Here is a 136,905-nt window from a genome sequence, read left to right as displayed (position 1 = left end):
GCTGGGTTCATGTTGACACATTCAAGACTAACCATTTTATTTTATTTTATTTATTTATTTATTACATTTTATACCAGTTAGCAATCATTTTCAACCAGTTAGCAATCCACGCATGTACTTGTCCCCTTACTCCATGACCACTAAGTTTCCTCAGGAGTCTTTGATGAGGAACTTTGTGGAAAGCTTTTTGGAAGTCCAGGTATTGGAAGTCTAGGTATACTATGTCAACTGGATCACCTTGATCCACACACTTGTTGACACTCTCAAAGAACTCCAAAAGGTTTGTGAAGCAAGATTTACCTTTGCAGAAGCCATGCTGGTTCTCTCCCAGGAGGGCCTGTTCTTCTATGTGCTTTACAATTTTATCCTTGAAGATGCTTTCCATCAATTTGCCTGGAACGGACGTTAAGCTAACTGGCCTGTCATTTCCCAGATCGCCCCTGGATCCCTTTTTGAAAAATCGGTGTTACATTGGCTGCTTTCCAGTCCTCCGGTACAGAGCCTGATTATAGGGATAAGTTATATATTTTAGCAAGGAGGCTGGCAATTTCACATTTGAGTTCTTTGAGGACTCTTGGACGGATGTCATCCAGCCCTGGCGATTTGCTAGTTTCCCATTTTTGAATGACAGAAAGTAGAACTGACTCCCACCCGCCACTGCCACCCAAAATCGTAGTGCCCTGTTCAGTTGCAGGCCCCAGACTCTGGCTCTATTACTCTCATCAAACAAAGTGAGCGGTGGCCATTTTGTTTTCAGTGGCCTTAAAAAAAAAAAGATTATTTTTAAAAATGGCCACCGCACATGCTCAAATAGTACCTGCGAGGCCCTAGAGGCCAGTGGTGGGAGGGGAAACCTTTGCAACTGCCCCCCACAGCCTTTAGGAAGCCCCCCAAAGGGACTACAGGTATGTGTGTGTGTGTGTGTGTGTATATATATATATATATATATGTGTGTGTGTGTGTGTGTGTGTGTGTATATATATATATATAATAAAAAGACACTGTACACATATTCAGATTGGAATCAGGGCTTGTGAATACTGAGCCGACGCTTATGACCTAGGATTGTATTCATTTGCTCTTACTTTGCTTCTTGTGATAAGTGAGTTAAATGTGATGTCTTGCTAATATGGCTATTAATGGTGAGTTTGTCTTTGAATCAGTGTGAAATCCTTAATATTAAGGCCCAGTGGGAGTTTCTTGCTCTCTTTCTCTCATTTTAACTGTCTTTCTGAAATACTATAATATATTCCAAGTAGCGACACAGTTTACTCTGCATATCCTTTAATTATTTACAGAGTATCTGGGAAAAGTCAAATTCTCCATTGATTTTTAAAACTTATGTAATGGTGATGCTACAATGCATAGCAGAGAATTAGGCAGACACTTCTGTTTAGTTTTCCAAGTACACCTCCACATAGTATTTGGGTATTTCATGAGCCCCAGCACACTGAAATTTGTAGTTTTCCAGCATTTTTTGGTCTGGCTAAGTCCACTGCTAAATAGTTTTTGAAATATTAAAAGACTAGTATTTTTAAGCCCGTTATAATAACGGGCTCTAGTTTCCTTTGTTGTTGTTGTTGTTCTTTATTCCTTCTTTCTTTCTCTTGCTTTTTTTCCTTTCTCTCCCTCTTCCTATCTCTCCTTTCCTTCTTTTCCTTGCTCTCCCTCTCCCTCTTTTTTCCCTTTTTCTTTTCCTCTTTTCTTTCTATAATGGGCGTGCTCTTTGGGGCTGGCGGCTTCTTCCTTCCCCCCCTTTCTCCCTTAATTCCCCCCCCTTTGTTTTCTACTTCTCTCTTTCCTATTTTCCCTCCCTCCCTCCTTGTTTATTTTGTTTCCCTTCTTTCTCTTTTCTCTTATTCCTTCTTTCTTTCTTTTCTTCTCTCTATTGTCCTGTCTCCCTCCCGCACTCCCTCTTTTCTGTCTGTCTCTCTGTCTGTCTTTCTGGCTGTCTCTCTCTTTCTCTCTCTCTTTTTTACTTTTTTACTTACTCTTTTCTACTTCACTTTCAAGTTCCACAAATCACTTAATCCACAAATCACTTAATTTAACCTAGCCTCTGTGAGCCTCTGTGGCCTTTTTTTCTGTAAGACTCTGTGATTCTTAAGAAATTTTAGAAGCAAGGAATGGCACTATCTCTGGTTGTCAGTGGTGAAGGGCTTCGTTCCCGGATGGTGTGCTGGCTTCCTGCAGGGGTTTTTGATTCCTGACAGACTTTTTGAGCTCTGAGAGCAATGCGGAGGCAGAATTTACTCTGCTGTAGTAACGACCGCAGGCAAAATTTAGGAGCCTGTTTTCCCGCCCTTGGCTGTTGGGAGGGGGGGGTCTCTTTCCTACTCCGTGATTGGACAGCTGGGGAAAGGGGGAGGGGATGCCTTTCGGGTGGCTGGGCTGGCGGGTGACGTTTTTGTTTGTGGCACTGTATAGAGCTTTGAACGTTTTTCTGCTGGCTGCTTCTATTGCTGCCGGCGGCACTCTGGGAGGCGGGAGGGAAGTTAAAGACAGTGGCAATAGGACACTCAAGAAAGCAGCAGGCATGGCCGATGCCCCCCCCCCCACAACCAAAAGCCAACATAGATTTTTTTTAAAAAAATCTAACTGTATCGGCCCAGTCCCGTCGTGGGGTAAGAGAAGACAGCGGTCTGCTTTCCCATCGTCTCGCGCCCCCTGTCTGAGTGTCTCGCATACCCGCAGTGCTACGAATAGCGCACCCATCTTGAGAAACACAGAGACAATTTGCCTGAGCTACCCAGGCGGTTTACGTGGATGCAGCGCAGGCAGGCACTGTAATTTAGTAAACCCTGTAGAGTCAAAGGGGGATACAAAGCAGCAGACGTAAACGAAGCCGCAAAGACGCACTCTACCACGCCTCCGAGTACCGCTTCAATTTCCTCTTCTCTGCCAAGTCTCCTTCCGCCTACTTCATCCTCACTCAATATATTCAGGCAGGGTGCGCCGTCGTTGCCTGTGTTTCTGGTCGGGTGGTGAGTACCGCTCCCGCCACCATCAGTGCCGCCCGCACCCGCCGTCTTCCCCTTGGCCCCATCTTCCCTCCCGCCTCCCAGAGTGCCGCCCCCGCCGGCCAGATTGCTGCCCGCCCCCGCCGTCTTTCCCTTCCCGGTGTCCTTTCCTCCGGGCGGACAGACGTGACAGCAATGGAACCGGCCAGCATGGCCGCCTGGTGTCGGCGGTCCTGTCTCCCTTGGGCTGTTCTGGGCCTGCGCTTTGCGCAGGCCCAGAACAGCCCAGGGAGGCAGGGACGCAGATCCCCAACGTTCCAAGGCCACGGCCACTCACTTAGCCTTTTATTATATAGGATTAACGAGTCTGACTTGTATTTTTGAGCTGATATTATGGCAAAGTTATCTGAAAGATGGGTGTCAGATGCTTGGACAGGGGGGCGCAATTTCAGTGCTTGCCCTAGGCGCTATTTTCCCTAGATAACGCCTCTGCCTGGGAGCTTCCTCCACCCAAAAGCAAAAGACCATCCCTTCCCCTCAATTATGTACAAGAAGCGTGACGCACAGAACGCCCAGACAAGACATCCAGGAGGGCCTGATGAGCTCCAGCTACAGGGGAAAGAACCCTTCACAGGTAAGACCAATGTTCCTTTTCCCCCTGTGCTGGAGCTCATCATTATGGGTCAAGCCCAAGCAGTATGCAGTATATGGGGGTGGGTGGTGGAGGATGTCTCAGACCACTTGTTGGAGCATCTACGGCCGAAGGCCGCCTGGGGAGAAACTAAGGATGAGATTTTGTAATGTCGGATAAAGGGTGTGGTTGAAGACCACGTAGCTGCCCTACAAATTTCTGACAATGGGGCTTGAGTGGAGAAGGCAGCTGATGCTTACGAGTGGAATGTACTGTAATCCCCAAGTGGCGGGGGAGTCAGAACCTGAGACTCACAGGCGACTCTAATACATGCTTTGACTCAAGCAGCCAAGGTAGACTTGGATACTTTATGTCCCAGAGTGCAGGGTTGAAAGGAAATAAAGAGGGCGTCTGAGCACCTGGACTCATTGGTACGGCTGAGATAGACCTTCAAAGCACGGTGGACATCCAGATTATGCCAGAGTTTCTCTTTGGAGTGGGTCGGGTTGGGACCGAAGGAAGGTAGAATGACATCATGGGAGTGGTGGAACACCAAGTTGACCTTAGGTAGGAATGTAGGGTCTAACCTCAGTACCACAGAATCAGGTTGAAACAAACACAGCTCTTTCCGGACCGACACGGCTGGAGCATCTTTGCATTAATCAGTAAGCGCTTGCTGAGGCGTACGGAGGAGGAGACTTTTTACCCTTCTTAGGCTTGTGCTCACTGTGCTCCTTCCTGTACCTGGACTTTTATAGCTTTTTACAGGGCAAAAAAGCAGCATCTGCCGAGGTAGCAGCCACCAGAGCGGGGTTGGCTTGCAAAGCGGCGGGCAAGCAGGGCCCAGATAGATCAGGCAACAAAGTCAGAGAAGCCTTCTCTGGGTCTTGGGAGCCTTCTGAAACCTTTAAGGCAGGGGTGGGAAACCTTTAAGGCAGGGGTGGGGAACCTTGGCCCTTCAGCTTTTTTTGAACTACAAATCTCACAAGTGGCTGGGGATGGTGGTAGTTCAAAAACAGCTGGAGGGCCAAGGTTCCCCAACCCTGCTTTAAGGAGTTCCTCGGCATGAGCCCGCTCCATAATGGAGAATAGAGAGCACTAATAGTGCCGGGCCCGAAACAGAACAAAGTAAAAACTAAAGCAAAACCAGCCGAATTAAAGAAATACAAAAGTACTTTTTCTCAATACAAAATAATCCAAAAAGGTCTAAGGCAGGTCTCTTCACACCCTTGCACGATCTAAGGAGGAAAAAACTAATAAAAAGGGAGGAAAAGCAATGAAAGGGTAGCAATCTATGAGGAGCAAAATTTCTAGCCTGGCAAGCCTTGAGCAGACAGGACCAGAACTGGAGATGACGTCCTCTGGTGGGAGGAACTAGCACTTATTTGTTTCCGGCCTGTTTCGAGCATGCTCAGTATCTGATCCCACTACTGATGAGCTCCAGCACAGGGGGGAAGCATTGGTGCCCTCTAGTAATGACTAACTGATAGCCCTTGATATTAGCCTGTGGCTTTAAGCCACAGATAGCTAGATGGAAGCCCTCCATGTGCCAAGGCAGTAGAGCAAGAATACTAGTTCCTGAGTGGAGCTGAAGTAGAGTGGGAACTCTTGCCGGTACATCTGTCTTGTGAGTTTCCCGGCTACTGTGTGGGAACAGTGTTGGATAGATCTTCAGTCCAACTGAGAAGGGCCCTCCTGAAGGGGATGGGGGAAAGGATTGGGTTTCTCTGCTTTGGAGGATTTTCTGTTGAACATCCCAGGTGGAGGAAAGTGAGAAGAATTGCCAGGAGTGACTCCACCACAATACTTGGTGGCTGGATCAGCTATACTGCTCACTCCTTTGTGAACTGGGACACAGAAGTAGTAGTACCTGGATTCCTTAATGAGCAGGGAAGAAAACGTGAGAAGATCCTGACAAAGGAAAGGAAATGTTTCACATGGAGAGGTATTTGAAAAGATTGGTGTTGTTTTTTTTAGCAACAGTACAAAAAGTTGGTGATGCTTTCAGACAATTGAATTACAAAAATAAGTGGTGGACAAATATTTCTGTGACACAATAAAATGTCTTAACACATTCTGTCTTTAAGGGTTGCATTACAGTATTAACACTCCGTCCCCTATAGTGCATAGAAATTCAGCATTCTCCACACTGGAGATTGTAAACATTGAAGCATATCATTTGTTGCCTTCAGTGAGATCAGATTAATGTCGTTGTAATATGGCAGTGCTTCATCTGAATCTCTTGGCACATACAGTGATGCTTTCAGACAATTGAATTACAAAAATAAGTGGTGGACAAATATTTCTGTGACACAATAAAATGTCTTAACACATTCTGCCTTTAAGGGCTGCATTACAGTATTAACACTCTGTCCCCTATAGTGCATAGAAATTGCAGCATTCTCCACACTGGAGATTGTAAACATTGAAGCATATCATTTGTTGCCTTCAGTGAGATCAGATTAATGTCCTTGTAATATGGCAGTGCTTCATCTGAATCTCTTGGCACATACAGTGTTTAGGGAATGTGTGCATGTCCACCATTAAAGTCAGTGGGTGACATCCAGACGAAATTATTCCTGAGTAGATCCTTCATTTCCTTGCTAATTGTTTATAATACTATTACAAGTCATATAGTCTGAAGCAGATTTCTGAAGAAAACTCCATTCTCAGAAGAAAACCACTTGATTATTAAGTGGTCCTTAATAAGTGTTTTGGGCCACTTATTTATTTATTATTTTTATTTATTTATTTGATTTGTAAATGGCCTTCCAAAATGGCTCAGGGCGGTTTAAATTTAAACAAACCACTAAAACAGTAAAGAGCTAAAACAAAAATTAAAAACAATATAACAACAATTAACAATTTAAAACATTTTAAAACAACAATTAAACCATTGCAGTAATTAAAAACCCCGAAACCGGCTTAAAATATTAAAACCGATATAAAAACCCTGGAAAGCCAGGCCAAACAAATACATTTTAAGGGCTCTCCTGAAGGCTAATAGAGAATTCAAATTATGGATTTCTGCAGGGAGTGCATTCCACAGCCTGGAGCAGCTATAGAGAAGGCCCGCTTCTGAATCGCCACCAGACAAGCTGGTGGTAACTGGAGACGAACCTCCTCAGATGACCTTAATGTGCGGTGGGGATCACGCAGAAGAAGGCACTCTCTGAGGTAACTTGGGCCTAAGCCATTCAGGACTTTAAAGGTAATAACCAGCACTTTGTATTTTGCCCGGAAACAGATCGGCAGCCAGTGCACTTATTAAGGACTACTTATCAAGTGGTTTTCTTCTGAGAATGGGGTTTTCTTCAGAAATCTGCTTTAGACTATATGACTTGTAATAGTAATAGACTCAAAATCCATCACCTGATCACTTGCAGAAAGCAATCTGGGGCACCAGCCAGCCCAAGGGGAGCCCCTTTCCCCTCCATGGCTATCTAATGGAGAGATATAAGCCTGAGGTGCAGAACCATTGAAATCCAGGGGCCATAAGCATGGCCAACCTGACTGGATCCTGCTCTGGGTTTTGACCAAGCCATTGGATTTGTTCCTTTCCTAAATGTTTCACATCTAGTGCAACCACAAGCATTTTTAGGCAAACGGCAGTGCCATGGAATTCAAGCAGGTTTGAAATAGCTCTTTCAATGCAGATAATGCAAGATATAGGCCTGGATATAATAGGATTAAAAGCAGATTCTTTGATTATTCGAATGATAAATATAATATTGCAATTTGAATGTGTTTCTGAAGTGCCTAACTTGAATAATCAGATTCATATTTTGGTTTTTTTCTCTTTTGCATAAACAAAAGCATGTTTTAAAGATACGCTTTTGTGCATGGCGCCTCCAAAGCTGAAAGGAGGGAGGCAAAAGGTTGGTTTTAGATCCTAGTCCCTTCTAGTCTACTTCCATTGGTTCTTGCTCATCAGTAGCTTCAGCGTTGTTGGCAGGTGGATCCTCAGGTGAGCCAGCAAGGTGTCCTGGAGGGGCTCCATTTGCTTCCATCTGGATGGTGATGGTGGTGATTTGGATAGTCACCAGATAACCTAAACACTGGTTTGGGTCCAGTAGCACTCCCAGCTGAACTGCAGGACGATATATTCAACACACATGTGTGATGCAAATGGAAGGAGATGCCGATTATGTATGTGGCACATCATGTGGAAGTCTACAGCAGCTGCTTTGAGGGTGGCTCTGCGCCTTAGCTGCTGCTGCTGCCATGCCTATAAAAGAGGAGGGGGAAGGCTCTAGGGCCACAAGATGGGGGGAGACCTATACCCAAGACCTACACCCTTGAGGTTCTCTCTCCCAACAGTCCTCTCAACCGTGTTGAAGAAACAGCACAGGAGGACTCTGGAGAGCTGTGCTTTTTTCTTGTGACGCTGGAATGGTTTAACATATCTCTGACTTTCCAGAGAGGCACCTTCAAATTGCTTCGGTATTTTATAAGCTTGCTGTCCGTTTGTTTGTATGATCTAGGCTAGAAACCATCTTTCACAGGGTGCCCTTCACACAGCCACAGCCTCTTTTGGATCTTATCTCGACGTTTATGTGCGGCATGAAATAGTAGCTACTAGCTGAACCCGCACAGAGCATCTGTGCGGTAGTTCACTTCCTTTTTGGGGTTAGTTGGGAGAATTTGTTTGGCTGGTCCTCCCACAGCTCTCTCACTCGCTCTGCCCCCCCCACAACAGCTCTCTTGCTCGCTCTGCCCCCCCACATCGCCTCTCTCGCTCGCTCTGTCTCTCTCCCCTCCGCGCCTCTCTCGCTCGCTCTGTCTCTCCCCCCACCGTGCCTCTCTTGCTCTGTCTCTCCCCTTGCCTCTCTCGCTCTGTCTCTCCCCTGCGCGTCTCTCTCACTCACACTGTCTCTCCCCGTGCACCTCTCTCGCTCGCACTGTCTCTCCTTGTGCGCCTCTCTTGCTCGCGCTGTCTCTCCCCCGTGCACCTCTCTCGCTTGCTCTGTCTCTCCCCCGCGCCTCTCTTGCTCACTCTGTCTCTCCCCCGCGCCTCTCTCACTCGCTCTGTCTGTCCCCCACGCGCCTCTCTCGCTCGCGCTCTCTCTCCCCCGCGCGCCTCTCTCGTTTGCTCTGTCTCTCCCCCGTGCGCCTCTCTCGCTCGCTCGCTCTCCCTGTGCGCCTCTCTTGCTCACACTGTCTCTCCCCCGGGCACCTCGCGCTCTCTCTCTCCCCCACGCGCCTCTCTCTCGCGCTCTCCCCCCGCGCCTCTCTCGCTCACGCTGTCTCCCCCATGTGCCTCTCTCGCTTGCTCTGTCTCCCCCCACGCGCCTCTCTCACTCTCTCTCCCCTCGCGCCTCTCTCGCTCATGCTCTCTCTCCCCCGCGCCTCTCTCGCTCACGCTCTCTCTCCCCCCGCGCCTCTCTCGCTCACGCTCTCTCACCCCCGCACCTCTCTCGCTCACTTTGTCTCCCCTCCCCGCGCGCCTCTCTCGCTCGCTCTGTCTCCCCTTCCCCGCGCACCTCTCGCTCGCTCTGTCTCCCCCGCCTCTCTCGCTCGCTCTATCTCCCCCCCCGCACGCCTCTCTCGCTCACTCTGTCTCCCCCCCACCTCCCTCTCTCGCTCGCTAGAGTCTGCGGCCACCACCAGTCACCAGGCCAGGCCCGCCAGCATGGGCCAGCCAATTCTCCTCCTCCTGGGTGTGCCAGCCAATCAGGTGCCTCCACAGCCCAGCCAATCAGCTGGGCTGCCGGGGCGCATTTTCCCCAGGCACACCTAGGAGAAATATATATATAGATTTTCCTGAGTTTTGAAAAGAGTTTGCAGGCTTGCTGGGATTACTCACAAATAAAGATTGAGTTCAGTGGGCTTCGTCTTAAGTAAGAGTGCATAGGATTGTAGCTGTAGAAGTGTGGCTTGCTGTGTGTGTGTGTGTGTGAGAGAGAGAGAGAGAGAGAGAGAGAGAGAATCACGAATTTTAATTTTTTTTTTTGCAAGAGTCCACTGCACTTGCACAAATTCGCTGAGAGAGGAACGAGGAGAGGGATGGGTTGCTTCCTCTCCTCCTCTTCTCACTGTCTCTCTCCCTCCCCTAAAAGCCTCAGTGCAGGAGAAGTTAGTGTAAAATCCGATGAGACTCTAACTGGCTTCAAAATGTTATTGCTAGCCTTCTGATCTTACACCTCGTCCTCCTGGGCAATCTGGAATGCACCCTATTCTCCTACTCATAGGCCCCAGCTTCTTAGCTGTAGCTCTTTCTATCTAACAGTGGTCTCCTCCTTTAGTTTACCTCAAAACTGCTAGGCCCCAGTGTTTGGCTTTTACCACCACCACCACCACCCTCAACCTTGTACCTCATAAGAGGGAAGGGCTGCTGAGATCTTTATATGGGCCAGCTGGGCCAGTAGTTGCATGACAGGCACATTCAACAGGTGCAACTTTTGCCTGGTTTATGAGGACAGATGCAGCACCTGTTGGTATTCTGGCTGTCATGGAGCTGCAGTACAGGCAGAACTTCACTGAGTGCTGTCACCGGGGGAACACTATAGGTCGAGCTTCTGCCTATCATTCAGTTGTTAGACACAGAGATCCAGGCATGAAAGAATCATGGTGATTTTTATAGTTGAAATGTTATTTGTTTTCACTGGATAACCTTCATGGTGTGAGGGGACCCCATTTTTAGTATGTTGTGTATCAACCAAAGAAGACTTTAGAAACCCACCAACTTTGAGATATTAGTGCAACAGTCCAGAGACCAATTGGTAATAATGTATGTGTGGATATTAATAGTTTTTCCTGTCTTGTGCTAATATGCTGTCAAACATCCGTTACCACAGTAGGAATGGGCAGTTGAAGTGGCAATCAAAGACAGACCCAGCCTAGGGCTTGCAAGACAGACGTATATATTCAAGGTGGCAGTTGAGACACATTTGTCCACCCAGGCTTTTAATTAGACTCACTGTTAAAGGTTTTTAACATTGTGTTAAATTTAATTGTTTTAATGTTTTGATTTTGTTTTAATTTGTACTATTTTATTGTAAACTGCCCAGAGACATAGATTTTGAGTGGTGTATATATATAAATATGTTTTTATATGTGTAACTTCCCTTCTCAAGAAAGAGCCATGTTTCACAATTTCATCTTCAATGAGAACAAGAGCAATAAAGAGTGACATCAACAATTGATCAAAGTTTGTTATTGCACAGAGTGGTGAGGTTTGGATCCTGAGAGGGGGGCAAGGCCTGCAAGTTATCTTCTTGCACAGGGACGCAGAGCCCCCCCCCCCAAGTTTTGGGGAGTTCCCCCTTTGTCTTATTGACATCCCCTGTCATATCTTCACTTTTTCTCTGGAACAGAAGCCTCTCTCCTCCCAAAATCTAAGTGAGGAATTGCTCCTGGAGCTCTCCTCTGTCTGCACCCCTGATTCTCTGCACAAGTGTCCCCAGATTGCAGGGAGACGAAAGTGCCCCCTCCCTCCTTCCCTCCCTCCCCTAATCCAGACAATGACTTCTCTTACTGTATACTATACTCTCAATATTTTGGAAGATCCTAAGGCCCCACATGGCCATTTGGGGGTGTTTCAAATGTATCTTTTAAATGTACGTATTTCTGTATGCCTAAAGAATCCGAACCTGATTGCTAGCAGCCTCCTTCCCCTTCCAAACGAAGAACAACCACCCAGGCTCAGCATTCTTTTTGTGCATGGCTGAAGTTGCTTAGGGAGTCGCAGATATGAATTCCCTTCCCATCCCAGACCTTGACCGCTTTCCTCTCCATTCAGGCAGACAATCCACTCACTTGCTCCTCTTCCAGAATCCACACTATTCGCTGGCCTTGCTGCATCGGCTCCTGGGTCCATCAAGGTAGCGGGTCCAGCGAGTGGCGTCTCGGCGGGGCTGCAGGTTCAGACAGACGAGCATGGAAGAAAACGCTGCCTGGTGCGAAGTAGCGATTCATGCTAATAGGCCTGCCCTGCACACTCGCTTCCTTAGAAACTGCCCCCCAACCCCCGTTGCCTTTGACAGGAGCTCACGCCGGAGAGGGGAGAATGTCAGAAGCCTCCTTGCCTCGTCACCTTTCAAACCTGCAAGGATCGGATGGGGGGAGCTCCGGATCTGATCCTTGGGGGCTTTGGCAGGAAGGACGCAGGCCGAGGAGAGAAAGTTGCCAGCAGCCTCCTCGCCTCGCTACCATGGAAGGCTGCGAGGACCGGATCAAGTCAGGAGGTCCCTTGTGGGACCATCTGAGCCCTCCTAGAAACGCACCTTGCTTGCCCCCTTTTCCCGTCCCCTTCCCCAGTAGGAACAGCGGGAAGGGATGCGAAGGAAAGAGAAGGGCTGCTGCCTTCCATGGCTCTCTCTGTCCAGGTCTGCCATCATCATTCCCGTCCCACCATGCAAAACCCATGGAAGGAAGATGCAGATGACAGGCGAATCATGCCCAGGCTCACTTCGAGAGGGGAGGGGTTGAGTCTGCTGCTGGGGCCTTGTGCGCTCGCTCAGGGCCACTGCTTGGTCACGGAACGGGCGGCTTTCCCTCCGAAGGGATTCAGGCTCCACGTCCACCAGAAGGATCCCCACCACCCCACCCCGCCCTTCCCTGAGCTTGACTGGGTTGCCTTGCGCTTCTCTGGTCAGAAGAAACCACCACCGGAAACCTCACATCTTTGGGTTTTGGCAGTTCCGTGCGGAAAGTATTGCAGAAAGTGTCTTCTTGGAAATTCTGGCTCTCTTTAAAAATCCACTTTGGATTGGGATTTTTATTTTTTTTTTAAACCATTTATATCCCGCTTTTACTCTGAGGAGCTCAGAGTGGTATACATGCTTATTTTTATCTTCACAACAACCCTGTGAGGTCGGTTAGGCCGAGACAGAAGTGACTGGCTCAGAGACACCCACTGAGTTTCATGGTTGAATGGGGTTTTTTCCAGGTCCTAGTCCAACACTCTAACCACTATACAATGGGGAGCTCAGAATCCCACCATTCCAGTCTTTGACAAGTGCTGGACTAGGACCGAAGTGCTGGACTAGGACCAGGGAGACCCGAGTTCAAATCCCCATTCAGCCATGAGACTAGCTGGGTGACTCTGGGCCAGTCACTTCTCTCTCCGCCTAACCTACTTCACGGGGTTGTTGTGAGGAGAAACTCGAGTATGTAGGACACTGCTCTGTGCTCCTTGGAGGAAGAGCGAGATATAAATGCTAAAGAAAACCCCACACCCCCAAACCTTGGGTTACCCAGGGAGGTCGCTGCCTTTAAGATCTGGGAGGATCAGGTCTGCGGAACAGCTGGACCCCTCCCAGAAACGTGCCTTGCCCCCTTCCCCGTGTTCTTCCGATAACATCACGGCGGGCCGGGGGCTGCGCTGCGGGCGGGCTGCACTCCCTCCCAAAAGGCTCTCTGCCGGCAGCCATCCTCATGCCTCCCACCCCAACCCCAGCAGGATCCTCTATATATAGAAATCCTAGAGATCGGGTTACTCAGCCCTACCTGGAGAGAGGCGACCGGGATTGCACCTGGGAGCTTGGGGAGTCAAAGTGGCTGCTCGGTTGCTCCTCGATGGCACTACGAGGCGGAGCAGCAACCTTTGCCAGGAAGACGGACTGCGGTGGAGGAGTACCTCCTTCACACCCAAGTACCTCCTTCACACCCAAGACTTTGCTTACCCCAAACCGCATCTATTTCCTTAGCATCTATTTCCTTAGCAGTAGTTTGTTGAAGACTATACGGGTCTAGTGGCGAGAGAAAGATGTGTGGTGGTACCCGCTGTGGCATCTGCTGATTTGCGATAACGTAAGCGGTGAAATCTGCACAGACTGAATAATGAGTCATGAATGTTGTTTGATGTTTGATGTATGATATGATTTTTAATGGTTAATGATTGTTTGATTCTTAATGGTTAATCATTGTTTTATGCTTTATAATTTTTGTTTTAATTATTAACTGATTTTAATGGTGTTTTAATGTAAACCGCCCTGAGCTTTTTGGAAGGGTGGTATAAAAGTTTTAATAATAATAATAATAATAATAATAATAATACAAACATCTGCCACACAATACACCAGATATAACTGTAGTCGAGAAGAAAGAAAAACAAGTTAAAATAATCGACATAGCAATACCAGGGGATAGCAGAATAGAAGAAAAAGAAATAGAAAAAAAAATCACAAAATACAAAGATCTACAAACTGAAATTGAAAGGCTGTGGCAGAAAAAGACCAAAATAATCCCAGTGGTAATTGGCACCCTGGGTGCAGTTCCAAAAGACCTTGAAGCGCACCTCAACACCATAGGGGCCACAGAAATCACCATCAGCCAATTACAAAAAACAGCTTTACTGGGAACAGCCTATATTCTGCGACGATATCTCTGACAATTGACAATAAAATCCAGCCATCCCAGGTCCTTGGGAAGGACTCGATGTCTGGATAAAACAAACCAGTCAATAACACCTGTCTGACTGTGTAAACAAGAAATAATAATATAATAATAATAATGAAGAATGAGGTTTGGAAGGAAAGCTTAAGGTCAGAGCAGGCAAAAAACCAACAATATATGTTTGATTCTTCATTCAAAGGGGACTGCTTTCTCTCATTCCTTCCCTTGCAGGGTTTTGGGTTTTTGTTTTTTTTAAAGTGCATATTTTATGGCTCTACCCTCATCTCCATGCCCTCCCCCGCTCCCCCACTTCCAAAATTGCCAAGTCCCGCTGCTAGCCTGCTTGAAGAATGCGAGTCAAAAAAGAAAAACTGTGAAGGACATTCTTGATTGCTGGTATGAAAAAGTTGCTTTTCTACAGTAGAGGAAAGCAAAGCAACAGAAAACGAACTAGTCTAAGGAGAGGAAGGTGGGGTGAGGGGCGGGGGGAGGGGAGGGGAGAGAAGGATGGGGCATCCTCCAAGAAGCAGGTGGCAGCTCCGCTTGCTAGTGTTTTGTCTGGGTGGAAACCTCCTCAACTTCTGCTTGGGACACAGCAGGCTGCAGAAAAGAGGGCAGCATCAGGATTAGTTTGGGCTGCTGCCAGGGGTGAGGGCTCCCTAATGACACAGGGGGAAATGACTTGCCTAGCAAGTCAGAGGTTGCCCGTCCAAATCCCCGCTGGTATGTTTCCCAGACTATAGGAAACAATTCTATCAGGCAGCAGCGATGTAAGAAGATGCTGAAAGGCATCATCTCACACTGCGCAGGAGATGGCAGTGGTAAACCCCTCCTATACCAAAAAACCCCACATGGCTCTGTGGTCCCAGGAGTCCTGCAGAAGTTGAGGAGGTTTCTACACAGACAAAACACGAGCAAGCTCTGCCACCTGCTTGGAGGCTGCCCCATCCTTCTCCCCCCCCACCACCACACCTTCCTCTCATTTTTTCATTTCATTTTGCTTTGCTTTCCTCTGCTGTAGAAAACAACTTTTTCATTCAAGCAATCAAGAAAGTCCTTCATAGTTTTTCTTTTTGACTCGCAATAGCATTCTTCAAGCAGGCTAGCAACAGGATTTTATTTGCAATACACTGACTGCCAGAGGCGTATCTAGGGGAAATAGCGCCTAGGGCAAGCACTGAAATTGCGCCCCCTGTCCAAACATCTGACACCCATCTTTCAGATAACTTTACCACAATATCAGCTGAAAAATACAAGTCAAGCTTGTTAATCTTTTAATATTTCAAAAACTATTTAGCAGTGGACGTAGCCAGACCAAAAAATGCTGGGAAACTACAAATTTCAGTACGCTGGGGCTCATGAAATACCCAAAAACTCTGTGGAGGTGTATTTGGAAAACTAAACAGAAGTGCCTGTCTAATTCTCTGCTATGCATTGTAGCATGACTATTATATAAGTTTTAAAAATAAATGGAGAATTTGACTTTTCCCAGATACTCTGAAAATAATTAAAGTAAACTGTGTCACTGCTTGGAATATATTCTAGTATTTCAGAAAGACAGTTAAAATGAGAGAAAGAGAGCAAGAAACTCCCAGTGGGCCTTAATACTAAGGATTTCACACTGATTCAAAGACAAACTCACCATTAATAGCCATATTATTAAGACATCACATTTAACTCACTTATCACAAGAAGCAAAGTAAGAGCAAATGAATACAATCCTAGCTCATAAGCTTCAGCTCATTATTCACAAGCCCTGATTCTCTGTACTTAGTGCCAAACTAAATATGTGTACAGTGACATATTATATATTTTTAAAAGAAATTACCTGCAGCCCCTTCAGGGGGTCTTCCTAAAGGCCATGTGTAGGGGGTCTGGAAAGGTCCCCCCTCCCCCTGCTGGCCTCCAGGGCATTGCAGGGACCATTTGATTATGTGCGGTGGCCGTTAAAAAAAAGATTTAAATGGCCACTGAAAACAAAATGGCCACTGTGCATGCTCAAATGGCCTTTGCAAGGCCTGGCATGGCCTAGGGCCTCACAGAGCCCATTTGAGCATGCATGGTGGCCATTTTGTTTTGAGCAGCCATTTTTAATTTTTTTTTTTAAAAAAATTAAGAATGGCGCCCCCCTTCAAGGGGCACCCGGGGCATGTGCCCTGCCTGCTCCACCCTAGATACGTCCCTGACTATAGAAGACCAGTAAGTCCCACTGAAGCAAGGAAGATAGGTGAGGAGAAATAGAAAAAAGAGCAAGAATTAGCACCGTTCCTCAGGAGAAAAAGAGGGTGAGGGAGAGAATGAGGAATTTACCTCTTCTTGGTAAAATTTAAAATAGATGAGACATGCCGGGGCTCAAGGAGCTCCTGAAGTTACACCCTAGTCTGTCCTAGAAGTCATTCTCCCTGCTCCCCAATGTGGAAATAGGGCTGGTTGTGGTCTCTCACCGTACTGAGATAAAAACCACTCTCTGCAGGTGCTCAGAAGCAGGGTCATCCCTAGTGGGGTGTGGGGCTGGGGGGCAAATCAGCATGTGCAGGGCCTCCTTAACATTTCATATCATTACAGAATCATACTGACTGATGACATACAGTGTAAATAGTGTGAGTGAGGTTTTTGGGCATGTCCAACCAGCCTGGCATTTCTAAAGAAAAATATATAAAATAAAAGCACTGGAACTGGAAAATACTCCCAAGTGAAACAAAATTGACATATTAACAATTGCCACTGCATAAATAAAGAGCTTGTGATTTTAGTGTTTTTAAGAAGCTGTACTTGTCAGAAAGTATGAAATTGTCCTACTTATACATCATACACACACACAAAACATTATGATGTTTTAGGGGAATGGGATGGAATTACAGAACATGGGGTTCTCAAGATAAAACTCCAGGCTAGCCCCATCACAGAGACAGATCCAGTATTAATGGTGGGTCATTAAAGTTGTCTTTAAAAAGGGAAATTTTCAACTTTAGAATCCATAGTACAAAGTTAATTTATATGAGAAATTAAAAATCCAGAATATACCCTATTTAGTTAATCTGAAGAGCATTTTATTTTCTTTCTAAAAAAGCGTGCTCTGGGCCTAACCCAGGGTGCACAACTCAAATGACCTGATGGGCCGGAGCCAACAACAATGGTGTTCAAGGGTCAAGGTCAATTTTCAGCACGTTTCTGCACTAAAATTAATGCAAGCAATTATTAGTTAGTTGTGGCTCTTTCTGTTAGAGGTTGTTGATTTTTACCCACAATAGGTGAAACAGCAGAGCACTAAGGAATGAGCACACACTCCAGTTACAGAGTAGGTAGCAGAGGATGGTTTGGATATTGCAGCTATTTAGAGAAAACACATGGAGATCCTTGTATGACTAAACACTAAATATTTATTGGTTAAATACACTTAGATAGGAAAGACCTATCTCTAATCTAAAGGACTACATAGTGGATAGGTAAGGAGAGAGAGAGAACTTTCCATCTGCTCTCTAGGAGGAAAGGAAGGATTGTGACTCAGCACAGGAAGTGCTGCAGAGTCAGTTCAGGGGTCATAGAGTAGGGACAGATAGGGAGACCCTGACTCACTGTCTCTACTCCCAATGCCCCTAGTGGTCATTCGGACAGTTGGTGCAAAAGGTCGATGCACTGGAAGTTCATCTCCAGCACTTTGCCTCTTTGGCAAGGGATGTGACTTTGAGCCACATCCTGCTGCATCTCAGTTGGAAGTCCGTCTTCATGGTAGAGGATAATGAGCAGATATAATGATACCTGTACAATGTATACATTATAACAGGTATAATGATACCTGTTCCTGAACCAGGCTTTTTGGGGGATGGAGGCTAAAGAACTGAGTCAGATAGAAGTGACAAGAGATGACGTTTTAAACTGTCTGGAAAAACTGAAAACTAACAAATCGCCAGGGCTGGATGACATCCATCCAAGAGTCATCAAATAACTCAAATGTCAAATTGCCAGCCTCCTTGCTAAAATATAGAACTTATCCCTGCAGTCAGGCTCTGTACCGGAGGACTGGAAAGCAGCCCATGTAACACCTATTTTCAGAAAGGGATCCAGGGGCGATCTGGGAAATTACAGGCTGGTTAGCTTAACGTCTGTTCCAGGCAAATTGTTGGAAAGCATCTTCAAAGATAAAATTGTAAAGCACATAGAATAACAGGCCCTGTAAAGCACATAGGAGAACAGGGAGAGAACCAGCATGGTTCCTACAAAGGTAAATCTTGCCTCACCAACCTTTTGGAATTCTTTGAGTGTCAACAAGTGTGTGGATCAAGGTGATCCAGTTGACATAGTATAATACCTGGACTTCCAAAAAGCTTTCCACAAAGTTCCTCATCAAAGACTTCTGAGGAAACTTAGTGGTCATGGAGTAAGGGGACAAGTACATGCGTGGATTGCTAACTGGTTGAAAATGATTGCTAACTAATGATTACCCCCTTGCACTAGCTAATGATTGCCCCCTTGCACATGACAAAGTCACATGACAAGGGGGCGTGGCCTGGGCTGCCTAGAGCCCGAACAAGCTCGCAGAGCGTCATTTCAGGCAGAGGCGGCTGCCTAATAGGACGTTTTCCCCTCTCTCTCCCTCCAGAGAGGGAAAGGAAGGGAAAAACATTCTATTAAGCAGTCAGAGCTGCCTGAAATACTTGGCAGAAAGTTTGCCCGGGCTCTCGGCGGCCCGGGCGTGGGAGGGGGGAGTTTACTCTGGGCTCCTATGGAACCTGAGCCACACAGGGCGGGGCTCTCTCGGTGGCTTCTCGCCATTGGCGGCTTGGGTTCTTTGAACCCTTTTGCCCAAGGGTGGCTCTGCCCCTGCTTCTGCTCTTCCCAGAGCAGCTTCATCCCCTGAGGGGAATATCTTGCAGTGATCACACATCGAGTCTCCCATTCAGATGCAACCAGGGCAGACCCTGCTTAGCTCTGGGGACAAGTCATGCTTGCTACCACAAGACCAGCTCTCCTCTCGAATCTGGTTTATTTTAAAATTCAAAACCCAATTTCAGGGTTTTTAATCACTGTAATTGTTTAATTGTTGTTTTAAAATGTTTTAAAATTGTTAATTGTTATATTGTTTTTTAATTTGTTTTAGTTCTTTACTGTTTTAGTGGTTTGTTTTAATTGTAAACCGCCCTGAGCCATTTTGGAAGGGCAGTATACAAATCAAATAAATCATCATCATCATTTTCATCTTCATCTTCATCTTCATCATCTCTTGCCTGTATTACAGTGTTCACAAATCCCAACATTTCCAAATCCCCAATTTTCAAAATATTCTCTAAAGTTTTTTGTGGATTATCAGAAGTATAAAGCCTGCAAATATGATTCAAAGATTCATTTACGCACTCTCTTCATTTATACAGAGACATTTTAGGGCATACCTGAAACATAGTAATACATGTAACATGGATTTAAAACACAATTTAGAACAGAGAATCTTAATAAATGTTGCTATGGACTCTGTGGTCGCCAGGAGTTGACACCAAGGACTCTGTGGTTGCCAGGAGTTGACACCGACTCAACAGCACAACTTTACGTTTACTGGGAATGTAGCTATATTTGAGCAGATGGGCTCAACCCACCCCCCTCGCTCCTGAGGGCCCCCCAGCTCCACCCCTCCCTATTTTCCTCATTATCTCCCTCACTCCAAGGGACTGCTGGGGAGAGGGGCCAACACAGCCCCTCTCCTACGCTCCTGGCTGCTGCCCTGAGACCTTGGGGTGGAGGGGAGGGGAGGGCTGGTCCAACGCCCACTTAACTCAGAATCTATTTCTTTTTTTCATGATAACTTCCACCCCAGTTACCTGGCCACCAGCTGCTGCGGCTCAGTCAGCTCCCACGAATTATTTATTATATATTTATTGTGTATTTACTAAAAATATTTATACCCCGCCCCTCCAGTACGTTACTGCTCGGGGTGGCTCACAACATTCATAAAACAGTTGCGACAGAAAATCAGACTAATAAAATTAACCAAATTAACCAAGTTAAAAATCCAAGCTAAACCCACAATCAGAATTAGCTTTTAAAATTCCAAATTCTTAAAGCTAAAAACGAAAGAACCTACCAGATATATGCAACAGCATTTATACAGCAGGAAGACAGTGCGCGGCTAGGAAGAGGCGGGAAGTCTGCCACTCGTGATGGGCTGGGACAGGCAGAAGCAATAGGGAGCCTGAGGATCTGGTTTTGAGAAATCTGGATCCGGGCACTGCTCTGTGGAGGCAGCCTCGCCTTGTGTGCTGGGCCTTTGCCTGCAGCTGAGCCTCCCCCTCGATATTACGGCCATCCACCTGACAGTGAAATATACCAAGGATCCGCAATTGTTTCCTTTTTGTAAATCCCTTGGAAATTACAAGGGCTCTTAGTGGACACTTAATAAACTTTTTTTTTTTTTTTGCCTCTGCTGGTCATCCCTCAGCAAAACAGCAGCCAAAGAGACAGGCTCCATGAGTTAGAGTCTTCTGTTCCCCAAAACTCACAGTGATGTTTAAACCACCCTGACCTTTTGGATGTTGTCCCATTTTCAGAAGTGTCCAGCAGAACACTTTCCCCACTGGAACAGGTCGGAGCAGGCAGGGGAAGGATGTGACAGAATGGGCCTTTGTTTGGCTTTAAAACACATTCCAGTTTCATATCAGAACTTCCCTCAATTCCAAAATCCAATTTTGGCCTGTGGCTCTTGTTGTTCCTTTGTGGATTTCTCACCTCAAGAAAATGAGCCTCTGGTGGCGCAGTGGTAAAACTGCCGCCCTGTAACCAGAAGGTTACAAGTTCAATCCTGACCAGGGGCTCAAGGATGACTCAGCCTTCCATCCTTCCGAGGTCGGTAAAATGAGAACCCAGAATGTTGGGGGCAATATGCTAAATCATTGTAAACCACTTAGAGAGCTTCCAGCTATAGAGCGGTATATAAATGTCAGTGCTATTGTTATCTCTCACTTCTTTGTCAGGAATCTTTCTCCTTTTGTTTACAAACCTGCTACATTAAGGTTTTGATTGGGTTTTTTTTGCCTATATCCAAGAGGGGATAGTTCACCTCAAATTAGGTGAGGGAAGGAACTCTTGAGGTTGCTGTTTCCAACATGCTACTTTGGTGCTAGTTTAGTTTTGTTAGCTGAGACCAGGCTGCATGGCTTCTGGGAGCATGCAGACTTCACCATGATGCAAGCTTTTGTTTTCTGAGCTGCAATTTAAGACCTGTGAGTTACTGAGCCTCCTGTCTAACACCAGATGGAAGAAAGGTATCTTGCTTGTGCATTTTATCAATTTTGCTTTGTTTGCTTGTGAACTGTCCTACTTTTTAGATCTACTTAAATAAACTAGCTTTTGATTGTTTTAAAGAACCCCTGGTGGCGCAGTGGTAAAACTGCCGCCCTGTAACCAGAAGGTTACAAGTTCGATCCTGACCAGGGGCTCAAGGTTGACTCAGCCTTCCATCCCTCCGAGGTCGGTAAAATGAGTACCCAGAAAGTTGGGGGCAATATGCTAAATCATTGTAAACCGCTTAGAGAGCTCTGGCTATAAAGCGGTATATAAATGTAAGTGCTATTGCTATTGCTATATTAAACTTGATCTGGCTGGAAATATGCTCTGTTCTGTCTCCCTACATGCCTGCTCTGGCTACATGCTCTTTAAAGAGGTTTTAAGGCATTTTGGCTCTATTTTGAGCTCACCCTGGTTCTAAATAGAACAGGGTAGGTTTTAATGTTAATTTTGTCATATAGGTGGCAGCACTACCAAAGGATTTTTTAAATGAAACTTGGGGGGATGTTCAAAATATTTGTAAATATATATATTGAGAAGTCCCAAAGGGAATGCTTCAGCGGGAGTTCAGATCTTCAAAGGAGATAAACTTGTGTATCTGAGGTGCAGCAGGGAAATGCTTGACTAGCAAGCAGAAGGTTGCTGGTTCGAATCCCCACTGGTACTATATTGGACAGCAGTGATATAGGAAGATGCTGAAAGGCATCATCTCATATTGCGCAGGAGGAGGCAATGGTAAACCCCTCCTGTATTCTACCAAAAAACCCACAGGGCTCTGTGGGTGCCAGGAGTCGAAATCAACTTGACCGCACACTTTATCTGAGGTATAGAGTAAGCTGTTCCACAAGTTACTTATACTCCTGTGTGTCGTGCAGCGCAAGGAGGTACTTTACAATCAGATGTCCTGAGCCAAACGCATTTCAACTGATGCATGTTTGTTGGGAGGACCACTGAGAGGATATTCACAGCAACAGACCTATGTTGAAACAGATTACTTGCTGGATTTTTAAACAACTTCATGAGAATACAAGGAGTGTGATTCAACAGAGTTAATGTCACAGATGAAGACTGTGCATCAGTCAGAATACTTTTGTCTGTATTATGAAGAGTATATTTTGTTGTCTTTTTCATATATATATTCTGTTTGATTGATACTGGTTTTATGGAGTTTACTTTTATGGCCATATGGTACCTATATTCTCACAAGTGAATTTCTCTAAGCCCTTTTTAAAGCCATCCAAGCTAGTGGCCATCACTTCTTGTGGCAGAGAATTCCATAGATTAATTACATGCTGTGTGAAAAAGTACTTCCTCCTGCGAGTCCTAAATTCCCCAACTTTCAGTTTCATGGGATGACCCCTGGTTCTGGTGTTGTGTGTGTGAGAGAAAAATGTCTCTCTGTCCACTCTTTCTACTCCATGCATAAATTTATACACCTCTACCATGTTTCCCCATAGTCACCTCTTTTCCAAACTTAAAAGCCCCAGATGCGGGCATACAGTGGTTATCCAAAAAATTTGTCTCTCCACAACACACACACACACACACACACACACACACACACACACACACACACACATCTCCAGCCACCACTGGAGGGGGGGGCAGGGGCTGGTTCCCCAAGGGTGGAACGTAAGGGGGCTCTACTCCCTAGGCCTTCCTTTAGAGAAAGAAGTGTTGTCATCTTCATTTGGTCTTCATCCTGTACGCACAGCATCTCCTCTGTGCTCCTACAGAGTCCTCTTTCTTTGAGATTCAGATCATCTACTACTATGGAAAGATTTCTAACAAAAAATGGAAAATACGTACTGAGGGTTTTGCTGCTAATACCACTGGTGGTGGCAAGAGTTCCACTCTCAGTTCCACCGGACGTTTTGCAGAAAACATCCCCTCATGTTTTATATGGACATGAAGCAATAATGCAGGAAATGAATCTATACATTATAGCTAATGAGTTCATCCAGGCAACACCAATCAGAAAAATCACATTCAATGTGGAAGAATTGTGCATAGCTATAGGAACATATGGAGGAACATAGGAACACAGAAGCTGCCTTATACCAAGTCAGACCATTGGTCCAGCTGGCTCAGTATTGTCTGCACAGACTGGCAGTGGCTTCTCCAAGGTTGCAGGCAGAAGTCTCTCTCAGCCCTATCGTGGAGATGCCTGGGAGGGAACTTGGAGTCTTCTGCATGCAAGCATGCAGGTGCTCTTCCCAGAGCGGCCCCATCCCCTAAGGAGAATCTCTTACAGTGCTCACATGTAGTCTCCCATTCAAATGCAAACCAAGGTGAACCCTGCTTAGCACAGGGGATCATTCATGCTTGCTACCACAAGGGCCCTTTCCTGATTACACCCCAGAATAGTAGTAAAATACTTTGGCTTGGCAGGATCTTATTGATTGATTGATTGATTGATTTGATTTGATTTGATTTGATTTCTATACCACCCTTCCCAAAATGGCTCAGGGCAGTTTACACAGAGAAATAATAAATAAATAAGATGGATGCCTGTCCCCAAAGGGCTCACAATCTAAGAAGAAACACAAGATAGACACCAGCAACAGTCACGGGAGGTCCTGTGCTGGGGGTGGGTAGGGCCAGTTACTCTCCCTCTGCTAAATAAAAGAGAACCACCATGTCAAAGGTGCCTCCTTGCCAAGTTAGCAGGGGTTGAAAATGATCCCCAGAATCTCAAACTCCTACAACGGGAAAATATAGTTATTTTTCTGCAACCGACTTGCAACATGGTAGCACTAAATCACAATGATAGAGTCCGAAGCAAGGCATCGGAAATGTGAACAGCACTTTACTGTCAACACAGGGACTGCGGTGTGACCACACAGGAAGTACAGAAGCACACTTTGCATATCTATTCTGTAATGACACTGTGGCATAGGTTACTCTGGAGAGCACCAAGACCTCTTCTCCCATTTTCCTTCTAAGCAAGGAATTTTAAAGGTGTGTTTAAAGCAAATTATCCATGGATGCCATTGTCTCAAATAAGGGACAATCAGCAAACAGTCACTGAAAAGGATATTTTTGCTGGGATGAATAGTGTTGGAAATTCTCTGTGGTGAGAGAATCCTTTTCTCATTATAGCAGAGTGCAACAGAGGCACAACACAGCGGATTAGTTAGGCATGCATGTATGCTGAGAGTAAAGTAACTTGGAGCCAATTCATAGTTTCAAATCAATATAAAAGGCATTTATTAAGGAACTCCATTCTAGATAGGAAAGTGAGGAGTTAGGATCTCTAATCTATCTATCTAGCTGGATGCAGATGGATTCTGCATCCTCTCTGCACATATGGTGCAGGGAGAGGAGCTTGCCATGTTGCAAGGTAGGCGGGCAGGTAGGAAGAGAGAGAGGAAGGAAGGAAGTCCCTGAGATTAGCAATCTACACATCAAAGGGATAGCATCAGAGCAGTGGAGAAGTGATGACAAATGTCTTGACCCTCTAGCCCTCTGACTTACTAGTCTGTCCTCCACTGTCTGAGGCAAAGAGACAGCGCAAAGTCCTTTAACTTCCAACAAATAGTGACAGTCTCCACTTCAAAAGGTAGGCCTCTGCCTAGTCTGTGTTTGGTGTTTTTTCCCCAGGGCTAGCATTTGCCAGGGCAGCATTTAGACTTGCTGTGGAGGCTCTGTGGCATGTAGTTGTTGTTGTTTCTCCCTGTGTGCAGGGGGACAGAGGAGGAGTCAGCTAGAATGGGACGGAATTACAGAACATGGGGCTCTCAAGATAAAACTCCAGGCTAGCCTCATCACAGAGACAAAGAATAGATCCAGTATTAATGGTCGGTCATTAAAGTTGTCTTTAAAAAGGGACATTTTCAACTTTAGAATCCATAGTACAAAGTTAATTTATATGAGAAATTAAAAATCCAGAATATACCCTATTTAGTTAATCTGAAGAGCATTTTGTTTCCTCTCTAAAAAACCCTGCTCTGGGCCTAACCCAGGGTGCACAACTCAAATGACCTGATGGGCCGGAACCAGCAACAACGGTGTTCAAGGGTTAAGGTCAATTTTCAGCACATTTTTGCATTAAAATTAATGCAAGCAATTATTAGTTAGTTGTGGCTCTTTCCCTCTTTGGCAAGGGATGTGACTTTGAGCCACATCCTGCTGCATCTCAGTTGGAAGCCTACTCTCTCTATAAGCGGTGAAGACCCGAGACCATAGCCACACCTTGTGTCTCAGTTGGAAGCCTGCTCTCTACATAAGAGCATAGCGAACAGAGTGTAGAGGACAGAGATAGCAAACAGGGCACTGGAGTTTTGCAGGGGTTTAGCGGGAAGTGTGCGGGTGAGCCTGGAACAAGCCTCTGTGATCATAAGGAATCTGGTGGAGAAGAGAACGTAAGTACAAATCTCTTCCTCATATTCTTGAGAAAGGCTGTTTGGACAGTTAAATAGGTAACCATTACAGCTGAAACCTGTCCTTCTAATAGACTATGTCTAAATACTGTAAACAGTCAACAAAAACAGTATGAAGATAGAAAGTCAGCAGGGGAAGGGACACTTCCCAGTATAGTGCACAGAGTGCCACATGTACGACTATTTGCCCCATGGGCAGAAGTCATGGGTGTGTGCTTGGTGCAAGGAGCTCCTGACTCTCAGGGAACAAATCTGTTCCCTTGAGACCAAGGTGGCGGATCTGGAGAAGCTGAGAGAGACAGAGAGGCATGTGGACGAGACCTTCAGGGATGTGATAGAGGCATCCCACTCCAGGGCTGGTAGCTCCTCTGCTGTCAGGGAGAATGAAGGTCTCGGGAAGGAGGACATCGGTCTGAGGAAGAGGGAAATGCTCTCTTAGAAGGGACCCCTTCTGTGGATGATGAGCCCATACCCTCTCACACGGGGATACTCCTCCGGAGGGGGCCCCTCCATGTAGTGGGCAATCCAAGCATTAGAGGTATAGAGAGATGGGTCTGTGACCTGCCTGTTGACTGCACGGTGACTTTCCCGCCTGGTGGGAAGGTTGCGGACATCGCATGGCATCTAGATAGGCAATGTTGGGGAGGAGTCAGCTCTCATGGTGCACGTTGGCACCAGTGATGTGGGGAAATGTAGTCGGGATGTCCTGGAAGCCAAATTTAGGCTGATATTGAAGCGTATTGAAGTCCAGGATCCCCAAGGTAGCATTCTCAGAAATGCTACCTGTTCCACGCGCAGGGTCAGCGAGACAGGCAGAGCTGAGGGGTCTCAATGTGTGGATGAGACATTGGTGACAGGAGTTGGGGCTTAGATTTGTTAGGCACTCGCAGGCCCGTCCTTAGGGCGGGGTCACTGGGTCGACCGCACCAGGCCCTGCGCTTGGACAAGCCCCGTGGAGAGCTGTGGTGGGCAGCAGCGAATGGTGAGTGGCGACGGCTCGGCAGACAGCTCAGCAGCCTCGCACAGCCTCGGTTCTCAAAACGGCAGGGGTAGGGAAGGGTTAGCTATGCTGCCTTCCATGCCTGCCCCTGCCTCCTGCCTTATCACATCAGCACCACCAACAGCAGCCTCATTGGCTCTCCTCCTGCCCTTGTGCTACCTCCCCCACTCGGCATTTGAATGGAAAGGCAAGCTGAGAGCAGCAAGCCAGGAGGGAAAGCTGTGCTCTGTCCTGAAAAGCAAGTAAAAACCAGACATTGATCTGGTGGTGTGTCTCTGTGTGTGTGTGTGTGTGTGTGTGTGAGAGAGAGAGATTTGTTCCCCTTTCACTTATGTCAGTATCTTTCTCTCTTCCCTCCTCCACCCCGAACTTGTGCGCCTTTGAAAGTCCATGTGATTGATTTTTTTACCACACCTCACCCTAACCCCAGGCACGCTGGGCGGTGGCGGGTTTGCTTCCTTCTGGTCATCATCCTGCTAATCAAGTTTTCTCATTGCTGCATCTCTCTTCCTCTCAGCCTGAGTTTATTGCCTAAGAAATCAGAGCTCACAAAATCAGAAACCAGAAACCAGAAATCTTGAGTGTATTGCCTCAGAAATCATAAATCCTCCTCCCCACCCCCTGCCACCTCCCACCTGCCTTCTCTGGCATTTGCAGCATCCTTTTAACTTTGCTAAGGAGAAGTAAAATCTAGAAATTCCTTTCAACAATCTTGCTTTGGTGTGTGTGTGCGGCGGGGTGGGGGGAGACTCCAAGGGACTGTTCTCTGAGGCAGTATCTGAAAGCAGCTTTGCTTACTCCTCCTCTTTCACCCTTACTCCCACTTCTTTAACATGTTTCACATTTTACTATCACATTTGCCAATTGTGCCATGGTATTTATTGGTATTACCATCACCTTAAGTGGCACAGTGGGGAAATGCTTGACTAACAAGCAGAAGGTTGCTGGTTCGAATCCCCGCTGGTACTATATCAGGCAGCAGCGATACAGGAAGATGCTGAAAGGCATCCTCTCACACTGTGCGGGAGGAGACAATGGTAAACCCCTCCTGTATTCTACCAAAGACAACCACAGGGCTCTGTGGGCGCCAGGAGTCGAAATGGACTTGGCAGTACACTTTACCTTTACCTATCTATTGATATCAATATTTTCATTGGCTGACATCCAGACTTAATGCCGTGTGCACCCAAAAATGTTTCTCACACAGGGCAGGGGTGATTTTTGCCAGCCTCTCTACAGTCCAATGTGCTTCCAAAAGTACATCCCTGAGGGTTGCAGGACACACCCGCACACAGGGCTGCAAAGGGAATGGAATGAACGGAGGGATCCATCCAGCCCAAGTGCTTGGCACCCTTTCTTTGTGTCACTGAAGAGTGACATTGAGGAATGAACTTTGTCTGTCTTTGCTCAAGGATTGTCGAACAAATACCACACCTGATTGTTTGTGCTTCTTTAAAGCTGTGTGCTGTTTTTGTTTTGTTTTGAAAATTCTGTTTAGCTTGAACTTGGTAAGCCGTATGCTGTGGTTTAACTGCCTAATAAAAAATATTATTTAATAAAAATCATGCCATCCCACATCTGCAGTCTAAAGTGGTACAATCCAGGACCAGTTTCAATGCTTGTTGTTTAATGCCTGATATAGTACCAGCGGGGATTCGAACCGGCAACCTTCTGCTTGTTAGTCAAGCATTTCCCCACTGTGCCACTGTTGTTAGAGTCAGTTGGTAAAGGTGAAGTATGCTGTCGAGTCGGTGTCAACTCCTGGCGACCACAGAGCCCTATGGGTTTTTTTTTCCAAATTACTCCTTTTTAAAAAATGCTTTGGACAAGTTCTTACAATTTCAAGTTGTTTCAGTGCAATATTACTTATATATAAAATCAGTGCTTGAAATTTAAATCACAGAAACACTGAAAATCATTTTTGTACCAAGCATTATATACAAAACTCTGCCTTTCCTCTAGTGGATGGCAAACGTGTCTCAGGTTCTGAATGAAAATTAAAAAATTTAACCATCTGCAGGAAAAGAAATCTGGGATATGATACCAACAAAACTAAAAAGTTTTCTTTGGACAGATTTAAGCATGAGATGTGCTGTGCAAGTGTATAGATATTTACTCAGGAGCTTGTCCCACTGAGTTCAGCTGGACTTAGATAGCCACTTCAATAGTGATCATGGGGGCTTCTGAGGGTAGGGATCACCTTAAGATTAGCACAGAGGCGTAACTATAGGGGGGGCAGGGGGGGCACGTGCCCCAGGCGCCATCTTTTCTGGTCACGTGGGGGGCGCCGCCATGACCAATTTTTATTTTTTTAAAAAATTTGTTAGTACAAATGTTTCCTGCTCAGTGCAGCAGTGCTGCAGCAGTCAAGGGTGGGGAAGGGTGCCCCCTTCTCCACGAGCGGTCCCTTCCGCACCGCCTGCACCCCCCCCCATTGCTTTGCTGGCACCTGGCGGCCAGTCAGTGGCCTGGCTTGGCGGCGGCAGCGGGCACTTGTGAGGAAAAACCTAAGTATAATGTAGTATGTTGGGGGGGCGGCGGGGGGGGGCACGGTGGGGGGGCGCCATTTCAGTGTTTGCCCCAGGTGCTGTTTTCCCTAGTTACGCCTCTGGATTAGCAAACAAGGCCCCCCACCTCACCTCCACTATGGGAACAATGGTAAAGATGGGGATGAAGCTAACACTTGCAGCATACATTACAGGAAGGGCAACATCTTTTCTAAAAAGCATCCCTAGCCTTCTCCCTCAGACATAGCTGTAGCCAGAGGTGTATCGAGGGGAAATAGCGCCTAGGGCAAGACTGAAATTGCCCCCCCCCCACCTGTCCAAACATCTGACTGACACCCATCTTTGTAATAACTAATTGACTGTTCTCAGCTTCCCCCCAACATTATTTTTAATGTTGGCTGACATTGTAAGGCTGACATTCTCATTGCAGGCAAAAAGACCTAGTCTGCCAAGTCCCACCACCACCCAGTGAAGGAGCTTTGTGAAATCTCTCCATGTGCTAATATTGTTGTTGTTGTTTTTACATTTGTATCCCGCTCTTCCTCCAAAGAGCCCAGAGCGGTGTACTACATACTTAAGTTTCTCTTCACAACAACCCTGTGAGGTAGGTTAGGCTGAGAGAGAAGTGACTGGCCCAGAGTCACCCAGCAAGTATCATGGCTGAATGCGGATTTGAACTCAGGTCTCCCCGGTCCTAGTACAGCACTCTAACCACTACACCACACTGGCTCTAATGAAGATCCTTCAGCACAATTAAAATCACAGCCAGTGGCTGAAGAGGAAACACAAAACAATAGCATCTCTCTAGATGTGCATATTTTTTTGATGTTGCAGCCAGCTTTTGTTCAGGTCTAATGTTAAAAACCTTCACATTTCAAATGGCCCTTGACAGTGCAAAGCATTTTCAGCAACTTACATGCTCCAATTTCAGAGTGCAAGAACACATCCTCTTGCAATCCTCTCCACCACCAGCCCCAACACATTTCTAGGTAAAGTATGTTCTTGGCTGTATTTTAAGCCTTTACTTTTATAGTTTACAGGTGTTCATCCAAATTAATTGTATTATATGAGTGAGATTTAACAAACATCCTGGTCAACTCCTCTTCTTGCCATCCAATTTTGATGCTGTAGATGTGACAAAGCAGCTACAGTTCTTGCAGTCTGTCCCAGTTTCTGTTCAAGGATTCTCCAGGCTACCTGCTCAAGAGCATAGCAATGGATGCAACCACACTGGGAGTATATTGTCCAGCTCTGGGTGCTACAACTGAAGGAAGCTAGCCGACTGGAAAGGATTTAGGAAAACAGCTGTGAGGATAATAAAGAATATAAATTAAATGGAGCACAAGCTAAAGAAACCAAGAATATTTAGTTTAGAAAAAGAAGACTGGAAAGGGTTTCCAGAGGTGATTCATTTCTCAAGTTTTCAAATATTTTAAAGAACATAAGAATGAATAAATAGAAATAAATGAATAAATAGAAACTGGTTCAAATGACAGCAGCTTAGGTTTAAATTAAGTACTAGGAAAGATACCCTAAGTGTGCATTTCAAAGTGCAACTAACAATTCATTCTCCTTAATGCTTCTTTTAAAAAGAGACTTAAGGAGCCACCCCGCAGTGACAGGTGGGGGGATTTTAAGCCATGCTTGGGGAATGCAAGCACAGAAGCTGGTTACGTGGGTAATGCCAGTAACTCAGTGGGTAACTCAAAACAAAAGTGCCATCTGTAGATGTAGCATGTAAGGAGGATATAAAACACTGAGGGGTATGACTGAAAACAGCTAGAAGCCTCCAAGCAGAGGAAGAGGAGGGAAAGCCTCCTAATGGTGAAATGAAGCAAGGAGTCCCAGGCTGGATCTGATCTGATCAGCTCGATGGGATCACCTGATCTGGGGTTCCCCACATGCACCCACACACTACCCCCATGCGATCCATGCAACAGATACCCCTTACCTGGCAGAGGAGGCTTCTCCAAAGGATGGGGTGGGGTCTGTGGGGAGGAGATTGGGCTGGAAGGAGGAGGAGGATCCTAGGGGATTCCCAAGAGTTTCTCTCTTCCTCTGTGTCTCTCTGGCTGGGAGCAAGTGGCTGTTGACGCCCTAGCACTGTTGCTGCCTGCCTCAACCCCCAGCCCATGCAGGAGGCAGAGGCAAAGACAGTGCTATGAATTATTTAAAGGTGTAGGAGACATTTGCAGTCAAAAGGAAGCAACAAGTAACGAAGACTGCAAAAGGGACAACCTTCGCCAAGCCTAATACTCTTCTCTCTCTGTCCCTAAGCACAGATCCCCCCCCCAAGCTTCCATCGGAGCGGGTGACCACTCAGGCTCCTCCCACCCTCCCAGGCAATCTTACTCTGTCTCTTCAGTCTGGAGCAGCCTCACAGCAGCAGACACCAGCACACTCACTACACAAGGACAGCACGCTGTGTTGCTCCGCTTGCCAGCAGCCAATGGGAGAGCGCCCGCCCCGCCCAAACAGATCTCATGACTGGTGAGTCATGGTGTGTCTGTGCTGGGGGGGGTTGCACCACCACCGCCCTGGACTTGAAATTTTTTCTGATTTAAAAAAAAAAATGTGTGGGGGGTGGGGGGCGGGTCATGACAGGCACTTTGCGCCCCCCTTCATATGTGCCTAGGGCACGTGCCCTGCCTGCCCCAGCCTGGTTATGTGCCTGGCTGTAGCCATTGCTGAAAGAGGAGGAATCAGAAGTGACCAGTTGCTTCCCGCTCTCTGCAGTCCATTCTAGACTAGTTGACTTTCATTGGTTCTTCCTCAGTCGCATCGGAGCTGCTCTGGGCCATGTTTGCAGTTCGCTCTTCCTTTGGCTTGGAGTTGGAAGGATGCTGTCGAGCTGGGTCTCCATTCAGCTCCAGGTGGATCTTGATCCAGACAGAAGTTGGGTTACCTACATAACGTCAACGTCAGGATTGAGAAAGAGATCAGGAAACTCTTTGCTGGAAATGGGATTGTAGTGCATGAACTTCTATGTCTGTCTATATTTGAGTTTTTATTCTAATCAGTGTTGGACACCGGTACCCTATACATCCTGCTCATGTCATCATTATTAGGGATTTCCCAGATGGCCTCCCCTGTCCCCACATCCCAAAATGGAACCACGTGACTTGGTTGCATAAATCCAGACACTGTGAAGTGAAGCCACTGAGGTCTGTGCCCATCCCTCTCTACATCATCTCATCCCTTCATCTATATCAGGGATGTCAAACTGTGGCCTTCCTGCAGATGTTGGCCTACAACTCCCATCATCCTTGGCTACTGGCCATTGTTATTGGGGATGTTGGGAGTTGTAGGCCAACAACATCTGGAGGGCCACAGTTTGACACCCCTGATCTATATCTTTCCTTCCTGAGATTCAGTTCTTGATCACACTTACATTTCTTAAATGTATTTAGTATATTTGTATATCACTGGTGGGGTGGGGTGGGGGCAGTCAGCACCGGCATTTTAAGCAGGCATTGGAGCGCAGTGAGAGACAGCGCGCCTGGAGCCAAGGAACCTGGTGGAGAAGAGAACATAAGTACATATTCCTCCCTCGAATACCTCATATTCTTGGGAAAGGCTGTTTGGACAGTTAAATAGCTGACAATTACAGCTGAGATCTATCCTAATAAACTATCTGATAAACGGACAATAAACTCTCTAAATACTGTAAACAGCCAACAAGACAGTATGAAGATAGAAGGTCAGCAGGGGAAGGGGCACTTCCCAGTGTAGTGCACAGAGTGTCACATGTATGAATATTTGCCCCATGGGCAGAAGTCATGGGTGTGTGCTCAGTGCAAGGAGCTCCTGGCTCTCAGGGAACAAATCCGTTCCCTCGAGACCAAGGTGGCGGATCTGGAGAGGCTCAGAGAGACAGAGAGGCATGTGGACGAGGCCTTCAGGGATGTGATAGAGGCATCCCACTCCAGGGCTGGTAGCTCCTCTGCTGTCAGGGAGAATGAAGGTCTTGGGCAAGGAGGACATCGGTCTGAGGAAGAGGGAAATGCTCCTTTAGAAGGGACCCCTTCCGTGGATGATGAGCCCATATACTCTCACAAAGGGGATACTCCTCTGGGGGGTGGGGGCCTCCTTGTAGTTGGTGATTCGATCATTAGAAGGATAGAGAGATGGGTGTGTGACCCGCGTGTTGACCGCATGGTGACTTGCCTGCCTGGTGCGAAGGTTGCGAACATTACACAGCATCTAGACAGGCTCTTAGGCAGTGCTGGGGAGGAGACAGCAGTCGTGGTGCACATCGGCACCAACGATGTGGGGAAATGCAGCCGGGAGGTCCTGGAAGCCAAATTTAGGCTGATAGGTAGCATTTTGAAGTCCAGGACCCCCAAGGTAGCATTCTCAGAAATGCTACCTGTTCCACGCGCAAGTACAGTGAGACAGGCAGAGCTGAGGGGTTTCAATGCATGGATGAGACGTTGGTGCCGGGAGGAGGGGTTTAGATTTGTTAGGCACTGGGACACATTTTGGGGCAAGCAAGGCCTGTACAAAAGGGATGGGCTGCACTTGAACTAAGATGGAACCAGACTGCTGGCGCTTAAAATCAAAAAGGTTGCAGAGCAGCTTTTAAATTTTACACCTGGGGAACAGCCGATAGGAGCTGGGCAGTATCCCGTTTGGCAAAAGCCATCCTTTAAAGTGCGAGGGTGCAAAGAATTCAGATAAAACAGAAGGAGACAGAGCAGAACCACATAAAGAGCAGATGGGAGCCTGTGCCAGCAGGTCAAAGAGTCATAAGAATAGCATATTTCAGGGGAGAAACTCAGTGTATAGGTGCTTATATACCAATGCCAGAAGCCTCCAAGCCAAGATGGGTGAGCTGGAGTGCTTGGTTGCTAACGCAGAAATAGATATAGTGGGCATAACAGAAACATGGTGGAACAGTGAGAACCAGTGGGATACAGTTATCCCTGGGTATAAACTCTATAGAAAGGACAGGGAGGGGCGCCTTGGAGGAGGGGTAGCACTGTGAGTTAAAGAAGGGATAGAATCTAACAAGCTAGAAAACCTAGGTGGACTTGAGTCCTCCACAGAAACACTGTGGATGACTATACAAGGCGAGAAAGGGAATGTGCTACTGGGGATGTGCTATCGCCCTTCGGATCAAAACGCCGACAGTGACTGGGAGTTGCAGGAGGAAATCAGGGAGGCGTCAAGGAGAGGCAGGGCTGTAATTATGGGTGACTTCAATTACCCACACATAGACTGGGTAAATTCACGTTCAAGTCAGGACAAGGAGGTCAAATTTCTAGATACACTAAATGACTGTGCCCTAGAACAGTTGGTCATGGAACTGGCCAGAGAGAAGCTGACCTTGGACCTAATTCTGAGTGACACCCAGGACAGTGACCACAGTGCCATCAAATTCAGCATACATGTGGGGAGAGAATCACCAAGGATGTCTAACATGGACATTTTGAATTTAAGAAGAGGAAACTTCTCCAAAATGAGTATGGTGAAAAGAAAGCTGAAAGGGAAAAACAGGAGAGTCACTTCGCTCCAGAGTGCATGGAGTTTACTCAAATCCACAATACGAGAAGCCCAGTTAGATTGTATACCCAAAAGGAGGAAAGATACCACTAAGTCCAGGAGGATGCCAGCATGGCTCACGGGTACTGTCAAAGAAGCCATAAAAGGGAAGAAGACTTCCTTCCAAAATTGGAAGGCCTGTCCAAATGAAGAGAACAGAAAGGAACACAAACTCTGGCAAAAAAAATGCAAGGTGACAATAAGGGAGGCAAAAAGAGAGTTTGAGGAATGTTTAGCCAAAAGTATCAAGGGGAATAACAAAAACTTCTTTAAGTACATCAGAAGCAGAAAACCTGCCAGCGAGGCGGTTGGGCCATTAGACAATGAGGGAGAGAAAGGGATTATTAAGGAGGATATGGAGGTTGTGGAGAAGCTAAAGGAGTTAAGAACATAGGAACATAGGAAACTGCCATATACTGAGTCAGACCATTGGTCTATCTAGCTCAGTATTGTCTTCACAGACTGGCAGCAGCTTCTCCAAGGTTGCAGGCAGGAATCTCTCTCAGCCCTATCTTGGAGAAGCCAGGGAGGGAACTTGAAACCTTCTGCTCTTTCCAGAGCAGCTTCATCCCCTGAGGGGACTATCTTGCAGTGCTCACACATCGTCTCCCATTCATATGCAACCAGGGCAGTCCCTGCTTAGCTCTGGGGACAAGTCATGCTTGCTACCACAAGACCAGCTCTCCTCCCAAGACCAGCTCTCCTCCCTCTGTCTTTGCATCTGTCATCACGGCAGAATTCTTTGTATCTGTCTTCACGGCAGAGGATACTGAGCATATACCTATTCCTGAACAAGGCTTTTTAGGGATGGAGGCTAGAGAGCTGAGTCAGATAGAAGTGACAAGATATGATGTACTAAAGTGTCTGGAAAAACTGAAAGCTAACAAATCACCAGGGCCAGATGGCATCCATCCAAGAGTCCTCCAAGAACTCAAATGTGAAATTGCTGACCTCCTTGCTAAAATATTTAACTTATCCCTGAAATCGGGCTCTGTACCAGAGGACTGGAGAGTAGCAAATGTAACACCGATTTTCAAAAAGGGACCCAGGGGAGATCCGGGAAATTACAGGCTGGTTAGCCTAACGTCCGGTCCAGGCAAATTGATTGATCCACTTGCCATTACTGGGGTTAACAAACTGTTTGATTGGTGCTTTGCCAGCTGCTATAACTTATGCACCACCTACTGGTATATAAATAAATAAACAAATAAATTAACTCATTGAATTCTAGATATAATCAGCTTTGCTGTGAATGATGTGTCAGTAGGACATTGATCCCACTAGCCTTGTATTGTCCACTCTGGTTAGAGGTTCCTGCGGTTGCCAGCAGCTGCTTTGGTGGCTACTCAGGGCCAGAGACTCTGGAATGCGCCCCCTGCTGAAATAAGAGCCTCCCCATCTCTGACAACTTTTTAAAAGTCCCTAAAGAATATTTATTCACCCAAGCTTTTAAACTAGACTAGTGGTTAACATTAAAATCATTTAAAACCAACATTAAAGTTTAAAACCATAGATCTAATTAAAAGCCTCAGTGAATAAATATGCCTTCAGTGCCTTTTTTAAAGTTTCCAGAGATGGAGAGGCTCTTATTTCAACAAGGAGCACATTCCAAAGTCCAGGGGATGCAATGGAGAAGGCCCATTCCCAAGTAGCCATCAGATGAGTTGGCGGCAGCCGTAGGCTGACCTCTCCAGATGATCTTAGCAGGCGGTAGGGCTCATGGCGAAGAAGACGTTCTCTTAAATACCCAGGGCTTAAGCTGTTTAGGACTTTATAGGTAATGACCAGCACCTTGTATTTTGCCCAGAAACATATTGGCAGCCAGTGTAGTTCCTTTAACTACAAGTTGTAGTTCTTCTAACAGCTTTCCTGAATTTCCTATTAAGTTCCTTCATGAGGTGTTTATGTTCCTTGATTTTGACTTCTTTCCTCTTCTTGGCAATTTCCACGTCTGTTCTGACATCCATTATGCTTTCTTCTGTTTCTTGGTCTTTGGCAGTCTCTTTTCACATTCATCCTTAACAACTTCTTTGATTTCATCCCACAGTTCCTCTGGTTCCGTATCAATGAGGTTGAGAACTTCAAAGCGGTTCCTCCTGATGTCCTCCTTGAAAATGGTGGGTACATCCTCAATATCATTTTGTGGAAACTGGATAGCTTTGTTTTTCCGCTTTAGCTTGACTTGGAACTTGCACATGAACAGTCCGTGATCTGTTCCACAATCGGCACCCGACCATGTCTTTGCTGTTATAACTGAGCTCTTCCACCTCCTTGCACCAATAGTGTAATCAATTTGATTTCTGAGTACTCCATCTGGTGATGTCCATGTGTATAGGCACCGATTTGGTTGTTTGAAGAATGTGTTAGCAATGAAGAGATCCTTGGCTGGGCAGAAACTAATAAGTCATTCTCCTGCTATGTTTCTGTTTCCTAGGCCATATAGGCCAACTTTGTTTTCCTCCTTACCTTTTCCAACTTTGGCATTCCAGTCTCCAACCACCAGCATCACATCTTGCTTGCATGTTCTGTCAATTTCAGATTGAACGTGAGCATAAGACTCATCAACTTTCTCTTCTTCTGCATCAGTTGCTGGGGCATAGACTTGAAAAACTGTCATGTTAAAGGGTTGTCCATGAAATCTAATTGATATTAGTCAGCCACTGACCTCATTGTACCCAAGTACTGTCACTGCTATATCCTTCCTGACTATGAAAGCATCACCATTCCTTCTTTGTTTTTCATGTCCCAAGTAGCAAATTGTACCATTTTCTCACTGAAAGTGTCCAATTCCATTCCATTTTAATGTGCTAATGCCCAAGATGTCAATCTGTAGTTGATACATTTCATTTTTCACTGTGTCGAGCTTTCCCATGCTCATGCTTCTTACATTCCATGTTCCCATTGTAATTCTGTCTTTGCAGCTTCGGATTTTCTTTTCCCATATGGCAACATCCAAAAGGCTTTAGTCTAACTGCATCATAAACACCATCGGTACTCTGAGAGATCCTCAGTTCTTCCTCAGTAGCATATTTAGTACCATCCGATGAGAGGCCCATCATTCGACATGACATCAACAATCATTCCATCTTGTCTATTCATGTGGTTTTCTTGGTTAAATACAGGAGTGGTTTACCATTGTTTTCTCTTGCGCAGTATGAAATGATGCTTTTGTCATTGTCACTAAAGTGACCATCCTTCCAATATTGCTGCTGCCCAATATAGGTGCCTGCTTGCTTTAGTTGGGCAGCTGGGATGACCTTCATGCCTTGGGAGACCCTACTGGGAGTATACCTCCTGGCATACTTTGCTCATCCCTCCCAGGAACACCCTCTCACCACAATGAGGCAGCATAGCAGGACTTGGTTGGGGTTAGGGTAATCCCTAAATCACTTAATCCAAAAGTGAGTGCCCAGTCCTTACCTAACAGTATATTGCTGTCAACAGTTGCATGGTCCAGATGCTTCGTGACACACTGTGTTGCTGCTGTCCCAACTGGTGGGTTTCCAGTCATTTTTGCTCCTCTTTTGAGCAAGCTGCTGAGCATATATGCAAGTATATCAAATTTGTGTCTCTTAAAAATGAAAGCATAGCTTCAGCTGCATCTTTGTCTCTCTAAAATGTCAGAATGTCAAATAAAAGCAATGAAATATTTAATTTCAAGTATTTAGAATATGTAGAATATCATGCCAATAATGAAGGATTAATATTTGACCTAGAAAGTCCGCCCCCTACATCTCCAGTTAAAAAGATCTGCCATAGTCTGACCGGAAAAGAGCGCTGCGTAAGACCATGGACAGCTCCTTCCAGTGGGAGCAGATGGATGAAACATCTGACACAAGAAATCAGCTTCACCGTGTTTTTTTCAGTACAGTATTTTGGAAGCCGCCATCCAGGCAGGTGAATGGAGCCTCTTGAGGACAGCCTGCTGCTTCAGCTGAGGATCAGACTGCAGATGTGGCCCAGAGCAATGCCAATCTTGCTGATGAACTGACGGAGAGAGACTGGAATGGGCTGCAGACTGAAAACGAGCCTTTGCCTTCCTCCTTTCAACTTGCACAGAGAAGTTACACATGCAAATTACAATATTGCACTTATTCTAACCTGCTTTTCATCTTCTTATAAGTAGATCCATGACTTCTCTTATTTGCACTGAAATAGTTTATCTTAAATCTGCTTGAACTCCTCTGAATTGATTTTTGAGTAAAAAAGCTTATAATGTGGTTGGTATGAAACATTTTGCCATCTAATGGTGCAGCGGGGATGCAACCTGCCTAGAGAGCAGGAGGCTGTTGGTTTGAATCCCCGCTGGTGTGTTTCCCAGAATATGGGAAACTCCTATATTGGGTAGTAGTGATATAGGAAGATGCTGAAAGGCATCATCTCATAATGCATGGGAGATGGAAATGGTAAACCCCTCCTGTATTCTACCAAAGACAACCACATGGCTCTGAGGTCGTCAGGAGTCAACACCGACTCGATGGCACCGACTCGATGGCACAACTTTACTTTATGTGTGAATCAAATTATTCCCATTCATAAGGGTTTGTAGAACTTGTGTTTCAATCTTTACGCTGAATGAAGTAAGTAAGTTCCTATTGTGCCAAGATTTGCCTGTATGTGGTCTACATGCTGGAAGGTCTATCACCAGCATGGTCCCTTTGCTGACATTGCTGTTGAAAATGAAAATCCCTTTATTATTATTTATTATTTATTCGATTTCTATACCGCCCTTCCAAAAATGGCTCAGGGTGGTTTACACAGAGAAATACTGGATAAATAAAATGGATCTCTGTCCCCAAAGACTCACAATCTAAAAAGAAACACAAGATAGACACCAGCAACAGTCACTGGAGGTACTGTGCTGGGGGTGTATAGGGCCAGTTACTCTCCCCCGCTAAATAAAGAGAATCACCACGTTAAAAGGTGCCTCTTTGCCAAGTTAGCAGGAGTTTAGCAGACGTTTTGTGGAGAACTCTGGCTTCTGCTAATTGCAATCCCATTCTTCTAGAAAAGTCAAGGTTGTGAAACACAGGCAGCTTGGAAAACACCGGCAGCTTAGGCCTAGTTAACCGCATTGCTGAGGGATGGTAGGATGCCCCACCCCTTGTTTGAAAGAGGCAATGAATGGTTAGACTGCTTCTTAAGAAGTCTTTCTTGGATCCCTTAGTGATGGACATTTAAAGATAGATACAACCTCCCATGGTTGGGCAAGGTGAATGAGAGAGTGGTGGCTAACCAGATCCAGGTGGTTTTGGAGGAAACTGATTATCTAGATCCATTTCAAACTTGCTTTAGATTTAGAGCTGGCTATGGGGTTGAGATGGCCTTTGGTTGGCCTGATGGATGACTTTTACCAGAGAATTTACCTTTCTTTTGGAACTCTCAGTGGTGTTTAATACCATCAGCCATGGTATCCATCTGGGTTGCCTGGGGGAGTTGGGGAAAGGAGCTTTGCAGTGGTCCCGCTCCTGTTTCTTGGGTAGATTACAGATGGTGGAGCCTGGTGGCTGTTGCTCTTCAACACGGGAGCTATTATATTGAATCATCCTATAGCTTCATCAGGGTTATATGGGTGACCCTGGGTGAGGTCATCAAGAGATTTGGTGCAGGGTGTGACCAGTATGCTGATGACACCCAAATCTGTTTCTCCTTGGCATCAATCATCATCATCATCGTCGTCGTCGTCAGGAAATGACATTCATTCCCTAAATGCTTGCCTACAGGCAGTAATGGGCTGGATGAGGGATAACATGTTGAAACTGAATCCAAGCAAGACAAAGGTGGTCATTGTAGGAGATCGGAATTTGAGGGATAAATTTGATCTTCTTGTGCTGGATGGGGTTATACTCCCCCAGAAGGAACAGGTACGCAGCTTGAGAGTGCTCTTGGATCCAGGTCTCCCCTGGTACCTCAGGTGGAGGACAAGTCCAAGAGCACCTTCCATCAGCTTCGGCTGATTCAACAGCTGTGTCCATTCCTTGAAGAGAACAATCTCAAAACGGTGGTGCATCAGCTGGTAACCTCCAGGCTTGACTATTGCAGTGCACTCTACATGGGGCTGCCTTTGTACGTAGTTTGGAAATTTTAATTAGTCCAAAATGTGGCAGCCTGATTGGTCTCTGGGGTAACCCCGGAAAACCATATTATGCCTGTACTTAAACAGTTGCACTGACTGCCAATATGTTTCTGGGCAATATACAAAATGCTGGTTATTACCTCTAAAGCCCTGAATGGCTTAGGTCTGGGTTACCTTAGAGAGCATAATCTTCTGCATGATCCCTTCCACACATCAAGCTCACCTGGAGAGGTCTATCTCCAGTTGTCCCCAGTGCATCTGGTGGCAACTCAGAACCGGGCTTTCTCTGTAGCTGCTCCTGGGCTGTGGAATGCACTCCCGGCAGAAATTTGTGGTTTAGGATCCTTGCTGGCCTTCAAAAAAGCCCTTAAAACTTATTTGTTTAGTCTGGCCTTCCAGGGTTTTATTTTTTTTAATTTTTTTATTTTATGTAACATATTTGTATACCGCCCAAAACCTACGTCTCTGGGTGGTTTACAACAAAACAAAATAATTGACAACAGAAAATTTTTTTAAAAAAAGTTAAAATGGCTCCTAAATGTTTCTGTTTCTGCTGTGGAGAAAGTAGATAGAGAGAAATTCTTCTCCCTCTCCCATAACACTAGAACCAGGGGTCATCCCATAAAATTGATTGCTGGGAAATCTAGGACCAGCAAACGGAAGTATTTTTTCACACAACACATAATCAACTTGTGGAATTCTCTGACACAAGATGTGGTGACAGTCAACAACCTGGATGGCTTTAAGAGGGGTTTGGATAACTTCATGGAGGAGAGGTCTATCAATGGCTACTAGTCGGAGGGTTGTGGGCCACCTCCAGCCTCAAAGTCAGGATGCCTCCGAGTACCAGTTGCAGGGGAGTAACAGCAGGAGAGAGGGCATGTCCTCAAATCCTTTCCTGTAGACTTCCAGTGGCACCTGGTTGGCCACTGTGTGAAACAGGATGCTGGACTAGATGGGCATCTTTGGGCCTGATCCAGCAGGGCTGTTCTTATGTTTTTAATGGTTTTAAACTGTTTCTAAATTTGTTTTTATATTGTTTTAAGCTGATTGTTTTAAATGACTATTTGTTAGTTTTTGTTCTGTTGTGCACCACCCAGAGTCTTTGGATGCCTTTTACATTTATCAAAAATATAATAAACAAACAAACAAACAAACAAACAAACAAGATATATATACACTGTTGCAATCCTATTGGTTCTGGTTCAGTGACACAACTGTCCTTGCCAGCTATCCTTCACATTCAGGAACTCTAAAAACCCTGTTGTGCAACAGTCTTACCCAGATGCTTTTCTCCAAGCTAACCTCATTGCCTTCTTTGCTGCACATGGTGGTGCAGTCCTTCGTCATATCAGCTGCATAAATACAGAGGCGTATCTATGGAAAAGAGTGCTCAGGGCAAGCACTGAAATTGTGCCCCTGTCCAGACACCCATCTTTCAGATAACTTCACCATAATATCAGCTCAAAAATACAGGTCAAGCTTGTTAATCTTTTAATTATCAAATTATGGCACTACATGAACATTATAACTGCACCTTCCTTGCTTTCACTGATGCAAATTGGTCTATGATGTGATCTTCTTCTCTTTCTACACTCAGCAGAGCAAGATCACAGATCTGCTTGTTAGTCAAGCATTTCCCCACTGCACCATTAGGTGGCATGCAGCATGTTTACTTAGAAGTAGATCTATTGGACTTACTCTCAAGTAAGTGTGAACAGGATTGTGGACTCCGCCTTGATGGTGGGGGGAGGCAGACCGGCTTCTTCAAGTTTTAACGTGGGAAGGTGTTCATCCAAATTAATTTCATGATATGAGTGAGGTTTAACAAACATCCTGGTTATCTCCTCTTCTTGCCATCCACTTTTGATGCTGTAGAGGTGACAAAGCAGCCACAGTCCTTGCAGTCTGTCCCAATTCCTGTTCAAGGCTTCTCCAGTCTCAAGAGCATAGCAATGGATACAACCACATGGGCACGTGCCCTGGGCACTCCTCTTGGCATCCCTATAGTGCAGCACCCAGTGCAAAAGACATTTCACGATCTTTTGGGAGCAGGGGGTGGGGAAGTTTCCTCCTCTGCAGGGTTACTATCTGATGTTTTGCAGCACAGCATCACCTTGCAGAGGCGTATCTCACCTCTGCCATGAACTTCATAGTGGCCAAAGGCAAGCTGCTGTTCTCCCCCTCAGCCCCACCCCCACCCCACCCCTTGCAAGATGGGGATAATAACACTGTCCTACCTTGCAGGGTTGTCATAAAAATTACAAACACAATCTACATAAAGTGCTTTGAATACATGAACCTGTTACACAAAGGCTTAAAAAAAACCCAATAGGGTCAATTAAAGCAACAACTCTTTACCAGCAACATGACAAAGAAGACTAGAGAAGATGATGTTTTTGAGAAGTTATCTTCCAATAGGAGGAAGAGCTGTACTCCTAGATTATTTTATGACCTATAGCTTATACATCCACAACAACATGTAAAGCAATAAATGACATTAATTCTTCAGAAAAACATAGAACTCCTAAAATGTTTCCGTTGAAGCTGCTAGATTTCTCATCATCACCACCCCATAAAATGCAAATACTGTAGTACAATGTGAGAGAATTTTCCCAACTCTGCCCATAATTTGACTCTATGAGCGGCTGAAACCAAAAAGAAAAAGGGCGGGATTCCTTCTCTTTTCCCCCATCCCCCACCCCATCTGCAAGGGGTCAGGTGTTTCTGATAATATTGACACAGGAAACTTGGGTTAAGAAAAGCAAAATGTTTTAGAAGTTTTGGAAAGGCAAGTGCAACTCTATGAGCAACCAGAGACTGCATGGAAGAGAGGGTAACCAGAAAAAAAACACCACATGAAAAAAGCCCACAAGAAAATTGTGCATAGAAAAAACCCCACTGTCATAAAAGCACACAAGAAAAATGAGCACACGGAGCATTGCTCACACCAAAAATGTCCACATTGAAAATTGCTCACATGGAAAAATGCCCACATGGAAAAATGCCCACATGGAAAAATACGGACATATAGTAATTTGAAATGCACAATTTCAAGTACCATAGATATTTATAATTATAGATAACCATTCATCTCCCAGTTATGAGAATGAATAGGTATTACCTATATTTTGTCTTGTTATTGATATCTTATGATTAAAATATTTCATATTCATATGCTCTTGAGTGCAAATGTTGGTAAGGGAAAATACAGGAAATTAAAGTTAACAGTTTTTTAATCAACAAACTTTAAATTTATTTAATTTATTTTAAAATAAATTATGCATCGACTAACTAGTATACACAGCTTTTTAACAACTATATGGCTTAAAATTCTTCAAATACTTAATATTATTTATGTATTTCATTGTTAAAAAATTAAAACCATAACATAACATTTAAAACTATTAATATACTTTAACAAGACAAAATTGTTTAAAATAAGTCAATTTCTTTGACACATCACTTCTTGGTGATCTTCTCACTGAAAGACACCGCAATATATAGATATATATTTTTGTAAAATATATATTTTGTAATAGATTTAATTTTAGAAAAAAAGATGTAATATTATATAACATAACTATAGCAGAAAGACCCATATTTCATTATTTCCAATTCATGAAAAAATGATTTGTACTTATATGATAATACCTGGTAATTGTTCATTTTTAATTCTTACATTTGACCTTTTTATTCATACTTGTAAAGGTATCTTATTAGTTATTTAACTATATAATTTATTCTTTTACAGTGATTATTTAAAATGAAAGGAAAGCTATTTCACTGTTTTTATATCTCAAAAATCTGCAAGCTGTTGAAAACGAACCCGGAGTGAATGGGGACCCCCAGATTAAATGGTGCCCCCAGTATCTAATAAATAATAATTATGATATAATTCTTTATTGCAAATTAGCCAATGTCCTTAAGTAATTAAGTTTATCTTCCACCTGCTCATATTGCTGCACAGAAGTGGTCACCATGTCATGTAGCGCCTCATATTTTCTCTTTTTCACCGCTAGGCGACCTGCCTGTACAGTAGCCAGTGTTAATTTGTGGCAAGCCAGGTCCCTCTGCAGTCCATCAAACAGAGACCACACGCTGGGATGACTGCAGTGGCAGAGGGAATTAAGAGCCTTGTGAAATCCCTCACAACAGTTGGTAGTTTTGGGTGACTGTTCCAGGGCTGCATCATGATGATTCCATATTCTCATAGGAAACTGAGGATCTCTACCTGCTGCACCCTCAATATATGTAGAAAAGAAGTACGTGAGGACCTCATTATAGCTGTCTTCATCTGGAAATTTGGTGGCAAGCTTATCAAAAACACTTCTTACATCATCGATTGGGACAAAGGCTAATGCAGCAAGAGACTTCAGTGTAATGTTTATGTCCATATTAGTTTCATATTCAGTCTTCAAGCCAACATTGTTGATTTTCCTAATGAGACTCTGACACAGATGAAAATAACACCCTTTGACCTCAGCGTGTGGAAAGACGATCCTCACGGCATTCATACAAGCCTTCTCAAAATCGACTAGAACCCTTTGAGGTGCCAGATTTGGAATCAATAGCTTCATTATTTCAAACATTCTATTATAGGTGTCCATGTTCTTTTTTTGTAGTAAAATGTAAATACATGGCAGATATGAATTACCCACCTTGGCATGCCACGTGTACAGTTGGTCAAACATATTTGGCACTTTCTCAAAGGTGCCATCTCCATAGATGGTATCTTTGTTCAATTCGAGCATAAGATCTCTATCACCTAAAACCAGAATTCTGTCTAGATTCTCCACACCTGAATCGTGAAGTATCAGTTGACTATACTTTTCAGGAATGTGAACATTTATAGGTTTTGGGTTAGACAAATTACTATCTGTTCTGTGATAGAGAAGACTTCTCGCGAGGGATGATTGTCTGGGTATATGGGCCAGTATATCATTACTTAACCCTGACAACACATTTCCCATCACATTGCGAGGAGTAGCACTTACTGCTCTCATGTCTTGCCTCATTTTGCTTCTGGCAACATTTGCTGCTGCTTTTTGAGGACAGGAGTCATGACAATGTTCCGTTGGTTCTTGAACTATGTTGCCATCTTTTGTTTTTATAATTGAATGGCACTTTATAGAGCGATTCTGTCTGCATCTCCAAGTCACCACTCCATTGACAGTGCGAAAAGCGAGATATTCAAACCCCAAGTAAATCATAACTTTGTTGTTCTTCTGGCTTCTTGAAAACTCCATTGTTTGCACTACAAAAAAACAAACAAATGATAAAATCTTATCTAATAATGTAAATTTAAAAGAAAAAGCAATACAAATAGTTGTAATTAAAAGGAAAGGTACTCATCGAAACATTTTAGCTGGTTGTAACTAACCGCCTAGTGAGGAAACTGTTTGTGCCAAAAGTACCTAGCTGCTAGTCATCAGTACGCAAGTGCGAGTGCACCACAGTACTGTGTGCCAATATAAAGAGGTATGGTGGCGCCCAGGGGCAGATCCAGGATGAAATTATAGGGGGTGCAACAGGAATCCGCCCCCCCCCATATAAACATATTGGGGCTTGGATGTTCTCTCTCTTGCAAGTACACTATGTCTGGAGTGTCAAACTAGAGTGCTGGACTAGGACCGGGGAGACCCAAGTTCAAATCCCCATTCAGCCATAATACTAGCTGGGTGACTCTGGGCCAGTCACTTCTCTCTCAGCCTAACCTACTTCACAGGGTTGTTGTGAAAGAGAAACTCAAGGATGTAGTACACCGCTCTGGCCTCCTTGGAGGAAGAGTGGGATATAAATGTAAAAATAATAATAATAACTACTTCAGGGGAACCTCATATTCCTCTGAGTGTGTTTTGGTGTAAAAAGTAGTACATTCAGCTAATTTAAATGGCAGGGCAAGGGGTGGGGGAGAAAGGGAATGAGAGAAATGGGGGAAGAGGAAGACAGAAAGTGGTGCAAGGTGGGCACAAAGTGGTGTGAGACTATGTGTCTATAACATATACATATTTATATTGACTTTTAGCCACATGCACTCCAATCCTCAACATGTAAACTCAGAAGCAAACTCAAATAGCTTTTTTTACACCTCTCACAGCAGCAAGCAGTCCAGTTTTCATTTTGTTGGAACATTTTTTTCTTCTCATTCTTTTAAAAGTTTTTAATACATTTGAACTAATTTCCCACAAGAAGATATACTGTTGGGAAGGAGAAGGTTTTTCTTACAAGTCTGTATTAGAACTGGAAAATATTTTTTTAAATGTAAAACTCCCTCACACAAACACAAAGAAACACATGTACACAAACTGAGATTACTTCTCTCTCTCTCTCTCTCTCTCTCTCTCTCTCTCTCTCACACACACACACACACACACACACCCCAAACAGATAAGGGTTGGGTTTCTTATGTTTTACTTTCCTGGGGGGGAGATAAGCCCAACAGCCAGAAACTCCATTCTCCTGGTGGCAAATTGCAGTACAAGGCCAGAGTAGGGATGGAGCACAAGACTAGGGATGTGTGAATGGTCTGGCGGTTCACGGGTTCGGCGGTTCCGTCCGAAGGTTCGGGGGGTTCGGGATCTAAACAAACCCCCCCCCCCGGCCGCCGCACATGAGCAAATGACCTCTGCGAGGCGCTGGGTCATGCCAGAGCTCGCAGAGGGTCATTTGCGCATGTGCGGTGGTGGCCAAAATGGCCGCCGCCGTGCACTACAGAGGACCGAACAGGTCAAAATAAATGGATTACCTGTGCTGTGGTGGTGACTTAAGAGGCTGGTGTGGGGGAGGGGGAACCTTCACGGACACCCCCCCCATGGCAAACAGGAAGCCCCCCAAAGGGGGTAAAGGTAATTTGAAGGCATTAATTTAAAATAAATAAATAAATAAATTCGTGAACTTTGTCTGGACTGGACCGGGGGGGGCGTTCGATGGGATTGGACTTGGCCGGTCAGGTCCGAGTCCGGTCTGGACTCGAACCGAACCTGGCCAGCCGGTTCTGTGCACACCCCTACACAAGACCCCAGGAGATCAAATCAGGCTGCTGATGCTTGCTGATGCTCCCGCTGCTGGGAAACAGCTGGAATAGCAGCAGAAAGTTAAGCTAACCCTTTTTATGAAGCTGCTGCTGCTGAGGAACTGCTGATCTGGATCCAAATTCACAGGGGGTGCAACTGCAGCCTTGCATCCCACCCCGGATCTGCCCCTGGACTGGCGCCCCGATGGAGACTCATTCCGAAAGCATCAAGGAAAAGACGTTACTACACTCCAACGCAAGAATTTTTCTGTATGGGCATTTTCCCATGTGGGCATTTTTCGGTGTGAGCAATGTTCTGTGTGCACATTTTTCTTGTGCGCATTTATGACAGTGGGTTTTTTTCTGTGCACAATTTTCTTGGCTTTTTTCATGTGCATTTTTTCCATAGAACCGCTGGACTCTACAGCTGATTCAGTGTCATTGGGAGAGGTGTCCAGAGTAATACCTGGTCTAGTTTTTCGGGAGGAGTTTCAATTAGGGTTTGTTTATTTATTATTTCTCTGTGTAAACCACCCTGAGCCATTTTTGGAAGGGCGGTATAGAAATCAAATAAATCAATAATAATAAATTATTGGTCCCCGAGGATGTGGACAAAGTGTTTAGTTGAGTTCAGTCGACCACATGCTTGTTTGACCCTTGCCCTTCATGGCTTATTAAATCTAGTACGGAAGGGATTTTTAGCTGGGTCCAGCAGCTAAATGCCTGTTTGAGAGAGGGAGTGGTCCCAGGTCAATTGAAGGATCTATTGTTTGACCATTATTTGGAACAAGAATTGCTTTGGTCACCCTGTGGGCTGATCTATGGAGAGAGAGAGAGAGACGGGGGTGGGTGGGAGTGTTGCCCGGTTAATTCTCTTGGATCATTCAGTGGCTTTCGATACCATTGACCATGGTATCCTTTTGGATAGGCTGGCCGAGATGGGTGAGGGAGACACTGCTTGGAGGTGGTTCCGCTCCTACCTCTAGGCCTATTTCCAAAAGGTGGTGCTAGGGGATTATTGCTCAATCCCTTGGCAGTTGTGCTTCGGGGTTCCACAGGGTTCTTTTCTTTCCCTGATGCTGTTTAACATCTACATGAAACCACTAGGAGAGGTCATCCGGAGATTTGGCCTGAGGTCTCATCCGTATGAGGATGACACTCAGTTGTATCTCTTCCCCCCCACCATCAGACGCTGGTGAGACAGTGAATGTTCTGAATCAGTGCCTGGATGCAGTAATGAACTGAATGAGGGTGAACAAGCTGGGACTCAGTCCAGGCAAGACAGAAGTACTGCTGGTCGGTGGCTCCTCTGCCCAGGTGAATGATGTCCAGCCTGTTCTAGATGGGGCTTCACTCCCCCTGAAGGACCAGGTTGGCGGTCTGGGGGTGCTCATCGATCCAGGAGCGTCGCTAGAGGCTCAAGTGGCCTCTGTGGCTTGGGGTGCCTTTTATCAGCTTTGGCTTATACACCAACTGCAACCTTACCTGGATAGAGATACCTTGACCAGATTTACTCATGCTCTGTTAACCTCTCGCTTAGATTACTGCAATGCATTGTACATGCGGCTGCCTTTGAAAACGGTCCGGAAACTGCAGCTGGTAATAAATAGGGCTGTAAGATTATTAACTGGGAGTGGACGTTTTGAGCATATTACACCAGTGCTGCATCATCAGCTGCACTGGCTTCCAATCCATTTCGGCCCAATTCAAAGTGCTGATTTTAATCTTTAAAGGGCTAAATGACTTGGGACCGGGTTACTTGAGTGCCTTGCCCCATACTTCCCAACCCGGATTAAGATCTTTTTCAGAGACCTTCCTCCAAGTGCCCCTGCCAAACATGGTGAGATGGGTGGCTACTAGGGAGAGGGCCTTTTTGGTGGTTGCACCCTGTTTATGGAATAGCTTCCCCAGTAAGGTTCGCCTGGCTTCATCACTTTGTTCTTTGAGACACCAGGTAAATACCTTTTTGATCACTCAAAATTTTGATTGATCAAAAAAGCCTTTTAAATTTTGATTTTTAAATTTGGGTTTTAAACTTTAGATTTTTAAATTTGGGTTTTAATTTTTAAAGAGTTTTTAAATTGCTTTGTATTGTATTTTCTTCCTCCCCCCCCTTGGTCTATGATTTAATGTGTTATGTGGTTTTATTTTATGCTTTAATGCTGTATTGTGAGCTGCCCAGAGAACAAATAAACAAATAAAGTTTTTTATTAATTAATTATCATCATCATCATCTCTTAAGTAACCTGAGCCTAAGCTGTTTAGGGCTTTATACATAGCTAGTAAGTGAGGCCATACCTGCCAACATTTCAAAATAAGAAATAGGGGCAAAGCAAAACATGTTTATCTCTACCACCTCCACCCCACATATACACACACAGAGGCAGGCATTCTGTGAATTGAATTCTCAAGCAAGTGCTCACTCAAATTAATCTAACGCTTTTCTGTAGGGATACACACACACACACACACACATATACATACATATACACACACACTGAAGAAATTAATATTCTGAAGAGCAAATAAGTCAGAGCTCTTTCAAATAATCCTACCCTTTCTGCAGGGATATGAAGCAAGTTCTCTCATAAACGAATCAGACCCTGCTTTCTTGCAAGGAAATCCGCATGCTTTGAGAGAGAATCCTCATGGCCAGGCTCCTTCAGAGAGACGTCTCTCCACAATGGTCTCCTCCCTCCAAACTGCATCTGTGGGAGGTGGTGGAAATCAGGATTTTCCATTGCATGAGCTGGGAAACATGGTGGGAATTTGTGGCTGTCCCGGGTAAATCGGAGCAGTTGGCAGGAATGGATGAGGCCAAGCGTTGACCAAGCATTATCATTTTGCATATATTACTTATAGGAAAGTTCAAGAAAGTAAATATATGCAATAGATTTTTTTAATTAATGTGCATGCAAAACGGAACTAAAATAACAGTTTGAAATTTGTAGGATTTAAACTTCAAACATTCATTTTATTGAATAATTTTATTGAATACCCTTCTGAGGTATAAAGCCATCCTGACCAAGCCAACCAGCATCAAGATAGGCCTGGTCATGCTGGTCAGATCAGCGGACTCACTTTTCCCCATTCTGTTTCTGCTGAAGCGGCTGACGTACTGCAGTAAAAACAGCACTCTCTCCCACTCCTTTTGCTTCCACCCTGACATTATGAAGTTGGCCTATGGGGATTTCCGTGTCAACATCCACTATCTTGTGGTAGCAAGCATGACTTGTCCCCTTAGCTAAGCAGGGTCCACCCTGGTTACAAATGAATGGGAGACAATGTGTGAGCACTGGAAGATATTCCCCTCAGGGGATGGAGCAGCTCTGGGAAGAGCAGAAGGTTCCAAGTTCCCTCCCTGGCAGCATCTCCAAGATAGGGCTGAGAGAGATTCCTGCCTACAACCTTGGAGAAGCTGCTGCCAGTCTGTGAAGACAACACTGAGCTAGATAGACCAATGGTCTGACTCAGTATATGGCAGTTTCCTATGTTCCTATCTTGTTTGTCCTGGCCTTTCAGGGTTTTTAAACTGTTGTAAATGTCCTGCCTGGTCCTCCAGGGTTTTTAAACTGCTTTAAATGTTTTAATTGTTAATTGGTTTTTTAAAAAATAGTTTTTAACTGTTAATTGATTTTAATTGTTTTTATTTTAATGTAAATCACCCTGAGCCATTTCTGGAAGGGCGATCTATAAAACAAATAGAGATAAAATTCAATCCTGCACACTTGCACTGAGAAGATTCTAAGTTCCCTTCCCTGGCATCTTCAGATAGGACTGAGAGATTCCCGCCTGCAACCTTGGAGAAGCCACTGCCAGACAGTGTAGACCAGGCTTCCTCAAACTGTGGCCCTCCAGATGTTGCTGAACTACAACTCCCAGCATACCCAGCCACAATAAATTGTGGCTAGGGATGCTGGGAGTTGTAGTTCAGCAACATCTGGAGGGCCGCAGTTTGAGGAAGCCTGGTGTAGACCATACTGAGCTAGATGGACCAAAGGTCCGACTCAGTATATGGCAGCTTCATATGTTTAAATTTCTGATGTTATTGCCTGCCTTGAAGGTTCAAATCCGCTCCAAAAGATGGAACAAAATTGTACAAATTAATCAATCTACAGCAGAGGCGTAACTATAGGGGGGGCAGGGGGGGCACGTGCCCCGGGCGCCATCTTTTCAGGTCACATGGGGGGGCGCCGCCATGACCAATTTTTCAAAAATTTTTTTAATAAAAATTTCTCCTGCTCAGTGCAGCAGCGCTGCAGCAGTCAAGGGAGCGCATCGGCGCCCCCTCCCCCACGAGCGGTCCCTTCCACGCCGCCCGCGCCCCCCCATTGCTTTGCTGGCAGCCAGTCAGTGGCCTGGCTTGGCGGTGGCGGCGGGCGCCTTTCATGCTGCTCACTGCACCTGCCCGCCCGCGCCCCCCCTTGCTTTGCTTGCGGCCAGTCAGTGGCCTGGCTTGGTGGCGGGCACCTTTCATGCTGCTCACTGCGCCTGCCCTTGGCTGAGGCTCGCTCGCTCTGTCGCTCGCTTAGTCTGGAACAGCCAGAAAGAGGCCCTCTAGTGGCTTGCCAGCCAGAGGGTCTCTAGTCAGTGACGCACGCATGCATGACTCAGCCGGCGTGCCGAGTTGCGCTGCGCATGCGTGTGGTGCGTCCGTCCTCCTCTGTTTGCCTGCACGTGGTGGCACAGTCGCCGTCGCGGAGGTGGCTGGGGCTGCACTGCAGCAGGCGCAGGCAGGACGACGAGGACACACACGGACACCCGCACGGATGAAAGGATTCGGCGGCGGACGGGTGGAATCAGCAGACCAAGTGTCAGGGTGAGAAATTGAATGAGTTGCAAAAACTACAGAAGCCACATGTGGGGGGAAAAACATATTAAAGAATCAGGCTTTTATTTAGCTGCCCAACTATGGTTCTCAGGTGCCTAACAGGTATTAATGTTTGCATTATACGCTCCTCTCTCCGCCCCAAAAGAAAGAAAAACAATCATAAAGATTCTTTGGCACTCAATCTTAAATGCATGCATGTATATGGAACTGAGAGTCAATTCCCACAGCCTGGGTAGTACAGCAGTGTGAGTTGACTCAAGCAGTGTAACATAGCTGACTGTGCATTGTTACAAGGTGTTTCAAGAGAGTTTTACCATGAGTTCTGCTTGCTGGCATGCTTGTTTTTGCACTGTGAAAGCTTGCCTTGTGATCTCAGTTTACGCTGAAGTGCTCCTATAACAGCTCCATCTCAGAAAAATCTGCAGTGTTAGCTTTAACAAGTGCCTGTGGTATCCTGCTAAAGACACAAAGTTTGGCAAGAAAAATGGGGGAGGGGGTTATATGCCAGGATCTTTGGAGATATTCTCTTGCTTGTGAGGAAAAACCAAAGTATAATGTGGTGTGTATCATCAATCATTGCATCATAATTCTGTTGTTTGAGATACAAGCCAACTCCACAGGGTTGTTGCTTGTGAGGAAAAACCTAAGTATAATAGCACTAGCAATAGCAATAGCACTTACATTTATATACCGCTCTATAGCCGAAGCTCTCTAAGCGGTTTACAATGATTAGCATATTGTCCCCAACATTCTGGGTACTCATTTTACCGACCTCGGAAGGATGGAAGGCTGAGTCAACCTTGATGTAGTGTGTTTCATCATTGCATCATTATTCTGTTGTTTGAGATTCAAGCCAACTTCACAGGGTTGTTGTGAGGAAAAAACACATGTGTGTCAGTCAGATGTATGCTGGGGGGGGGTGGCAGCGGGGGAGGCGCGGCGGGGGGGGGGCGCAATTTCAGTGCTTGCCCCGGGCGCCGTTTTCCCTAGTTACGCCTCTGATCTACAGTTAAGACCCTTTGGCAAGCAATTAGTTTGGCTAATCTAAAGCATGTGTTAGCTCCAATCTCCAGGATATTTGGAAGGAAATTAGAAGTCTACTGCGTGACTATCAAAATACAGGGGCAACTAACACTCAGGCAATCAACATTTTACCGGATAAGAGTAAGAAAGCAAGGATGAATTCACATTTAAATAAACAAAACTTAGATAAGTTTTATTTTTACAGGCCACTTTTAACCAACAATGGCAAATACAATTGCTTTTAAAACATAAGACAGATACGTAGAATTGTGAAGCACATTTCTATCCTTCCATATTTTTGGTGTGTGTGTGCTGTATCTATAGTGGCACATAATAACGCACATGTGCGCACAGTGCCTTGATACTGCCGCCCAGAACAAAACTCATTCCGCTCACTGATGGAAAAAATTAGAGGGAACACTGCTTGTGACCCAACAATGCAAGAGCACAACTACCCCAGATCTCTTAATGCTTAGGGTGTACACAGTCTTTATTAGTTGATCCAGAGTATGCGACTTTTGCTCTAGAATACAAGACTGGCATCACTGGTTGAGATATGGGATCATCAAGTCTAGCAAGCTGCTCAAGAATCCCAGCAACTAGGAGGCACCAGGTGGCCCACCAGAAATTGGCAGTGGTCCACTGAAGGACTGTGGCCCACCTTCCATCCACTTTGCTGTCTTACATCTAATGGCCACATTGGGTTTCACTGCTTCCCTGCTAATGAGGAACTGGGGGCGCCAACTCATGGCATGTCTATGCTAGAGACTTCAGTCGGGGGACATTTGGGACAGGTCTAAAAAACAAAGGAAGCTACATTAGCTATTGACGTAGCTCGCTCTCAGTTCTAAATCAAGAAAACCATGGCAACAGTAGTTTGGGAAGAAGAGACCCTTAATACACCATGGAACTCCCCCCCCCTTTTCTTTTTTTAAAGCACACTTACAATCCAACACACAAGAGCACTATTTGTCACAGTGCCAACTTGAGTCATCCTACCAACCCAGCTTAATTGAAGAGGTACATTAAGCCTTCAGGTTGCCAGCCATGTAGAAGAAAAAAGCCTGGCTTGCTCATGTGCCTTGGATAGTAGGATCATCCCCAGAAAACAGGTGCAGCTTTTTCAGGACATATTGCTTGCTCATGTCTGCAAACTGAAGTTCCAATTAAAGGCACAGGAGCAGAGCCAGGAGTTCTTTGTTTTTGTTTTTTAAAGGCAGCCCTGTTAATCTCCCTTTCCCAGGGGATATGCAGAGCTAGTGGCACCAATCCAAGATGACCAGCAGAACAAGAAAGCGGATGGGGTGAAAAGTGGATGGGGTGAAAGTGAATGTGAACTCACATTCCTGCCTGCATCCCATTGCTCATCTGAATATGCATTGCCATGAAGGGGTGCAAAAGATCTACAGTGGCTGGGGGTGGGTGGGGGAGAGGATATCTTTTGCTGGATCAGCTACACTAGGGTGGCCAACCTGAAGCTCTCTAGCTGTAGTGGGACTACAACTCCCATCATCACCAGTCACAGTACAGCCTAGGGATGATGGGAGTTGTAGTACAGCAACAGCTGGAAAGCCCAGATTGCATACTCCTGAACTGTAGGCAAAAAGCATCCAGAGACCCAACAAAACCCTTGCTTGCTGTGGATAGTTATCACAGAAAGGAGCTAGAAAGGAGCAACTAAAACGATCGAGAGGTCGGAGCGTCTTCCACATGAAAAGCAGCAGCACTTGGCTCATTTGGTAGAGAAAAAACACAACTACTAAGAGATGACGGTGTATCTAGTGAACGGGAACATGAAGAGAATGGGCAGGTCCAGAAAGACATTTCTTATGTTCACTTTGCTTGGCTCTAGAGCAGAAGTTCCCAACCGTGGGTCTCCCGATGTGGCTGGACTACAACTGCCATCATTGGCTCTGCCCATGGTGGCTGGGGGATGATGGAAGCTGAAGTCCAACCACGTCTGCAGACCCAAGTCAGGAACCCCTGATCAAGACAAAGCTCTTATTTCCTCCTCTATGTAGGGTTGTCTACTGTAGGCTTCTCTGCTGTTTGATAATAGGCTAATTCACATAACTGCTGGCAGGGTAGGAGAAGTGCCCAGTCTGGCAACAGAGCCAGGCATGCTCCGAGTCGGTGGTCACGCCGTGGTGTGGTCGCAGGTTCAGAAGTGCAGTTGCTCTCCATGACAACCCCGTAGTCACACCCACCCTCAAAGCCCCATGCCCCGCTCCGATGCAATAACGGGGTATTTTACAAGGAGTCAGGGATAGTTACCAAACCCTACAGGGCTTGATGTGGCTATTCACCCAGAAGGGCAGACTAAATTGTCAACCAAAAAAGGTGGAGGACACTCCTTGTAACAGGAAGAATGGGGTAATAACATTGACTGTAGTCCAATATTCAGCTCTGTAACAAACGGTTCGAATAGCAACAGCAGCATATTATTTCCATTTAGAAAGTGAAGGGCTTTGAGTCCCTGTTGAGACCCTGGAGCGGGGAAATGCCGGGGGTGAAATCTTGCTAGGCAACACTAGTCCTACCCATCTGCCCCTTCACACGTGATCAGGCTCTCCTCCTCATACGAATAGCCCTGCTAGTTCAGGCTGAAGGCCTCTCTAGTCCAGCATCCTGTTTCACCTAGTGGCCCACCAGATGCCATGGGGAGGGGGCACAGGCATGCCCTCTCTCCAGCGGTTGCTCCCCTGCAACCTGTATTGAGAGGCATCTTGCCTCTGAGGCTGGAGGTGACCTACAGCAACCAGAATACCAGCCACTGATAAGAAGAAGCTTGGTGTTTTTGATGAACCTCCTACCTTGATGTATGCAAACACTTGACCACCAATCGGGGGGAACACCCAGCTCCCCTACCCAGGTTGGGCGCTTCTTCTACCCTGCTGGCAATTGCGTAAATGAGCCAAATATCTGAAGAAATACATGTAAGAAATGCATGCATGTAAGCAATCCATGCTCAGGGCACATAAGTTTGTGCTACTCCTTTAGGTTCTCTAATATGCAACAACTAATTGAGGCTTTCTGCAGAATGCTAAATGTTCACAGCATGAAAACAATTCATCCAGTTAACATGCCCCCATGGATTCTCTGATGGCTAATGAGTGAATCTTTTCGACTAAAGCCTTTCCCACACTCAGAGCACCCATAAGGTTTCTCCCCTGTATGAACCCTCTGATGTTCAATCAGCTTATCTCTCCGCCGAAAGCTTTTTTCACACCCAGGGCATTTGTAAGGGCTCTCTCCAGTATGCAGTCGCTCATGCCTCTGCAGGGTGATGTTCTGAGTGAAAAATTTCCCGCAATAGGAACATTCAAAGGGCTTCTCTCCAGTGTGAATTCTCTGATGAACTTTCAGTGCACTTTTATAAGTAAAGCTCTTCCCACACTCGGAGCACTCGTATGTACTCTCTCCTGTTGGTTTGCTCTGGTGTCTAATTGAATAATCTACCTGTTGGATGCTTCTGCTGCCTGATTTTTCTACTGTATGCATTCTCTGATGTTTACTGAGGCAAGGCTTTTGGTGGACATTTTCTGCCCATGCAGAACTTTCATAGGGCTTCTCTCTAGAATGTATCATCACAAGTCCTAATTTATAATGGTACCTCCTCCCATACTTGGAGGCCAAGGGTACGTTGGGCCTTTTAGGTGTGGTCGTTTCACTTGGGGCATTCTTGAGCATTTCTGTAAATTGGTGGGATCCATTCTCTTCCTCCACTGTTTTTGTCCCCAGCTGACTTTTGGGCTTCCATCTCTGCTCTTGTACTTCCACTATCACTGGCTCATTTCTCAGGGTTGTAGCGTGTTGAATCCTGGCTGTTTTCTGTATCTTGCTTCTGCCACACTGAGAATTCTCCATCTTGAGCTTAGCGCTCTTCCCATCACCTGCCGAGACAGAAAGAGGATTTTTGTACATGCTCAAGTGACCTCTTTTCAAATTCACTGCAGCCACTTTCTTGGCTTTCTGTTTTCTCCAGTTAGGCATAACAACAGTTTCCTTACATCCTACACTGTGGGAATTGTAGGCTTAAAAAAAAAAGAAAAAGCAACAAGTTACCTCACATTCCAAGACAGGAAATGATAAATTTGCATTCTGTACCAGTTATGCTAATGCATACATATATTTTTTGCAGAGCATCACACTTCTGTTGGCCATGGTACTGGATGATGCAAGCTACCCAAGTCTATACCTGCACTAGTTTCCCTTACTAGTTATGCCTGGTTACACTGTTGAAAAGGGAACATAAGAGCAGCCTTGCTTGGTAAATCAAGTCCAGTCTATGGTTTCCAACAGTGGCTAATCAGATGCCTTCAGAATGAAGTTATTCCCATAACTAGCCCCCTTTAGAGGAAGACTGTCTTTGAAATGGAGGCTCCACCTAGCTGTTGTAACTAACAGCTGTTGGTAGCCGCATCCTCCAAGAATCTGTCTAACTCAGGGGTTCCCAACCCTGGAAATCCCACAAGCTACTTATGTCTTTTGTGTGTTTTTAGACTGTGAGCCCCTTGGGGGTCAGGGGACCATTTTCTTATTATTCTTTATCTATGTAAATTAAAAAAATTGCTGAAAAGTGGTACATAAATACTAGTAGTAATTAAGTGAAGTTACTGTCTTGTCTGCCCTGGATCTACTACCAGTCAATTTCATTAGGTGAACCTGAGCTCTGTGATTATGACAGCGGGGTGGGGTGGGGGATTTTTGATCAATGTTCTCCACATCATTCAAAATTGGATAAACCTTTACCACGGCCTCCCTTAATAGTCCATTTTATAAACCAAAAAGACACACAGAGCAAACTCCAGATGGAAACTTGCACAAGCGTTTTTTTTCTGCTCGCTCACACAGAGAGGGCAATTTTTGCCAGAGCCCTCTTCCTTCTGCAGTCCCCTGGGTTTTTTGAGGGGGAGGCATGGGGGCTGCAGAGGGGAAAAGGGAAATTGGTTAAAATCACCCCTCTTCCCTTGCACACACGTAAATGTTTCAATCACTCAAGTCTTAATCTGAATTCTGACCACACACTTTAGCCTTTCCTCTTAAGGAAGGCCCTCCAGTTCCCCAATATTTTGGTTGCTCCTTTCTGCATGCATGCATGCATCCAGCTCTATGGTTAAATATCCTTTCTGAGATGGGACAACCAGAACTGCATCTCCCTGCCCCTAGACCAGGGGTATCCAAGTTGAGGCTCTTCACCTGCTGTTGGACTACAACTTCCATCTATCCTGGCTACTGACACTTTTGACTGGGGGTGATGGGAGTTGTAGACCGACAGCTGAATCTATCAAGATCTTTCAGCATCTGTCCCATATTGCAGTTCTCAGGATACCTTGAAGAAAACCAGTGACAGGAACAATGGTTGAGTCCCAAATTGGCTTACCGATGAGCAAGACCCACTAAGCCAACAGACCCTGCACTCCACTAAGTATGCTTAGCATTGCCGCCTAAGCTAGGGGTTCTCAAGCTTGGGTCCCCAGATGTTATTAGACTACAACTCCCATCATTCTCAGCCATTCACGCTGGGGTTTGACAGGAGCTGTAGTCCAACAACATCTGAGGACCCAAGTTTGAGAACCCCCTGGAAGCCATTTATAAATTACTGACAGGATTAAATTTGTTTCTGGAGTTTTCTGTGCAGAGTTCATCATCCGGCAACTGGAAGCACCAATTCTAGCTCCCAGAAAAAGCCTACTGGCCTCCCAGTTGCTTATCAAAGGCTAAAGAGGTGTGGGAAAAGTGGCAGCTGTGGCAATGGAAGATGCTAACAGGGCCCTTGGGGTGAGATTTAAGTACTTGAGCACTACTGCTCCCTCACTTCTCAAAGTAGCCCATAGGAAAAATAACTGCTAAGCAGAAAGACTGAAACTGTTAAGCTTCCTCAGATGCTCCAAAGCAAAATCAGTGTATCTTTCTGACTCAAATTGTTCCCATACTCAGGGCATTTGGGAGTTTTTGGTGCTTTGGAAATTCTTAAATTTCTGATCAATCCATCTCTACAAGAAGAGTTGCTTTCACACTTGGAAAATGTGAAGGGTTACCATCCAGTGTCAATTCTGTGATGATGCTTCAAGTGTTCTCTGGGCCTCAAGCATTTGCCACAAGGAAGACATTCATATGGTTTCTCTCCAGTACAAATTCTCTTAATTTGTCTTTAGAAGTCCACCCCCAGCACAGTATCTTCAGTTGCTGGTGTCTTATCTTATGTCTCTTTTTAAACTGTGAGCCCTTTGGGGACAGGGAGCCATCTTATTTATGTATTTATTATTTCTCTGTGTAAACCACCCTGAGCCATTTTTGGAAGGGTGGTATAGAAATAAAATGAAATTAAAAAAAAATAAAAATAAAAAATTGAAATTCTTCCTACGCCTGGAACAGTCAAATGGCCTCCCTTCTTGAATTCCTTGACATTTTTCTAACTTAAGTTCTTCTCATTTTCAGTTTTCTTTCCCATTTGATTACCCTGATATCCAGTCAAATTATCTCTTTTCATGTTATTATATCTTATCTCAAATTATCTCTTTTCATTTGGAGCACTCATCGAACTTCTCTCCTGTTTTGATTCTCCGATGTTTACCGAGGTAGGATTTTTGCCTGAAATTTGCCCCTGATATGGGACCATCTTAGAAGGCTTCTCAGATCTGTACCATAACAAGTTCCGATTGTCGTGATATCTTCAACCAAACTTGGAGAATAATGGCATCCTTTCCAATGTTTGCACTTTGGGATCTTGGCTAATGGTAGCAGTAAGACCTTCTGCAACCTCACAGCATTCATTCTCTCTCTGTCTCTCCACTGGCTTCTTCCCCTGTTACTCTTGCGACTTTGTGCATGAATTCCAGCGGCTACAGGAGCATTCTATTGAAATGTTTCTTCTAATGTCCTGTGTGTTTCCTCTGGCTCCATCTCTCACTGCTGAGAGCTCTCCATCTTAATTCAAATATCTCTTCTCAACACCTAAAGGGAGAGAGAGAGAAGCCCTACTCATATGTTATGTTCAACACTCATATAATCTGTGTACAGTGTACACAGGTACAAATCTGTCTGCAGCACAGTTATTCACATGCTATGTTGAACACAGGTGCAGCAGCACACTTCCTATCTGAATCCGGCATTTCAGGAGGCCTGCACCCAGGTTCAGTTTTTAAAAGAACGAAGGTACAGCCTGTTTCACCAAAACATGTACATATGTAGAGATGGCTGAATGCAGGTACAACATAATGTCCGAATAGGGCTAGAGAAAATAGATTTCTATTTCTTAATGGCCTTCTGCTCCTTTCTGACTGATTCAAGTTATCTTTGTTAAATTATTTTATATCCAACTAAACAAGCCAATATGAATATTTTTAATTGAATATTTTACATAATGTATTCTGCTGCTGTTATTCATGGGGAATGGGAAGGAGCTATGTATGTCACAGAAAACTGAACTGCCAAGTTACATCACTCTGGTCAGCTTGAGATCTCACTTTCCCTGTTGAAAGGGGAATGAGAGAACTCAGACTTATTTCTGGGAACTGAGCCAATAGCAAAAAGCAAAAAGCAAAACAAACCCAAAAAAACAAAAAAACCTTTCAGAGGCAACCCCAGACCTTTAGTCTCCTAGGATGGACACTGACTGGGAGACCACCTGCTAAAAGAAAACTGGGGCAAGGCAGAAGAAAAGAACTGATAACACCCTAAAGCCAATAACCAAAAGGTGAGGCAAAGCCATAGGCTGATACTCAGAAATGAAAATATATTGTGACATGATATGCCTGGCATATTTCTGAATCTTTGGGGCCACTGAATACATGGCATAAAGATAACCATTCAAATAAATACTCAGCGCTCAAAATGAATCAATGACTATAAATGATACAATGAATATAAAAAATGACTATAAAAGAGTGTTACATGAAGACCCCAAAATATATTTAGCACCCATGTTTCTATAGCAGTAGGGGGAAACCCTAGTTCAAAAGACACAGGTTCATCTTAAGCCCTTTTCACATATTATGTTGAACACATATACAATATAGCCTTTTCAGATGTTATAAAAACCAATGCTGTATGGGAGTACAAGTGTGTGCCCTGAAGCCCCGCCCCCTTGCTGATGCACTCTGAAGACTATCCCCTCCACTGTCTATGGTTAGATTGTTTGCAGAGATAAATGCCATACTCGTGGTCATTCTTCCCGTGATCAGAATGCTGGGGTGGAGCTTCTGAGCAAATTCTCAGCGACGTATGCACCCAAGATGGGCATTGTGGTCCACTGATATCTGGAGATCCAAGTTTGAGAACACCTGCCTAAGCCCATTATATTATCATGGCTTTCAGTGTCCCATACGTCTTAATTCTGAATTAAGCTCTTGTGCCCTGTGTTTCTTTCAGTGGGTCTCTGGTGGTTAATTATTTGTACCACATTATTCTTAACAAAGAGGGGAGGAGCACCTTTTTGCCATGATCAAGTTTATTTGCATTCAACTACTACTATTATTATTTTAATTACTTTCTCTGCCTTGGAAACATGGATGATAAACACACTGTGAGTTCTTCAGAACATCAATACATAGAAAAGATATTCTTCATTGGATTTCCGAGTAGAGGGTCTGAAGCTCGGATTCTCCTTTTGGGTTTTCTGTGGCAAAAGAACCTGTGGGTAGGTCACTGTAGGGCAGTGTTCTTCATTGCAAAGCCCATGAGCCAGTCCCCCACCAACCCTAAATATGGCTCACTGACTAATTGTTTATTAGGCTAGTGTGAAGCTTCAGTCAAAACTGAATAATCGGCACAGCTGCCCTGGCACCATGTGAAGGTGACTGTTCCCACCACACTGTGCTGCACTTTGCCTAGTGCTGGTGGGGCTCCTTTAAAGGGAAACAGAGCCCCCTTGAGCCCCAGTGCCATCTTGGAAGGCACTCATGGAGCACTGGGAAATGTAGTTCTTCCCACTGCTTTCATCATAGAATTCTGTGGGGAAAGTGCTGGGAAGGACTACACTTCCCAACATTCACTGCATGCCTTTCATTATGGCACTGGGGCTCCGTTTCTCTTAAAGGGGACCGCCAGTTCTGGTCAAAGCTCAGCACTGCACAGAAGCAAGCATGTTGAGAAACAGCTCCCAAACTGAAAGGTTTTTGCCAAAGTGGACCTCACTTGAAAAATAGTGAAGATCGCTACAGTTCCCAATTTGCTTCTAAAAGGCCCTACGGGAAAGGGGGGGGGGGAAGGTTGCAGACCAGAATATCAAGTCTCTTAATGTCCTTCATGGATGCTCTGATGTTTAACCAATGCAGCTTTCTGATCAAAACTCTTATTGCATTTGGGGCACGCATAATGATTCTGTCCTCTGTGAATTTCCTGATGTCTGCTCAGCAGATTTTTCCGAGAGAAGTTTCTTCCACATTCAGGGCATTTGAATGGTCTCTCTCCTGTGTGGGTTTTCTGATGATACATCAAATGTACTCTCTGTCCAAAGCATCTCCCACACTGAGAACATCTAAATGGTTTCTCTCCTGTATGAATTCTCTGATGTCTTGTTAGTTCTCCTCTGCCAGTGAAGCTTTTTCCACATGCAGAACATTCATGCAGCTTCTCTCCGGTATGAATTTTCTGATGTTTCTTCAGAGTTTGTCTGTGTCTGAAGCATTTCCCACACTGAGCACATTCATATGGCCTCCCTTCAATATGAATGCCTTGATGCCCCTTTAATGCGGTCCTATTGCTGAAGCCTTTCCCACACTCAGGACATTCATAAGGTTTCTCCTCTGGATGGCTACTCTGATGTCCAATCAGATAGTTCTTCTGATGGAAGAATTTCCTGCACCCTAAAAAGTCATATAATTCCTCACTAGGATGAATTCTCTGATGTTTCTCAAGGCAACACTGGTGCTGATTGTTTTCCTCCAACATGGGACATTCATAGCAGTCCTCTCCAGTATGCATCGTAACAAGTTCAGATTTGTAGTGGTGCCTTTGACCATACTTGGAGAGCAAGGGTGTCTTTTCCCTTGAGCAGTCTCTGGAAGTTTGGCTAATGGCAGCTGTAAGGCCTCCTGTGACCTCACAGCATTTATTTTTTCTCCCCACGGGCTTCTCTTCCTCGTTCCCTTTAGACTTCCATCCCTGTTTATGAATTTCAACAGCCAAGGTGATACTTGGTTGGGATATTTCTGCTAATGTGCTGAACGTTCCATTGAGTCCAAGCTCACCCTGCTGCGAATTCTCCATCTTGATCTGAGTTATCTTCTCATCACCTGAGAAGACAGAGATAAGCATTTTGTCCATACTCTGTGGTCACTTCTTTCCTAGACTCCTGAAACATCCTTTTGGCTGACCTTTCCTCCAGCCATACCTCCCTCTTGAGCTGATTCAAGACGCCTGTGCTAAACTCATGTTTTCTTTCAATGAACTTCATTTTTCCTCTCCCATCTCTATGAACACATCTCCCCTGTCCTTTTGTCCTGGGCTGTATGTAGTCTTGCTTAACCTAGTTTCTGCTCTTGATAAAGGATACTGCAGCTTGTATAAATTAAGCAAATCAAGGTATGTGGAATTATTTTGGTTTACAGAGCGGGATATAAAAAATGTAAAAACAACAACAACAACACACAAAAAACCAGAGCAGCTATATGAACTGCCGAAGACCAAACCTGATGCCTTCCATTCTATGGGTGGCTTCACACAATTTGACGAAAGTAAGGAAGGTGGGAGCTTCCAGTTCCCAGTGAGTGAACGCTCCTGGTGGGCATGCTGTGTGAACCTGCCCACATCCAGTTCCTGAGCTGTCCACACAACATTCTATCAATGTTCGCCCGACATCCTCCACCCACCTGGAACTAAGATTTGAAGTTGGGTGGAGAATGTTGGGCAGAAAGCTTTGGAACTGGACTTGGACAGATTTGCATGACACACCCACCAGCAACACATGCTCACTGGGAATCAGAGGCTCCCACCTTATGCAGTTTTGGCAGATCGTATGAAGCCACCCTAGGCCTGTTTAACCGGCCCTCCTGCTGGTGCTGGCCTACAACTCTTATAATCCCTGGCTATTGGCCACTGAGGCTGGGGATTATGGGAGTTGTAGTCAGAAAACACCTGGGGAGGGGCTAAAGGTGAGCAGGCCAGAACATGCCTCAGAGCATGACTTCCACCTGGGCTTAAACTGTGAAGAGTGTTTTTCTGTCCGTACCTGGGTCTAGCAAGGCAATAGCTGGAGGTAAGAGCCTGTAGGAAGAGCTGCTGAACTAGCAAAGGCTGGGTGCAAGTGGAGGGACTATGTAGGAGCCAGGAGCCCCTTCTTAAGAGTTCAGGCTTTCCTTGATCCAAAGCAGGTGCCTGAACTGGCCTCTTCTTCTCTCAGAGTTGGCCAACTGGGAAGGAGACCCTGAGCAGCAAGGCAAGTACTTCACTTCTGGTCTGAGGGGCAATGGAGAGGGTACTGGGGACAGGACAGGTTGCAATACAGGTCCCCAGAACTCAAGGGTTCCCACAGGGGGCGGCCTACAAGAAGGGCGACAAGCCCTGGTTGCTCATAAGAACAGCCCTGCTGGATCAGGCCCAAGGAGGCCCATCTAGTCCAGCATCCTGTTTCACACAGTGGCCCATCAGATGCCGCTGGAAGCCACAGACAGGAGCTGAGGGCCTGCCCTTTCTCCTGCTGTTACTCCCCTGCAACTGGTACTCAGAGGCATCCTGCCTTTGAGGCTAGAGGTGGCCTATAGCCCTCTGACTAGTAGCCATTGATAGACCTCTTTTCCATGAAGTTAGCCAAACCTCTCTTATAAAGCCATCCAGGTTGTTGGCTGTCACCACATCACAGAATTCCACAAGTGGATTATGTGTTGTGTGAAAAAGTACTTCCGTTTGTTGGTCCTAGAATTCCTGGCAATCAATTTCATGGGATGACCCCTGGTTCTAGTATTATGGGAGAGGGAGAATATTTTCTCTCTATCCACTTTCTCCACACCAGGCATGATTTTATAGACCTCTATCATGTCCCCCCACAGTCATCTTTTTTCTAAACTAAAAAGCTCCAGATGTTGTAGCCTTGCCTCATAAGAAAGGTGCTCCAGGCCCCTGATCATCTTGGTTGCCCTCTTCTGCACCTTTTCCAGTTCTACAATGTCCTTTTTTAGATGTGGTGACCAGAACTGTACGCAGTACTCCAGGTGTGGCCACGCCATAGTTTTGTATAAGGGCATTATACTATTAGCAGTTTTATTTTCAATCCCCTCCTAGATCTACTCAACGTCTGTCAGTTCTAGGAGTCTTTCCTTGAGGCTGAGGGTCTTAGCTGGGGCATGCTAAGACTCCGCTGAAGATCTTAAATGGCTGCGTGGTCATAACGAAGAAGGCATTCTCTTATACATGCATGTGCGGGTGCCATTTGTGTGGTCAGCAACACCATTCTGACCACGCAAATGGTGCCAACATGGGGATTCTTGGGATGTGTGCCGCCCCAGCAGGAACTGCATGGGGTGGTGAATAACAGGTAAGGACCTGCTCTCCTCTTTCTTAAAGCTCCTGGTCCCCACTCTTGAACTGTGCTCAAAGCATGGTTTGTGCACATCCCTAAGGGGTAGATGTTCGGCTCCATCTCATCCACTGGGTTAGCTCTGCTCCGCAACTTTCCTTTTGCTGCCCTTCTCTCCCTATCTAACTGATGCAGGGCATGAGCCCCTGGCAGAGCCCCTGGTGGCGCAGTGGTAAAACTGCTGCCCTGTAACCAGAAGGTTACAAGTTCGATCCTGACCAGGGGCTCAAGGTTGACTCAGCCTTCCAGCCTTCCGAGGTCGGTAAAATGAGTACCCAGAATGTTGGGGGCAATATGCTAAATCATTGTAAACCGCTTAGAGAGCTTCGGCTATAGAGCGGTATATAAATGTAAGTGTAAGTGCTATGTCTACTAACCCTGTATTAATAAGCAAATCAAGAAAACGAGGAATTTTTTTTGCTTATTTACACCATTTATTCTGCAAGTCATTCAGAAGGCAAAGGAACGATGCAAAGTGCATATGCAGGGGCGCCAACTTTGGCCCTCCAGGGTTATTAGACTACAGCTCCCATCATCCCTGACTATTGGCCAGGGATTAGTGGGGATGATGGGAGTTGTAGTCCATTAACACCCACAGGACACAAATCTGCCCCATTTCATTCTACTGGTCACACCTGGCATCCATCTGGAGAAGGAAGGAGGAGACAACCTGGCAAACAGAGAGCCAAGCTTTGCAAGACAGCCACAGGCTTTTAGTTTAGTTAAACACTTTCTGCATCAACACAAACTAGAGTTGCCATGCCCCCTGAAATTCCAGGTTTCACTCAGATTTTAAGCATCTCACCCAGGTTGCTTAGCCCACCCAGATTCACCTGGATGGCACTCCTTCTTTTCTGTGACAGGCCTTCATGCTGTCTTCACTTCCTGTCTCTGTCATAGCATCACTCCTCTCCTTCTGTGTTTGGCCGATGCACCATGTACCTTCTGTGCTGGATAACTCAAGTCAAGATTTCCTGCCCAATTCAGACCAATTCCAATTCTGCTCCTGGACATGCTGAACGTTGCTATTTCCACAACCCAAGGTAGGGTGGCTCTATTGCATCACTAATTCCAGTTCAGATAGTCAGGATGAGGAAGAAGAACTAAACCACACCTGCTCAACTTCGGCCCTCCTGCAGATGCTGGCCTACAACTCTCATAATATCTGGCTACTGGCCACTGTGGCTGGGGATTATGGTAGTCCAAAAACAGCTGGGGGGGGGGGGACAAAGTTGAGCAGGCCTGAAAACAAACCACTCAAGGTTCATCCCTTGTGCAGTGGAATTCTTATGAATAGTGGGTGTCAGGCATTACCCACAGGCTACTTCTTCTTTCCAAGCTTAGCTTTGCCTCCTACAAGAGCACTTTTAATACTGTTTAAAAAATGCACACAGTACTTCCTTCCTATTCCCATTTGGGGCATCTTTATTCAATTGTAAGCAACTAACAAGGACTTTTTCTAAATATCGACTTTTAATTTAGTGTACAGCACTCAACATGCAACTACAGGCTAAACTAAATACACATACCAAGGGCTGGAACGAGGTGGCTAACCTGAGGCTCTCCAGCTATTGTTGGACTACAGCTCCCATCACTCCAAGTTGCAATTGTGGCTGGGGATGATGGGTGCTGAAGTCCAGCAGCAGCTGGAGAGCCACAGGTTGGCCACCGGAGGATAAAATCTTGATTTAACTTCAAGAAAGGAAGAAACAAACCCTGGTGCCATCTTCTGAAAGTTCTCTGCACATTCAAAGAAATGCAGACTATATGAGACAATATAAGCATAGAGTTGGCAACATCAGAACAGCCCTGCTGGATCAGGCCGAAGGCATATCTAGTCCAGCACCCTGTTTCACACAGTGGCCCACCAGATGCCTTTGAGAAGCCCACAGGCCAGAGGTTGCTGTACCTCCCTCAAGGGGATTGTGAGGATAAAATTTATTTTATAAATTGTACCCCACCTTTCGCCGCAGACTCAAGGTAGCTAACAAAAATGAAAAGAACAGAACAAACAAGTTGTTCTGGTAAGAACTAAACTGCCTACTTTCCTTTCACTATAATCTTAATTGATAATTACCACCCTCTCAGGTTAGCTCACTTCAGCCTTAAATGTTTACGCATCCATCATCTTGAATTGCAGTGGATGACATCATCACAAACTACGCCATTGAGGTATCGCTATGTGTCCCTACAATTGTACCTGATTTGGTTCATATTCGTCCAGGCATTACGAAGTTCATGGGGACACACACACACACACACACACACACACACACACACACACACACACAATGTCGGGTGATCTCATAACCTTACTTTCCTTAAGGAAGCTAGGCTAAAAAGCAGCAGCAGCCATAAAAATAAACAGCATAAGGCAGTATGTAAAGCAGAAAGGGAGAAACCAATAAAAGCTGGAATTCAGTGGGTAATGGGAAAGACTCACTGAAAGAAAAGTGTCTTCAAATTCTTTTTTAAAAATGGCCAGGGAGGGTGCCACTTGAAGATCAAGTGTCAGGGAGGCCGGGGGCGGGGCTACTACCAAGAAGACTCGCTTACACGTTCCTGCCGATCAAGCTTCAAAAGGGGGCAGGATGCCCAAGAGAGTATAATCTCAGAAAGATCATACAGGGCAGGCAAATTCAAGAGGATGGTGGTGAAGGAAGGAAGAACCCTATACTTTGTCCTGAGGTCCTTGGAGCAAAACATACATTATTTATTGTTTAAACAACTTATTACCCGCATCTTCCTCCTCGGTTTCCAGAGCAGGAGAGGGGGGGAAAAGATACCACTTTGACTTCCTTTAACCACCCGTTTGCATCTTCGCAAAGGAAGGCTGCAAGGCAAGGCGCCTGCTGAGCCAGGTATTAGGCCTGTTGCAACAAGGAAGAGACATTCCCAGATCTACCAGAACCTAGCTGGCAACTGGCCAGGAGATGGACTTTCTGCCCATCCTCAGTTTCGAATTGCAAGGAGCCCTGTTTTCATGCCCCCCCCTTGCAAAAAAAGGGAGAAGGGGAAACACTATAGTCGCATACACCTTCCCAAGAGCACACCTGGAAGTCCTGCCCCAATGCTGATGTGCAGAGAAGCAACACACACACCCCATCCCTGCTCTCCATGCTTACAACATTTTTTCTGAAGAGGAAAATGCTGTTAAGTGTGATGGTGGTGGTTTCCATGATTGGAAAGGGATAGGGCCACAGGTCAGTGATAGAGCATCTGTTGGTCCCAGGTTCAATCTCTGGCATCTCCATATAGGGTTGGGAAAGCTCCCACTCTGAAGCCTTGGACAAACCTCTTCAGACTAACACTGTAAGTGTATAGAGTGTGGGGTGTGTGTGAGGATTTGTGGGATACTGTACTTGAGTACAGCGTCTGCTTTATTTGCATGTTTCAAGGATGAAAATAATCATCTCTAGCCCCTTACCTGAATCTTGGCCTGGGAGTCTCTCACTTTCCACAGGAAACTGGTGGAATATCTCTTCCTCTTTTGGGGGGTGAGTGAAGAGGTCAGGTTTGGGAACCAAAATTCCCTCTGGAGCGTGCAGAAAGAAAGAGAGAACTATTTCTGTGTAAATAAAAAATATGTAGGAATTTCGTCCCCCCACCCCCAACAATGTTTCTTTAAAAGAAGTACATGAGAAAAACAAGTAATTCTGGAGCCTATTTTTCACCTTCTTTCAACAGTGAAGTCATATTTTTACAGGAGTACAAAAGCCTGAGTTGTATGTCATGCTGGGTGTGGCTGCCATGTTGTTTCAAGATGGTGGATCATAGTAGGAATAGCTCCATCAAGGTACCCTCGGACTCCCTCTGATGTGCTGTGATTTTGGCTTGTATTGGACTGTAAAACAAGTGAATTCTAAGAGGACAGTGCCTATAGAATGATCGCCATCTTGTTTCAAGATGGTGGAGTCTGGAAAGCAATAAAAATATTCCCATTGGGATCTTCTATGACTGCCTTCCATGCACTCTAAGTGTGATTTGTATTGGACTGGAATAATAAAAGTTATTAGGGTGGACACAAACACACACAATGTCGTCATAAGCCTTCTTCTCTTCAGAAAGTGCTCTACAAATGTAAAAAAGGTATATAAAACAATATTGCACATGTCTGAATTTTGTTTGGGGAACCTGCAACCTGTCATCTGAGGAGAAACAGTAGAAACAGAGGAGTAACAGCAGGAGAGAGGGCATGCCCTCAACTCCTGCCTGTGGCTTCCAGATGCATCTGGTGGGCCACTGTGCGAAACAGGATGCTGGACTAGATAGGCCTTGGGCCTGATCCAGTAGGGCTGTTCTTATGAGAAAGCCCCTTCGCTCAAATGCTTCTTTCTCCTAAGAAATGTATAGAATATAACTGTTTCTCACTTCTTTGGGGAGATATCTTTTGGTAGCAACAGCCAATATGCTCATCCTCACCTCAGGCCGATTTGCATGCCAAGCAAGCAACATATATCAGATTATAGAAAATGACAAAGTCTGCCATGTTTAACAAGATGGGATGAAGGGACAGAGAAAGGGAGGAGGCAGGACCTAGGAAAATAAGAAGGCTAAGACACCTGAAAAAGCACATAAGAACTGGCACTCAGTAACCCACTCAACTACAGCCCATTTGGGCATATGTGTATATGCCTTCCCAGCATAAAAAGCTATTAATGCTTTGTTTTGCATCATATCTATGCTTCAAATTTGAAAGAGGATGCCTCTATCTACTCTTTCAAACCCTAAGATTACCAACCAGTTATGCTGACGTGCATTGTATTTATTTACTTAAGAAGTATCCATGTTGTCCTTCAGTACTTAACTATTGGAGCGGCATATAACAAAATGTACTACATATATACGGTTTGTTATAAACACAGAACCACAGAATAGCAGCCACACACATCAGGAAAATTCAGCATGACAGATAAACCCATTGTTAAAATTAGCTTACACAACATGCTGGAAGGCCTATGCCAGAGTTGGTGCTGGAATGACATCAAAGCTAGCATAGACAGAGCTGCCCTGGGAAGGACCAGACACCACAACTAAGACCCTCTCTCTGCTTGCCACCTGCTTAATTGCAGGTGCCAGGGGACCCAGAGGAAGCCCTTAGGTGACAAATGGGCCTTCTCTTGAGTTGCCCCAGGGCTTTGAAACACACTCCCAAATGAAATCAAAACCTCTCCATCTCTAGCTGTTTTTAAGCAAGGTGGGGGGTTTTTGCGGGGGAGGGGGGACCTATTTTATCAGACTTTTAGTTTATATATTTTAAAGTTTTATTTATCTATCTATCAATCATATTTTTATACTGCCTGATATGTAATAATCTAGGCAGTGTACAGAAGCCAACATTAAAATCACAGGTTAAAATACATAAAACACAATTAAAATTATTAAAATTCTAATTAAAAGCTTGAGAGAACAGGAGGGTCTTGAGGGTCTTCCTGAAAACAGAGAAGGAGATGCTCTTATTGCAGCAAGGAGCATATTCCAAAGCCCCTGGGCAGCCACAGAGAAAGCCTGGTCTCGAGTTGCCACCAGACGAGCTGGTGGCAACTGTAACTGGACCTCTCCAGAAGATCGGAGAGGAGAGCTGGTCTTGTGGTAGCAAGCATGACTTGTCCCCATAGCTAAGCAGGGTCTGCCCTGGTTGCATCTGAATGGGAGACTTGATGTGTGAGCACTGCAAGATATTCCCCTCAGGGGATGAAGCCGCTCTGGGAAGAGCAGAAGGTTCCAAGTTCCCTCCCTGGCTTCTCCAAGATAGGGCTGAGAGAGATTCCTGCCTGCAGCCTTGGAGAAGCCGCTGCCAGTCTGTGAAGACAATACTGAGCTAGATAGACCAATGGTCTGACTCAGTATATGGCAGTTTCCTATGTTCCTATTGTAACAGGCGGCAGGGATTATGACAAAGGAAGCACTCTTTTAAATAAGCACTCTCTGGCCCCAAGCCGTTAAGGAGAGGGAGAGGTTCCAGGGAGGGAACTTGGAACCTCCAATGCTCTTCCCAGAACAGTTCCAGCCCCTAAGGGGAATATCTTCCAGTGCTCACACATCAAGTCTCCCATTCAGATGCAACCAGGGCAGGCCCTGCTTAGCAAAGGGGACAATTCATGCTTGCTACCACAAGACCAGCTCTACTCCTCTTAAGAGGCATTGAGAAGCACTGTGCCTCTGAGGCAACAGACTAGTAGCCCTTGATAGATCTGTCCTCCATGACTTTGTCTTCGCCCCTTTTAAAGCCATCCAAACTAGTGGCCATCAACACATCCCATGGCAAAGAATCCCACAGATTGATTATGCACTGTGTGAAAAAGCACTTCCTCGGTCCTAAATTTCTCAATATAAATGTTATAAAATAATAAATGTAGGATTTGAGCGGGCCCATATGGTAGGAGGAGGTCCCTCCAGTACCCAAGTCCCAAGCCATTTAAGGCTTGATCGATAACCCCTCCTGTATTCTACCAAAGAAAACCACATGGCTCTGTGGTTGCCAGGAGGCGACACCAATTTGACGGCACAACTTTACCTTTAGATACTTGCCAGCACTTTGAATTGTGCCCAGCATGGTCTGGCAACTGTTGTGGCTAAGAACTGGCAAGATCTGTTCCACAGAGCCACTCCCACTTGGTAATCTTGTAACTGCATTTTGTATTAAGTTTGCAAGAATTCAGTAGCAGCCCCATTTAACATCTGTCTAATCTAGATATAGGCAAGGATGAGAGGGGCCAGATAGCCTCTGTCCAGGAGGAGGGGTCACAATTGGTGAAAACCGCCTCATGCCTCAGAAACCACTTGGGCCTCGAATGACAATGCTGGACTAAGCAGTACTGCCGAACTCAAACTTTTAAAAGGAGGGTCATCTTGTCCTGAACAGGTTAAACCCCACTTCTGTGGTTGGGCAAACCAGTTTCCAACAGGCCCTCTGTATCCTGTTCTAAGCTGAGCCAAGGTCTCTGTCAAGGCAGGGATCTGAGAGAGACACAGACCTTGGCAGCTCTGAGGAGAAGGGGATCAGGTCCAATGTGCCCTGTTACAGGGATTCCCAGTAACTACAACTCCCAGAATCCTCAGTTACAATGGCCTTTGGCTGGGGATACTGGGAGTTGCAGTCAACAATATCTGGGAATCCCTGTTATAGGGAACACTACTCAGGACTCCAGTTCACTCCAAGAAGGAACTCATGAGAACTGGGTTAGGCAACAGAAGAGGGATGTTGCTCCATCAGCTGGTTGGAGTCAACCGTTGGCTTTTATGGTTGCTGTCCAGGGAGCAGGGTCGTAACTACTATTAGGCAAGGGGAGGCGGCTTCCTGGGGGCCCCCACGCCTCAAGGGGCCCCCCAGAGGCAAGTCACATGATTATATATTGTGAAGTGTGTGTGTGTGTGTGTGTGTGTGTATCAGCAAGGGGCCCATTTTTAAATTTTGTTTCCGGGCCCACTCCAGCCTTGTTACGCCCCTGCCAGGGAGAGTAAATTGGCTCCGCCCCTTTCCTGGGAAGACTCTGCTGTTTAAAGGGGCCTTTTCCAGTTCTCTAAGCACTAGTTCCAACAGCACTGTGGGGCCTTGACTGACAGATCCTCAGGGATTCCTCTAAGCCAGAAGATGATCAGAGGGTTGTGTCCTTGGGGGTAGTGGAGGTGCTGGCTCAGTTCTTCCTGGTTTTTCTTTGTGGCAGAGGGGGTCCCAGAAGTATAGGGGTGCCCAGGGTCTTAGAATCTTCCTGGTGTAGGCCTGAACCAGACCGAAGCCATGTTACCTTTCATATAACCTGACTGTGTAAAGGGGGGCCTAGGGGAATCCTTATAAGGAGTTGCTTTTCTGTGCCATGGAGGGCCAGGAGAGACTAGATAAGAAGGTGATGAGGTGTTCACCTAAAAGAATACATGTGTAGAAGTTAGCTGGAAATTTACAGACAAAGGGAAGTCCAGACAAAGGAAAGGGGCAGTACCTATGCACCATCTCCTAGGCTATAAATATGTCATGCTTGTAAATGATTGGGGTCTTGGACTTGAGCGATAGCTGCCAAGACCTTTGCTACTGTAGAGGAAAATAAAGCCTTTTAAACCCTTCTCAACTGGTGACGTGTTTGGCTACTGACCCAGAAAAGAACCGCTCTTTGTTGGGGTACAACAATCTCATGCTGTCTCTTCCTCTGAACAGTTTGCTTCTCCTCCTAGATTTACTGCACCCGAGTAGAGGAGGTTCTTACCTGAAGAATCTACAGTCCCACCATCTTCTGGAAAGACTTTCCAAAATGTGGTCCCTTGGCCTGGTTGTGTTGGAGTCCGCTCAACCATATGCAACGACACACCCGTCTTCTTGAGGTCGGTCAATCCCTAGAAGTGGGAAACAGAGACACTTGTATTGCACAATAAACAGAAAAAAGAAAACCACATCTCTTAATTCCCCAATCTAGACACTTAAATACTTTTACAAATCTTCTTTCCACCCAAAATATACAATGCAATAGCAGAGAGGGTATGTGGGGGAAGAACTCACCCTTCCACTATCCTTTAATCACCCTCATATAGAGGTCCTGAAAGCCAAGTTTAGCTTGCTAGGTAGAATACTGAAGTCCAGGACCTCCAAAGTAGCATTCTCAGAAATGCTACCTGTTCCACATGCAGAGCCATTAAGATAGTGAAGCTGAGGGGTCTCAGTGTGTAGATGAGAATGGTATACCAGGAGGAGAAGTATTAGGTGTGATAGGAGCTGAGGGTGAGGTGGTGGAAGGGGCGTAACTCAGTGGCAGAGCATAGGTTTTGCATACAGAACAGTGTTCCCTCTAACAGGGATTCCCAGATGTTGTTGACTACAACTCCCAGAATCCCCAGCTGCAATGGCTTTTGCTAGGGGATTATGGGAGTTGTAGTCAACAACATCTGGAAATCCCTGTTAGAGGGGACACTGATACAGAACCATCAAACCCTGGCCGAATCTTCAGGTAGGGCTGGGAAAGATCCCTGCTTGAAACCTTGGAGAGTCTTTACCAATCAGCATATACCAAGGGTATTTCCTGGAGTATTTCCCATTCCCACCTCCACAAGCTGCCTTTCTATCTTCCTTACCTATGCTTCAATATGGGAAATGAACCTCCCCAGAAAAAAAAGTTGCCCAAGGCAGCATAGCAGGAAGGAAACAACAGACAAAGGGGAGAACTTTGGATCCTTCCTGTGCTGCTTCCTTGGCAAACTTCCTCACCACCCCGCCACTTACAGCTGTTTGGTGGCAATCTCTGGCTCCCGTGGCACTTGGGAACATGTTGCCCTGTTGCTCATTTACATGGAAGCCATTGCTCCATGAGCAAATCATATGGGACTGTATCTAAATTTAAGAGAATGCCTTCTTCATTACAAACCCTGCCACCTATTAAGGTCATCAAAGGAGGTTCATCTGGGGGTGCCACCAGTTCATTTGGTGGTAACTCAGAGGCAAGCCTTCTCTGCAGTCACCCCAGGGTTCTGGAGTGCACTTCCTGTTGAGGTAAGAGCTGCTCTTTCCCTGACAGAGAAGATTGAAGACACACCTGTTCAGACGGGCTTTTACTAGATTTCTTTATGGATTTAAGCTGAATTCTATCTATGTTTTAAATGTCGGTTTTTAAACTTTTGGCTGTTTTATTCTGAATCTGTTATTATTCTGAATCTCACTGTCAGACTTTTTGTTATAGGCAATGTATAAATGTATTAAATAACTACAAATAAAATAATAAATGACCCAATTGTGGGGAGAGGGGCCATTTCATGCAGGTGGATCATTCAGAGAAAGCTCTCGGTTCCATGGCATAGATTTAGGAATAAATGGCTCCCTAACTGAACTGTAACCCCTGCTAACTCCTGTAACTAACCCATAACCCCAGCTAACCCCTGACTTTAACACCTACTAACTGAGCAAAACCCTTGCTGACTGAGCAAAGAGACACCTTTTTAAAGTGGTGGACCTTGATATCCGTGGATTCGTTATCTGCAGATTCACATATCCGTGGTCGGGTAAAAGACACCCGACCACAGCATACGCATAGAAAGAAAGAAAAAAGCACGTTGGCCTTGTGTATCTGCGTGTCAGGATGGGTTGGAAATGACCGCTGAGGTCATTTCCAGCCGCCATTTTGTGTTTTGGAGCCTCAAAATGGCTCCATTTTTAAAAAGAAGAAGACGACGGTGATTATTTAGCTGATTTTCAGCCAATTTGGGGGCATTCCAGAACATATTGCGACTCAGGGGGAGCAGGTAAATATGGTAGACAGCTTCCCCCTGTGTTTTCCCCTGCAAAAATCCATGTTTTTTGGATGTTCTTCCCTGACATGGGAACCTAACCCCCAATTACCCACTGCCGCAATGCCTCAATATTCACAATTCCCATATCCATGATACAACTGAGGAATGGAACCCCCGTGAATACTGAAGTCCTCCTGCATCTTTATTGATCAGGGGGAGAGCAAATGGCCCTATCCAACCCCAGCACAGCATCCCTCCAGTGGCTGTTGCTGGGATCTAGCTTAAATTTCTTTTTAGACAGTGAACACTTTGGGGACAGGGAGCCATATCATTTATTTATTTATTTATTACTTCTCTATGTAAACTGCTTTGGGAATTTTTGTTGAAAATTGGTCCAGAAATATTCATAGTAGATCACAGTAGGAAGGTACTTGTTAATGTCTGTCTTCTCACACCAAAAATCCTCTCCTGAAGTAACTTCCCTGAATACTCCTCACGGGAGAGGTTTTTTCTCTGCTGTACTCACCTCCAACAGCCCAACCCACACTGATTAAAGACCAAAGAGGGTGCTTGTCTTCTTGGTTATGGGTACGCTAGGAAAATATAGTTGTCCTTCAGTACATCTCCCACAGTTCATAATGGCAGGCTCAGCCAAGCTGACACCCACGAGCTGTCCCCCTGGATCTCCCACAGCCCTGGCCTTGGACTCCAGCCCATGGAACTGACTCACCAGGCCATCACTTACCTCAGTCAGCCCAGGTTCGGCCAATTCCTGTCTTTCTGGAGGCAGCAATGCAATGGAGTGACTTGGGCACTGGACTCCACTGCCTGCAAAGGATGGAAGGGAGATTTTAGAAGGAGAGTCCATAGGGGACCCAGATGCAAAGAAAGAAGATGCCCTCTCCTTTGTCACAGCCATCTTGTCCTGCAAAGGTGTTCCTGCTGTAATTTTCTCTTCTGCCCAACTGTTAATGGTCCAGGAACGCATATCTTTCTTTGCACCTCATACAAGAAAATAGCTAGGATCTCTTTCTTCTAGGGCTCTTTATTCATAACTGGTCCCCTTTTCATAGCTAGTCCCTTTTCACATTGAAAGTTCCTATTTGAAAGCAGACTCCCAGGCCTTGAAGTATCCCTAAGGCTATTCAATGTGCAACACTTTGATTTAGCAACTCAGATCTTGCACCGCTTATGTCAGCAATCTTGCAGAAGAGCATTCTTTTAGGAAATTCCAATCACGGCCAAACTGATCCAAAGAAAGTCTCCCCACCACTCCCGCCTCCAAACAAAAACACAAAAACCAAGCAACAAATCCTTAAGTGAAATTGGGTTGGTTAGGAGAATCTCACAGTTCCGAGAATCTCGGTGTCTTCACACAGCTATGCGATGTTGCGTTGCACAATGGTTTCATTAGTCTGGGGTGTGGTCCACATTGACAGCCTCTGGATGGGGCGGTTCATAAATGAAATAAATAAATGAATGAATGAATAAATAGGCAATCTTAAACTGTGTTTCTGCATCTCTTGTGGTTTGTGGGACCATTACAGTGCCCAGAGGTAAAATAAGACCGAGACTCGTGTACATTTAGCAGCCTTGAAGAAAGAAACATTGGACTTCCCGTGAAGGGTTCTTTCTCCTCTGAAGTAGGAGGTCACGATGCTTCCAAGGGGCATCATAGCACACTCTACCACAGGGCAGCCACCTCGGCGGCTTTCAAAGCACAGGTGATTAGTGGAAATATTAGGCATTCACAGCACAGCTGTTAAGGGAAATATGCCGCACATCCACATGGCCCGCCATTTCTCCCTTTCTCAAGCACTACAAAATTGACTCAGTTGTCTCACAGCAGGCGACCTTCGGGGGGGACAGTGCTCCAGCAAGTGGTACAGAACTGATCCACTTCCCCCACTGGTAACCTATAACTGCTCTGGTAAGTCCCTTTGTGAGCCATGACCTCCTATTTCGAGGGAGAAAGAAACATTGGAATTACCGTGAAGGGTTCTTTCTCCTCTGAAGTAGGAGGTCACGCGGCCCAACAGTGGATCAGGGACTAGCGCAGTGCCAGGCCATGCCTCTCTGCACCAACCTTCGGGACTGATTGTTCCAATGCTAACCTTGGAACAAGCTCAGTTTCTACCTTGATTAATATCTCAGGGCCTCCGTCCTCAATCCTACACCCTTTGTGTGCTGACCTCTAGTTCCACAACACTGTGGAGTTCCGCAGCCAAATCATGAAACACGACAGTTGGAACTGGGGAATCGCACCTGAGCATGCTGGGAGAAGGAGGACAGACTTCAGCTACTTGAAAACCACCTGAGAGTTCCTGTCTATCGGGAGCAAGGAGCGGAAGTTAACCCTTTGTGAGCCGTGACCTCCTACTTCGAGGGAGAAAAGGAAATTTTGGAAGCTGTAGCTTGTCATGCAGAGCCTCTGCAGAGTTGCACCAATTGAATTTCCTTTTTCTTCACAACGATGGCTGCCTCTTTTTAATAGGATCATCCCAGAAGTGCCAGATCCACTCATCTCCAAGGGGAACAATCCTCTTATGGCAAGATTACCAGCACAATCCTTCTGTGATTACTCAGAATTAAGTCCCACTGTGTTCAGTGAAGCTCCCGCCCTCTGTTTAGGATGGCCACTTTAATGTGGGCCACACCCCAGACTGATGAAACCATTGCGCGATGCAACATCGCACAGCTGTATGAAGACACCAAGATTCTCAGAACTGCGAGAATCTCTTGCGCAAAAGTTCCCAGTAAATCACATGAGGCATGCTACAGGTTGTGCACTTTGTTGCACTAGCACAACATTTGTCTGTAATGCAAAGCTCCAGCCGTAGTGCAACAGCCTAGCACTAGCACGAGCACAGGGCTGCACAACTTTGGCCCTCCTGAACTACAACTCTCATAATCTCTATTGGCCACTGGAGCTGGGAATGATGGGAGCTGTGGTCCAAAAACAGCTGGACGCCCGAACCATGTTGAGTTAATGTTGTGCATTAACGCAACATGTGTGCACAAGTGCTTCATTAGCCTGGATGTCAGCCAGTGAACCCTTACCAAGCAAATTCATCTCCCCATCACCGTTCTGCTTGGCTTCTTTGTAGCTCTGTCCCTGCACAGTGTCTGGGTGTTTCTCCTTTGCCTGCAGGGAACCCACACATTCCTTCTCCTCCTCCTCCAAGAGTGCCTAAAACAAAAAGAGGAGATCCAATTCAGAATAGAGCAGTAAGGCTGGAAGAGTATCTGCTATGGGCAAAAGAAATCCACAGCGGGCAGAATTGGTACACTGATTCCACTATTACAGTACCTACATGCTGGGAAAAAGCTACACCTGTGGATTTCCTACTCTATGTAATGCTAAAGGCACAGGTAAAAGGTGGCAGATTTAACCTTCAGTTGCAAGGTTATGGTGAGACTAAAAGAGAAGGCCCTATTCACACGTTATGTTCAACACTCGTACAACAAGGGTGAAATGTGCACAACTACAGATCTGTAATTGTTCACACATTATACTGAACACAGGTACAGCAGTACACTTACTGCCTGCACAATGCTTTTGAGGTTCACTTTTAAAATAAACATAGTTCGTATACAAAAACATGTATGAATGTACAGATATTAAGATGAGGAGTGTTTTCAACACTCCACCATTATAAGCTCTGAACATTCTATTGCTTACACAATCAAAAGGTATCCATCTAATGCCCATAAAATTGTGCACACATCAACTAGGGGATAAGAGTTATTTTATTTATTTATTTTATTTATATCTCTGTGTAAACTGCCCTGAGCCATTTTTGGAAGGGCAGTATAGAAATTGAATGAATGAATGAATGAATGAATGAATGAATTAAAATGAAATAAAGAGACACCACTCCTCCAAATTTGGTACAAATCCCTTGAAAAATGGCTGAGATACAGCAGCAGTTTAGGTTTTTAACTCCTAAGAAGAGGGTTCAAAGGGTTGGCAACATTTTTTCAGCACAGAATGTATATTTTTAATTTTTAAAAATGTTTTCTAGCATTCCCTCAAAAATCAGGTCCATACTGGACTGGTGCCTTTGCTGGTTTAAAAAACATCAACCTTGTGGTTTCTGAATAATTATTGTTCAAAATCCCCATAACAGGGAAAATAACTAAGGAAAAGTTAGCTAAGAGCATAACGGAGTCTGTCCACTGAGAATTCTGAAAACAGAGTTGGGAGGGGCAAGTCCTGGCAATGTCTATTAAGTGGCTTCCTGGTTCTGAACCTAGGTGCTGGATAATGACAGTCTATGAGCTGGTGCCTGTATAGTTAAACAACCATTCCTCCCCCTCCCTTTCCATTCATGGGCATTTGTTTTCCGTTCATGAGGCTCCATGCACCCACACTTTGATCAGAGATGCATCAGGCAGAAATTCATCAGGGGCATCTCTAGGAAGTGATTAGGAAAACTGCACCTGCTAAATGTCTGCCTGGATGCATCACTCCCCAGCCCAATGTCCAACTGAAAGGTCAAGGCAAACTGTGGGTGCATGGAGCCTCATTTCACATACCAGCCTGTACAAAGCCTTTACAGCTTATATGGCGTGGAAGTTAAGATGGAAACCTTAACTTGCAATTTCCATTATTTTAGAGCACAGGTGAAAATGTAAAGCGTCTTAACTCTCATCTGAAACCAAAGGTTTTTGGATTACTGAATCTGTACACCAGGGGCATAACTACAATAGGGTAAGGGGAGACAGTTGTCCGGGGGCCCACTGCCTTGGGGGGCCCCCCAGAGGCAAGTCACATGACTGACTCCCCCAGCTGCGCACCCACCTGGGCTTCCTTCAGTTGTATTCATCCTCCGAAATTGACGTGAGTGTTAAGACCTTGAGCTACCAGAACAGCATGTCTTTCTCTAGTACCATTAAATGACTTGCATCATCCAGAATTTACAAAACCTTTTTAAAAATTATATATTTATACACATGCACACAAAATTTAAGGTTTCTTTACTTCATGAGCTGAGCTTCAGTGAGGGGGGACCATTTTAAAATCTTGTCTCTGGGCCCACTCCCACCTTGCTACGCCCCTGCTGTACACTCAAACATAATGTCTGCAGAGAAATGCATGAAGTGGACGCAAAGGACGCAATAGGCGTCCTTGGCGCCCAAAGCGCCAGTTCGGGAAGAGACTTTAAAGAGAGAGGAGCTCTACATGTGAGCTCCTCTATCCTTCTGTAAATAGATATTCCGATCAAGCGGAGGACGTGGTCCGGGGGTAAGGAGGTATCGGCAGCTAGGAAGGCGGGCGGTTGGTCGGCGGAGGGAGGGGGAACGGCGGCGGGGGGCCAGGAGTGCCGTTACTAGCGCCCGTTGTTCAACGGGCCGAAATTCACTAGTTATTCATAAATCATCATTCACAATTATTAGTTCTCAACCTCACTGTGGTTGATTTTTTCCTATTTTCAATAGGAAAATAGTTACCACATTGGTGCAGCCTCTTTTTGTCATAAAGGGAAGAACATATATATACTATATACAACTTATAAACACATTTTTAAAAATTTAATGTGAACATTTAAAAATTATAATAAATAATCATACTGGTTGGGAAGATGGATATTCTGAATGGCTCCACCACATGAAGAATTTTCTTAACTGAAATGCTCAGTTCACAAAGGGACAAGTCAGGGGTGCCCACTTTCACCTCTACTTTTTATATTAGTGTTGGAGGTTCTTTGTAGGAGTATCAGAAATGATGATCAGATTCAAGGGTTAAAAATTGGTAAACAAGGGTATAAGTTGAGAGCATTTGCAGATGATGTAGTTATTTTTTTTAGAAGATCCAATTGAAAGGTTGGGCAAATGCTTAGAGAAAATAGGTTCCTATGGTCAACTGGCGAGTTTTTTCATTAATAGGCAAAAAACTACAGTATTGACGAAAAATATGGACACGCAAGCCAAAAATAAGTTGTATGAAATAAGTCAACTGAAAATTGAAAAGAAGGTAAAATATCTGGGTATTTGGATATCTGATAAAAACTCAATGTTATTTCAAAATAACTATGGGGTTATTTGGGATCAGGTGAAAGTTGATTTGCAAAGATGGAATACGATGAAATTATTGCTGCTGGGTAGAATTTCTGTTATTAAAATGAATGTACTACCAAAGATGTTATTTCTATTCCAAATGATACCTGTAATTAATACTTTGACCTGTCTTAAATGCTGGCAGAAAGATATCTCTAACTTTATTTGGCAAGGGAAAAGACCCAGAATTAATTTAAAAAACTCAACTGATGCTAAAGAAAGAGGAGGTCTTGCCCTTCCAAATTTAAGATTGTATTTTGATGCAGCATGTTTGGTATGGATGAAAGAATGGATAGTCTTAAGAAACCCAAGAATTTTGGATTTGGAGGGCTTTGATAGAAGATTTGGTTGGCATGTGTATTTATTTTATGATAAGACCAAAGTTTCTTAATCATTACATTAGAACAAGTTTGATAATAGTTTGAGAAATAAATAAATACTTAGAAAACAAGGTACCTCTGTGGTTATTCCCGCTAGAAGCTGTTATGTGTAAAGAAGTGAATATGAAAACCAGATGGCCGACATATAATGAAGTGTTGAATAAGTGTGATAATAAATGGGAACTGAAAAAGGAGGACGAACTAAAAGATAGAGTGACCAATTGGTTTCAATATTATCAGTCAAATGAGGTTTTAAAAAAAGATTCGAAGATAGGCTTTGAAGAGCAGAGATCAAAATTTGAAATAGAGTTATGTGAAAGTAATGTAAAACTAATTACCAAAATGTACAATTTGTTATTAATTGAAGAAACAAGAGATGAAGTGGTAAAATCAACAAAGGTAAAATGCGCACAAGATGTAGGTCATAATATTAACTTAGAGGCCTGGGAGAAACAATGGAAGAAAGATCTTAAACTTACAGCATGTTATAATTTAAAAGAAAATTTAATTAAAATGATCTACAGGTGGTATTTAACACCTAAGAAACTAGCTTTAATGTATAAAAATGTATCTAATAAGTGCTGGAAATGTAAAGATAGTGAGGGGTCCTTCTATCACATGTGGTGGTCCTACAGAGAGGTAAAGCGGTTTGGGGATATAATTTATCATGAACTTAAAAAGATTTTTAAATGTGTATTTCATAAGAGACCTGAATCCTTTCTGTTGGGCATAATTAACAAAGAAATCTCGAAAGAAAATAGAAATTTATTCCTATATTTTACAATGGCGGCTAGAATGGTTTTTGCTCAGAAATGGAGATCTGCGGAAATTCCAGCAAAAGAAGAATGGTTGATGAAGGCATATGAATATGCAGAGATGGCAAAACTTACTGTATTAGTAAGAGATAGTCATATAGAAAACTTTGTAGAAGATTGGAAACCCTTCTTGCGGTATATGAAAAACAATGTGAATTTGGATTTATTAACGGGGGTTGGGGGAAAAAAAAGAATTTTCTTAACTGAAGACACATAAAGCTAGGAAAGGTTCCAGCAAATCTGTTACAGATGCTGAGAATAAAACCTCACCTGCCATTTCCCTGACTCTGCCTCTCTCTGGCTCATCAGGAAATCCTCTGCCAGGGCCACGGCCTGGGAACAGCTGTCTGGCCCACCTGCTCGGATCCAGCTCTGGATTTCTACTGGCAGGCTGGCCAGGAACTGCTCCAGGATCAGCAGCTCCAGGATCTGCTCCTTCGTGTGCTTCTCTGGCTTCAGCCACTGGCAGCAAAGCTCCTGCAGTTGGCTGCAAACCCTCCGTGGGTCTTCCACCTGTTGGCAGCAGAACTGCCTGAAGTGCTGGCGCTGTGTCTCCCTTCTCATGGCATCCCCTCTCAAGATGGCAGCCTTCACTTTCCCATAGTCTTCCTTATCCCTGGCTTCCAGGCTACTAAAGGCCTCTTCTGCCTCTCCACTAAGGGCTGGCAGGAGTCTGGTTGTCCACTCCTCCCTAGGCCACCGGCAAGCTTCAGCGACTTGCTCAAAGGAGGTGAGAAAGGTCTTGGTGTCATCCCAAGGTGTGGTCTCTGGTAGCTGAGGGCTCCCCCAAGCCAAGTGAGGAGCCTGCAGGGTCTTCAGGAATCCCTGCCACTGGGCTTCCCAACGCTCTTGCATCTCCTTGCCGAGTTCCTGTCTGCCCTCTCGTGATGCTCTCCATGCTGGCTGAACTGAGCTGAAGGGCTTTCTTGCTCCTTCTAGTTCTGGACCAGTAGATTTTGCCTCCATTACCTTCACCGCTGATTATCCCTCAAATAAAAAATTAGAGAGCAAACCGTGTCCCTCCTGGCAGGTTGAATGCAGACAAAATGCTTTCCTCTCAAAATCCAGATCTTCCTAGAAAGACAGAGAAGGAAAAGGCAACACAGATTCTAAGAACTACAAAGTATTGATGAGAGCAAGTACAGTTCACACATACGCAAGGCTTCTTTTCCGCTGGAGGAATGGGGCTAAGGCCAGAGGTTCCCAAACTTGACTCGCCAGATGTTGGATTACAACTCCCATCATCCCCATCCATTAATCGGGGTGGCTGGGAATAATGGGAATTGTAGTCCAACATTGTCTGGGGAACCCAAGTTTGAGAAGCCCTGCCATACAGATAAGCATGTGTAACATCTCCCTTCCTACACCAAATTCAACACCCCAATGCTGAGGATCATATGCTTAGGATACAGCCCTAGGTCCCCAGATAATGCTGTACTACAATACCCATCATCCCCAGCCACAAAGGTCATTATGTGGTCCAGGATTTTAATATTTGGTTTTTAATGTTTTACTGTTTTATAAGGTTTTAATTGTTAATTGATTTAATTTTTAAAATGATTTTCATTGTAAACCACCCAGAGGCGCAAGTTTTGTAAACTTGCCCAGAGATGCAAGTTTTGGCCAGTATAGACATATTATTTATAAATAAATAAATAAATAAAATGTGGGGATGCAAGTCTGAGAACCCTTGGAAGCCAAAGATTTCATGGAATAGGACAGACTGTGAATAAAAGCATTCCTCTGTCCTCCTCAGGGGGTAAGGAGGCCTCTGAACAGCTGCAGAGACAACTCCCTCCTTGTTCAAAAGTTGTGGGACACAACTCCCCCCCTCCCCAGGCCCCCACACACAGTTTGGTCCCCATCTCTCCCCCCACCGCTTTTGTTTTCTCCAAAGCCCCTTAGCCCAACCTCTCCTACAGTCATTCCAAACAAAAAAGGAGGAGATGAGCTTTGCACCCAATTTCTCAAATAACTCCAGTGCTCTGAAAGCCACAATTTTAACCCTTTCCACAGCCTCCAAAAGTGATGGAGACTTTGTGGTCACGTAGGGTCATCTCTTCCTAAGTGATGGCCTTGGCCAGGACTTAAATATTTTTTGGTCACAGAGTAATTCAGTACATTAAAGAAGTTACATCTGTATTGTCACCATGGAAACCTGAAATAATTTTGCTGAACGTCTTTGAGGAGCCACCACCCATGACTGCTTTATGCAGGGGATTGATTATGCTTTTATTATTGGCAGTGCAGAACTTTGCATTGTCAAGGAACAGAACAGAATAGGAGGAACGCTCCAAAAAGTAAACGTTTGATAAAATTTGGGAATTGCTGGTACAGGACAAGCTATCATCCCAACTAAAAGCCTTGGTTCATCTCAATTATAAATGCTCCTTTTTGGAACATTGGCTTGGTTACCCTTTATAAATCTTACTGATGCCCAAAAATCTGTGTATACAAGACCTGGAAGCTTGAACATGATTATTTTAGAACTTCTAGAACATTCTAAATGGATTAAGAGAAATAATTAATAAAGTGTTATATTTGTTCCTGAGTCAAGTCCTTTGTTGCTGTTTTTATTTATTTTCTGCAATTCTGCCAAAAAAAAGAAAAAAAAGAAAGTTAACTATAAGAGGCATAGAGAAAAAAATACAGCCCTGAGAAACTTATCTTGTTACAGCCTTACCCATGAGAGGCCCTGTCACATACTGTAGTGATAATATTTATTTAAAACACAGCAATATTTATTTATTTATTTATTTATTTATTAAATAATTAAATAAAACCCATTAGCCCTCACACTTCAGATAAGGAAATGCTGTCCTGAGAGACAGTGGCAAACGACAACCCTGCAGTGCAGTCTAGAATTAGCCCTATATTACAAGAGGGAGGGAGGGGGTGATGCTGAGGCAAAATAACTTTTGACAAAATTCTGTGATGCACTCTCCACAAAGTTGCAGATTGGGAAGGAAGAGCAGCTGAGACTGAGTGGCTTACAACAACCCTGCAATGTAGCCCAGCTTTTGTAATAATACCCACAATGTAGAGGATTTCGGCTGAGAGTTAGTTGCTCAGGATCACTTTTTGCGATTAGGGTTGCCAACCGTGCAGGATTGGTCTGGAGTCTCGAGGAAGCGAAGCGGTGTCAACCTCCAGGAGCCTTTCCAGCAATCGCGGTGGTTTTAATAGCGGGATGTCATGAAGCATGTTGGGGGAAATGCGGGGTCAGGGTGTGGGGGGGGGGGAAGCTCCACTCCAAATCAGGAACAGCTTCCGCCAGCGTGGGCAACCTTACCTTTGATGCAGTCCAGTGCTGTGTAATATATCCCCAATTGCAGGTCGGCTGGAAGAAACAGGCCAGCACTTTTGCACGCAGAGTTGCGGGCACGTGGGGCTCTTGGCTGACTCGCTCTCGGCTTCTTCTCCGCTTCCACCCGCTTCTTGGAGTCAGATCAGCTGCGCGGGGCTCAGCCCAGGCCGGTCCAAGAGAGGAGCCCCTCCAGGGTGCCTTCGGGACGCCCACCCTGGATGGCTGGTTGGAGACTAGCGAGGGCTTGCAGCCCGTTACCCCGATCAGCTGCTTCCTTCCTGAGGAACCCCCGACCCCCTTTTCTCTCCTCCTCTTCCTCTCCGGTGCAATGGCGAACCTGCAATGTTGAATGGCGAAGCTCCACCAGCGCCCCCTATTGACTAGCTCCATTCTCGCAGCTCCTTCCCCTTAAACCCCCCACGGATGCAAAGGTATGCAATTACTCAGGAGTAAGCGCCACTGAACGCAATGGGATGGGGCCTGCTTTCGATTAAATCGTTTGTGATCTGAAACATTCTATGCGCGCTTACCTGGAGTAAACTGCATTGAACACAGTCGATCTTGCTTGCCTGCTTAACTGAGGAAAGAGGCACCTATTAGATAAAAGTGATGATTCTCTCTTATATTAAGCAGGGGGAGAGTAACTGTCCCTATTCAAGTCAGCGTAGCATCCCTTCCAGTGGCTGTGGCTGGTGTCTCCTTTTGTTTCATTTAAATTGTGAGCTCTATGGGGACAAGGATCCATCTTATTTGTTTATTTTTCTGTGTAAACTGCTTTGAGAACTTTGGTTGAAAAGTGGGCTGTACATTAAAGTTAGACACATTTATTTATGGCAGAATCCTAGGTGGGTCAAAGTCAGATGCAAGAAGTGTACACCTGGGACTGGGGATATAGATCCCGAGTGCCACCCAAAGAAATATTATTTATTTTTCTCTTTAACATATCTTTATACCGCCCCAAACTTACATCTCTGGGCGGTTTACAACAAAATAAAAACAGAAGTAAAACATTAGTTAAAACAAAAACAAAAAGTTTAAAATATTACAACAATTAAACAATTTTTAAAACAATATTTTAACACAGCATTAAAACCATTAAAACAATATTAATTAAAAGCCTGGGTGAACAGATGCGCCTTTAAAGACTTTTTAGAAGCTGTCAGAGATGGGGAGGCTCTTATTTCACTAGGGAGTACATTCCAAAGCCTCAGGGCAGCAGCGGAGAAGGCCTGTCCCTGAGTGGCCACCAGATGAGCCGGTGGCAAATGCAAACGGACCTCTCCTGATGATCTCAGTGGGCGGTGGGGTTCATGACAAAGAAGCCTTCTCTTAAATATCCAGGGCCCAAGTTGTTTAGGGCCTTATAGGTTATAACCAACACCTTGTATTTTGCCCGGAAACATATCGGCAGCCAGTGTAGCTCCTTCAATACGGGAGCAATATGGTCTCCCCTAGATGACCCAGAGACCAACCTGGCTGCTGCATTCTGGACCAACTTTAGTTTCCGGACTACATACAAGGGCAGCCCCACATAGAGCGCATTGCAGTAATCCAGTCTGTAGGTTACCAACAGATGTATCACTGTTTTGAGGTCATTCATCTCAAGAAATGGGCGCAGCTGGCATATCAGCAGAAGCTGATAGAAGGCACCTGGGGATCTCCTGCCCTGGCTGGGCATTTCTCCAAGGCTCTGGCCATTTAGGATCCTGAGAATAGCCCTCAGAGAGAAGCTAGCTTGCACTGAGCTAGATGGACATACGGTCTGACCCGGTCTAAGGCAGCTTCCTCGGTTCCCACCAGGAGCCAAATGCAAGACAAGACAGCATTTGGCTCCTTGCCTTAGGTGCTGCAAGATCCTGGCTTGGCCCTGGCTAAGGCATACGCCATCTGTGATGTGAACATGGTTCGTCCCTGGGTCCACCTCTTAGTCAATCAAACAGACTCAGTGGGAATCATTTAGAGGCTTTATTGCTACTGCAGTTTAGCAATAGGTAATCAATAGGCTTATGCTCTCAAACCGATTACAGTTTGGTTATAGGTGCATCTTACATTTATACAAACAATCTGAATGATGCTGACACCCTAGACACAGTATACGTGACAATAAAATGGTGGTCTAAGTATCTAGTACACATGCGAATGATTCATTGTTCATCTGGTGATCACTCCTTATTTGGTTAAATCCTGTTTTCTTAACTGTCAGCGAAGAACAGTGAGAACCTTGTGAGAACCAAGTTTCATAGATACAATTTAGTGGAGAGAGATAATGACGTTGATCATGAGAGCAGTGATGTCCCTGAGCTGGGCTGGGGTTACTTTAAGTTAAAATGAGGTATTCTGGGCAAACATGGAGTTTCTTTGGTTTTCTAAACACATCATCTATATTAGTTGATCCTGAGGATGCCGTTCTTGCTCGAGGCTACAAGAAGGGCCTTGCTGGATTCGATGAGGCACCCCCAAATCTATCTTCTCAAGAATCCCAGTAACTAGGAGGCACCAGGTGGCCCACCAGAAATAGGTTGGTGGTTCATTGCTAGACTGTGGCCCACTTTCTGCCCACCCTGTTTCCCTGTTGATGGGGGAAGGGGCCAACTCATGGTATGTCTGCACTACAGACCTAAACTCTGTGGAATACAAATCTGAAAAACACAGCAAACCAAACCAAGTCAATCTTTATTACGGTCATAGACGAACATAAAGTATAAGGGGTGATTACATATTAAAAATAAGAGTAGATAAAAAGTACACAGGGCGATTACATATGGGATGGTACTTAATAATATTATGTAAGGTACATAATGATATTAAAAATATTAGAAAATAATAGAAAGTACACACAAAGCATGAGGGCATAAAAGCCTGAAAAGGCATAAAAGTCATAAAAGTGCATAAAAACGATAGGGAAGCATAAAAATGGGTGTAAAAAGATTAAAAGACATGAAAAGATAAAAATGCATTAAAAGCCTAAGTAATAAAACTGGATAACGGCCAGACTATAAGGCTATAAGGAGCAGTAAGAAAAAAGGAGGCGCATAAGTCTTGAGATTGTTTTAATGAAAGGCGGTATACAGATTTAACAATAAATAAATAAAGTCTTTCTAATGAATCAACACAGCAAACTGTATTTGCTGTCTCACTGTTGCCTCCATCCCATGTGAAAGAAAAAGAGGGGGAACTTACAAATAATGCAGCCTTCAAGAACATATTCTATTCAAACGTTGAACTAGCACTACAAGTCTCTATACTAAGAAATCTTGATCAAAGGGGCATTTCCATCTCTAGGGTTGCCAGCTGTCCAGAACAATATGGCCTGGCTGGCTCCTATGTATTTAACAGTAGAACAATCTGCAGAAATTAGGCACTGCTTTTGTAGCATTTGTAAATATTACATGTATGTAACTGGCTATTACAGTCACTGGCTTACATCCAAACTAAGTTAAATGATTAACTGTTTTAAATTGTTTTAAATTGTTGCCCTGATTTTCAGGGCTTTTAGCTGTTTTATTGGTCTTATTGTGATTTAATAGTTTTTAATTTGTTTTTATTGTTTTTATCATGCTGTGAACCGCCCTGAGCCATTTTGACAGGGCAGTATATAAATCTAATAAATTAATAGATAGATAGATTAGTCTGGATGTCAGCCTCTGTCTTTGCTGCCTTTAAGAGCAATGTTTGAACTGAAAGCTCTTATTTTATGCAGTCTTGCAGAGTAATTTACATTTTTCTAATTAGGACTATTCCATAATACAGCAGTTTTCAACCTTTTAAAACAAGTTTACCCCCTTCTATCTGAAACCCTCAGCTCAGGTACCCCATAGAAATTTATTTTTACACTTACACACACACGACAGACTATCACAATCACTAGCTTATATCCAGACTCAGCTACTCAGGAGAACTCCCACTGAAATTAATAGGACAAAAACTTATCCCACTAATTTCACTAGCACTACTCATGAGTAACTTAATCTGGATGTAAGCCAGTGACGGTAATAGCCAAGGAGGCAATGGATCTGTATCCTAATCACTAGTGAGTTGGGGAAGCGGGGATTCTGAGTACCCCTTAAAATTACCCCCTCCAAGGAGGTCATGTTAGGAACCACTGCCATAATATGAAAAAATCTCTCCCATTATGGCTCTCATATATCTTATACTCATTTTGCAAGAAGCTCTTTTTGTATGTCTTTTGAGTGTTCCTTCCAGTTACCCTTTTAGAATAATAAGGTAAAAACCTAAATGCATGCAAAGAAGAGAGGAGCACATTCATTATTAGGATTACATATATTTAGCTAGAACGTTTTAAACAACCGTTTCCCTTAGTGCTTTGTAGACACAGATGCTGAACACAAACCTTTTGAAACATCCTGAATTCCTCGTGTTAACACTTTGTTACAAACATTTCTCACTGTGTATTGGAGGACATAAGAAGTCTTTATTTCTGAGCACCAGTGAGGCTGCACCTCTCCTTTTGGCTTTTCTGTGGCAATAGGCCACTTTAGAGATGGGAGTTTAGGCACCTGATTCTCTTCTCCAGTGGCTCCCGTCCCCAGAAAAAACTGCTGCAGGTCATGGAGTGTTAAGTCTTTCAACACCCTTCAATGCTGAATCAGTGTACCTTTCTGACCAAAACGCTTCACAAACTCAGAGCATTCTTCAGGTCTCTGTGAGTTCCTTGAGGTCTGATCAACAGTTATCTCCAAGAGAAGTTTTACCCACATTCCGGTCATTTGAAAGCTTTCTCCCCAGTATGGATTTTCTCATGACTCATATTTGTGTCTGAAGCATTTGTTACAGTAAGGACATCTGAGTGGTTTTTCTCTAGTATGGATTTTCTGATGTCTGCAGTTCATACTGCAGAAGCAGGCCCTGTAGAGGCAGACCTGCCGCCGCCGTTGTCATCACCATCATCGTCTCCCTCCTCAAAGCCAGCAAAAGTGCAGGCGTCACTTTCTGGCAAGGATGGCCAGTGCAACTCCACAGCTGCAGCAGTGGATGTACTTGCAGCCTTGGAGAAGTAAGTTGTTGTGCTTGACTGTTTTGCCTTGCTTTGCATTGCCCTGTAAGTTTCCTTGTATGGTTGCAAAGCTGCCTGCAGCAGCCACTTGAAGTTGATGCTCTCCATTGGTGGGTAAAGCTCAAACATTTTCTCCGACAATGCAGTTCCCAGCTGGAGGAACTCTGAGAGCCACCACATGGTGAAGGGCTTGGAGAGTGTCTCTTGCTCCTCCTCCTCCGGGGCGTAACTATAATAGGGCAAGGGGAGACAGTTGTCCGGGGGCCCACTGCCTTGGGGGGCCCCCCAGAGGCAAGTCACATGACTGACTCCCCCAGCCATGCACCCGCCCAGGCTCCCTTCAGTTGTATTCATCCTCCGAAACTGATGTGAGTGTTAAGACCTGGAGCTGCCAGAACAGCATGTCTTTCTCTAGTACCATCAGATGACTTGCATCATCCACAATTTACAAAACCTTTTAAAAAATAATTTAGGATGATGTTCTATTGTGGCACATAGGTGTGTGTGTGTGTGTGTGTGTGTGTGTGTGTGTGTGTGTGTGTCTATACACACACACACACACACACACACATATGCTTTTTGTTACCACTATCCAGCCTCATTTAAGATTTCTTTACTTCATGAGCTGAGCTTCAGTGAGGGGGGTGGATTTTAAAATCTTGTCTCTGGGCCCACTCCAACCTTGCTACGCCCATGCTTCTCCTCCTCCTCTTCTCAGGAGCTGACTACATCATCTCCTCCAGTTCTTCTGCCGTGAGAGCGTCCTGGTGGAATTCGAGCTCCTGCACCTCATGTACCTCGATGTCTCCCAGGCCTTCACCACCAACAGCGCACACAAGGCTGGCGATGTGCTGCATCTCGTCTGACACCAAGAGAAGGGCTGCAGTGGATGAAGAGGTGACTGCCCCAGGCCACAACGTCCTCCACACTGTGTTCCATGTGTGGGGCTTTATCTGACAGGGATGCTGCAATGTTTTCAATGTAGTCAGCAATGCTATAGCAATTGCTGACGGACTGAGAAAGATTGGCCTCCATCCTATCCAGCAGCCTCCTGAAGGTGCGTCGGGTGTAATAAGACTTGAAGATCACTTTGGTCCATCAGCTGGAGCAATGAGGTGGTGCTGGGTGGCAAGAAGGCAATTTGAAGGTCCAGGTGTGCAAATTGCAGGGCTTCAGGGTGGCCAGGGGCGTTGTCCAGCACCAGGAGGACTCTGAAGGCCAAGTTCTTTGTGGCAAGAGACCTCCACACCTAGTGAAAGAAGCAGTTGTTCACCCAGTCTGTGAAAACTACTGCGGTCACCCACGCTCTCCTGTTTGCTCTCCAGAAGCTGGGAAGCTGGCTCGTGTTCTTCCCTTTGCGGGCGCAAGGGTTCTGGGCTTGCTAGAGCAGCATGGGCTTAATGGTGCAGTCACCTACAGCCTTGCCACACACCAGCAGAGTCAGGCAGTCTTTGGCTGTCTTGAAGTCCAGAGCGGTTCTTTCTTCCTTGCTGATGAAGGAGCAGGATGGCAGCCGCTTCCAGAACAAGCATGCCTTGTTAGCGTTGAAGACCTGCTCTAGCCTGTACCCTCCAGACTCAATCAGCCGTTGGAACTATGCTGGGTAACGTTCTGCTGCCTCATGGTCCACTGATCTACTTTCCCTGACAGCTTAACATTGTGGAGGCTGTAGCGGCGCTTAAACCTTTCGAACCAGCCCCTGCTGGCCTGGAAACCAGACTCCGTGCCTCCTGGCGCTGCCACCGCCTGACCGCCTTCTGCCGCAAAGCACCTGTAGAGCCGCAGTGCTTTCTGGCGGATTACTGGTCCGCTCAGTGGCACGTTTTTCTGGGTCTGGTCCTCAATCCAGAGGCTGAGGGCCTTTTCCATCCGCTCCATGTGGGGCTCGCGTGGATGGAACACCACCTTCAGACTCTGCGACGTGCCCGAGACCACACTGGTGCGGATGCTGGCTTCACACTTCTTTATGGAGCGGACCGTGGACTCGTTGATGCCATAATGGTGGCCAATGGATGCCACGCTGTCCCCACGAGCCAACATGTCCAGCAGCTTCAACTTCTCACTCAAGGGCAACACCTTGCGTGGCCGTTTGATACCCTTTCCCACCTTGGCAGAGTTCTCCGCTGCACGCTTGCTCACTTTGACTGTGGAGGAAGAAAAAATTGGTACAGTACATGTACAGCACAATTGTGCCTGACAATCCCTCACCTCACCCCACACAAAATTGATAAATGTACAGTACTGGACAGGACAGTAATTGATAGATGGTTACAACACTTAAGAGCAATTCTAAATGAATGCAGCACAGAACAGCATTTTAAAACATTTCTCAATGGATACTTAAATTCATTTTAAAATGTTCAGTACTGTACTATATGTAAAGTATAAATCAACTTTCAACAGATGCTAGAGATCAATTTTAAATGCATACAGTACAGTACACTGTTTTAAATAAATATCCCATGGATGCAGCACTGTATTTAAAATCTTTTTTTGTGGGCACAGCCCATACTTAAAAGTAAATTTTAATGGATCCCGTGCATTATTACAAGAATTAATTGCTATTTAAATTAACCACCAAGTGTAAAAATATAGATTCCCCCCCCTCCTAACAGGACAAAGAGGCACCTTTTAAAAGCAGTGACTCATATCTAACTGTGGGATGGGGGTGGGGGTGTAATAACCAAATTCAACCCAGCACAACAGTACTCTCAGTGACCATTTCCTGGAATCTCCCTTGATTCTCTTGTTAAGACGGTGAGTCCCTTTGGCACAGGGGCAACCTTCTTGTTCCTTTTCTGTGTAAATCACTTTAAGCCCTAATAGTGCAGAACAGCAGTCAAACTCATCAAGAAAATTCAGCAGAACATATGAAACCATACTTAAAATCAGTTTATGCTCCATGCTGCAAATCCTGGGCATATTTTTTAAAAAAGTTTTCATCTTACACCAGGATGACAACAAAGTCACCTCCAAGTGAGCTTCCCTAACATTCCCTCTGTCTATGGGGCATTATAACCAGGAAACTCCTCTCCCTGGTCAGCTAAATTCAGAAGGCAGGGGAACCCAGAGGAGGGCCTTAGATTAGTTGTGTGGAAGAGATCCCTACCGAAAGAACTGATGTTCCCACCATCCTCTTGGAAGACCTTCCAGAACATAGTCTGTTGGTCTGGCTGTGCTGGAGTCTGCTTGACTATGTGCAAATACACGCCTGTCTCCATGAGGCTCACCAGTCTCAGGAAACAGAAAAACAACACCACCACCACCCCGCTCCATGATCAGATCCAGTTGCACAAGGAATAGTGTTAACACAGATACACAAGATCACACCCTTGAATTCTAAACTCCTACAAATGGAGCCTCTCTTATATTCAGCAGCGGGAGAACAGCTGTCCCTGTTTAGCACAACAAAACTCCAACAAGGCAGGATCCCCAGCACTGAGGACAGCCCCCCAGGATCCACTGCTCCTGAATAACCAGAGCTTGCCCCACATCTATAAGCCCTCTGGGAGCAACCTGAAAATACCAGGGATCTAGTGCCCCTCGTGAAAGCCCTGTTCCATCCCCAGGACTCTCTCCGTTGCCCCCAGGAGCAGAGAAACCGCCGGGGCCAAGATCCAACACTGACAGCAAAGAGCCTCCCTGGCTATTCAGGGTCCCCTTTCCGATGGACCTATTTGGGAGAGGGAGACACCAGCTCAGGTGCCGGCTTGACAGGATCAGGGTCTGGCTGAGCTCCAGAAGAGGCAGGACTCCTGGCTCCTATATAAAACCATGACTTGGTACGATGACATCATCATCCTGGGGCAAACCCACCCGACAGATAATAGGCACCAGGGCAGCGATGTCATCATACAGCACCACGGCTAGCAAAAGGAAGCAAGCTGACTGCGACAGTTTCATTGTCCTGCTGGGCCCAACAACTTTGCTGTTAGAGGGAATAGTGAATTTGGTGGCATTTTAAGGGCATCAGCTGCTATTATAGCTATTAGAACAGATCATCATCAGTACAGATCAGTTTTGGTCGCCCCCTGCCCCGCACCACCACCACCACCGCCAAACAAATTGCGTTGCACCTTTGGTATGAACATATGAAGGTGCATTATTCTCAGTCATCTAGAACAATAGTTTCTATGCTGGCTGGCAACAGCTTCTCCAAGGCAGGAGGCTTTCCCAGCCCTACCTGGAGATACCAGGATTGAAACGGGGACCTCTGCTTGCCAAGCAAGTACTCTACTACTGAGGTACAGTCTTGATGGTGCATAGAATATAATAGCTGCTCAGTGTGTCGAACCAGTGAGTTGGCGAGAAACAGAGGTGCTCCTATAGGTTCCTCACATGGTCTGGAATGTGGTGAGGCAGTCATGTCTTTTGACTCCCTCAATAACGCTCCTAGTGGCCATTTTATTTAGCTACTTTGTCATGCCATCTCTCTGAGAGTATGTTTAGTTTCCCACTCCATGTCTCCATTCTGTGTTTGACAAACCTAGTCTTCAGTACAGACGGGTGATCCAGTTATGGGACAGTGTACCTGTGTTACATTATCTGGACTAACCGATCTCCTTCAAGCTGCACACACTAATTGCTGTCCCTGGGGAGTGCAACTTTCTTGAATGTTCTTCTCAGTTTCCTGGTGAGCTGCTGCCTGTCAGAGCAGGCCATACCTAGATGGAGCAACCTGCAGTTAGATTGGCGGCCTCTAAGGTGTATGATTGACAACTGCCACAGGGATGGCAAGGAACAATCTCCTTTGAAGTCTAAGTAGTGAATGGATTGGCAGAAAGTGATCAAAATGTTCATGGGTATTGTTCACAAAGACAGAATGCATTCTTGCCCTTCAAAATGGTCTGTCATTTCTTATCAAGCATTATAAAGGAAAGGAAAGGTTGTGCCATCAAGTCAGTAGTTTCCTTGGTAGAATACAGGAGGGGTTTACCATTGCCTCCTCCCACCTTTTCACCATTGAGATTTTCAATCAGTTTTAGGTTTGTCTAATCAGAGAGTTGTAGGCATTCTGAAAATGTGATCAAACTCCATTAACAAAAATCCTTAACTGTAAAGCATGTTGTGTTAAGGGCTTTCCATGTCCACTCTGGCTCCAAAATGTTCGCCACCACACCTCTGAATCACACTGTCTCCCCTGCCACGCTTCCCAACATCATCCCCACCATGGAGGCCAGGCATACTGCCACACTCCAGCTATGCTCCTTCTCCTAGCATCATCACTAAAATGGAGGGCCGGCACTGGAAAGGAATGCATGGCAGCTCCCTTATCCTCTCCAGCCCATGAAGTGCTTACTTTGCTGGCTAGGGTGGGCTGCCGCACATTCCTTCCCAGAGGGGCTGGCAGAGCGATCGGGTGGGGTTGAGGGGGAACGCAGCAGTGGCCTGTCCTTGTGTTGCAGCGCAGCTTGCTATACACCACTGATGTTCAAACTTCTAGGGCCAGCCCTGTCTGCATCCTGTATTTGAAGGTTCTCGGGTTCTCTTTTAAAATGAATGCAGGTACCGTTATTTGCAGAAAAACATGTACAAGTGTACAGACATCTGAATGCAGGTACAATATAATGTCTGAATAGGGCCTACTTCCGAGTAACTAGGCATAGGATGTGGCTGCATGCTTACAGTTATGGGAGGGGGAGATAACAGCCTCCAAACTACACAATGGATTTGATCCCGAGTAAGCATGCATAGGATCAGACTGCATAGAAAACATTTTTAAAGAATGACAAATATTGCTTCTTTGGGCCAGAGCCCCCTTTGTTAGATGCTTGAAATAGTCTCCAGCACAGCTTTTGTGAACTGACATAGCTCAGGTTACCCTGAGCTTGCCAGAACTTCCTTCTTGCCTGCAAGTGCTCGCTTATGTGTCCATAAGGATCAGATCATTTCCAGTTCTTTTGGAAGCCAATATAAGAATATCAGCCTATTCTCATGAGCAGCCCAGGCTAGGTTAGGCTGCTCATGTGCAGCGCCAGGATCCATGTGGATCCCAGCGCTGCCCACCTACCTAACCCTATTTTTGACCCCAGCCTCTGTCCGAGGTTTAAGGGTGCAAGCATGCCCTTAACCCTGACACCAGGGTCGTGTGTTGGGGGCCTAGAATGCTTGTCGCATGGTGCATTGTGGGATATCTGGAGGCCAGGATGCATTGCCCTAGCCTCCAGAGTTCCATGCTGCCGGGCGTGCAGCGGTGTGCCAAAGAATGGAACGCTGATCGTCTGGGGGAACGTAGATTTATCCCTGCCTTCCCTCCCCTGCGTGACCTCCCAGAAGTGTGAATAGCCCTTATGTCTAGCAAAGGGAGGAGCAGAAAATACTGCAGTAGGTAAAGACTGTGTATATTCACCTAGATTTTTTTTAAAGTTGTTTTTCTTTAGTGCTTTGGAAACATGGATGCTAAGAACAGACCTTGTCAAATAACACCATGTTATATACAGTATATACTTTTTTATTGTCTACCTCACAATAGATTTATATTTCTGAGCACCAGCCGAGGGTTTAGCCTTTCCTTTGGGTTTTCTGTGACAACAAAATCTGCTAGCAGTCCAGACTAGCGGGTGTTAAAAATCAGGCCCCTGACTCTCTCCAAGTGGCCCTCCAAAGAAAAAAATTGCTACAGATCACAAGATATAAATTCTATCACTGCTCTTCATGGATGCTCCAATGCTTAATCAGTGTAGCTTTCTGACCAAAGCTCTTCCCACATTTGGGGCATTCATAAGGTCTCTGTCCCCTATGAGTTCTCTGGTGCCTGATCAACTTATCTCGCCGAGAAAAATTTCTCCCACATTCAGGACATTTGAAAGGTTTCTCTCCTGTGTGTGTTTTCTGATGACACATCAAATGCACTCTCTGTCTGAAGCATTTCCCACACTGAGAACACTCGTATGGTTTCTCTCCAGTATGAACTCTCTGATGTCTTATTAATGGTTCTCGAGAAGTGAAGCTTTTCCGACACACGGGACATTCATGCAATTTCTCTCCCGTATGAATTTTCTGATGTTTGGTCAAAGTTTGTCTGTGTCTGAAGCACTTCCCACATTGAGTACACTCATATCGTCTCCCTTCTGTTTGAATTCCTTGATCTCTCTTTAATACTTTTCGGTTTCTAAAGCTTTTTCCATCCTTAGGACAGTCCAAAGATTTCTCTCCCACATGGCTATTCCAATGTCCTATCAAATCATCTGTCCAACTGAATCTTCTCCTGCACTGAGGAAGTTCATATTGTTTTTCACTGGTCTGGATTCTATGATGCTTATTGAGGTACTCTTGTTGCTCAGTGTTTTCCCCAAACATGGGACATTCAGAGGTGTTCTGTCTGCTATGTGTCATAGTAAGTCCTGATTTGGAGAGGTATTTTCTGTTGTATTTGGAGGACAAGGTATTTTTTCCTTCCATTTGCACTGTGCTAATGGCAACCGTAAGTCCTTCAGCAAGCTCATTAGATCCATTTTCTCTCCTCACAGATCTCTCTCCTTGTTCTCTAGACTCACATCTCTGGTCACAAATTCCAAATGTCATAGGAAAATCCCACTGAGATCTTCCTATGCACACCCTGGGCGTTTCCTCAAGCAAAGTCTCTCCACGTTGATAGTTCGCCATCTTGATTTGCCCTTCACCTGAAGAGAGACAGAGAGAGGCATTTTGTCTATGTTCTGGCTACGCCTTTTCTCCTATCACATCTCCCTCTCAGGCTGATTCAGGATGTCTCTGCTAAACTCATATTTTCTCTCCAGGCTTATGAACACCAGGATTGTGTATGTACTTGGCTTAACCCTGATTCTGTTCCTGGAAATGGCAGGTTGTATTGCTTGTATAAACAAGACTATTTTGATTTATTTTGTATATAATTAATCTCCTGCTCCTCTAGTGAGCAATGAAATACCCAATGAGATTTATTTTGTATATAATTAAATCTCCTGCTCCTCTAGGGAGCAATGAGATACCCCACAGCAAACATGTTGCTTTCCATTCTATAAATCACACCTCACTCAATGGATTCCCTGTTGAAGGGACAAACGGGAGAGCTCAGATTTAAGCTCTGGGGACTGTGGTTTGTGAATGCATGAAGCTGCCTAATCCCAAGTAAATCATTCATCCATCTAGCTCAGTGATTCCTAGCCTGGTTCTTCCAGATGTTGCTTTCAGCTGTCACATAAACTAGGTTTCCAGGTTGCATAAGCAGCAGCAACATTGACAGCAGCCATTTGTTTTACAGCCTGATAGTAAAAGGTTTCTCATCCTTGTCCTGTCAAGTCATTGTTGACTCCTGGCGACCAGAGCCATGTGGTTTTCTTGGTAAAATACAGGAGTGGTTTACCATTGCCTTCTCCCGCATAGTATGAGTTGATGCCTTTCAGCACCTTCCTATATCGCTACTACCCAATATAGGGGTATAATGTTTCCCATATTCTGGGAAACACACCAGTGGGGATTCAAACCAACAACCTCCTGCTCTCTAGGCAGGTTGCTCCCCCGCTGCGCCATTAGGGAATATGGGAAACTCTTATATTGGGCAGCAGTGATATAGGAAGGTGCTGAGAGGCAGGGGAGAATTAAGCTTTTTACCACTCATAGGCAAATAGGCTTTTGCCACCCTTTTACCTTAAACAAAAAAGGTTTGCCTTTTTTATATAAGGTAAAAGAGGGGACTTTCTTCTTGCCCACTCCACTCTTGCTGCAGCAGCTGCTGCCCACAGAAAGGGGCAGCAAAATTTGAGTGGCAGCAAAATTTTACTGCTCCTCAAATTTTGCCGCCATAGGCAAATGCCTACTCTGCCTCTCCATTAATCCACAACTGCTGAAGGGCATCATCTCATACTGCGTGGGAGATGGCAATGCTAAACCCCTCCTGTATTCTAACCAAGAAAACCACATGGCTCTGTGGTCGCCAGGAGTCGACACCGACTCAACGGCACAACCTTTACCTTTACCTGATCAACTCAGCCTCCTCTCTTGCATGGATTCGCCAATGACTCTTCAAATGAACTCCATGACAAAAGTACCATCTATTCCAATAGACCAATAAAAAACTGCCAATGGTGGGCAACAGGCATTCTCATGTTCCATTAACGCACAATTCCCAATGAAGGTTTTCCAACACTCAAGACATTCCTAAAGAATCCTTCCTGCAAGGCTGCTTTTACTTGTAACCATAGCCTTTTAATGAAATGCTCTTCTACCCTCAGAGGATTCACATTTCCTTTGTTCATATTCTGGAGGTTTGGCTAAATGGAACTGCAAGACCTTCTGTGAGCTCACTGCATTTATTCAATTTCTTCAGTGCCTGCTCCTATTTCCCAGTTTTGCCCATGAATTTCAGCTGAATGTTCCATTGGGATGAAGGAATTCATTTAGAACACTAGTGTTTTTAAGCCCGTTGGATAACAGGCGCTAGTGGAGCTGTGCGCTCCGGACCCCCGCCGCCATTCCCCCTCCCGCCACCCCCCGCCGCCCGCGGCTCCGGCCGGGCCCACCGCTGCCCGGGCCCACCGCCGCATCCAGTTTCGTCCTCCGCCTCGTCCGGCGGCCATGTTGGGCGGCCAGAAGCGGCCGCCCCGAAGAAGCCGGGTAAGCGGCGCCGCAGCCAGGCCTCGGCCATGGCTCTGCCGTGCTGCGTCCTCTGGCCGAGGCGGCGGCTTTGCCGCCGCCTCAGCCAGTGTCCCCCACCGCCGCTTACCCGGCTTCTTCGGGGCGGCCGCTTCTGGCCGCCCAAGATGGCCGCCGGGTGCTGGCGGTCGTGTCTCCCTTGCTCTGTTCTGGGCATGCGCTTCGCGCATGCCCAGAACAGGCCAGGGAGGCACAAACGCACGCTTGGTGTCCGTCCACGGACGGACACCAAGCATTTTATTAGAGAGGATAATACAGGGGTAGCTGTTTCCAGCTGTTTCTGAACTACAATTCTCTTCATTTCCAGCCACAGTTTTGTGGCTCGAGAAGGTGGGAGTTGTAGTTCAACAACAGCTGGAGAGCTAAGGTTGCCTACCCCGATATACTGTGTACTAGTAGGAAGAAGCAATGGCTGTCATGCTGAGGAAAACCACCCAAAGTAGTTCCACTGAAATTAAAAGGGCAAGTTAAGAAATTCTTAGCTTGCTCTTTGAATGTCAATGGGACTATTTTCATCAGCATATTAGCCAATAAAAATTATAATTTAATATAATTAATTTGGCAATAAATATATTGTCATAGGCTTATTTATGAACAATTTATGAAAGGTTTCCCTTACATTTTTATGAATTTCGGATGAAATAGTAAATGTTTGATTTGTATTTTAAGTGTCTTTAATTATGATAATGTATGTGTTTTGATAAGCAAAATATTGTAAATTTAGGCATAATTTAGACAATTATGAGTAAGTTTTACAAAAACATTTTCCGCTGTTCACATTCTATACCATTTTTCTAGCTCAGCCCAAGCTCTCAGTCTTAATCTGACCTCAACACTTGAAGAGACAGAGAAGGGAATTTTTTTTAAAGGATGTACAACAAATGGAGATCTGCTTAAGACTTTGGAGAGTCACTGCCAGTTAGAATAGATAATACTGAACAAGATGGACCAAAGGTCTGTCTTTCTATAGAACAACTTCATATATTGAAGTCCCGCAGAGTCTATTTGGGGAAGGCCAGAATAGGAACACTAGGCTAACATACCCCATACCACCCTATCAATACATGTATGCTCATAAGCTAGCCCTACTGAGTCCATTGGGAAATCCATCCCAGTGGGTTTATTTTGCATCTGCTTCCTTTGTAAACACAAAAACACAAACACAAAGGTTTAACTTTTATTAAGAAATAGCTCAATTTTATTCCTTTTTTCCTCATTTGCCCTGACTCCACCCCACTCACTCTCTACAGGAGCCCCACTGGGACAAACCTCTGAATAACAAAACTGATACTGTACTTTGGATTGGAGGTTAAAGCCTGAAATTTGTCTAAACACTGGACCCTCCGACAATTAACTCTGTTGTATGTGCTCATGAATTATTTGATGTTTAATCAATGGTCGTTTGTCACTGAAGGTTTTTCCACACTCGGGACATTTGTAAGGTTTCTCTCCAGTATGAATGTTCTGGTGTCTTAAGAGATTTGATCTCTCAGAGAAGTGTCTCCCACACTTAGAGCACTCATAAGGCTTTTCTCCGGTATGAATTCTCAGATGTCTCTTCCAATCTCCCTTCTGTATAAAACATTTCCCACATTCAGGGCATTTGTAACACTTCACTCCTGTGTGAACTATCTGATGGGTCGTCAGCTGTTCTCTCTTGATGAAGCTTTTCTCACAGTGAGTGCATTTGTGATGTTTTTCTCCTGTGTGAACGTTCAGATGTCTCCTCAGATGTTCTCTCCGTCTGAAGCTTTTCCCACACACAGCACATTTGTACTGTTTCTCTTCAGTGTGAATGCTCAGATGTCTCATCAAGTGTTCTTTTCGTGTAAAGCTTTTCCCACATTTGGAGCATTTGTATGATTTTTCTTCTGAAGGCCCTCTCTGAGGTTTATCATGGTCCGATATCTGCTGAACATTCCCCCGCAATGTGGGACACTCATTTTGGTCTTCTCCAGAATGGTCCAAAACAAGCCCAGATTTGTGATAGTTCCTTTTACCATATCTGGAGAACAGCTTTCCCTTCCTCGTCTGCACTGTGTTTGCCCCACTATAAGCAGCTATAGAGTTTTCTCCAAGATCAAAGGAATCATTTTGTCCCTTCAGCAGTTCCTTTCCCTGTGTCTTGCTGGACTGACATCTTTGCTCACAAATCTCAGCTTTTATGGGCAGGTCTGCTTGGTTTTCCTGTGGGACTGTCCTGTGCTTTTCCTCTGGTTCATTTCCCGAACACTGAAGAGTGTCCATTTTGAGCTGACTTCCCTCCCCATCACCTGCAGAGACAGAAAGTCGTTCTGGTCACCTCTGTTCTAGATTCCTGTGGTCTCCTCCTGCCTGGCTTCCCTTCTGCCATACATCCCTCTCCACTTGATCCAGGATGTCTCTGCTCATCTTTTTTCTCCTGCAATTACCTCACTCCTCTCATTCTGTAAAGGTTGTCTGCATCCTGTGCTGAATAATGAAATTCAAAACTCTCTGCTTAAGGTAAGATGACTCTGCACTTGGGCACACTGAATTTGGCTATCTGCACAAATCAAGGAAATGTGGTTCTTTTGCACAATAACACTACTTTCCCTCTGTGTGCATTGTGGGGTTGTGTGAGAACACAGGAACAGAGGAAGTTGCCAAATACCTACTCAGATAATTGGTCCATGTAGCTCAATATTGTCTACATTGACTGATGGTAGGTATCAAATCTCCTGTCCACATCCTCTGGCAGCACAACCTAAAAAGTATCTATTATAATTGGACCAGATAGAACAATTGTAACATCGGTTACATAGAAAACTGCCTTATACCAAGTAAAACCATTGGTCCATCTAGCTCAGTATTTTTTTTACATTGATTGGAAGTGGCTCTCCAAGCTTTCAGGCAGGAGTCTTTCTCAGCCCTACCTGGAGATACCAAGGATTGAACCTGGGACCTTTTGCATGCAAAGCAGGTGCCTTCCTGCTAGAGAAAGAGCGAGCAGAAAAGGCAATAAATTGGTGACTGGAAACAGGCAGTAGGGTTGCAAATAGACCCCCAAACCACCTTTCTGATTAGTGGCCCAGAAGCATCCTTGTTGAATCCTATTTCATCCAAAACTTTAGAGGCTGTCCGATACAGAGTTAGAACCATGGTCCATCTAAGTTCATTACCTTCTATACTGACCGGTAGCTACTTTCGAGGGTTTCAGATGGGTCATCAGCCCTACTTGGAGATGCCAGAGATTGAGCCTGGGACATTCTGCATGCAAAGCAAGTGCTCTGCCACCAACTATGTCCTTTTCAATGTAGGAGAGGCATGGAGGTATGCTTTTGTTTGTAGGCCAGCCCCTGCCTCATGTGGGTCAGCTAATATCCAGCTATCTATGTAAACCACCCTGAGCCATTTTTGGAATGGTATAGAAATCAAATGAATGAATGAATGCAGAGCTTCAGAACCTACTTCCCAGAGCATTTGCTAACTAGTGCTGCATCCTTGCAGTCATTAGATGCAGTAGCTCAGAAGTACCAGCCTGAGCTGGCTAATGTTATTTTTATTGGGATTATTTCTTCCCCCTTCTATTCCCTCTTCTGCCTTGTTTGTTTAAATGTAAGTAATGCTGAGGAACTCAATTTTTATTTTTAATTGCACTGCACTTAGTTGTTGCCGTGCGTGACACAGCTTTGGGTGCTTTATGAACAATATCCATTGAGAAACACATATTAATAAGGGCTAGAAATGAAGGAATCTCACTGTCACCTTCCATGTTTTCTACACAGAATATATTAGAAGATATGTACTTTATATGTATACCCTGCCTTTTCATATTAAATGAAAATATGAAGTGGGTCTTTGTTGATTCTGCTTAATTCATTCTTCTTCTGCTAGTTGTGAAAAAGTGAAAGGAATTTTCATGGGATTCGAGACAGAAGAATCAGGCAGGGGTTTCTGCCATCCCTCTGAGGGAACTCTAGACTTCTCAAGCAGCAAGAAATTTTTGAATCCCTTACCTGAATCTTGGCCTAGGAATTTCTCACTTTCCTCTGGGGATTGAATGAACAGTTCTTCCTCTTTTGGGGAGTGGGAAGTGATGTTAGATTTGGGAACCAGAAGCCCCTCTTGAATGTGGAGAGAGAGAAAGAGAGATTTTTCTGGTGCATTTGAGAATATTATTCATAGATGCTTATCCTTATCTTTTTCTTTTTTAACTTAAGACAAAAAACAGTAAGATGCAAATTTTAAAAGATGCAAATGAAACAAATTGCCATAATATGCTATAATGTGACATATCTGCATCTGAGAACCAGCAGCCATTCACCCTGGACAGAGACTCCTTCTTCAAATATTTCCTTCCATGTATAGGGAAATATCACTGATTTCCCCTGCTTTAGGGAGTTGTTAGTATCCATGCAATATATGAAGTCATACTAACTCCCACCTTCATTCTCAGGCATATTTGCATGACAGGCAACCAACACAGACTTCAAACTATAGAAAAGGATGATGTCTGCCATGTTTAACAGTCGTTGCAGCAGTCAGCAGACAGGGTTTAAGGGAGAAAATAGGGATGAAAGTGAGGAGATAGGAGACAAGGTAAAGAAAGGGAGATACAGCTCCCTGAAAAAGAGAAAAAACACCTGATACCCACTAACCATTTGGCTAGAGCCCATATATCCACAATTCTATACACCATTTGATAGGCAGTTCAGTAGCAAGAAATGTTATACTGGGGGGATGTACTAAAACTCACATAGGTCTTGGTTTGTAGACTATTTAAGATTTGAAGAAGAGGGGGCAGGACTTCTCCATGTAACTCTTCTTTCCATTTCTACAAATGGTAATCAGGATTGACCTGAGAATAAAAGCTTCTTACCCAGAGGTTGTACATTCCCACCATCCTCCTGCAGGACTTGCCAGAACATAGTCTGTTGGCCTGCATGTATTGGAGTCTGTTCAACCATGTGCAGAGACACATCCGTCTCCTTGAGGTTCATCAGTCCCTGGAAACAAGCAGATATCCCACTCCCCAGTCAGATCCTGTTGCATGAGAAACAGTGTTGGCACAGCCATTGGCTCATACCCTTTAATTCCAGCATCCAGAAATGTTACATTTATCGTCTACTCATAAACATACAACAAAATAATGAGGAAAATCCATCCTTTAGCATATTTTAATCACCCTGAATAATTATGGGGGATGTCGGTGGAGAAATCCTCCCCATTTAATAAAGGATGTAGTACGATTTTAAACTACACATCGTAAGTGAGAGGAAGCCAGTGTAAAGAAAAAATGAAGAAGAACAACACAGCAGTGGTTTTAAATGGGACAAAGGAAGATCAGCAATGGGGCCATTGCAATCATCAAGCCTAGATAAAATGAGAGTAAATAAGAACTTCAGAAAGAAAAAAACATTTTTGAAAATATTGGTAAGTTCAATACCTTCGATTTTCCCTTTAGAAAGGCCAAAATTTCTAGTTTATGTATGATGGTTAACTGAAAGTAGAATCACTTAGGCTTTTCTGTAGACACATCACTCTCAAGTATTCTTTTAATAACCAGAATTCTTGGTCTTTCTAAAAGGGAAAAATTACACCCAGAGGTATCCTGAATTTTGCTGGACATTTCTTTCCCGTGTCATATCAGGACCTCCATGATGGTCCATGGGAGCAGCCCTGCCTTGAGGGAAGTCAGGAGTTGGGCTTATTTAATTTTTCCATAAATTTATTTAAATTACCTATAAATTTAATTAATTTATCTATAAAACTTTATAATAGCAGTCAAGACTGTTTATGCTCAATAAACACCAACTATTCACCAACTATTCCTACAGTGAAAGAATGCTTGATTAAAGCATTGAAAATAGCTGAAAAGGACAAGCAGACAGAAAGAGTGTATGCTCAGTTTCATTTTTTGCAATGGGTGTGTGTGTGTGACAGAAGGGTTATCTGTGAAAATGTTTCTATGGTTTCTTTAAAATAATGTTTGTTTGTAATAAAACAAACCCCTGCTAACTTGGCAAAGAGGCACCTTTTAATGTAGTGATTCTCTTTATTTAGCAGGGGGAGAGTAACTGGCCCTATCCACCCCCAGCACAGAACCTCCAGTGACTGTTGCTGGTATCTATCTTAAATTTCTTTTTAGATTGTGAGCCCTTTGGGGACAGGGGTCCATCTTATTTATTTATTATTTCTCTGTGTAAACCGCCCTGAGCCATTTTTGGAAGGGCGGTATAGAAATCAAATAAATAATAAAAAATAAAAAATAATAATAATAACATTAAAAGATGTCAATGCTGCACTTGCAGAGATAACAACCAATAATTTGCAAGAAACAAACCAACTAATGTACAGTGCAGCAACAATAACAACACAAGAGCTCGGATATAAGATCAGTGGACCTGTAAAAAAAGAAAGTAGTACATCACCTAAATGGAAGATTAGATTAGAAAATAAAATCTCCAGGCTTAGATCAGATGCTAGTAAAATGAAAGATGTGAAAGACAAGAAGCTGAAGAATGAAAACACCAAACAGTATCTGATCCAAAAATACCACCTAGATTCAAGGAAAATTAGAGAAGTCCTGGAAATAATAAAGCAGCAAATAGCAGTGTCAAAGAAGATTAGCAGATATGAAGCCAGAACTACACAACACAGGCAGAATCTCCAATTCCAATCGAATCAGAGACGTTTCTACCAAAGCATAGAAGGAGAAACTGCAAGAAACGTAGAAACACCAAATAAAGAAGAAACAGTGCAATTATGGGGGAAATTATGGGACAATCCAATAGATTATAATAAAAAAGCAGGCTGGATGAAAGAGGTCGAAAAATGTAACCAACAAATGCAAGATCTAATAATAACACCAGAATTAATAAGTGAAAGAGCAAAGAAAATTAAAAATTGGACTGCGCCAGGCGATGATGAACTGCTTTTGGCTTAAACACCTAACTTTTGGCTTAAACACCTTTTTTGGCTTTTAGGTTTTCTTGGCTATTTAGGCTTTTGGCTTAAACACCTAACAAGCCTTCATAAACGACTATCAAAACAGTTCAATCACATTTTGCAAGGCGGTGATGTTGAACAATGGCTAACAACTGGGAAAACTCATCTCATCATGAAAGACCCAGCAAAAGGTGCAGTTCCAAGTAATTATAGACCGATCACATGCCTGCCAACCATGTTCAAATTATTAACTGGAATAATAGCAGATGAAGTGATGCAACACTTATTAACTAACAAACAGCTTCCAGTTGAACAGAAAGGAAATTGCCCGAACACCAGAGGCACAAAAGACCAGCTGCTGATTGACAAAATGATTTTAGAAAACTGCAAGAGAAGAAAAACAAATCTAAGCGTTGCATGGATTGACTACAAGAAAGCCTTCGATTCATTGTCTCACACATGGATACTAAAATGTTTAGAAACAACTGGTGTCAGCAAAAACATTCAGATATTTATAAAAAAAGCAATGAGCATGTGGAGTACACAGTTAACAATCAATGGTGAGACATTTGGACAGGTTAGCATTAGAAGAGGCATTTTCCAAGGGGACTCACTATCCCCTCTGTTGTTTGTAATCGCCATGACCCCACTTTCACAAATACTCAACAAAACAGGCCTCGGATACAAAACATCTAAAACATCAAGTAAAATCAACCATCTGCTGTACATGGACGATCTGAAGTTGTATGGAAAGTCCCAGTCAGAAATCGAATCACTGCTAAACACTGTCCATATATTCAGTAGCGATATAGCAATGGAGTTTGGACTAGACAAGTGTGCTGCATTAATAATGAACAGAGGGAAAATAAGAAAAACAGAAGGAATAGAACTGCCCAATGGAAGCAAGATCAAGAACCTGGAAGAGAAAGAACCTTACAAATACTTGGGCATTCTCCAGGCTGATAACATCGCACACACTGACGTTAAAAGAAAAATTGGAAGTGAATACATCAGGAGAGTTAGAAAAATCCTCAAGTCCAAACTCAATGGCGGGAACACCATACAAGCCATAAATACCTAGGCTATACCTGTTATCAGATACACTGCAGGAATAATAGACTGGACCCAGGCAGAGCTAGAGACGCTAGATCGTAAGACCAGGAAAATCATGACCATCAATCATGCTCTGCACCCCCGCAGTGATGTCAATAGGCTATACCTCCCTCGCGGCTCAGGTGGAAGAGGAATGCTGCAAGTCCATCAAACAGTAGAGGAGGAGAAAAGAGGCCTTGAAGCATATATCAAGGACAGTGAAGATGCACTTCAAATGGTCAATAACGCGAAACTATTCAACACCAATGAAAGAAAGCAGGCCTACAAGAAAGAACAAGTCAAGAACTGAGCAGAAAAATGGAGAAATAAGCCAATGCATGGTCAATATTTGCACAATATAAGTGGAAAATCAGACATCAGCAAGACCTGGCAATGGCTTAAGAATGGTTGCTTGAGGAAAGAAACAGAGGGTTTAATACTGGCTGCGCAGGAACAGGCACTAAGAACAAATGCAATAATAGCAAAAGTAGAAAAATCCACCACAAACAGCAAGTGCCACCTTTGTAAAGAAGCAGATGAAACAGTGGACCACCTAATCAGCTGTTGTAAAAAGATCGCACAGACTGACTACAAACAAAGGCATGACAAGGTAGCAGGGATGATACACTGAAACATCTGCAAAAAATACAAGCTACCTGTAGCCAAAAATTGATGGGACCATAAAATTGAAAAAGTTGAAGAAAATGAAGATGTAAAAATATTATGGGACTTCCGACTACAAACAGACAAACATCTGCCACACAATACACCAGATATAACTGTTGTCGAAAAGAAAAACAAACAAGTCAAAATAATCGACATAGCAATACCAGGGGATAGCAGAATAGAAGAAAAAGAAATAGAAAAAATCACCAAATACAAAGATCTACAAATTGAAATTGAAAGGCTGTGGCAGAAGAAGGCCAAAATAATCCCACTGGTAATTGGCGCCCTGGGTGCAGTTCCAAAAGACCTTGAAGAGCACCTCAACACCATAGGGGCCACAGAAATCACCATCAGCCAATTACAAAAAGCAGCTTTACTGGGAACAGCCTATATTCTGAGAGGAAATCTATAACAACAACAACAACACTGACAATAAAATTCAGCTATCCTAGTCCTTGGGAAGGACTCGATGTCTGGATAAAACAAACCAGTCAATAACACCTGTCTGACTGTGTAAACAAGAGATAATAAACAAAAACCAAGTTATTGGGGCAATGGATTTGAAGCCAAAGAGCATTTTTACAGAACAGAGTAATAGATTTCTCAAAGATGATCAACTGAGGTACTAAGAACATATCAGCAAGCTTTTTTAGGACTCTAGATTGCAATTTGTCCAGCCTTGAACTTGAGTTCATTTAAGGTAGCTAGGTATTTCCTGTCTAACGCCTTATCAATTTTGAACAGCAAATTCTGAACTTTCACCACTCACACTTCTTTTGTTAAGTTGCACACAGTTTGATTTTTGGTAGAAAACAAGAGATAGAATCAAACAGTTCTGTCCTCTTTTTGTCATTGGTTAACATTTCACCAACCTTACTAGGCAGTAGGCCTTTGAACACACCTGAAAAAGCCCTTTATGTTGCTCTGCACATCAGTCCCCAGCCTCAGCTCATTATGAACTTTAGCTTTCCCGATACTATCCCTACAACTATGGACTACTTGTGTGTATTCATCCTTGGGGACTTGTCCTTCCATCTACATCTTATATAGATCCTTAAAAAACAAATTCAGCTCATCACTACGTTTTTTTATGTAGCCACATTGGCTTGTTTAGATGTCTCCAGTTTCTCTTCTCATTGGAAATGTTTGTGACTTGAAGACTACTCCTTCAGGACCTCCAACCAGTGTTCCCGGTAACAGGGATTCCCAAATGTTGTTGACTACAACTCCCATCCTCTCCAGCTGCAATGGCCTTAGTCTGGGGATTATGGGAGTTGTTGTCAACCCACTTCTGGGAATCATTGTTACAAGAAAACTGCCTCCGACCCATCTTGGGCCCTTTCATACGTTTGACATATAGCCTTGCCGTTGTCCACATCTGTAATACAAATATGTATGCTTTTCAACAAAAAATGTTCACACATTGGTTTACACAACAAAAGGAATGAGAAATGGTTCTCTGTTCCAAAGGGACTCGCAATCTACACAGGTAAGGCATCAGCAACAGCCACAGAGAGATGCTTTGCTTTCTCTCTGCTAGGTGCAAAAGAAAATCTTGGAAAGGTGCCTCTTTGCACTGTTAGTAGAGGCATAGAACTGACCCACCAGGAAATCATGTACCTTGGCTAGCCCAGCTTCAGTCATCTCCTGTCCTTCTGGAGGAAGCGATGAACTGGAGTGACCGGGACACAGCATTCTACTGCCTGCAAAGGTTGGAAGAGAGATTTTAGAAGGGGGAATTAACCCATCCATTCACCTTTAAAGGTGATCAGATACAAAGGAAGACATATTTCTTGCCCCTTTTAACAAATGCAAAGAGAAGGAAATCTTGACAGAGGCAGATTGTGATGGAGGAATTGGAAAAGATGCCCCAGTCAAAACTTGTGCCACTGTTAAAGGCCCGGAAGCCTTGTTCTCCTTTGTAGGGATGTGGAGAGCCAGTTTGAATCGAGCCAAACCGGGCCTGGTTCGGATTGAACCAGTTTGGCCTGGTTCTGCATGCTTGCAAATGGGAATCCAGTAAGGATTCCCCTTTATAAGTAAAGGGGGAACCCTATGGGGTTGAAAAGGGTGGGTAGGAGAGTGGGAGGGAGGGAGGTCACCTTACATGCTGCCGACTCATAGCTCCTCAGTGTGGTGGTAGCTCCGTTAGGCCCCACCGGTGCTCTCCCCCATCAGCGCAAGCCACACTGATGGGGGGAGCATCAGAGGGGCCTAGGGGAGCCATGGCCACCACACTGCGGAGCAATGCCGCTGCTGTGGTGCATGTGACCTCCCACCCGCCTGCCCCTTTTCAACCCCATAGGGTTCCTCCTCTGCCTGCAAACGGGAATCCTTACTGGATTCCTCTTTGCAAGCATGCAGAGCCGGGCAGATCTAGTTCTAGTGCACAAACTGAACCAGCCCACGGACCAGGCCGTTCAGTTTGAATTCAAATTCGAACTGAATTGCCCAGAGCAGTTCTGTGCACACCCCTACTCCTTTGTGCTCTACAGCAGGGGTTCCTGTTTCCCAGATGTTGGACTACAACTCCCATAATTTCCAGTTGCAAATAATCCAAGGCCACTGCAGCTAGGGATAATGAGAGTTGTAGTCCAACAGCATTTGGGGACCCAAGGATGGGGACACTTAACCTATAAGAAGACAGTGAGAGGTTCACCTTTGAGAGGTTCCACCTTTGTGCTCCTTATTCACAGCTGGCCCCTTTTTATAGTGAGGGTTCCGGTGTGAAAGCAAAGCCCAGTCCCTCAGCTAAGGACTCCTCACGATGTGCAGAGGAGCAGAGGCCTCCCAGTTAACTCCGCTTTGATGCAGCTACTCAAATCTTGCACAGTTTATTTCAACCATCTTGCAGAAGAGCTCTCTTGCGCAATAATATTATTTTAGCAAGTCCTAATCAAGTTATAATGGATCAGGAGAAAGTCTGAAAACCCAGGTGAGTCCTCTTCAAAGAGAGGTGTTCAGAAGATCTATATTCTCCTGTGGCTTTATCTGTATCTTGTAGAAAGAGACTTTTTTGTTAGAGATTATTAGCTGGTGGGGAGGGATGTTGGGGAGTGCAGCTTTTCTTACTGCTGTATGATAAGGAGAAAAGCCACAGGCAGAAAAGATGCAGAACCCTTAATAACTCAAGCCCCATCCAGTCATTATGTTGTATGTTCCGGTGTTTGTACATATGTACAAGTGTTTGTGTGAATAACTGTACCAGCATTCATTCTAAAAGTGACCCTGGTGTCTAAAATGCAGGATATGACAGGAAATGTATTGCTGGGCATGCATTCCACATTATCTGTGAATAACTGTGTGTACAGATCTGTACATGTGTACACTGATTGTATGGGGATTGAACATAACATGTGAACAGGGCTTCAGTGAACCCTTATCCAGCTGATAAGATTCATCTCTGTACTGTACAGATCTGTACATGTGTACACATTGTATGGGGACTGAACATAACATGTGAACAGGGCTTCAGTGAACCCTTATCCAGCAGATAAGATTCATCTCCCCATCACCGTTCTGCTTGGCTTCTTTGTAGATCTGGCTCTGCACGGCATCCAAGGGTTCCTCCTCTGCCTCCAGGGAATCCATGATGCACTCCTCCTTCATAGAACCCTGAAACAATTAGGACAATCCTACTCAGACCAGAGTTAAAAGACTGGGAGTGTAACCGACATGAGCAACATACACATGTTTCTGCCCTAAATCCTATTCCCTTTGGGGTATAATTCAGGCAGCCAAATATAGCTCTCAGCAGCTCACGAGGCTATTCCATAGAAAAGCAGACTATGCAATTGTGAGTTCTATGCAGAATACTCATTTCCCCACCCCATCCCAGCTCCCGAGCTTTTAAAATGGATATGGCAGGCAGAATTCCTACAGTTCTACGCTCCATCGATCACTGAAGCTACAGGCCAGCAAGAGCTATACCTTTGGACTTATTCTGCCATGCAGTTGTTGACAGTGCAGGTATCCTGCCAAAAACAAAAGGTGGCAACCCTCAATTTACTGTATGGAGGCAAGTAAGATACATTTTGTAAAAGATCATATAGAATATCCTGTAGGAATAGGAAATTCTGTAAAAAGTTTTTCTAGAATCAACATTAATAAAAGAAATGAAGGATTCAGTATTAAGCAACCACATGTATGGTATCACCTCTTTTTGTCATATCTAAGACAAAAAGAGGTGGCACGATACATCAACACATCTAAAACGACATAAGATCCCAATACGGTATCTAAAGACACATTGCTGATGTTTCCAACAACTCAGTTAACATTCTGCATTCTGTGAAAGCCTCTTGGAATAAATACTAAAACCTCACCTGCCATTTCCCTGTTTCTGCCTCTCTCTGGCTCATCAGGAAATCTTCCGCCAGGGCCACGGCCTGGGAACAGCTGTCTGGCCCACCTGCTCTGATCCAGCTCTGGAGTTCCTCTGGCAGGCTGGCCAAGAACTGCTCCAGGATCAGCAGCTCCAGGATCTGCTCCTTCGTGTGCTTCTCTGGCTTCAGCCACTGGCAGCAAAGCTCCTGCAGTTGGCTGCAAACCCTCCGTGGGTCTTCCACCTGTTGGCAGCAGAACTGCCTGAAGTGCTGGCGCTGTGTCTCCCTTCTCATGGCATCCCCTCTCAAGATGGCAGCCTTCACTTTCCCATAGTCTTCCTTATCTTTGGCTTCTAGGAGGCTGAAAGCCTGTTCCGCCTCTCCACTAAGTGCTGGCAGGAGCCGGGCTGCCCACTCTCCTCTAGGCCACCGACAGGCTTCCGCAACATGCTCAAAGGAGGCCAGAAAAGCCTTGGTGTCATTCCACGGTGTGGTCTCTGTCATCACATGGTTTCCCCATCCTGTGTGAATCGGCTGCAATGTCTTCAGGAATTCCTGCCATTGGGCTTCCCAGCGCTCTTGCATCCCCTTACCTAGTTCCAGTTTCCAGCCTGTTGTATGTTCACGCTGAACTACATTGTCTGTTTTTCTTGCTCCTTCTGGTGTGGTTTCTGCAAGCATTTGCTCTTTTAACATTTTCACTCCTCGACTGATCAACGCTTGCAGATCTAGAATTTGAGAACTGGCAATGACCCTGCCAGAAGGTTTATTCCAGGCAAACACCCTTCTGTTAAACCTCTGGTCTTGCCAATAACACACAGGGCTGATGTCTGCCTTCCTGGCTGGTCTGATAGTAATTCCAAGAGAATTATTCAGGGTTTATGAAAGTTACTTAGAGGCAGATGAGTTACAATTCTTGGTGGTCCACAGCAGTTCAAGGCCATTGCCTTCAGGAATTTCTGATCTGGAAATGGAGTTTCTCTCTGAGTTAAAGAAACACACAGAAACAGTGGGACATTTAACACATGTGGGCAGGCGAGAGAGAAGAAGAAGAACTTGCAAGCTGAATGGACTACATTCTCTCCCCTCCCAAAGCATAGAGGTGAAAATAAACTACAATATGAAAAGCCTATTTTTATACAGTGGTCCCTCTACTTACGAAATTAATCCGTTCCGAATGCACATTTGTAAGTCGAAAAATTCGTAAGTCGAAAAGCGGTTTCCCATAGGAATGCATTGGGAATGGATTAATGCGTTCCGGAGCCTAGAAAAAAGACCCAGACCCCCAGTAAGGCTTGCAAACTGCACAGGAACATTTCTTTTCAAGAATAAACAGGCAGTAAACAGGCAGGCAAGTCAAGGAAACTGCATGTAAAATTTGTAAGTCGAGGAAACCACATCTAAAAATTTGTAAGTCGAGGAAACCCCATCTAAAAATTTGTAAGTCGAAAAAACCGCATCTAAAACCGGATCTAAAACTGCCGTTTGTAACTCGAAAAATACTTATGTCGAGTAGTTTGTAAGTCGAGGGACCACTGTATACCATTTTGTAGGAGCCCCAAGAGCTAGTATGGACTAGGGGTTTGAGGCAAGAACTCGAAAGTCCCAGAGTTACCTCACAGGGAACACCCAAGAGAGATATGACAGCCATCTTTAAATATCTGAAGAGCGGTCTTATACGAGTAGACTTGTTCCCTGTTGTTTATCAGGGCAGGACTAGAACCAATAGGTAGAAATTACAAGGAAACAGATTCAGGTTAGACATGAGGATGCGTTTCCTAACCCAAATTGCTATTCGACAGTAGATTTTGTGTAGTGATGTGCTCTCCTTCAATGAAGTTTTTAAAAGGAGGCTGAATGTCCACCTGGCAAGGATGTTGTAACAGTTTCCTGCTTTAAGAATAGAGTTGGACTAGAATGCCTCCAAAGTCCCTTCCAACTATTAACATTCTATGATTCATCTCAGGCATAAATGTAGGAGGAGGCATTATTATTATTAAAATGTGTAGACTGCCCTAAACGCCCATCTTTGGCCGGTTTACAACATAAAACAGATTTAAAATGAAAAATGAAAAATGCATTAGACAAGCTCCTCTTCTCTTCCCCCACCCCCCAAGGATTGGGGAATGTATAGTCGGGATGTGCACAGAACCCCGGCCGGGCGGTTCAGAAGCGGCGGAGGTGGCGCTTTAAGGGCGGGGGGAGGGTGCACTTATCCCTCCCGCCGCTTTCCCCCCACAGGCACCAGTTTTTCCTAAAAACCTTTGGGGCAGCAGCATACCTCCCTGCCGCTCTGTTGCCCTCCTCGGCCGGAAGTACCGGGCGTGCATGCGCGCGTGTGCACATAAGACGGGCGCGCACGCACACGACGAGTGCTTGTGCACCTGGTACTTCCGGCCAAGGAGGGCAACGGGGTGGCAGGGAGGTACGCTGCCACCCTGAAGGTTTTTAGGAAAAACTGATGCCAGCAGGGGGAAAGTGGTGGGAAGGGTAAGTGCACCCTCCCCCCACCCTTAAAGCGCCACCCCTCGGGGTCTTTGAACTGGCCCCGTGTTCGAACTTGTTCGGAGGCCCATAAAAGGGACTCCAAACAGGTTCGTGCACATCGTTAATGTACAGACTTGCAGGAAGAACATATTCATATACATCCTTGTACTTCCACAAGAAGCAGCAGGCCAAAGGATACAACAGCCATTTTGTTCAGGGCCTGTCTGTCTCCTAGCAACAACCCCTACTGAAGGCCTGGGCCTTTGGAGGAACAGCTAAGGAAGACATTATCTGCCTCTTTCAGTTGACACAGAGCTCTGCACAGGCGCTGTGCCACGTGTACATACAGCATCTACATGAGCACAGTCACAAGCACCACCCCACATGAACATGCTCTGTCAGCCTACCACCATGCTGTCCACAAATACAGCATTTGCCTAAGGAGACAAACACTGTACTTGGGAAGAGATTCTCCCCATGACAGGCCACGCTCTCATCTCTCCTGCAGCCATTCAACAGGAGCCCTATTCAGACATTATGTTCAGTACTCATACAAGCACACAGTGAACACAGGTATGGATCCCTGCACAGGTACAGTTATACACACATTATGTTGAACACAGATACAACAGTACACTTCCGTTCTGTATCCTGCAACTGAGGATACACTATTACATTTGAGGATACTGTACCCAGGTTCACTTTTAAAATGAGCACAGGTACCATCACTCACACCAAAACACATATGTATAGTACGAGTGTACAGAAATCTGTACATTCCTGTAACATGATAGCCCTCTTCAGATGTTCAGAGCTCAGCGGACGCTCATGCTTATGAGGGCAAAAGCAGGGAGGAAGTCCCACTGTCCCACTGTCAATCATTCTCTTTTCCCCGAAAAACACATTTACGGTGCTGTGTGTCTGAAGGGGGAGGCACTGTATTTTCAGGGGCGATTCTATGAGCTGTAACCTCGATCTATCAACCCCTGGTATAGAAGGAAAATATAGGAAACATGGGAGCCTAAAGGCCATAAACACGAATAGCACTGTCTTGCATGTTTGAGCATGTTTCTCTGAAGGAGGAGGCACCGTAAGCATGTTCAGTGGTGATTTCATGAGCTGCAACCTTGATCCATCAAACAGCAGTATAAGCATGTTTGTCAGGCGCAATTGAAAGTGGGGTGGCAGGACTCCCCACTTTTGCCCTCGTAAGCATGAGCGCCTACAGCACTCATAATGTCCGAAGAGGACAAATATCCAATTAGGGCTTAGGGCTAAAGAAGAGTGGGTGGCCTAGCTCCTGCCAGCTGCTGTTGAACTACAACTCAGTTGTATTTTGCCCATCCATATTTTACACTCACATCATGCCTATGTATTTGCCTCCTGAAGAGAATAACACTTTGTGCATTTGTTGAAGCAGATTAAAGTTCACAAAAGTTCCTGCTTTTTCTACCATCAACCGGTCCTTAGAATGCCATCAGACTCTATTTGGCAGCTACCCCTCTACAATGTGTGTGTCCACCTCCCAAAGTAAAAACAGACTGAAATGCTCATTCAGCATATCTTCTAGACAGGGAAAAACGTCCGTCCGTCCGCCCCCCCCCCCCCAATTTTTTTTTTAGTTTTAAAAATTGAAAACACTTTCTGCACCAGGGAACACTTTCTGCACCAGGGAACACTTTCTGCACCAGGAGAGGAAAAATAAAATATCCAGGAGCTTTTTCAGATGGTGAATTTACAGCGACTTTACCTTGGGGTGGTGGTTGGGTGTTCACATATCAACCAAATTCACCCTGAAATCTGTGCAATATTTCAAAAAGCACTTTCACACACAATTCGGGGTTTTCCCTCTGTATTGGAACCTAGCCCAATTTATGTCCAGGGTTTAAAAATCCTCTTTTTGCATTGCTCTGAACTCACAGTAAAGCCTGCTATCTGAAAAGCCTCCAGGAGAAACGTGTTATCCTTACATACATGTTGGTGTGCTGACAGAGAGCAGCATTAGAACAACCTGACATATAGTCCAGTGTCAATTTATTGATTTTATTTAATCTATCATATTTCTATACCACCTGACATGTGCATCCCTGGGTGGTGTAAAGTAAAGTGTGCCGTCGAGTCGATGTAGACTCCTGGTGATCACAGAGCTCTGTGGTTGTCTTTGGTAGAATAAAAGAGGGGTTTACCATTGCCTCCTCCCGCGCAATATGAGATGATGCCTTTCAACATCTTCCTCTATCGCTGCTGCCCAATATAGGTGTTTCCCATAGTCTGCGGATTCGAACCGGCAACCTCTGTCTTGCCAATCAAGTCATTTCCCCACTGCACCATTAGGAGGCTTCTAGGCAGTGCACACAAGTTAAAATACAACTTATTTTAACATCATCATTACCCGCTTTCACAGGTTAGGGAAGGAGGTGCTGAGGCTTGAAGAGAAAAGCGACTCACAGCAACCCTGCAATGTAGCCCACTATTAATGGGTCCATTAGCAGCACAGGGGCCAGTTGGCACCACCTTGTGATGCAGTCCAGGGCTTTTAATCCCTTTAATGGAAGCGGGGCGGGGGCTTAAGATAAGGGAGGTCAGCCCCTGCTCCACCCCTTCATATGCCAACACGTGGGGGATCTTGGCTGCTACAACAATAACCACCACCATAGAGCTCTCTGGAGCCCCCCCCCCCAATACTGCCGGAAGAAGCGTGGAGGGGGCGGGGGGGGAGACACGCGCTCCCACTCGGCTTCCGTTCCACTCACTTCTTGGGGTCAGATCAGCTGCGCGGGGCTCAGTCCGGGCCGGTCCAAGAGAGGAGCCTCTCCTGGGTGCCTTCGGGACGCCCACCCTGGACGGCTGGCTGGAGCGGGGGAGGCAAGCGAGCGAGGGCTTGCAGCCCGCTACCCCGATCAGCTGCTTCCTTCCTTCCTTCCTGAGGAACCCCCGAGTCCCGACCCTCTTTTCTCTCCCCTTTCTCCTCCTCTTCCTCCGGTCTGGTTCAATGGCGAAAGCGGCGGAGTTGAATGGCGAAGCTCCACCAGCGCCCCCTGCTGACCGGCTCCATCCTCGCAGATCCTTCCCTTCAAACCCACCACGGATGCAAAAGATTATGCATACTTTTTTGAAGGAGACCTGGGTGATCCTCATAATTATCGTCCACTAAGTCTTTTGGAAGTCTCTACTAAAATATATGCTTATCTGTTGAACAAGCTCGAGTTATGGGTTGAAGAAAATCAGACGCTGTCACCCACGCTGGCTTCCATAAGGACCATAGTACAATAGACCAGGATTTTGCTTTGCATTCTTTTTAATCCACAAATACGTTAAGAGGCCCACCTAAAAGGTTGTGTGTGGCATCTGTTCAACTTACACCTGCATTTGATTCTAAAGATAATAACCGGCTCTGAGAGAAAATGGCAGCTACTCACTAGACCAACAATTGCTTTTAATACAGAAGCTCTATTCTAATATTGACTTCAAAATTCAAACTGGTCAGGAGGATGTCCTTTCAGAGCCAGTATTTACATCTAAGGGCGTGAAACATGGATGCATCTTAAAGGTATAGTGTGCCGTCGAGTAGATTTCGACTCCTGGCGACCACAGAGCCATGTGGTTGTCTTTGGTAGAATTCAGGAGGGGTTTACCATTGCCATCTCCCACGCAGTATGAGATGATGCCTTTCAGCATATTCCTATATCGCTGCTGCCCAATATAGGCATTTCCCATAGTCTGGGAAACATACCAACAGGGATTCAAATTGGCAACCTTTGGCTTGCTAGTCATTGCCTGCTGCACCATTAGGTGGCTCTAGGATGCATCTTAGCAGCCCTTTTATTCAGCCTTTACATAAATTATGTCCTGCAGGAACTTTCTTCCCTCTCCTTCCCCCGACCCCTGTTCATAGTCAAAAGATACCAGTGCTGCTTTATGTTGATGATATGGCCCTAATTTATCTCAGGTAGATTTGAGAAGATTACTCTCTAAATTTGGTGCCTGTTGTCAAAGGTAGGGCCTATCTGTGAATTAAAAGAAAACCAAAGTGTGTGTTTTTCAGGAAGCACAAATGTATAAGTTTCTGTATAGAAAATATGATACAGTAGAACAGTGCCAATCATTCAAGTATTTAGGGTTGTATTTTGTTGGAAATACCCTTTGGCCTACCCATTTGAAGGCATTAAAAACATCTGCTGCTTGTTCTTTGGGGACTATAACCAAACTGCATTTCACTAAGGGTCATCTGATAGAACCAATATTATAAGTTGATGTCATGAAAACTGTACACTCTTTATACTTTTACCCAACTCCGCTTTCAAACCATGGCTACAGAATATCTTGCAGGAAGATTTCTTCAAGGGCCAGTTGATGCAAGCAACCAAACTGAAGACATAGTACATTATATCCTACACTGCCCTCTGTATAATTTACCTAGGGAAGGGTTCATTCCTACTTTTCAAACACTTCTAGATGGTCAGTCAGACGACTTTAAGATTGGATGGCTGTTGGTAGATATGGACCAATTTGCCATCAACAGAGTTGGATTGTTTGCATTAGTGGCAAGAAAACAGAGCTTTTTTATGTCACAGAACTACCCTGTTTCCCCGTTACCCCGAAAGTAAGACCTAGCAGTAATTTCTGATGTACTGCCCTAGTGCATTTTTGGGGACTAAAATTAATATAAGACACTGTCTTATTTTGGGGAAAACACGGGTATGTTGGCTCTCAGGGAGATTCTCTAATTGTAATTTTTTTAAAAATGGGGTTTCTATTTTTAAAAAAGTAATTTATGATTTCAAGCTGATAAATTTATATCTTTGGATTGTCTGCGCATATTTGTTTGTGTACTGTAGTAGTGGCCATTGGCTACACCAATAAATTGACTGACTGACACAGTGGCCCACCAGATGTCTGTAGGAAGCCCACAAGCAGGAGATGAAGGCATGCTCCCCACGCTCTGTTGTTGCTCCCCCACAATTCGTATTCAGAAGCATCCTGCCTCTAGATCTGGAACTAGCCTATAGCCATCAAGACTAGTCATTACTGAGAGAAATGAATGTCTCTAAGCCACATTCAAAGCCATCCAAGCTGGTGCCCATCATCACATTCCATGGCAGAGAATTCCACAGATTAATTTTGCACTGTACAAAATATAAAAATATGTCTTATAAGTCTCTTTTGATTTGTCTTTTCTTCACTTAAGTCTCTGGCTATTAGTCTTTTGTATTAAGATTTTTAATCCTCATTCTTCCTAGTAAAAGAAGCAGAAAATACTGTAGATTAATAATGTGTTAGAAATTTTGTTTTCCCTTAGTGTTCTTGAAACATAGACCTGTTCACATAATATCCGTGATACTATATTCACATAACACCATAAAATATATTATTTATTGTTTACCAGATCTCACAACAGATTTACACTTCTGAAAACCACTCTGAGGCTTAGCTCTCTCCTTCATAAGACTCCTCTCCCGTATGGCTATTCTAGGGTTCAGTCAAATCTAACCAACAGAAACTTCTACATTCAAAGTGTCCATATTGTTTCTCACCATGTTGCTCATCAAAGTAACGTGGATGCTTAATGTTTCCCCACAACATTCAGAGGTGGTCTGTTATGTAACAGCAGTATTTTCTATCATAGTTGGAGAATGAGAGATTCCCGCCCCCCCCATTTGTTTTCATAATGAAAGTTTTGCTAATGGTAACTGCAAGACCTTCTGTGAGTCCACTGGATCTATCCTCTCCCCCTACTGGCTTCCCTTCCTGCTCTCTGAATTCTCATATTTGCCCATAAATTTCAGGGACCACAGGACGTTCCACTGGGGTATTTCTGCTCATGTCCTGTATCTTTCTTCCGGCTCAGCTCAACTGTGGTGGGAGCTCTCTGTCTTGATCTGACCATTGGGTCTTTGCAGTTCGGGGTAATTTGTTGCTTTTGGACTCCAACTCCCATCACCCCTGCCCTTTGGCCATTCTGGCCAGGGATAATGGGAGTTGTTTCCCAAAAATAAGAAATTACCTAAGACTGGGCCACCTATGCGATTATTTGGCTCTGAAAGATCAAAGCCAAATGAACTATATTGCACGCCTGGTGGCAGCTGCATCCCACCCTTCAACCCACTCCGGCTCCATGCAGAGGCCGCTTTCCATGGAGGTAACTGCAGGGGGTGGTGGAGAGCAGGTGCCTCCGCATGGGGCCAAGTACACAGTGCAAATTATTCAGCTTCGATGCGTTGGCACCAAATAACTGCACAGGCCAACTGACCATAAGAAGAGCAGCAGGCTAAAAGTTGCTGTGCCACCCTATTAACACACACACACAACAATAAGCAAGCCCTACTGAGTCCAACAGGAACTCCTTCCCAGTAGGTATACTTTGGATGGAGGCTTAAAGGCTACAAGTTCCTTAACGGGGAAATCTGGTCTGAAAAATGGCCCCAAAAGACACTGGGCCCTCAGACGATTAACTGCTTAATGTCTTCATGGATACTCTGATGTTTAATCAATGATCGTTTCTCACTGAAGCCTTTCCCACAGTGGAGACATTGGTGAGGTCTCTCTCCAGTATGGACTCTCTGGTGTCTTAAGACATTTGCTCTCAAGGAGAAGGTTTTCCCACAGTTAGGACAGACGTAAGGCTTCTCCCCTGTATGAGTCCTCCAGTGCCGCTTGAAATCTGCATTGTGCATAAAGCTTCTAATACAGGCAGGGCATTTGAAAGGTTTCACTGCTCTATGGCTCTTCCGCTGTCTCAGTGATCTCTCAGGGCAGCTTCTCCCATGCTTACAACATTTATGAGGCTTCTCCTCCATACGGGTTTCCGGCTCAGTCTTCAAATCAGCTGCCTGTACAAAGATTATCCCAGATTCAGGGCCTCTGTCTGACCAGTGTGAACACTGGTCCTCTCCATGAATCTCAATTTTTACGAGCATGTCTGCTTGGTTTCCCTGTGGGAATGTCTTCTGTCTTTCTCCTGGTTCATTTAGAGTGTCCATTTTGAGTTGACTTCCCTCCTCATCACCTGGAGAGAGAGAGAGTGTGTGTCAGACAGATCCTGGTCACCTCCATTCAAGATTCCTATGGCCTCCTCCTGCCTGGCTTTCCCTTCTAAGACATTTCCCTCTACGTGTGATCCAGGACCTCTCTGCTACACTCATCTTTTTCTCCTGTCTCTGTGATTATATCACTTTCTGTGTGAACCATGTGCTGAGGAAGAAAGTCAACTGGGGGCCCATGCTCCTTCACAAGGAGGAGGATGTGGCTTGTTTCTGGGGCCTCAGCTGAAAGGAGAAGCAGTTCAGGAGTGGGGAGGTTCTATCAACACCTTTATCCTTGTCTCTCTCTCACACACCTATTCCCAGTCAGTCCTTGGCTTAGGGCTCCCTACCCAGCTCTTGGCATATCTAAAGGCTCTACAGCAGAGGCATAGCCACTATTGTGCGAATGGGTTCAAAGAACACGGGCCGCCAATGGTAGGAGCTGCTGAAGCCCCTGTGGGGGCGTGGTTCAGGTTCTAGAAGAGCCCCAAACGAACCCCCCCACCCAGGCTACCAGGAGCCCCCAGCGAGCGCTTGCCTATCCTTTTCAGGCAGCGGCAAGCGCTGCCTGAAATTATACAGAATCGCACGCTCGGGCTCTTCGGAGCTTGAGGCCATGCCCCCTTTGCATGTGACATCACACACTTGCATAAAACAGAAATAAAAACAGTAGCATAAAACAATTATTAAAATTGTTCTTTGCCTTCCAAAATACATGTCCCTGAGGGCTACGTGACCCTTAGGGACATTTTTTTGGAAGTCAAAGAGCACTTACAGAGACCAGGAAGAACAGCAAAAATGGCTCCCTCCTTCCCCTGTACATGTGCTCTGCTAATCAGGAAAACTCTGGCTGAGTTTAGAGCAGATTCTCCATTCAGGCAAACAGCTCTCCTGCATCTCCAGACTGGTTCTCTGGATGTCAGTCACCGATATCAATAAGGGTTGGAATCTTGATTTTAAAATAAAAGCAATCCAAGTGCCACCTTCTGCAAAGCTTTCTACACAGAATGCATAAGATATAAGCAGGTCTTTGCTGATTCTGCATAATTCATTTTTCTTCAGTTAGCTGTGAGAAAATTAGAAGAATCTGTGTGAAATACTTCTGGGAGAGAAGAAACCAAGGCAAGGGGTTTCTCCAGCCTTTTGAGCGAACTTCAGCATTCTCAAACTTCAAGAATCTATTGAATTCCTTACTTGAATTTTGATCTGTGAATCTCTCACTTTTCACTGGCAAGTGAATGGACATCTCTGCCTCTTTTTCCAGATGGGAGGAAGTTTCAGATTTGAGAACCAAAAGTCCACCTTGAATAAAGAAAGAGGAAAACAGAATTATTTCTGGCACACTGGGAACAAAAATTATTCATGAATATTAATTCTTCTGTATTTCATATTTTTGTTTACTTAACAGTAAGATGTGAGAAAAAATGCAAAATGAAACAAGTTATTATATATGATGACGATGTGACACAAGTCTGTGAGGCAGGAGACTGTCTGAGAAACTTGTAGCCTTTTGCCTTTGAGACAGAACCCTTTCTCATAGGACTGGATAGAGAATATCACCGATATTCTGTTTTAGGAAATCATTAGTGTCCATGTGATTTAGCATCCAAACATGTGACAGAAAACAATAACCCCAATAAATATATAAATGTAGATTATATTGAAAATAGAATAATCATCTATACATGGTGATACGAGTGAATTTTACAAGGCAAATAAATAAGATATAAAGTGTAACCAACAAAGAACAAATAGTGCTGTTTATATTACTTAGTTCTTTCATTTGATGTATTATAGTGTTCTTACTTTTGTTGTTGGTTACTTTATATCTTATTGATATAAATATATCTTATTTATCTATTTGCCTTGTATGATTCACTCATATCACCATGTATAGATGATTATTCCATTTTCAATATAATCTATATTTATATAACTATTGAGGTTATTGATTTCTGTCACATTACTGTATCTTTTAGTTTGCTTCTTGGATTTTCTTATTCAGATCCTTTATGCTTTTTGTTTGGTGAAGATGATTTAGCAACCATTATACCAATTCCCACCCTCCTCTCAGGCCTATTTGCATGCCAAGCAACCAACAGACCTCAGGCTACAGTAACAAGCAAAATCTGCCATGCTTAACCATACATAGAACACTAGAGCAGAAACACTCCTCACCTGGAGACTGTACATCCCCACCATCCTCATGCAGGACCTGCCAGAGCACAGACCATTGGCCCAATTCTGTTGGAGTCTGCTCAACTAAGTGCAAAGTCACCTCTGTGTCCTTGAGCCAGTCAGAGTTAAAAAAAAAAATGGGGAGGGAGGGAAACATGGTCATATTTATGAAGGAAAAATTTATTTATTTATTGTCAAATTTATATACCGCCTTTCATTAAAACAATCTCAATCTCACACAAAAGTTAAAACAAGACTACAAAAATTACACAATTAAAATATCAGCTAGAATATAAAAATACAGATCTGATTAAAAGATTAACAAACAAGCACAACATAAAGATACAACGCAGCAGCAATAAAAATAATCATATAAAAGCCTGGGTAAAAAGCCAAGATTTAACATGCTTTCTAAAAACTGTGATGGAGCCTGAGAAGCGCATAGCCACCGGGAGAGCATTCCAGAGTTTGGGGGCAGCAACAGAGAAGGCCCTGTCCCCGGTGCATGACAGCACTCTTATTTTAAAATGAGAATAGCTTCAGAGTGAATAATAGAGAGCAGTGGTTTTAAATAAGATAGATTACAATTGTTGAGCCTAGATATAATAAGTGAACAATATCTTTAGAAAGAACACATTTTAGATAGTGATACACTGGAAGTATTTAACTGGAAGTGCCATGGCATGGGTCTTTCTGTAGGAAAAAATCTCTCATACAAGAACTTTTGGCCTGTAAGCACCTGTAAGTGCTATTTCTAACAGGAAAATTACCTCCAGAGATATCCTAAATTCGGATGGGTATTCCTTTCCTAAGTCATACCCAACTGTCCCTTACTTTGGCCCACAGGTACAGCCCTGCCATGAGGTGGGTGATGGATTGAGCTGACACAAGTCTTGTCTAATCTACTTCTTATATTTTACTTATCTGTAACCTTTTAATAAAGGTCAGGATTGCTTATTTTCAATATACCCACTATTCCTAAAATGAAGGAATTATTGAATAGTCTTAGAAATTGCTGAAATGGACAAGCTGATTGAAAGGGTGTATGCTTGGAAATGACTCAGACTTGCAATGTGAACAGCTGAGATACAGGCTCAGTTTAGACCAGGCATTCGCAGGTTTTCTGAGGATCTTGGAGCCAGGCCCAAAAGGGTGGGGCCAGTCACTGGATGCTTGACAAAATTACTGGAGTTCGTGACAAACAACTATGGAGAGGGAGGATAAATGGGCTTCTCTCGGAAATATCTACCTCAGAATATCCTAGTCTAGGCATCGTGGTTAAATTTCTAGGCACCTGTGATCTGTTGAGGCCTGGTTTAGACATACATACATACATACATACATACATTTATTTAACATAACAGTTTGGGTCCTGGATATCTGAAGGACCGCCTGCTCCCAAGGGTTTCTGCCCGCTTGACAAGATCCGGAGAGGGCTCTGCTCCACATACTGAAAGTGAGGGAGGCTCAGCTGTCCAGCATGCAGGACAGGGCCTTCTCAGCCATTGCCCCCCAGGCTCTGGAATGCTCTCCCTCTTGGCATCCACCCCTTAGTCTCCATCACAGTTTTCAGAAAACAAATAAAAATGTGGACCTTCACCCAGGCTTTTATATGAGAACTGTTTTTTGCCGTTGCGGCTGAGTTTTACTGTTCTATTTTATATAGGTTTTTAAACTTTTAAATAAGGATGTAGTATTTTTCTATTATTTAAATTTAATATTTGTACTTTGTGCACTGTTTTAATTATACTGTAAACCGCCTTGGAATTATTTTAATGAAAGGCGGTATATAATTCAAACAACAAACAAACAAACAGGGCTGCACAGCTTTGGCCCTCCTGCAGCTGCAGAACTACAACTCCCATCATCCCTGACTACTATGGCTGGGGATGACGGGATTTGCAGTTCAACAACAGCTAGAGTGCCAAAGCTATGAAGCCCTGCATCATGCCATATCGTAGTTTCTGTTAACTATAGTTGTTTTTTCAAAAATTTCTTTAGAACTATGAGGGCCGGCAACTCAGTTACTAAAACAAGAGCCAGGACTCTTGAGGCAATGAATTGGCAGCTAAGTAATATATCCACAGAAAACATTTATAAAGTTGGCCTTGTAGGCTTTCTAGTCCAACCCTCTGCTTGATTCAGAGCCAAGGCATCCTCACCAGGCCTCCAGCCTCCCCTTTTAATCCTGCATTGGAACGGTTTTGCAGCTTGGCCTTTGGTAATTACTTCTTCAGGAACTCCCACTCATTGTGGGCTTCTTCATTTCTCTCACATATAGCCCTGCTCTTGTTCACATTCATAATAAAAACAATTTATTTACTGCTTTTCAACAACAAAAATTGACTCCATTGTTTGCACAACAAAGGAAATGAGAAATGGTTCCCTGTCCCAAACAACAACAAAATATGATGGATCCCTGTCCCCAAAGGGCTCAAAATCTTAAAAACAACAACCGTAAGACACTGGCAACAGTCACTGGAGGTACTGTGCTGGGGGTGGATAGGGCCAGTTACTCTCCCCCTGCTAAATAAAGAGAATAACAGTGTTAAAGGTGTCTCTTTGCCCAGTTAGCAGGGCCCACAAACTGAAAAGTTACACAAAGGACACAACAGCAACTGGACAGATGTTATGCAGGGTTGAAAAGGGACAGTTGCTTTCTCCTCCTAGATATAAGAAAGCCCTGACATTAAAAAGGTACCCCTTTGCCCAGCTAGCAGGGGCATCATCAACAGGATAGACCCACCAAGTTGTTATATACCTTGGTCAGCCCAGCTTCAGTCATTTCCTGTCCTGGAGGAAGTGATGAACTGGAGTGATCTGGGCACTGGATTCCACTGCCTGTAAATGATAGAAGAGAGATCTTAGAAAGGGAAATAACCCAATCCGTATATCCTTAAGGGTGAAATCTGCAAAGGAAAACAGACAGACACATTTCTGACAGAGGCAAATTATGATAGAAGGATCTGAAAAGGGGCCGCTATCAAAATCTGCACCACTGTTAAAAGCCAGAAGCTTCTCTTTCCTTTATACTCTATAACAAACTTCTTAGTGTTCCTTATTAAAAAGCTGGTCCCTTTTTATAGTGAAGGTTCCTGTGTGAAAGTAAACCCCTGCCACACAGACCCCTCAATATGGACAGAGGCCTTCCAATCAATTCTGCTTCAATGCAGCTGCCCAGAGCTTATTCCAACCATCTTGCAGAAGAGCTCTCCTGTGCAAGTTTAGTATCTTAGCAAGTCCTAATCAATGTAAAATGGACCAGGAGAAAGTCTGAAAACCCAATGAGCTCTGGTCAAAGAGAGGCACTTAGGAGATCTATATTCTGCTGTTGCTCAATTTTGTGTTGAAGGGGGAATTTTGGCTAGTGCAGTTTTTCTCACCAGTGCATGACAAACAGAACCACCACAGACATAATAGATGCAGAACCCTTAAGAGTGAACCCTTATCCAGCAAATGCATTTCCTCATCACCGTTCTGCTTGGCTTCTTTATAGATCTGTCTGTGTGCAGTGCCCAAGGACTCTTCATGTGCCTCCAGGGAATCTATGTGTTCCTCCTTCACAGAACCCTGAAACAATAAGGACAATCCTACTCAGAACAGAGGGGAAAAAGACTGGGAGCATAACTGATAAGAGCAAGATATACAATTTTTTTCTGCCATAAAAATTATTTGTTTACGTTGGGATTTATGTGTATATACATTGTCTTTGTTCTTGCCATTGATGTACTGTATGTATATCTGTGTATAGGCTTGGGGTACAGTTTAGAATGTTTGTGTCAATCATCAGTTCTGTAGACTGATTGGTCAGTTTGTATTTCTTACTTGAGACTGTTATTTTTCCTGTTAGGACAATATTTCACTCAGAATAGGACTTGGTAATAGTTAATAGAAAACAAAACACTGTTTGGATTCAACAATACCAAGACATTAAAATACTAGTATATAACTTTTGAATTCTTTTTTGATATCATAGTAATAAAACTGGAAGGTTGAAAATTATCCAGACTAGGTTGTATATAAAAAAATCCAAATCAATACATCTATATACTCTAAAATAGATGAAAAATCATCAATACATTTTCATTAAAATAGTCTCTGTTCATATAAACATGAATATTCTCTATTAATATAAACAGTTTATTTGTGATACCAGCTGCTATTAAGACACACTATTTTGTATAATTTGTACATGGTTGCATTACAATATGATATTTTTAAAGGATGCCACTGATAGACCTTCTAGTCGAAATGTGTTTGGCAAGATGGATGAGAAATTGGGAAAAATCAAGATTTGACACTTTCTCAAACAGGATGCGACATTGCAATGACTTTGGAACATCTGTCAACACTTCTCCCGATTTTTTGAGCACATGATATTTTGGACATGAACTATTTGATTCTATCTTTTCAGCTGGATACATAGAGACTATTTAAAGAAATTGTATTCATCATTTTTCATTAGAGTATACAGAGGTATTGATTTGGATTTATTATATACAACCTAGTCTGCATAATTTTCAGCCATCCAGTTTTATTACTATGATATTAAAATACTAGTATATAGCATTTGGATTCTTTTTTGATGTCTTGGTAATCGTTAATCACCTCCAGTGACTGTTGCTGGTGTCTATCATATGTTTCTCTTTAGTTTGTGAGCTCTTTTGGGACAGGGATTCATCTTATTTATTTATTATTTCTCTGTGTAAACCACCCTGAGCCATTTTTGGAAGGGCCGTATAGAAATCGAATGAATGAATGAGTAAGAAACCTCAGGAACCTCTTTCAATAAATTTAACCAGGCTCCATTTCCACACTGTTACACTCTGCAACAGTTGTGTCTTGTGTGGGCCTGTGGGATTTAAAAAACTAGAACCTCACCAACCATTTCCTCATCTCCGCCTCCCTCCGCCTCATCAGGCAGTCATCTGCCAGGGCTACGGCCTGGGAACAGCTGTCCGGTCCAACAGCTTGGATCCAGCTCCGGAGATCCACTGGCAGGCAGGCCAGGAACTGCTCCAGGATCAGCAAGTCCAAGATCTGCTCCTTTGTGTGCTTCTCTGGCTTCAGCCATTGGCAGCAAAGCTCCTGCAGTTGGTTGTAAACCCTTCGTGGGTCTTCCACCTCCTGGCAGCAGAATTGCCAGAACTGCTGGCGCTGCATCTCCCTTCTCATGGCATCTCCTCTCAAGATGGCGGCCTTCACTTTCCCATAGTTGTCCTTATCGCTGGCTTCCAGGCTTCCAAACACCTGTTCAGCTTTTTCATTAAGCGCTGGCAGGAGTCGTGCCACCCACTCTCCTCTAGGCCACCGACAGGCTTCTGCAACTTGCTCAAAGGAGGCCAGAAAGGCCTTTGTGTCACTCCCCAGTGTGGCCTCTGACAGCTGCAGATTTCCCCATGCGGAGTGAGGAGCTTGCAGTGCCTTCAGAAATTCCTGCCATTGGGCTTCCCAGCACTCTTGCATCCTCTTGCAGGATTCCTGTCTGCTCTCTTGCAGTGCTCTATATCCTGGTTGCCGTGTCACATGTTCAGGCTGAACTACATTGTTTGCTTTTCCTGCTTCTTCTGGTGTCCTTTCTGCAGATATTTGCTCTTTCAACATTTTCACTCCTCACTCAACCCCTGAAGATCTAGAATTGGAGAATGTGCAATGACCCTGATAGAAGGACTATTCCAGGCAAACACATTTGCTGTTAAATCTCTTATCTTGCCAGAACACACAGGCCCAATATCTGCCCTTTTGGCTGGTTGTGTGGTCACTCCAGGAGAATGGGTCAAGGCTGAGAGTTACTTGGAGACAAATGAGTCACAAGGTCATTCCCTAGAGGTATTCCTGAGCTGTTTCTCTTCCTACATTAAAGAGACACACACAAACAATGGCTGTGATGGAAATAGGAGTAATCTGAATAGATCATATTCTCTTTTCTTATATTCTCTCTCAGAATGATGCAAGGAATACTTTACAAGGCATCATTTTAAAATTTTAGAACTGGCTTTGTTTTAGGCTTTTAAAACTGTACTTAACTTTATTGTTGCTTGAGATTTGATTTTAATGTTGCATGTTTCTCTTTTTGATTGTAAACTGCCCGAAGGGATTGGTCAGTTGAGTTTGATAATTACAATTTTAACCCTGTGCAATATAAAGTTACAGACAACTCTCAAAACCCAGTTGCATTTTGGCCTCTGCCCCTCACAGGACATACTGTCATCTTTAATAGAGGAATGCGCAGACCAAGATCTTTCCTAGAGTCCTTTTTTGCTTGTGAATTGTTCCTTTGGCCTTCCTTCCTCTTTGACCTGGACAGCTGTGGAAATTCTAAACGGCGCGCCTGCCTGATTTGGCCAGTTCATCTTGGAGATAGACTCTCACTTCAAAGAACTATTATTTCCACCCTCTTACAAACAAAAAAAGCCCTTGTCTGCTTGTGTTAAAAGAAAGCCAAAGAGGGAAGATGCTGCAAGCTTGTTGTGGGTGCCAAAACCTTAGGAAAAACCTGAATATTTACATTTGATAGCTTGGAATCTGCTTCCTCCAGGTCCCCTCTCATCCCTCCTTAACACCGAGACCCATAGAAAAAAAAGCACAAAAACTGCATCTTACGGGTCAGTCTCTAGCACTACATATAACTGCAATTGCTGTTTAGTAAACTTGTGATGCTTAAAATGATAAACGCCTTAGTTTATTTTTAAAAAGAATATGTGCTGCTGTCAGCGATCTTCACTGCGCGGCCCGAGTTGCCTCTCTCCCGCTCTGCGCCCGTTCGCCGACGTGTGCTCCCCAGCGACATCTGCTGCATCTTTTGCGCAGCAGCAGGAGGTGGGACGGACAGGCAGGTGCTCGGCTAGCACTGTCGCGTGCCGCTCATCCCCCTCGCTGCTGGGGCGCGTGCCACGAGGCCAAACACAGGCCCATGGCAGAAGGTGCCAGGAGAAAGGGCGCGTGCTGCCGCCCTCCCCCCCACCCCACCGCCCACGCTTAAACAGTGAAAAACCTCTGTGCAAAGTTGTACGTAGGTCATTTCATATTTTTCAAATAGTAAAGCAAGTTTAAATATGGAAGAAAAATAAGTCTTGTATATGTTTCAAACCGCCCCCAATTCCACTCCCCACCCTGCTAAAAAAACAACCCAGAATCAACCCCGCCCCGCCCCCAGTGTCGTCAGAATTTCCAGGATTTTCTACCTGGTCATGAACGTAAAGGAAGTTTTAGGGAAGCCCTTCTTCCTTTCCAAACGACTGGGGAAATATAGCCTTGTAGGAAGAGCATATTCATATAATTTAGAGAGAGCCCATATGACTCGTTTTAAAGTCGTTGCATTGGCTGCTGCTGTTTCTGAGCATGTTTCTGGGGGAGTGATGATTATCTTTAAAGATCTAAACGCCTTGGGCCTAGGTTACCTAAGAGAATACCTGCTTCTTCATGAGCCCCCCTCCCGCCTCAATTGAGGTCATCTGGGGAGGCCTGCCTGCAGTTGCTGCCAGCTCTTGTGACACTGACTTGCAGTCTGGCCTTCTTCATAGCTTTTGAAGCAAGCCAACTACAGGGCTTACACGTTAGTTTCAGCATATATGGTAAAAGTTATACACTAAAACTATGGTCATTTAAAAAACAACATGCTTTTATCAACTCTGTATACAAGTACTAGCAAGATCCTTAATCCAGGATAATACTCTCTCCCCTTCCCCCTATAGAATTAAGGGCTATTCCGGGGACAGGAGACAATATTCTTAAATGCTTTGCTGGTTTTAGAACTAAACCAACCCCTGCCTCCTCTCCAACAGAGTGGCTTCCAAGGGTGGTGGGGGAGAGAAAAGCAAAAATCTCTCTCTCTCTCTCTCTCTCTCTGAGAAACACACACAGAGAGCTGTTCAACTGTGGGGTGGGGTGGGGTGGGGGACACACACACAGAACAGCTCAACAACCATGGGTTGTGGGGAGATATCACACAGATATTAATCTCTCTCCGAGAAACAGGAATTCAGCTGTGGGAGATCTCTCTCTTTCTCTCACATGCACTCACTCCTTAACTAAGAAGGACTAGGGATGGGTTGTAGCCAACGCAGCCAACCTAGTCCTACCCAGAGGACTCACCTCTGCTCTCCTTTCCCAGCCACCAACTCTCTTACTGTCTGAGAAAGTTGAAGTCTTAAGTCTTTGCCTCCTCCAGAAACCAGCCCAAAAATTCCACCTTGCTGATTGGCTGCTGAGCAGCCAATCCGTGAGACAGGTTTCTCGCTCTGGTTTTTGACTAGGGGAGGAGGAGGAGGAGGGAGAGAGCAAGACTTAGGGAAATGTTGCTCAGAATAGACTCCGAAGGCTGCCCCTGGGAAAGAAGAGGAGGGAGGAGAGAGCAGAGGCATCCCAGCAGCAGAACTACCCCCTTGACGCCACAAAACCACCCAGCGAGGGGGGCCAAACAAGACTGAAAGATTAAGAGGAAGGGCTCACACTGTGTGTGATGAATGAACCCCTTGGTCCAATTAGAGGTTGGCCTATGATTCCAATCAATTGGGATTCTCAACGTTGGGCCCCAGATGTTATTGGACTTCAGCTCCCGTGATCCCCAACCAAAGGCCACTGGGGCTGGGGATTATGGGAGTTGAAGTCCAATAACATCTGGGGACCCAATGTAAACACCCTGGCACCCCCTACTGGATACAGGGGGTGCTGTGAATTAGTATAGGGTCCCTTTTTCACCATGTCTGAACAGGCCTAATGTTAACCATTTGTGTCAGTGGGGAGCACCACCACCGCCTGCTTCCTTCCAGAGGCTCACTATATGGGCTCCCTCAACTGCTAACTTATACATTGGCATCACCTCCCAAACGGGCCCTCCCCACCCTCATGGTTTATACTTGTATTTTACAAGCCTATGAATATTTGGCTGCCAGTACAGCTGAATAGAGGATGCAAAAAATGATCTCCATTACAGTATTGATATACCCATGCAAACCATCCACATTGGGAGGGCAGTCTAACCTAAAACTAAGGCCTAGGGAACCACAGCACAGCCATCTAAATATGAAGTCCCATAACTCTCTATGCCTCTTCCACACTGGAAACTAAGGGATTAATTCCCCCAGCCCTCTCTGCCCAGGGAGGTAGCCTTTACCTCTTAAGGAGTAAATCTGCTACAGCTGTTGAGAGAAACATAGACAAGGGGCCCATATAACTCGCTGACACCTCTAGGAAGATAAGGGAAGGGGGAAATGGAATAGGCTATAAAGGGTGGATTTTGGGAAACTGATACAAGTTAAGGGATGGTCAATTGTTTCGTTCTGATGTAAACAAAGGTGGATCTGCACTGATGATAGGCTTTGCATTCCTTCTAAGACTTTTGTTACACCATGATAGATGACTAAGCTACCCTCTGTGTATAAATACTTACCTGTAACTGGGGGTCTTCGCTCTCAATTTGGGTGCGCCCCGAAAGCCTTACTTGCTAGCAGTAAACATCCCATAAGCTTTTCCCTCTGTGTGTGTGTGTGTGTGTATTATTTGGCATCGTGCACCACCCAGACAAGAACCAGCTTTCATGGTTATATCAGTATTAAATCAATTTGAGGGGTCAGGTTCTATTTGGTTGCCATATTTTCCCCACTTCAAAGAATAATCCACTATTCTTGAGCCACTGGACACTCTTGCCAAAGAAAGGTGCCCATCTGCCCCCAGCCCTTCCAACATTATGCTAAGTATGAACTCTGTGCAACCCAGTAGGGTTGTTGTACCACTGGTTCACAATCTTGTCAGCTGGCATAGTTCAACTTTCATTTCCACTGATCTGTCTTCAATGTGGCCTTCAGGTTCATCTCCTCCACAAAATTACAATTAGGGAGGCAGATCTACAGTTCTCTGGTAAATGTGAGATTATGTTTGATTATAGTGTACTGAACTTAAAGAGGTTTTCAACAGGAATAAAATCCTTGATTATCTGTTTATGTCTAATCAATGACCCCTTTGATGCATCAAACAATGTTTTAACTGAACATATTGATAGCTAGAAAGGTTCCAAGTCCCTTGTTGTTCTCTTGCAGCAACAAAACGAAACAAGAGTCTTGTGTTACCTTAAAAACAGTTTATGCTTGCATACTCTTCATGGACCTTTGTGGAGAAATGGTCTGCTTGCCTAAAGCTTGGCTAAACAATCACCATTTTATTTTGTCAAAAACCCGAACTGGAGTCAACCACGTTCTCTTTAAAAACCCAATTTCAATGTGCAAAGAGAAGCAGGTGTCACCTTAAGTGGTGCCATGGGGAAATGCTTGATTAACAATCAGAAGGTTGCCAAATTGAATCCCCACTGGTACTATATATCCAGTGATCTTGGAAGATGCTGAAAGGCATCATCTCAAACTGCATGGGAGGAGGCAATGGTAAATCCCTCCTGTATTCTACCAAAGGAAACCACAGGGCTCTGTGGGTGCCAGGAGTCAAAATCAACTTGACGGCACACTTTACCTTTAAGAGAAGACTTCCTTACCTATCAGTAATTCACAGCTCGCTAATGGTTGTTATGGGGACATCAGGGTAATCCATCAAGTTAAGAGATGCAAATCCAATGCTACCAGCTCAGGTAATTGTTTCCCTTTTAAATGGGGAGCTGATAACAGTTGGGGCATTGCTGGCCATTTTCATTGCACACATACCCAGAAGATAACTTCCAGATTTAGAGGTGTTAGGCTGATTTTCCTATGAAACTCTTTTGTGTTTGAATATAAATGAAAGAAGCT

The 136,905-nt window shown here is 44.7% G+C and overlaps 3 protein-coding genes and 1 long non-coding RNA gene across 19 annotated transcripts; 1 reads left to right on the top strand and 3 right to left on the bottom strand.

Annotated features, from left to right (window-relative positions):
• Positions 1-43,101: 43,101 nt before the first annotated feature.
• Positions 43,102-87,910, bottom strand: LOC128343547 (zinc finger protein 397-like). 7 transcript variants are annotated; one of them, XM_053292785.1, is made up of 8 exons: positions 86,853-87,858; positions 83,831-84,634; positions 79,366-79,495; positions 77,051-77,133; positions 74,298-74,424; positions 69,524-69,631; positions 63,773-63,817; positions 53,746-57,472 (listed from the first exon to the last, which is right to left on the bottom strand). In XM_053292785.1, the coding sequence occupies exons 2-8, from the start codon at positions 84,524-84,526 to the stop codon at positions 56,649-56,651; spliced, it is 2,013 nt and encodes a 670-aa protein (XP_053148760.1). In that variant the 5' UTR covers positions 84,527-84,634; positions 86,853-87,858; the 3' UTR covers positions 53,746-56,648. The 7 variants fall into 7 exon arrangements, with proteins under 7 accessions (XP_053148755.1, XP_053148756.1, XP_053148760.1 ...); XM_053292780.1 differs by lacking the exons at positions 53,746-57,472; positions 63,773-63,817 and adding an exon at positions 43,102-45,967 and having other exon boundaries at positions 86,853-87,907; XM_053292786.1 differs by lacking the exon at positions 63,773-63,817 and having other exon boundaries at positions 86,853-87,856.
• A 10,382-nt stretch (positions 87,911-98,292) lies between these two features.
• LOC128343548 (zinc finger and SCAN domain-containing protein 12-like) lies at positions 98,293-119,982 on the bottom strand. Of its 8 annotated transcripts, XM_053292789.1 has the most exons (8): positions 119,726-119,972; positions 119,159-119,313; positions 114,486-115,468; positions 113,676-113,775; positions 111,781-111,863; positions 106,334-106,460; positions 105,471-105,578; positions 98,293-99,503 (listed from the first exon to the last, which is right to left on the bottom strand). In XM_053292789.1, exons 3-8 carry the CDS (start codon positions 115,179-115,181, stop codon positions 98,524-98,526), a joined length of 2,094 nt encoding a protein of 697 aa, XP_053148764.1. In that variant the 5' UTR covers positions 115,182-115,468; positions 119,159-119,313; positions 119,726-119,972; the 3' UTR covers positions 98,293-98,523. The 8 variants fall into 8 exon arrangements, with proteins under 8 accessions (XP_053148764.1, XP_053148763.1, XP_053148766.1 ...); XM_053292788.1 differs by lacking the exon at positions 119,159-119,313; XM_053292791.1 differs by lacking the exons at positions 119,159-119,313; positions 119,726-119,972 and adding an exon at positions 119,365-119,643.
• On the top strand, positions 119,727-129,859 carry LOC128343550 (uncharacterized). The gene is made up of 2 exons (XR_008315582.1): positions 119,727-120,522; positions 129,669-129,859. It is a non-coding gene; the product is annotated as an uncharacterized LOC128343550 (long non-coding RNA).
• On the bottom strand, positions 120,994-134,333 carry LOC128343549 (zinc finger and SCAN domain-containing protein 23-like). 3 transcript variants are annotated; one of them, XM_053292799.1, is made up of 7 exons: positions 133,357-133,456; positions 131,054-132,024; positions 129,646-129,742; positions 128,934-129,013; positions 126,173-126,281; positions 125,189-125,296; positions 120,994-122,208 (listed from the first exon to the last, which is right to left on the bottom strand). In XM_053292799.1, exons 2-7 carry the CDS (start codon positions 131,774-131,776, stop codon positions 122,171-122,173), a joined length of 1,155 nt encoding a protein of 384 aa, XP_053148774.1. In that variant the 5' UTR covers positions 131,777-132,024; positions 133,357-133,456; the 3' UTR covers positions 120,994-122,170. The 3 variants fall into 3 exon arrangements, with proteins under 3 accessions (XP_053148774.1, XP_053148773.1, XP_053148772.1); XM_053292798.1 differs by lacking the exons at positions 120,994-122,208; positions 133,357-133,456 and adding exons at positions 122,311-123,978; positions 134,267-134,333; XM_053292797.1 differs by lacking the exon at positions 120,994-122,208 and adding an exon at positions 122,311-123,978 and having other exon boundaries at positions 133,357-133,377.
• Between the last annotated feature and the right edge of the window lie 2,572 nt (positions 134,334-136,905).

Source organism: Hemicordylus capensis, chromosome 2 (genome assembly GCF_027244095.1).
Source record: "Hemicordylus capensis ecotype Gifberg chromosome 2, rHemCap1.1.pri, whole genome shotgun sequence".
Lineage (NCBI taxonomy): Eukaryota > Metazoa > Chordata > Lepidosauria > Squamata > Cordylidae > Hemicordylus > Hemicordylus capensis.
The sequence above is the reverse complement of the archived record's forward strand: the minus strand, read 5'-3'. Positions and strand labels throughout refer to the sequence as shown.

Bases quoted from the DNA above. Each gene is read 5' to 3' on its own strand.
- LOC128343548 (XM_053292789.1), bottom strand. From the start codon at position 115,181: ATGTTAAAAGAGCAAATGCTTGCAGAAACCACACCAGAAGGAGCAAGA. The intron at 106,461-111,780 runs GTACATGATTTC...GCTTGTTTCCAG, and splicing joins CTGAAGCTGGGCTAGCCAAG to GGACTGATGAACCTCAAGGA. The intron at 105,579-106,333 runs GTAAGAAGCTTT...TCCACATTCAAG, and splicing joins TGGGAATGTACAACCTCTGG to AGGGGCTTCTGGTTCCCAAA.
- LOC128343547 (XM_053292780.1), bottom strand. From the start codon at position 84,526: ATGGAGGCAAAATCTACTGGTCCAGAACTAGAAGGAGCAAGAAAGCCC. The intron at 77,134-79,365 runs GTAAGGGTTCAC...CATCCTTTGCAG, and splicing joins TGGGGAGATGAATTTGCTTG to GCAGTGGAGTCCAGTGCCCA. The intron at 69,632-74,297 runs GTAAGAACCTCC...TGCACGCTCCAG, and splicing joins TGGGACTGTAGATTCTTCAG to AGGGAATTTTGGTTCCCAAA.
- LOC128343549 (XM_053292798.1), bottom strand. From the start codon at position 131,776: ATGTTGAAAGAGCAAATATCTGCAGAAAGGACACCAGAAGAAGCAGGA. The intron at 126,282-128,933 runs GTATATAACAAC...GACTGGCTCAAG, and splicing joins CTGAAGCTGGGCTGACCAAG to GACACAGAGGTGACTTTGCA. The intron at 125,297-126,172 runs GTGAGGAGTGTT...TCTTTATTCAAG, and splicing joins TGGGGATGTACAGTCTCCAG to GTGGACTTTTGGTTCTCAAA.